This window comes from Myotis nattereri, assembly GCF_964212035.1.
Source record: "Myotis nattereri genome assembly, chromosome: 7".
Taxonomy (NCBI): Eukaryota; Metazoa; Chordata; class Mammalia; order Chiroptera; family Vespertilionidae; genus Myotis; species Myotis nattereri.
Genome location: NC_138082.1, coordinates 42,443,430 through 42,587,608, shown reverse-complemented (window position 1 = coordinate 42,587,608; position 144,179 = coordinate 42,443,430). Strand labels below are relative to the sequence as shown.

General features: G+C 40.4%; 3 protein-coding genes across 3 annotated transcripts in view; all 3 read left to right on the top strand.

Annotated features, from left to right (window-relative positions):
- Nucleotides 1-1,932, top strand: part of HOXD3 (homeobox D3) — a gene marked incomplete at its 5' end in the record, with an annotated part of 4,713 nt that extends 2,781 nt beyond the window's left edge. Inside the window, one exon of the mRNA XM_081096339.1 lies at nucleotides 1-1,932. This exon is cut by the window's left edge and continues 243 nt beyond it. Coding sequence (XP_080952465.1) covers nucleotides 1-515 — 515 coding nt within the window. The 3' untranslated portion in view covers nucleotides 516-1,932.
- A 13,083-nt stretch (nucleotides 1,933-15,015) lies between these two features.
- On the top strand, nucleotides 15,016-16,349 carry HOXD1 (homeobox D1; the record flags this gene model as incomplete). The annotated part of the gene is made up of 2 exons (XM_081096111.1): nucleotides 15,016-15,649; nucleotides 16,036-16,349. 2 exons carry the CDS (start codon nucleotides 15,016-15,018, stop codon nucleotides 16,347-16,349), a joined length of 948 nt encoding a protein of 315 aa, XP_080952237.1.
- A 49,360-nt stretch (nucleotides 16,350-65,709) lies between these two features.
- Nucleotides 65,710-131,993, top strand: MTX2 (metaxin 2). Its single transcript, XM_081095621.1, has 10 exons — nucleotides 65,710-65,976; nucleotides 90,109-90,156; nucleotides 91,137-91,183; nucleotides 110,322-110,394; nucleotides 116,853-116,929; nucleotides 118,277-118,369; nucleotides 118,870-118,908; nucleotides 119,298-119,423; nucleotides 120,506-120,582; nucleotides 131,534-131,993. The coding sequence occupies exons 1-10, from the start codon at nucleotides 65,937-65,939 to the stop codon at nucleotides 131,715-131,717; spliced, it is 804 nt and encodes a 267-aa protein (XP_080951747.1). The 5' UTR covers nucleotides 65,710-65,936; the 3' UTR covers nucleotides 131,718-131,993.
- The last annotated feature ends 12,186 nt before the right edge of the window (nucleotides 131,994-144,179 follow it).

Sequence of the window (144,179 nt, the reverse complement as noted above, 5' to 3'; positions counted from 1 at the left end):
CAGCGGGCCAGTCCCCGGAGCGCAGCCCGCCGCTCGGGGGCTCGGCGGGCCACGTGGCCTACTCGGGCCAGCTGCCGCCGGTGCCCGGCCTGGCCTACGACGCGCCCTCGCCTCCCGCCTTCGCGAAATCTCAGCCCAACATGTACGGCCTGGCCGCCTACACGGCGCCGCTCAGCAGCTGCCTCCCGCAGCAGAAGCGGTACCCGGCGCCGGAGTTCGAGCCCCACCCCATGGCCAGCAACGGCGGCGGCTTCGCCAGCGCCAACCTGCAGGGAAGCCCCGTGTACGTGGGCGGTAACTTCGTCGACTCCATGGCACCCGCGTCCGGACCGGTCTTCAACCTGGGCCACCTCTCGCATCCGTCCTCGGCCAGCGTGGACTACAGTTGCGCCGCGCAGATTCCCGGCAACCACCACCACGGACCGTGCGACCCTCATCCCACCTACACGGATCTCTCGGCCCACCACTCCTCTCAGGGACGCCTGCCCGAGGCCCCCAAACTGACGCATCTGTAGCGGCCGCCCACGGCCCGAACTCCTGGCGCAATTACCTCTTTGGCTTTGGTGGCGGGGGTGGCGGGCGGGGCCCGCGGGGCAGCTGGTGACCCTCCCTCGCCCTGTCCTGGTCGCTGCCTCCCCGGTTTCGGGCCAACAGCGGCCCGAAGTGCAGGCGACCGGGCCTCCCCTCCAGGCGCGTCCTCCTTTGGGTGATTCGCCATAAATCAACCGCAAGGATTCTCCTCTAAGCCTGACAGTGCCAAATACTGCGGACCCAGGGGCTCTGGTCTGGTAATGATGTCCCGAAGGTAAGTCTGAGATTCGCCGGCAGCGCGCTCGGCAGAAGGACCAGAGCCTGGAGAGCTCTGGGCCTGGCCCGTGGCTAGCCGAGTTGCGGAGACCTTAATTTATATGCTCCTTCCCGTCCTGTAAGGATTGAATCGGACTCAACAATCTGTATTTATTATTTGAAGCGAGTCATTTCGTTTCTCTGATTATTTATCCTCGTCTTAATGTATTTATGTGTATACTTGTAGAATTCTCCAGCCAGCTTAGGAACGCGCTCCCAGGCCTCGGGGACCACATTTCATCTCTTTAGTCCCTTTGGTCTGAACTAGCTGAGAGAGTAGTTTTGAACAGTTGTAACCGTGGCTGGTGTTTGTAGTTGATGTAAAGGATTAAGACCGCAAATTGTCCTTCATGGGTAGAGTCAGACGACACCCGTTACTCATTTCTCAAACAGCCACAGCCCTCCAACTCGACACAGTTTATTGATTTCAAATTGTCTGGTACTATTTGAACAAATATTTAGAATAAAGAATTTCTCAGTTGGAAGAGTATCTGTGTTAATCACACACCCTTGCAAGTAGATCGCTGCCTTTATTTTCCCCCACAATCTCAATGGAAGACCCCCCAATAGGCGGAACCTTCGAAATAGTTTTTTCATGTATTTGGGATGGAGTGCACACATTGGTTCTGGGATACTTGATTACAACCCAGCTACTGACATGAGGGGGAAGAATCTGAGGATGCAAACCTAGAAATGTTGCAGGCGGGTGATTTGCGTAGAGCTTTGTACCGGGCCTGCTTGGCGATTTCTACCCATCTTTCTAGACAAATCCACTTTTCTTAGATTGCATTTACATTGGGGAGGCCAGACCTCACTTTTCTGTGTTAAGTAATAAAAAAGAACTTTGAAAGAAAACTGACAATCAAAAGAAAAGATACATGAGAAGTCCTAAGAAGAACTGAGCTGTGAAAAGGCTAAGGTGCGGAAAGAGAAATGATCGTTCGGAGACCACGGCACCTAAGCCTTGTCTCCAGGAAGTGCTGTCAGGACTTTTTCCTTTATAGTGGTTGGCGGTTCATTTCTAAAGGAAACACGCATTCCCCATGATGTAAAGTAATAAAAGTTTCATTAACGGAACATAAGTATAAACACCTTGTTTTCTCCTGTTCCTTTGTACGAAATGGGCAAAACATGTCTCCGAGGATTTATCACCATTTTGTAAATAATAGCGTGGCTTTAGCTAGGGGTGGACAACTTCCACCCACTTCTCTGGGAGGAGGCACTTGGAAAACGCCTTCGGATAAGGTTCAGTTCTTTGTATTTCAGCAAAGTCGGCCCACACATCTCTATTTGGTTTGACAAGTAATGCAACTCCCTACTACATCCCTGGTGACACGAGGTGAAATTCCTATTGTGTGGAAATAATTTAACTTCTCATCTTCTGGTGGAACAACCACCGTTTCCATTTGGATGTTTGTGTTTCGCTAAATAATGTTGGCTTAAAAAAACATTTAGTTTCCTTGTTCTTTTGTGCCGTTTAAAAAAAAATGGCAGGTTAGATTGGGGGCGGGAGGGGATTATCCTTTTGCTAAATTTCACCTTTTCTGAGCAGGTTTAAAATATACATGTGGTAGACGTTATCAGCAAGAATAAGTGACTTCAACCGCAGGGATAGTTTACCAACTTTCACGGCTTAAAATTGTTTTCTATGAAATTTGCGTCCATAGGCAGGATTTCTAATTGTCTTGTAAGAAATTATTTTTAAAATTATTAGGGAAATCAAAGAAGAGCTTACTGCTTTGCAGGGATAACAATCGTTCTTAACTGGCTAAATAGTAAATAGATGAATTGTCAGGCTGTTTAGATTCAGCCCGGTTTTCCCTCCTCTCTTCTTCCTACCATAAGTAATAAAAATACATAATGCATCATGGCTCCAGGCGTTTTCCAGTGCGGTCTGTTACCGCAGGAGTATCTGCTGAGTCTGCGGGTGTCTGCAAGGCCCCAAGTGTCACCTGCGGCTCAGGGCTTCATGGATTAGACTTTAAACGGTGTCTAGCCGGGCTGACAGCAGCTTCCTCCCACACTGAGACTCCGAAGAAGTGCGGGGTTAGGGGCTCCCTGCCGGAGGCACCTTCTCCTGTGGGGTGCGGGCGTTCTCTTGGGACAAATCTGCGGCTCCCTCTCATTCTGGAGAAAGCTCCCCCGAAGCTTCTGAGAATGACTGGACGGGCCACCCTAAGTCGGTGGGTGGGGAGTCTGGGGAGGGCGCTTTCCGCGCGGCCACAGGCCAGGGCGAGAGTGGGCCCTGCCACACAGCCATTTAAAACTTCATAAATTATAAACAAGCTGCCTTGGCCTTCGCCATAAATTCTGCTCCCTTTGAGCCTGCAATTAGTGTTAGGAAGCACCAGAGTCTAAACACAACCAAACGCCCTCTGAAGGGCCCAACCGCCCGAGGTTGCAAAGTTTTATTTATTTCCCCTCCGTCCCCGAGGTTTGCACACACGGTCGCCTCCCCCGCCACCGCCACCGCCGGCGGTGCACACTCGGCTGGGCTCCCTCTCTCCGAGGGAAGGTCACAATGGCTGCTCTATCGGAGAACGCTGCCCCTCCCCCCGCCAGCAGCAGGGAAGGGCGAGTGGGGGAGGGGAGCGGCCGGCTGCGGCTCCGGGTTCAGGCCGCGGCTCCCGGGCAGGGCCTGCCGCGGGGAGGGGCGAGCTGGCAGGAAAGCAGACCGCCGCCCTGCCCCGTGACGGCGCGCAGGGGACAATAGGGGACGCACCACGGCCTCGAGGCTGCTGGCCCTCGCCGCCGGGCGCGGGGCTGAGGACGCCCAGGCCGCCGGCCTTCCGGAGCGGCCGCACCATTGTGTGCGCCGCTTCCCCAGGGGCTCCGCGGAGGCGGGGAGGCCGCACAAAGGCATCGCCGGGCGGACCGCCGGAGGTGGGGAAGGGCCTCGCCGAGCTCCGGGCCTGCGTCTCCAGGAGGTGCACTTCGTTTGCCCAGGGGAGGGGAGGAAATCCTCTGCGACTCAGGCCTGGACCAGCTCGGCCTTTTTCCTGCAGAGACCGCTTTGGGGGAGGGGGTCTGGGCGGCGGCGGGGGAATCTTCCCGAGGCCGGAAGAAACGGGTGCGGGCCGCAAGCCCCCGCCCACGGCTGGGAGCGGCGGTGGCTCCTTTCAATCGAGCGTGGAATAAAGCAAGGTAGAGGTGAGGCAGCAGGGACGGCCCACTGCAAGATGGGCGGAAAAGAGCTCCGGGCAGAGCTTGCCCTGGCTACCGGGAGAGACGCAGGCCCCAGCCCGGAGTGATGGGCGGAGATCCGATTGAGCTAGCCAGCGGGGTGGGGGAGTTGCCAGAGGAAAGGCCTGAAGCTAGTCCTGGCCCCTGGAAAGGCAGTCAGGAAGGGTGAGTAAGTACACACTCCACCTTCTGGCTTTCAGACCTCAACCTCATCCAGGGACCTGACAGAGGAAAATCCGCCTCTGAAGGGATCATTGCTAACCACCCGTTTGTGCCATTTCTGTGTACCGGCTTTCAAATGAGAGGGGGAGGACGCAGAGGACTTTCCCCTTGGGACAGCCCAAGCCCCGTCCCTATCAGAGACACATTAGCCACATTGGTTTCCCAGCCCCAGAGGATGCTAACCTTGCTGAAGAGAGTTTTAAAATACAGTGATTACCTATACCAGCTACTCCCGTCTCCCTGTACCAGCTGACTGACCCTTGAGTGAAGTGCATCTTCCCAGGCAGCAGGCTGGGGAGCCTCGGCTCTCCATCTGTTGAGGTTTTTCATTAGGGAGGGCGAAGTGGCTGTGTGTGTGGGTGTGTGTTTGAATAACAAAGGAGGAACCCAACTTCTACTTGACCTGGGGAAGCCAGAAGCTTGTTGACACCTTCAGTATTCAAAGGGCAGTCACAGGCCTGTTTTGACTTATCCTGATAATTAGTTGAAACTTCCTCCTGAAGTTAAGACTTGGTTAGTCGTCCCAGTTACAAATCCAGAGAGGTCCTCTCCATCTGGGAGTTCTTGGCATTCCTTTGGTCCTTCTTTCAGAGACTGTAAGAAAAGAATAGGATGAACAGAAGTTTGTGAATATTAAATAAAAATGAAGATGGGCAGAAAGCTCTAGTTCCCACAGGTCTGTAGCCTGCTCACTTCATGGCACTAACACTTCCCAGAGATCTATCCCTAGACACCTTGGGCCCAGGAAGCCAAGACTGAGTCACCAGCCATACCCTCACCATCTCTGAGGACTGGCTCATTTAGATCCCTCTTGCAGAAGGCCTGGATGAGAAAAAAATCGATTGGGTAGATGAGTCCTCTGTACGTACTGCACTGGTGGTGCTAGTTGGCGGTGGAGAGGCTCATCACAGAGAATGAAACCTTAGTTCTCATTGTTCCCTTGTCTTCCACTCCAGCTACAAATGCCCTTATCTTTGGGACCCAAGTTGGTGCTAAGTGGATTTATATACTTGGCTTAAAGCCTACACCTAAACACTTCGTCAGGTCTCATACTCACACTGGCAAATTGGAAAGGTCAGAGGCAATCCAGAGGTCTACTTTCAGGCCAGGTCCAGCCTGATGCACAGTGCACAAAAGGTTTCCACACTTGAAAAAAGAGTCAAGGTAAATGGATGTCCAATTGTTTGCAGTAGCAGAAGCAGGTGAAGGGTCCCCAGGAGATCTGCAAGACGGGAGATGTTGGTTAAGTCCTCTTGTCCTAGATCTTGTGGCAAAACATCTTGGCTGGTTCCTATAGCTAGTCTGGATCATTTTCATGGAAGAACAGTATCTGGAAAATTATGGAAACAGGGTGTCAACATTAGTAAGAGCCCAAGGAGAAGATCTTAATTTAAATCAGGATTCATGGAGAACCCAGGTACAAATGAAGTGTTTTTTGCTGGGGAAGCAGGCGTCAAACCAGGCCTCAAAGCAGGCCTCGAGGGAGAACCTGGTGGACCAGGGCCTTTTTGAAGGAGGGAAGAGTGGTCCCTGACTTATAAGGAGAAGGCCTTTTTATGGATCTACTGTTCAAAGCATTGCCCTACAAATACCATTTCCTCCCCAATCCTCCGCAAGGCCGCATGGCCAAGTGGGGAAGCTGGGTCGGAGGAGCTGAGCTCCAGCAGCGGCAGAGTTGGCACCCTCCTCCCCCTCCCCCAGTCTGTTGCCCCTTGGAGCAACAACGACGCCTTCCCCAGGCAGGCAGAGGACATACAAAGGAAGCCCCCCGCCCGTCCTGGGAACCGGAGACACTCTGGGGAGGAGGCTGGCGTGGACCCCGAGTCTGAGCACCTCCCTCCCCCGCGGGTAACAATAGCCCCCGCCTCCCCTGGGCGGTCAGGCGGTCAGTCATTCGGCAGCACAAAGACCAGTTTGGGCTGCGCCTCCAAGTGACGCTGGTGACGCTGGATGCGCGCTTCTTCCAGCTTTCCACCGGCACGGCAGGGTGCTGCGGATGGGGGGAGGATGGGTGTTCCTGAGTCCACCTGGAACACTTGGGAAGACAAACGGTGAGTTAATCACCCAACCGGCTGGTGGCCGAGCCCCCTCTCGCGAGCGAGCGAGGAGGTCTGGGGCGGGGGCTGGGGTGAACGATTTCTCAGTGTGTGTCTAGTGTGGGGTGGGGGGAGCAGGAGAGGTTAGTCCTATTAAGAGTTCATCAATCACCCGGTGTGCACTTTTTTCGCCAGACGGCCGTTCCTCCTCCTTCAGAACAAGTCTGGGCCAGCTGGGAACTGACCAGAAACCGCAAGCGGAGGAGACGCAGGCAGGCACGGGGACTGAGCCCCAAAGGAGGGCGAGACCCGCCACCCGTGCACCAGAGCAGAGCCCCAAAGGAGGGCGAGACCCGCCACCCGTGCACCAGAGCAGCGCAGTCTGACCAGCACTCTGCTGGGTCAGGGTGGAGGGAAGCACTGGCCAGTTACCTCCTCCCACAGGCCCAGCACTGCTTCCCACCAGCTCTGCCCTCGGACCACTCAGGGTGCCCAGCGCCTGCCCAACATGCCTGCCCCTATACCTGCCCCTCAGTGATTCTGCATCCCTGTCTCCCCCCAGACCTCCTGCTTGTTCATGTGACACTCTTGAACACTGCTCTACCCCCAGAAAGGGCCAAACCCATCTCAGATAACAGGACCCCCCCCCCAAAAAAAAAAATCCCAATGGGTCAGAAGGTTCTTGTAGAGACACTTTCATTTTAAGAGTTTTAAGAAAGATGTCCCCAGGGACTAGAATTCAGGGGAGAGCCTGAACTAGTTTAGTTATATTTACCTGCAGGAGTATTTATGTGGGAGGAAGCAGGAGAAGACTCCTGTTGAACTTGGAGCTAAACTTTAACGTCATTTAAAATAACAATAAATGCCCTAGCTGGTTTGACTCACTGGATAGAGCATTGGCCTGGGGACTAAAGGGTCCCAGGTTCGATTCCGGTCAAGGGCATGTACCTTGGTTGCAGGCACATCCCCAGTAGGGGGTGTGCAGGAGGCAGCTGATCAATGTTTCTCTGTTTCTAACTCTCTATCTCTCTCCCTTCCTCTCTGTAAAACATCAATATATTAAAAAAATAAAATAACAATAAAAATATACTTAAAACACCAAACACAATGATATACCTCTCCTGTTTGTTTTTTGTTGTTGTTTGGGGTGTGTGTGTGTGTGTTTATGTGAGGGCATGATTTGAGTATTTAAAAATACTTTTAAGTGAGGTATTATATATTAGTATTAGTTTCAGGAGTACAACCTAATGATTTGATATTTGTATGCACCACAAAATGATCACCAAATAAGTTTAGCTAACATGTCATCATATATAGTTACAAATTTTTCTTGTGATGATAACTTTTAAGATTTATTCTCTTAGCAACTTTCAAATGTGCAGTATAGTATTGTTAACTATGGTTACCATGCTGCATGAGTATTTTTATTTCAGCTCTTTTAGGTTCATTTTAGAAACACCATAAAGGCACAGACTCCAAGGTTAGGGGCAGTCATTGACATTAGAGCTCTTCCCAGCAGGAGGCTTAGGTGAGTGGGTGGTAAAGCATTCTTCTATCCAGTCTTGAGTGGTACATAATGTGCAGTTTGTAAATTCTAAGAAAGTTCCAGGCTACCGCCTCTTTTACCTTTTTTCTGAGTGACATCAGGCAAGAATTTTCTGATGTTAAATGTGTTGCCTTAGCCTGTAGCAAGGAGCCTCTGAAGGACATAAAGTCCCAGCTTTCTTCCCTCTTCCCCCCCCCTCAGTCCTCTTCTCTCTCATCATCCTCTTGGGTGGAAATTAACTTGCTTTAGAGAAATGTTGTACTGTCATTTTGATATATATATATATATATATATATATATATATAGATAGATAGATAGATAGATAGATAGATAGAGAGAGAGAGAGAGAGAGAGCCTTGCAGTTTCCTGAACTCATTGAGCAATTAAAGTACTTGGTCCTGATGTCTCCTGTTCAGAACCTGCCCATCTCCTTGCCTTTCCACCAATACTGACTGAACAGTTCCTGTATGCACTGCCCTGGGCTCTGAGACACAAAAATGAGCCATTAATGCTGAGTACCCTTCTATCTACTGGGGGAGAAAAAGAACCCAATCCTAAAACAGTGACAAATGCTGTCATAGAGGTGTAGCCAAAATGTTCCTGGAATACAGAGAAGGCACCACTAACAGTACTGTAGTGTCAAAAAAACAAAAACAAAATAAAAACCAAAACAACAACAACAACAACAAAGCTTCTCAGAGGAAGTGAATTTAGGTCCCTGAAGTATAGGAGTTTTTTGGGCCCAGGAAGGAGGGACATACCAGGTGGAGAGAGCAGCACATACAAAAGCAGGGAGGGGAGAAAGTGCAAAGTCTGGACCTGGAATGAGGAGAGTGGTTTGGAGTGGGCCACCTGGCTGGAAAGAGGTTGTAGAAGGTCCCATGAGAATGAGTCTAGACCAGGCATGGGCAAACTACGGCCCGCGGGCCGGATCCGGCCCGTTTGAAATGAATAAAACTATTCAAAAAAAAAGACCGTACCCTTTTATGTAATGATGTTTACTTTGAATTTATATTAGTTCACACAAACACGCCATCCATGCTTTTGTTCCGGCCCTCCAGTCCAGTTTAAGAACCCATTGTGGCCCTCAAGTAAAAAAGTTTGCCCACCCCTGGTCTAGACTCTAGACTTAATCTATAGGCAATGGGGAGCCACTGAAGGTTATAAACTGGGATGTAAGGTTATCTGTTTGGAAAGCTAACTCTTAAAAAAATTATATATGTTTATATTTCAGAGAGGAAGGGAGAGGGAGAGAGAAATAGAGAAATAGAAACATCAATGATTAGAGAGAATCAATTGGCTGCCTTTTGCAGGCCCTCTACTTGGGATAGAGCCCCCAAGCTGGGTATGTGCCCTGACCAGGAATGGAATCCTGACCTCCTGGTTCATAGGTTGACGCTCAACCACTGAGCCATGTTGGCCAGGTGGAAAGCTAACTCTTGGGGGTACTGTGTCTGATTAGAGAAAGGAGGCAAGAAGAAAAAAGGAGGCTGCTGGAATATCCAGCCTTGAGAGGAACTAATGCAATAGGATGAAGAGGAGAGACATTTAGGAGGAAGAATTCACAGGACACAGTGATCAACTGGATGAAAGAGTAGTGGGTGTTAATCCTTAGGTTTCTTCTATTTTGAAGTCTGTGTGGGTAGTCAGGTCATTTCACCAACATGAATAGAGGAGGGAGAAGAGAAGACTTTGCCGGGGAAACTAATTAGTTCAAGTTTAGGTTTACATTGTGTTTTCTGCGTTGTTAACTGATACATTGCATGACCCTAAGCAATTCACTTAGTCTTTCTGGCCTTCAGTTTCATCATCAATGAAACAGTCAATAAAAGTATATACCTCATAAGTTTATCCGTAGATAAAATTAGAGCAGTGTGTGTATGTGTTTTATTATCTTCATCAGGTCCAAGTGAATGTCCTATTATATAAAGCTAGGGAAAACATTTTCTTACCCATCCATGCTAATCAATATTTAGGTCCTGGGTGGCCAGTGAGAACTCTCAGGAAAATTAAAAACAATAGCCTACTGCTTCCCAGATATTGAATTCAAGCTAATGTTTAAGACTAGGTCAGATTAGATTGCTAATCAGAGCCCCTCTGCTTCCGGATGGTACTCTCCAGGGGAGACATGCAGAAATACGGTCTTGGTATTAGACCACTAAAGAGGAGTCCTCTTAGCAGATGTTGGAAAGTTTCTACACTTTTTTTTATATCATGTATCTTTCAGCACATGCTTGAAGCCACCTGCTATTTTTGAACCTCAAGCTTCCTATGGCACAGTGTAGTATGTGAAAGAGAGTTGAACATCTGATCTTGGCCATTTACATTGGGTGTGACTACAGCAATCTTTTCTATGTCAGTAATACCATTTATAAAATAGAATAATGAAAAGATCAAATAAGACAAGTAGAATGATATTTCTGGGAATGCTATAAGGGTAAGTAAAGTATTATTTTTCACTTATCAGATTGGCAAAATTAAAAGACTAATTCCCTGTGACTTGGCAAAAGTGTGAGGAAACAGGAATTCTCATTTGTTTATGGTAGAAGTATAAACTGATTCACCTCTATGGAGAGAGGCTTGGCAATACGTATCAAAGTTGCCAGCATACATACTTTTGACTAATTTCACATCCAGGAATTTTTATAATAGGTAAAAACTTGAACATGTATTTGTAATAGCAAAAGATTGCAAATTAACTAAATGTTCATTAATAAGGGACTGACTAAATTATGATAGGTAGAACAGCATGAAGTTGTAAAAATAAGCCAGGAAGTTCTGAATGCATTTATATGAAATGCTCTCCAAGATATAATAGGGGGGAAAGCATGGTTCAAAAGAGTCTAATATGCTACTGTTTGTGTAAAAAATGTGGAAGTGTGTGTGTGTAGTATCTCTAGAAAGACATATACGAAATTCATAAAATTGGTTGTCTGTGTGAAGGGGAACTAGGTGGCTGGGGATGGGTTTGGGAGACTTTCACTGCATTCCTTTTGCAACTTGAACCATGTACATTTAAATTTATTACCTATTTAAAAAATACAAGAGAAGAAAAGCTATCAGTACAAGTGTAACTGACCTGGGCGTACTTGTGTGTTCACTTATCCTTATTTGTACTCGTTCTATTCAGCTACAATAATCTTGGGACACTTCTTGTTTTGTTCCCCTCAGGACCCTGATGCTGATCAAGCTCAGCAGGAAATGAAGGGATCCTTTACCCTTGCTTGGCGATGGGATAGGTGGAGACCCAGGTCCATCACTGCCCTCTCTTGCAGTTGTAGCAAGGTTAGCAAAGGGAGGGCAGCCACATTGGCTGTGTGGTCTTCCAGAAATGAGGGCGCCTCCTGGATCACTGTGCTGCTTGCTCAGCACCAAGGCCACCACAGCACAGAGGAGGGGCTGCCTTACTCCCTGTTGCAGACTGTGAAGAGGCAACAGAATGTGGCGAGTCAGAGACCCAAGTTGGTTCCCTCATTTCTGCAGCATGGCTTTGCCTGTCAACCTCTGATTAAAGTGATTTTCTCTCTAAAAGGAGGGGTTCGATGTCATTTCTTTCTCGAGACCTTCTAACATGGACCCCTTGTGCTGTGAAAGGTCAGTCTTTAGCCAGAGAAAGAGTTACAGCTTAGGCCCCAGGGACATTTCATGCCACCTGGATCCCTGAGGCTCACATGCTCATTCCAGGCAACTTGGGAGAGGTGGGAAGAAATGAGGGTTGGCTCCACCCCTTGAGACCCCCACTCCCACTCCTTCCCTCTCCCCACTGCCTCAGAACCCATCTAAAGTTTCTCTGAGGAGATCAGCAGAGGCAAATCCCTTTTACTTTCTACATCATTGGCATCATCAAAGCCAAGTTAGGAGTGGCAAGGAGCAGAAGTGAGCCCAACTTACAAAGCACTATTTTGTCAGTAAAACTTGGGAAACTCCTACTGGCTACTTCTTAAGGATATTTTCTGGAACTTCAGCCCAATTAGACTTAAATTAAACACAAACATAAAGCATACCCTATATTCACATCTTTCTACATACACTGCCCCCAATATTACCTTCCAATTTCTCCTTAGAAACTATCGACATAGAGTCTTCTGGAGTAGATTTTTTAAAAAAATATATTTTTATTGATTTTTTACAGAGAGGAAGGGAGAGAGATAGAGAGTTAGAAACATCAATGAGAGAGAAACATCGATCAGCTGCCTCCTGCACACTCCTCACTGGAAATGCGCCCGCAACCAAGGCACATGCCCTTGACCGGAATCGAACCCGGGACCTTTCAGTCCGCAGGCCGATGCTCTAGCCACTGAACCAAACCGGTCACAGCTGGAGTGGATTTATAATACAGCTAAGACCTGTGCCAGGAATGAATCCTTTGGTCCTTTGGTTTGTGAATATTTTCCCCCAGCCTAACCTTCCCCTAACAAAATATTCTAACATAGTAGGTCCTTGGCAAATGTTTGTTGAATTTGAGGCTGAAATGATCAGAGTCTTGACTGCTAACCTGAGCAAGTCCAGAACCAGTCCAGGAGTGGAGGTGACAATTCTGAACCCCAAAGTGTAGGATATGCCAAACTCTGGGAGATTAAAGGGGGTAGAGGGAAGGATGAACAGAATGTATCCCCCTGCATGCAATTAGCAGGGAGTCTGAACAAATAGTGAACAACCTCACCCACAGCTGTGAAAACAAAACAACTCAATTTTTAAAAATCTCATTCTGTTTTTAGGATACTCTTTTCTCTCAGCAAAAGCTCAATCTCCAAAATTTTGCTTCAGTGAAATAGTGTGGACAGCTCATTAGTGCATCAAAGTCAATGTTTAACTGTGATAGGAAGGACCCAACTTTTGCCCCAAGTTCTTAGCAATAAAAACCTGGTCCTTGTTGCAATGAAGGTTGCGAAGGCATCTAGGCTGCTTGTTTTTCCTGAAAGCTTAGAGTAAGGGCTCTACATTGGATAGATTTTGGTCAGACTTGCTGACAGTCAGGGTAGGTTTTCTGTCCTACATCCTGGGTTGCAGCCAGCAGCACATCTTCAGAGAGGTTTATAAGGCCACCCCTTCCTTTTTGACCCCCTGGGGCCTCTGGGCCTATGCGTTGTCATACCTTTTGAGAGAGGGCCTTATGGTTTTGAGACAGGAGTGTAAGAGCTGGGACATTATGTTGCTAAAAACTGGCTATTAAGAGTCTAGCCAGAGAACCCTCTATGAGCTCAGCAGCATGTGATTTGCTGATACTTTCTCATTAAAGGTGCAGAGGGAGGACAGTGAAGAAATGCATCTGCATTTGAAGCCTGAGTTAGCTTTGAAGAGCTCTATCATTTCCTGACCAGGGTGCTAGAGAAAAGCTCTTACTTTTCTTTTTTTAAAAAACTAGTTAGGACCTTTGTCATTTGATGATTGGAGAAAACTGAAGTAGCAACATCAAGTTTGAAGGGATCAAGTTCAGCATAGGATTCTATTTCCCAATGAAATCCAAGCACTCCAGCAGTGCAGGAATCCCAGACTTCGTTAGCTCTGTGCTGGTTCCTCTCTATCTAACCCCTCTGCAGGATGGCTCAACCCTCCCCCATCTTGGCTCAACTTCAGCCTCACCAGCAGTAACACTTTTGGTGTGGCTTTGTTTATTCACAAGTTCACATCCCTGTAAGGAACTGGCTCCCTAGACTGTGGTGGCTCCTATATTCCAGACTTCCTCAGAGTGCAATTTTAGGCAAGGGCTCAATGGCTCTTTCATGACAAGTAGATCAGTAAAACAATAATAAAACCTCCGTCACCATAACTCAGAGGCTGTAATAGATCAAGTGCTCAAGGGCACTTGAAAAGCCAAGAGTAGACTCTTTATTCACAGAGTTTTAGGAAACCACTCTCTTTCATTACTGCTGTGTGTAAATAACATCTATTGGTTTAATTTGTTATTTTCCTACAGCCACAAAGAGGGAAATATTAAAAGAAATATTCAAGGAAGTTGGAAAGTTTGTCAATGTAAATCGTGTCTTTGTAACCCTTCTACTCTTCATTTCCTGTGCCAACTGCGCTTTTATTTCCCGTCTCTCTACACTCAGTAAACAAAACCATATTATCAAGGGAAAGACGTGAGCCCATTAACATTGTAAGCCCTCAGATTTCACTCGCAAGAGACGACGCAGCACTTATCTGCTGGAACAGAAGCTTTAATTGCTTCGAGGTACAAGCCTGTCCAAACCTTTGAGATCTGACCGGTCCCTGGGAAGCCTCTGCGCCCTTGAGCCAAGCGCCTGGGAGAAAGGGTGCCCAGCACCAGTGCGTGTGCCAACCTCTCAGAGAGGAGCACAACCATCGCTCCATCACAAGGGCACATTTTTTATTTTGACAACCTAGTCAGGGGGGTGGAAATCTGCCAAACTTCCGAACAAGGCAGAAACTTTATCTTTTGTCCGAATCAAAGCATGTCACTCCAACAGTGGCCCTTAGGCCCCCACAAATGGAAGGAGTGAAGAAGCTGGAGGGACTGCTGCGAAGTGACTTGAGAATCGAGTCTGACAGCGAGAATGCTGTGCCTCCCCAGCTATCCAGCACCTACAGCATAAAATTTAGTTCCGTAATTAAGTCGGAGAAAGGGGGCGGGGGACATTAAACTTCCGCTCCAGGTTTAGGAGAGAAGTAACATTAGTGCCAAGAAAACCCAAAACGCAGAGGTCTCAGGGAAATGAGGAAGAGGAGTACCTACCTTCCCTGGAGAAAGGCCAGGAGCAGTGCCCGCCGGCCAAGCTCCGTGCTCCCCTTTAACCCCTTCCACACCGCGAGGCTCACAACCTGCACCTGAGCGACCAGCCACCCACGACCCAGGCAAGTTCTCGCGCCCTCTCTCCTCCCGCCCTCACCCGAGAGGCCCGTCCCGTCTGCCTCCCGCAGCCCTTCCCCTGGGCGCGCCCGGGCCGCGCGGCTCTACCCCCGGCGGGGGGCCACTGGGTGGCGGCCTCCCGCAGGTTCGGCAAAGTTGGCGCTGGGCTAGGCGCGTGGAGCCCGGGCCGTGCGGGGCAGGCGCCCATTGGCCGGCCGGCGCCACGTGGCCACCCCGGCCGCTATATTAGGCCACTATGGACCTCGGGCTCGCTCGTCATGGCTTCGCGAGGGCATCTCGGGTAGAGAGGAGAGGAGGAGCGGCGCAGAGCCCAGCCCGGGACCGCGCGCTCAGGTGGGAGGGCCGGGACCATGAGCTCCTACCTGGAGTACGTGTCGTGCGGCGGCGCCGGGGGCGGTGGCGACCTGCTCAGCTTCGCGCCCAAGTTCCGCCGCGCCGATGCCCGGCCGGTGGCCCTGCAGCCTGCCTTCCCCCTGGGCAGCGGCGACGGCGCTTTCGTCAGTTGCCTGCCCCTGGCCGCTGCCCGCCCCGCGCCTTCGCCGCCAGCCACCCCCGCGCCGCCCCCCGCCGCCCCGCCGTACGCGCCGGGCACCCTGGAGGCTGCCTACGAGCCGGGCGCCGCACCTGCCGCGGCGGGGGCCGCCGACTACGCCTTCCTGGGGCCCGGGCCCGCCTACGACTTCCCGTGCGCGCTCGGGCGGCCGGCCGACGACGGCGGGGCGCACGTCCATTACGCCACCTCGGCCGTGTTCTCGGGCGGCAGCTCCTTGCTTCTCAGCGGCCAGGTGGACTACGCGGCCTTCGGCGAGCCCGGCCCCTTCCCGGCAGGTCTCAAAGAGCCCGCCGACGGCCTCTCCGGGGCCTTCCAGACCGCGTCCCCGGCCCCCGGCGCCTACCCCAAGTCCGCCTCCCCCGCGTCCGGCCTCCCCGCCGCTCTCAGCACCTTCGAGTGGATGAAAGTGAAGAGGAACGCCCCCAAGAAAAGTGAGTACTCGAGTCTTGGACGGACGCGCCTGGGTTGGGGACAGAGCCCCCTCCGCGGAATTGCGCCAGGAGCACTTGCAGCTGTTCCTCTAGACGGCGGGTTGGGGTCTAGGGAGGAAACGCGTTCCCAGGTGTTGTTAAAGCAGGAGAAGCCTAATGAGCGTGCTCCGGCCACACGCTCGCAAAGTGTGCCAGGCGTGGAGGAAAGTGCAGGACGGGGCTCGCGCCATGGAGCGTTCCCCAGGCACAGCTCTGTCCGCAGAGACCCGGGAAGGCTGCGCTGGGACTTGGTTCTAACTGTACGTTCTAACTGTAGCCCTCCTGCTCCCCGGTGTTGGGTCTCCGTGCCCTCTCGCCCCTGCTGACGATCTGTCTTCATGTTACAGGCAAACTCGCCGAGTATGGAGCCGCTAGCCCCTCCAGCGCGATCCGCACGAATTTCAGCACCAAGCAACTGACAGAACTGGAGAAGGAGTTTCATTTCAATAAGTACTTAACTCGAGCCCGACGCATCGAGATAGCCAACTCCTTGCAGCTGAATGACACCCAAGTCAAAATCTGGTTCCAGAACCGCAGGATGAAACAGAAGAAAAGAGAAAGAGAAGGGCTTTTGCCCTCGGCCACCTCTGTGGCTTCCCTCCAACTTGCCTTCTCAGGCAAGAACCTAGGGAGCCCTTCTCAGGTCCAAGAACCCTCATGAGATTTAGTCTTGAGGCTGAGGAAACTTGGCCTGCAGGAGCCATAGGCCAGCCCACCCCTGTCTAGACTTACTAGCTCAGTTTGGGGAGGAAGTGGGCCTGTGCAGAAAGAGAGGTTTCACTTGGGAAAGGAAGTATCTTAGTCGACTTCTGAGTTCCAGGCTGTGGGTGTACAGATACTAATTGGAGGTCTCTTCAGCCACTCCTATGTGTTTTATCTGTGTCTTATCAGGGAGAAGGTGCCTAGCTGCCAGCCCAACCCTGCTGCTATCTTGCCTTAGTCAGATGCAATTCCTGGGTGCAGAGTGCAGTGCAGTAGTTGCAGAGCTCTAGCAACCCCCTGATGTGCTCCAAAGAGCGTCTACCCAAAGTTTTTCTGGTTTTAATTTAAAGGACAAGGCTACCTGCATTCAGCTTCTTGAGATGACCAAAGCTAGTTAAAGCTTCCCTGATGTAGCTAAGCTGCTTCAATGATGATCTTCACATTTGCACTCCAGTTTCGTTTTTCTTTAAGAAGCAGTTTCTACCTCTCCATGTGCCTGAGTGAAGATACAATCGCTGTTTAGTTAGTAGCTGAACAAAGCCACAAGGTGGGTAAAGATTAGAACCTGAACTAAACCTTGATTCCAGTTACTCAAACTTGAATGTAAATATATACAGTATGTATATTTTTAAAAAGGTTTGCTTGAAATGAACATATATGACATTTAATGTCATAGCATGTAAAAGGTTTGAACTGTTTTATAATAAAAATTACAGAATATACTACTCTCTGCTTTTCCTTACTCTCATTTTTATTTTCTTTCAAGTTGATTCGGTTTCTTCTATTTGGAATTTCTTGATTCTGCTATGGAAATGTGTTTAGGTTGATAACTTTAAAAAATAACACTTCTTAAAGGTTGGATACACAAACAAGTTTGGGATAATTATCTGAACAGGTTAAGGGAGGGGAAAAAACTACTCTGCCAAATATCAACTAACCTAGGAATTCCTTACCTTCAGTGCCCTAGTTTTATGGCAGATATGGAGACTGCACATTAACCTGTAGATTAGGTGCTCCCTGTGGGAATGGTATAAAGCCAAGGAGACACTGCAGGGAGTTGCTGTATTTTTGTCTCCTGGTCTTACAAAAGGAAGAGGAAAGGTGACCTGAAGACTTTGCTAGTTGATTAGTGTACTCAGCTGCTCATCAAAAGTTCTCAGTGTCGAAATTCCTATTTCCAAAGTCAAGTATTTTAAAGAGGCTTGGAGATGCCAGTAGTCAGAGCTTTCCACTTTTGTAACCCAGACTGAGCATCTGGCCTTACAAGAGATAGCACAGAGGTGCTTTCTGTTTTTGAAATTAAGTACTTTCAAATGAAGTCATAGAAAGAAGTACAAGCAGAGTTTGAAACTTGGCATGGGGGTATGTGGTTAAAAAAACACCAAAAACACACACACACACAAACTCTCTCTAACCTTATTTCCATCCAGTTCCCAATCCTGAAGGCATCTGTGGTTGACCAAGTTTTTATGTAACCTTACAGAAATATTATTTGAAAAAAATGTAATTTTAATACACAAAATCCAGTAGATACTTGGGACAATTGTTAGGGCAGGTCATTCTCCTCACTATTTAGATAGCTGTAGCTGTATCTTTAAGTTCTCTGTATAATTCAACTGAAAGGCTTAAAGCCCCAAATAATCCAGATAAGAACCTAAGCTCTTCTTTGTAGCTAGGATATCTAGATTCTTAGGGTAGTGCCTCAAATCCAATAATTCAGAGAACTAATGATTGTAGAGGATTACTTTCCTTATAAAACAGCAATGTGATTAATTGTCTTAGAATATTGAAATTATAATGAAATTCCTGTCCTTTGTACTCTTTCACAGTCTAATGGAGTTGAAGAAATAAGATTGTCAGCTCTAACAAACTCAGCTGATAAGCGGGAAAAGATATCCCTTAAAAAGCAGGTCTGTCAATATTATGCTTATGTTTTGCCATCTGCCCTTCACTAACTTGATGCGAATCAGATCTTGTTTGAAACAACATCCTCCCCTCTGAGCTCTGTAGCTGTGTGAAAGGACTTGTTAAAGGAGTTGTGATCAGCTTGCTTACAACCACCTCCGGTTTCCCCTGCAGTGGTCTTTGACAAGACAATGTTTCCTTTTTGATAAGCGTTCAAATGTACACCTAAACAAAAGAGTACCAAGAGGCTTGGTCATTTCCTTAATCTACTGCCCTTTTCTTTGAGAAAATAAAGCTTTTTTTTTTTTTTTGTAGCTACTACTGGCACTTAACCCTGATGGATGTCTCCCTTGATGAAGGTGGCTATTTTGACATATGTATAATGCTCTTCTATGAATCAGGCCAATATTAGCTATTTTTTGACCAACCCGAGGGATCTTTAAAAGCTTTCTTAATGCAGATCACTAAATAGTGATATTCAGTATTAGAGAGAATTCTGGCTGAAGATCGGGACAAGCTAGATGACCTCTGGAGGTCCCTTTCTTTTTTTTATTCTAAAGTAAAATGTTCCTTTAAAAAATTTTTATCTTTATTGCTGAAAGTATTACAGATGCCCCCTTTTCCACCCATATTGACCCCCTCCACCCTGCTCCTGTTCCCTCCCCAGGCCTTCTCTGCACTATATATATTGTCTGTCCATGGGTTATGCATATATGCATATAACTTCATTGCTTAATCTCTTCCTGCGCCTCCCCCTTCCCTCTGAAATATGTCAGTCTGTTGAATGCTTTAATGTCTCTAGATCTTTTTTGTTTATTTTGTTCATTAGGTTCCACATATAAGTGAGGTCATGTGATATTGTCTTTCTCTGACTGGCTTATTTCGCTTAGCATAATATTCTCCAGGTCCTGGAGGTTCCTTTCAGCATGAAAATGCTACAGAAACAATTCAATGACTTCTACATAGTTTATTTTAGGCCTATCATTGGAAGAAAGAGAATTCAGTTCTAAGAAAGCAAATACCTTCTCCAGAATGAGGAGACTGTGTTTATATAGGAAAAGTGGATTTTAGACATTATCAAATACATCTCATCGGTGGAGGTAACTAGCCCATGTGGATTATTTATAGAACAGTCCCCTTCTCATTATTCAGAACCTTGTGTTATTTTGCGTCAGATCTTCCATGAAGTGTGATGGTTACTACTCAAATTGGGCAACTGCAAAAACAATCCCATTTCTACTTAACAAGATTTCAAATTAAACATGCTAATTCATCCTTCAGTGACCCATTACAGGAATGAATATACAACGGACAAGCTGGCTGTTGTATAATTAACTATTCAATGTTCGTTTCCACAGAATGACCATGTGTCTATTTTTCTGGATTCAGGATAGTTGGGAGTGAGGAAAAAGAAATAAAGCATTTAATAGCACATAAAACTTCCATTGCTTGAGTACTAGCAAATGAAGGTCTTGCTGATGTAAAATCCTAAAGCAATGTCACCTAGATGCTCAAAAGATTAATTGTATGCAATTTATTCTGCCTCAATCTCATATATGGCTAGGCCCAAGACCAGAAGAGGTTATGTCCGATTAGCATGTCATTAGAAAGGAGGGGCAGGGGCAGGAGAGTTGCATTTGCTCTGATGTTCTTAATTATGTCTTATGGCCAAACAAATGCTCTATATTTGCTGAATATTGAATTTGAAAACCTCAGCACCTAATCAGTTTCAGAGAGATGTTTAGTCTGACCACAGACCTCTCAACAAGAAAAATGCCCATTGTTAAAACTTTATTTGTGGTTTTAAAGTGAAACCATACTGGACATAGCTCACAAATAATGATAAATCTCCACCTAACTAGAAATCAAGATTTTCATGGTTTTGACTTCTATAGCATATTTCCAGGGCATAAACATGCAATATAAAAAATAGTTCTATTTAACATCTAGCTTATATCTGCTTAGGTTATACTTGTTATCTAGAAATATAATCTCAATAGAAACTGTTTAGCTAAGTTCCATAATGAATTAAGAAGAAAGAAACCCTAAATAGTGAATAAAAGGGAAGTCTATTACTTAGATCAGGGATAGGGAACGTCCAGCCCTTGGGCCATATACGGCCCACAGAATCTTTTGGTCTGGCTCCGCCAAGGCATTAGGGGTGAGTTAATGTTTGGCCAAATATAGCAGGCTAATTTTTAACTTGATAATTTTGAATGGCCCACGAATGATGTTATAAATATCTGAATGGCCCTTGGCAGAGAAAAGGTTCCCCACCCCTGACTTAGATTGTAAAGATTTAAAACATCACCTCTTCCATTTCTAATAGTGTGATTGATATAATTTGGACAGGATGGCCAAAGAGTGGACATTTAAACTTATAATAGCTAATAAAGCAGATTACTGACACTTTGAGGCATTTCTAGAGGGCGATAGACTATTAGCACATCCCATCCTTAGGGGTTGTGTAGAAGTTAACCTACAATTTGAGGAGTCCTCTTTAAGAAAAAAACACACAAAATCATAAATACAAAATTGTTAGGCCACCTCCCAGGATCTAGAAGGACCCAAGTTAGTGAAGCATAAGTTTCTTTGGGTTCATGGTAAATCCATCTCTGCCCCTTCCTGAAACCATTGCTTCATGCCCACCACCCAGCCATTGCCTATAAGATGGTCACAATGATTTCTTTTCCTCCAACATCTTGGAGCCAGAATTACTGTTTGATCGTCTTTAAGTGCATTCAATAATATATATTGTGCGGACAAGGGCAGGTTGGGACTTTGTTCTACAATTTGAGCATCTCAATCTCACTCTGCTTTGGGCTACTGGCTGGCTGAATTACCTTACCACCATGGAATGGGAGCCCTCTCTCATCCTTGGGGGCCTTTTCTGTGTATTTCCTTCTCAATGATACAAGCAGAAGAGAAATACAGGGTTAGAGAGCCCACAGCTACAATTAGCTTCTAAAAATTTCACAGAAGGATGGAATCACTGAGACTGAAGTAAAGAACTGTGTAACCAAGAAAATTACTCTTGCCCTAACCAGTTTGGCTCAGTGGATAGAGCGATGGCCTGCGGACTGAAAGGTCTCAGGTTCGATTCCGGTCAAGGGCATGTACCTTGGCTGCAGGAACATTCCCAGTGGGGGGTGTGCAGGAGGCAGCTGATGGATGTTTCTCTCTCATCGATGTTTCTAACTCTCTATCCCTCTTCCTTCCTCTCTGCAAAAAATCAATAAAATATTAAAAAAAGAAAATTACACTTAAGATAGGAAACGAGGATTTTCACACCAGTTGTGTTTTCTGATCAAAAGGGAAAATAACTTCCCTGGCCTCAGTTTCTCCTGTAAAAAGGGGGAGTTGGTCTGGATGGTCATTAAGTTTTCTCGTCACCTTAGCATTCTCCCATAATCCTTTACTCTGCTGTTATTGAAAGGTGTATTTAACAATATTGAAGCTCTGTAAGATTATCATCAATGAGAGACTGTTGTTATTGGAATAATAGCTGAGGCCTTTAAAAATGTCATCTCTCTAGCTTTAGGAAGTATATGTGTGTTTGTATGTGAGGTAGGTAATGTTTCTCATTGGTCTTGACTTGATGAACACAAAAATCTAACAATGCTCTTGCCCCCTCAACCCCAAAGTTACCACTTCTCTTTGACCAGATAAATTAGGGTTTAATAAGAAACTTTTCAAATAGGTGTCAGCACTTCATGTTCAGAGCCTCAATCTCCTTGTCCTTAATTCCATACTTCAAAGTTGTCTAGAGAAATAATTTTGAATTTTTATTCCTTTAAAATATGTGGGTTTGCAAAATAAATATTCTCTTTGTTGAAGAAAAGAGATAAAGGACAACCAAATTACTCCTCCTTTCCCAAATGCGGCCTTTATTTCATTCTCCATTGGCTTCAGCTTTATCATCTCTCATTCAGACATGCAGTGGGTGCCTCACTGGTCTCCTTGCCTCTGGTATCCTTCCCAGCTATTCCATTGTAAAGTCCTGTCTTCACCGTGTTCCACTTTAAATTCTCTGTAGTTCCTGGTTGCCAATGGGAGCAACTGAAATGTCTTTGGCCTAAGATTCAAGTTTCCCAACCTCTGTATTTTCCATGTTAATCTCATACCATTTCTTTCTTTTTTTTTTTAATCCTCACTCAAGGATATCTCCCCATTGATTTTAGATAGAGGGGAAGGGAGGGAGGGAAAGAGGGAAAATGGGGGGGGGGAGAGGGAGAGGGAGAGGGAGAGGGAGAGGGAGAGAGAGAGAGAGAGAGAGAGAGAGAGAGAGAGAGAGAGAGAGAACGAGAAACATTGATGTGAGAGAGACATATCGATTGGTTTGGTTGCCTCCTGCATGCACCCCGACCAAGGCCAGGGATTGAACCTGCAACCCAGGACCCTGCCCTTGACTGGGAATTGAACTCAGGACCCTTTGTTGTTTGGGCTAATGTTCTAACTATTGAACAACACAGCCAGGGCTCATACCATTTATTGACACAAAAACGTCACCCCAGTTAGAATAGTCTCTTCATTCTCTCCCCAAGGAAATTTTTGCTTTTTGCCTTGGAACCCTTTCTCATGCCATTCTGCTCTCTCATAATTATCTTGTACATTTCCCCTACCTATTCAAAGTCATTCTTTAATAGCACAGCTCTAGTCCTACCACCTCTGTGAAATCTTTTTTGCACCATCCAATTCTAAAGCAAACTCCTCTGAGTTGCTACAGCATTACTGTTTATAATACTCACTTAGCACTTACAATCTTCTGCCATATTAAATCATCTCTTTTTTTCTTTCTTTCCCCCTCCCTCTCTCTCTCCCTCTCTGCTGCTATCTCCCTCTCCCCCTTCCCATTAGTTCTCTCTCCACGGGTATATATTTTATCTCTCATTGAGTACCTTGTATATAGCACTATTTGCTGAATGTTGAATATAGTTTTATTAGATTAAAGGGTACAGTGCTACTCACCAAGCACCTCTTCTACTAGGTGCAGAGCATTATAGTGACTTATTGCTAAGTATTCTTTGGATTTCATTATTTACAGTAGAACATAGCTATTCTTGACCACACAATAAAATACAAATCGGAGGCTAGAGGTGAATGAGGGAAAACTATAGACTTCCCTTCTGTGCTTTAAGGCACATTCTTTTGATTGAGTACAGTGTAAACCAATAAAGAGTGTGAATGTTATCTAAAAGATCCCTTTTATCCTTACAGAATATAATTTATAATGCACTTTAGTTGTTGTTTGAGGCTTTTTAATATATTGCATTTGTTACTTGCTACTGTCACTTATGTACCTTATGGGAACAAAAATCATGGGAGGAGGACTGTTGAAACCAAGCAAGGTCCAGTGTGGGGTTTCTCAAGAAAGGTCTGGAGACAATTAAATATAGTGGTTATAGTAGTGCACCTAGGCGGCAGATAGGTTTGGGAGCACATTCTGGGACAAGTGACACTATGTTACTTAGCTCTAAATTCCTCTCTTAAAATGGGAATAATAATGTCCTTACTTCATTGAATTCTGAGGATAACCAGAGATAATATATGTAGGTTGCACAGTAAATATCTGATGCTTAATAAAAATTTGCTATTAAGATAGAATAGATTATAAGAGTTGTGATAGGCAGCTAGGATGGAAATATGGGGTGAGGGAGAGAAATATTTATATATACAACAAATATTTATTGATTTCCCAAGTGCCAGGTACAGACTATTAGAATTAAAGAGATACCGAGAAAGGAACAAGAATCACAGGAAATCAGGTTAGAGAGAATAAGTAAAGGCCTGGGATTATGGATAAAATTTGCAAGCTATAGGAAAGTAAAATGGCAGTTGATGGTTGAGCACTCACTGAATTAAGTAAGAGCCCAAGACCTTAGAAGAAGCCTGGGAGAAATAAAGGACAGGAGGGGCATCAGATCATTAAACCCTGCTTCTGGTTTACTGGATCACTCTGGGAAATGCAGAAAAGTGAAATTCATCACACTTCCGCTCATTTTTTCCCTACGCAAAAGGACATGTGAATTTGCATGCATGGTATTTTGAGGGTCAGGTGTCATAAATTAGAATGCAGTGATGAGTCCCACGAGTTTCCTACATTGTGGTGCTTCCCCGGGTTGAGTTTATCATTCTCAGAAACAGAAACTCTGGTTGCTTTGTTCTGTTGACATCAAAGTTAAAATAGGATCAACCATATTCTTGTTTCTATTGCTGTGGAAAGGAGAAATTTTCCCCTCTACCTACTCTGGAAGTGGGGAATCATGAATTTTCCCAACTGTGCATAACCTGTAACTATGTCCATTGTAGGTTTATGAAAGCCTGCTATTAAGTTGTGTGTGTGTGTGTGTGTGTGTGTGTGTGTGTGTGTGTTTGGAGGGGGCTTACTACAAATAGGACACTTTGAGGCCTAATTGATGGCTAAAGGATAGTCCTAAATAAAGTAGAAAGTATTTTATTTTTTCCTCAATGTCTATGACCAATTGTCCAAATAGTGTTAGTATTCACTTGCTTGAATGAGTGATTATTCTATCAGATATAAATGTTTATTTCTCCTCTTACATTTTAAACCTGATCTAAATTTCAAATTCATGAAGTGTGTTGGCTTTACTATGAAAGAATCATAGAAAAGATAGAGTCAATGTAAATAAATAAAATAAGCTTCAATGGACAAATTAAAACTATAGTATTTCTTATTCAGACAAAAGTAGCATACTACTTATCCCTAAAAGTCTTCAATCGACTTTAAAAACAATTTAATCTCTCTTGGGTTAACCTGCCAAAAAGTAGAATTTATTCTTCTGTTTTGACTGAATAAAGTACTACATGCAACCAGAATAATTTTTCCCCCCTACCAGCATATGGTTTCTTTGTAAACTTCAAAAACAATTGTTTGAATCTCTGAATATGCTTTGGAATTTGTCACATGGTGATGCTATCCAAGAACTGTCCAAGACCACTTCTATCGAAGGTTTGTGATTTTTGGCTTGGCCCTTGATTTTGAAAATTTATATATTTTATAAGAAAATGTCATAGGTTTTTTTAACAACAAACTATTGTATGTTACATATTTTAATACACCAATAAACTGAATAAATTTCATTCTGAATGATCAAAGGTAAATAAAGATACTGCTTTATAAATGTCCATGACTCAATATGCATCACAAAGCTAGGTTATCCCATATAATAAAAGCCTAATAAGCAAATTCTTTCACGGGGAGTTCAACTGCTCGCTCTGATGTGTGCTGACCACCAGGGGGTGGCGCGGAACATGGGCGACATGGCTCTCGCAGTAGGCGGCAGTGGAGGCCCTAGAAGGACTGCAGCAGTGGGATGGTGGTGCAGGTGAGTGGATGGTGCCAGGCCAAGGAGGGTGCAAGCGGGGGCTGAGGGACCAGCCCAATCAAGTGCCCTGCAGGTAGGATGGTTGGAGCAGGTGAGGGGGCAGAGCCAAGCCATGGAGGGGTGCCAGGTGGGGCTGCGAGGCTGGGGGCGTGAGCTGGGGCTACAAGCCTGGGAGCCTGAGCTAGGACCTGATCCTCGCAGGCTATACCAAGGGACCCCATCCATGCACAAATTCGTGCACCGGGTCTCTAGTTTGTAAATAAAAGTTCATATTTTCCATTTCTGCCCCTTCCAATTTTAGTTATAAAGCAATGATCATTTTGAATTCAGGATAAGTACAGTTAGCTTAAAGCTTTCTTTTTTTTTTTTTATTATATATTTTTTTTTTATTGCTTAAAGTATTACAAAGGGTATTACATATGTGTCCATTTAGCTTAAAGCTTTCTTAATTAAGATTATGTAGTATTAGGGATATTTTAATAAAATTCAAAACCACATTTGGGTTGCTAAAAAATTCAAACTTTTAAGATATTTTTCCCTTTTAATGTCAGAAGGCTCTGTTAAAAGCTACTCTCTTAGGGAAGAAGAAACCTTTGTTAGTTTCATCTGTTTCTCTCTTTTGTTAAATTTAATATTTTTATTTTAAAAATAATATGCATGGAATGTACCCAGTTTTAAAAAAATTATTGCTGTGTACCAAGCTACCTCTCCATGTAATCAGCACCCTCCATATCTGTGTCTACACCGAGAGAGATGTCAAGAAATATGTTTACCTAATGTAGATGATGATATTTCTACATAGTAAGATTTTGTTGATTTTTTTTCATTATAGTACTTCTACATTGTTTAAAATTTTTTAAATAATAAAACATTAAATATAGAGGTAATAAAGTCATTATTTTAAAATATGTGAAAAAGGAAAAACATTTGGTAGTCACAGTCATTGCATTTATTTTTGCCAGTTGGTAACCCCAGAGGAATTAGATAATGCATCTCATGTGCCAATTCCTGAATAATTAAATAAAAAGGTCTGTAATATACATGGATATACACATGAGTCAAATAAATGATAGATAAGGTCTAGCATTCATTTCTTCAACAGGGAATTCAGCACTTGGCTGTCACATATGTTCAATTTTCATCCTACCAGTTGGAAACAAGCTCCAAATTGTGCTGATAAAAGCAGAATTCACGATTAGCAAAAGAATAAGAAAAGAATACCTTTTGCTTAAGTAAAGTGGAGAGTCATGAAATATGGAAAACTATACTTCTGAGTACCATTTTTTGTAATACTTATAAAACAAAAGAAATGCTGCTTTTACTGGTGAAAGCAAGTTTATATAGATACAATCAAACTTTTTATAAGACCGTGTATTCTCTTTAAATATTTTTATTAATTTCAGAGAGAAAGGGAGAGGGAGAGAGAAATAGAAACATCAGTGAGAGAGAATCATTGATTGGCTGCCTCCTGCATGACCCCTACCAGGGATCAAGCCCACAACCCCAGCATGTGCCCTGACCTGGAATTGAATCCTGACCTCCTGGTTCATGGGTCAATGCTCAACCACTGGGCAACACAGGCCAGGCAAGAATGTGTATTCTTAATAAGCTTTGCATTTTTTCTGGAGAGCAACACCAAAACATTCTTTGATTTCTATCTTTCAGTTGTAGGAAGACATAAAATTTCAGTGGTCTGTGAGATAAACACCAAAAAAGAAAAACAACAACAATACAAGACATTTAATTAAGCCTCTAAGAGGTTAATTAAGGGTAAGATAACCACAATGAGAAAATGTTAATTCTTTTACTGGTTTTATTTCATTAGCAACTTGATACTTTTAGGTATGTGTGAAAAAAAAACTTAAATGTGTATATTTTTTTGTAACTGTATTAGGTATCTTCATTTGGCTGAAATTATTAAAACTCCGTGGAGCATCTATTAAAAGGCTGTTTGCTGTTTTGGCTTGCCCTGTATCCACTCCTTCCTCTAACAGCCCTTCTCCACTTTTTCTGAGTCTTGTGCCCAGGGTGGTGATGTCAACTTGGGCCTGTACCTGGCTTACATTCAGGGCTGTGGAGCCACCGCCAAGCCTAGGGGGGTCCACAGCCCTGAAGATAGCTAAAGTTAACATTTTTCTTTTTCTTTTTCCTGTTTAAACCAGCTTAAGGGGAACAGTGTTTGTCTCTCAAACCCTGTGTGATGCACTGCCCTCAAGGAACTTATAAAGTCAGTAGTAAGGGAGATTGGACAAGTCCAAAAATAACGTTAAGTGCTTAATGGGAGCTTCACATGCTTAGGACTGTGTCTGCACAGCACAAAATGAAGTGGCAGTCTGGCGCACACCCAGTTGCTTTAACAAACTTGGCAGCCCGTTGACTGCATAAGCCTTCAGAGCCAATCAGAAGATCTCTGGAGAAGGGGTTCCAGAACTTCCACTGGTAATTCGCTCTAAGGTGCTCCACAGACTCTGGCAATGAACAAGTGGAGTTGGTTTTTTCCTTCAGGTCATTTGGTTCCCAAGAACTTTCTCAGCTCAAATGGGCATTTTGGACTAAAGGATGAACAAAGATCCCACTACCACTTGCTTCTTGCTTTGTGTCATAGTTTGGTTACTTTTATTTCCTTCCGTTTCCAAGCCCTTTTGTGCTGCACATTGCACTTTGTACACATCTTTCTTACAGAATGATTGCTGTTTATTGCAATGATCTGCATCTGTGTCTGTCTCCTCCAGGGCTGGAGCAGGATATATTCATCTTCCTAACTCTGGATTCCCTACCATATCCATTTTTGTTATGTTTAGTGTTGTGCTAAACATAACATCATCAGTGATGCAGCAGCAAAAGTCCCACTGATAATATCAAACGAAGTCATAAAGTTTTTTGTCGGACTATCAGTGTACATGTATACGTTACAAAATAAATGTCTTTTTCATAATCATATACTGTGTTTTTGTCGCTCGAATGAATTTTATTATTTCTTCAAGTTTCTTCACATACGTACACCTTAAGAGATATCAAGTAGGCGTAACATGTTCTCAAAAAATTAGGCTTGGCATGCAGAAGAATTTTGAGTCAGAGATTTTGCTGGTTTTGGCATGCACTCACAAAAAGGTTGCCCACCCCTGTTCTAGAAGGTGCTGCCTCCCATGCTTGGGTTAAATGATAAAGGAAGAGACGTCTGTCTCTGTATTTTCCTCTTCTGATGGTTTTCTGCCATTGCCCACCCTGTAGGTCAACCCACACCTTCCAGTCAGGAGTGGATTAAGTCAGCTCTAAAGTACTAACTGGCATTGTTCTAACTTAACCTGGTTGCACAAGTGGTCTCCTATGATTGTTTTCTTAAGCCCCACCCAAAAGTTCATGTACTGCTCTGGATGTATGCTATATTTCACAATCACAATCAAAGAGTGAAATAATGCACGTTAAAAGCATGTGTCCACCACCACATCTAGTACTGAGTTTCCCTCGGAACAGGAGATAAGACTGTTTTAATATATTTTAAGCTTCTCCTAGAGGCAAAAATGAGAGACACAGAAAGTGTTAAACACTGAGATGACCTAGAAAGCAGTGTTGTAAGATGGATTAGACGGGAAGAGGCAGAAGTCCGAGAGGCCACTTAAGGATTCATTTCAATAGACTTGATGAGAGATGATGAAGGCTTGAGACAATGAAGAAACATCAAACATAAAACAGACACTTTGGAGGAAAAATGTGAAGGGGTTAGTAACTGATGCAAAAGAGACGATGTAAGACCAGACATAGAATTTAGAGCTCTAGAAACAGAAATGATAAAAAAAAAAGTCATGGTAAAATGTACATAAATTCAAACTTACCATTTTACCTATTTTTAAATGTACAATTCAGTGGCATGAAACACATTCATCTTCCCAAACTGAAATTATGCACACATTAAACACCCATTCCCCCCTGGCCCAGATCCTAGTAACCACCCTTTTACTTTCTAGCTCTATAATAAACTATTCTAAATACTTCAAGTAAGTGGAATCATATAATATTTGGCATTTTGTATCTGGCTTATTTCATTAGCATAATGTTTTCAATATAAATGATTTTGCTATACTTCACCTTCATTATAAGTAATTTATAATAAAATTATATTGTTCAGAATGACACTAAATTATGTATATGCTTAAATTAAAAAAGCGTATTTCTGGGTTTTCTGATTGCACACTTCTGGGTAATTGAAGTTAACATTTTCTCTCGGTGTCTGGGGTGTGAGTGGGTGTGTGTGTGAGGGGGTGGTACTCTCTGCTCACCCACTTCACACTCCTCCACTGCTCAGGTGGCCTTCCAACACCCAGAAATGCTACATGTTTAGGTCTTTTCCAAATTCCAGCCGGGTTCAAATGTATCTGCCCAGTTTCCTACTCTTTTGGGCCCTGTTGTTTGCAACTAGGCCAGGGTTGATGACAAAAGGTTGTTGTGAATTTCCCAGATAACATGTTTACATTTTAACCAGGAATTATTTTGAATGGATCCTAATGAGTTCGAGTCAATGTGAAAATAGAAACTTCAAGAGAGCAACAAGCTGATGGAGGAGGAGGTGAGACTTGTGGCAGGACAGGTGAGACCTAAGATGGCTCTATGGCCCCAGCACACCTGGCTAAAGGTGGGTGGTGGTTTAGGAGCAGCTTCTCACAGCACAGAATCCTAACTGTTTGGGCTCAGGACATGGGCTTGGAGATCATAGGACCTGGATTCAAATTCTGACTCCAGTACTTACTGTTTGATCTTGGGCAAGTCATTTGACCTCTTTTGTGCTTCAGTTTCCTTACAGGGAAATGAGCAAAATGGTATTACCTTTTAAGATTGTTGTAAGGATTAAATAAAACATAAAAGTATTTAAGGATGGTTTTTGGTATATAGTAAGTACTAACCCTATGTTAGCTATCCCTCCTTTTACTATTAAACAACTGAGGCCCAGAGATACTGCACTGAGGGCTCAATGTAGAGCCAGGGTTGGAGCTACAATAATCAGATTTGTTAAATGCCCATTAGCTCTCTGGTTTTCTTGAAACCAGGATGAGGGGAGAACATTAGGTTACAATCAAGAATCTCTCTGCCCAGGCCTGAGGGGGAAAATGTAACCTGATACCCAAATCCCTACCTTTTATTTTCCTACAAGAGAAAGAAGGACAGGCTCACTGGGAAGGCAGAGCAGGGGATGGGCTGCCTGGTGATGGAGGGGCTGTCATTTCACCATTTTTTTCCTTTAGTAAAAGCCTCTGGTTAAAGTATAAATGCCCCTCAGGAGGGGTTATATATTAACTTCCTGCATTAGTTACCCATTGCAATGTAACAAATCACCCCCAGACTTAGTGGCTCAAAACAACAAAAATCACTTATTAAACTTCACAGTTTTTGTGGGTCTGGAATTCTGGAGTGGCTTAGGCTGGGTAGTTCTGGCTCAGGATCTCTGAGCCAGATGTCACCCAGGCTGCAGCAATCTGATGGCCTGACTGGGCCTGGAGAGTCACTCCCAAGGTGGTCACTTCCCAGGTGGCTCACTCACATGGCTCATCATCTCCATGTGGCCTTCTCTATGCCGCGGCTTGAATGCCCTCACGACATAGCTACTGAGTCCTCCAAAACAAGAAATAAAAAACAACAAAAACAAGGTGGAAGCCACAATGCCTTTCCGATCTAACCTCTGAAATGACACACTATCACGACAGAATGTTCTATGATTCAGTTGTAAGAAATACGCCTCTGATTTATCTCCATAGAAAAGAAACAGCATGTGGCCAGGAGGCTTCTGCTGAATTTCCCCAGAGCAGACAGGATGTGAGCGTGGGGAGAGAGGATGAGAGCTGTACACGTGGCTGATGTACAGTTCATGTCCTAGGAAGATTCCGGAGGCGACTAGAGAAGGCCCCAGCCCATTTTTAAAAAATAACCCAATGGGAGACAACAAGAGCTAGGCGACCTACTAGGAAATAGGTGATGAAATAGTACCCAGCCAATGAGGAACTGGAGGAGGGTCTAAGTAAATAGCTCTCTGGAGAGTGTTATTAAGTCTCATTTTCGCCATGCTTCTGTTTCCTAGTCCATCATTTGAAATTTGAACTCAGCCATTTCTCACACAGTGTGGGAGGCTGAAGACCAGGAAGTGAGGATCTCAGAGGCTGGCTGCCATACCCCTCTTCAGCTCCAATTCTAGTTGTGAGTTAACCCAGAAATAGGGGAAACATGGAGGTGGGGTGGGATCTGGAGGAAGGCCTTAAACTGGCCCTGAGCGGGGAGGGGAGGCAGGAAGACACGCAAGCAAGCTTCGCCCGCCTTTCCCTGCCCTAACAGAGGGCTTGAAAAGCAGCTGGAGTCAGGAAGGCACGCCCCTGGAGGAAGGTACAGACTGGTAAAAAGAAATAAAGCCATTCCTTTTTAAAGCAAATTGGCTACAACTTTGACACTTTTGACAAATATCCTGGTAATCCCTGTCACCTGGCTGAGCCAGCAGTTTTTGATAGCAGCTGCTGCTCCTACCAACTTGTGTGTGACAGCGAGTTGGTCTCTTTCTGTCTCACTGTCTTCAGCTTTGGAATGGGTTTGACTATTCACTCACTGGTGGTTGTTTCGAAAAGCAGGTTTATCATTACAAAGACAGTATACTTATTTTCATGTTATTATTTTGCTTCAAAATGTTCATTAGTCTGTTTAAAAGATAGCATGAAGAGCCTCATAGATGCATTAATCAACAATTTACTTGCTCTTTTTTCTTTTAGTTTTCAAAAATACCCAAAAGCTACATCCATTATAAGGTAATGGACTGCAAAATCTTATTTAATTGCAATGAACATATTTACTGGAGTTACAGAAAAGAAAAAATATATAATTCTGTGAACTATCAATTTAAAAGAATCAAAACAACCTCCGGTAATGGGCAAGAAAGTGCTTCCTTGTGTGCTTCCTCCCCCCTCTCCCTTCCGTCTCCCTTCTCTCCAGCTCCGCTGACCTTGAGGCAGAAGGAGGCCCTGGGCCAGGGCATTTTCTATGCTCAGAAGGCCTTGGAGATCCGGGGCTATAAACTTGTGGCTCAGAACTCTTGGGAGATGGATGTACCCTGCATGCTCCTGGTTTGATTCTGATGCAGGGCTTTAGAGGGACTCAACAACTGCAGTTTCCAAAGCTTTCCTCCTCTGCAGGCAGAGGGAATGCTCAGCAGATAGATTGTGCTGGGCGACCTTTGAGCCACAAGTGATCCCACTCTCTACGAGTTATTCTGGTGCATTCACTACTCACCTTGAAGATAAAGTGTTGTTGTTTTTAAAAGTTTATTGTTGAGAGTATTAAAGATGTCCCTCACTTCCCCCCCATCACCCCCACTTTGCCTGCTTCCACCCAGACCCCACTCCTTCCCAGGCCTTCACCACGTTATTGTCTGTGTCCATGGGCTATACATATATGCATATATGTTCTTTGGTTAATCTCTACCCATCCACCCCCCTCTGAGGTATGTCAGTCTGTTCTACGCATCCATGCCTCTGGACCTATTTTGTTCATTAGATTCCACATATATGAGAGATCATGTGATATTTGTCTTTCTCTGTCTGGCTCATTTCATTTAGCATAATAATCTCCAGGTCCATCCATGCTGTCTTAAAGGGTAAGAATTCCTTTGTTACAGAGCATAGTATTCCATTGTGAAAATAGAGTATTTTTGAGGTAACTAACTATGGCCTTACACCAACCGTCTTATTTATGATTCTTGAATTATAAAATATTTTGATGAGAGATTTCCCCCATAAGTTTAAAAGAAATAATTGAAAATAGATAAGCCCTCATCAAGTGGCTTAGTTGGTTGGAACATCATCTTATACACCAAAAGGTTGCAGGTTTGATCTCTGGTTGAAGTGCAGACTGGAGATGGTCAATTGATGTTACTCTCTCACATCAATGTTTCTCTCTGTCTGTCTGTCTATCTGTCTGTCTGTCTCTCTTTCCCCCTCTCTCTAAAATCAATGAATATATCCTTGGATGAAGGTAAAAAATAAAGATAAAACCCACAAGTTCAGGGACACTTAATACATCCCAATTTATCTATCAGATTCTGGTACCATTACATATATGATTATATTTAATTCCATCTAAGATGATTACTTCAAACTGGATCCTCCTGCTGTCTATTTCTGGTTCCTCGGGGATCCTAAGAAAAATCTGAGGAAATTCCTTGCTGATTGGGGAGATATTAGACTATAACATATGGCCCACACATGTGATTAATGTTTCTCTAAGGAAAAATGCAAAGTTATATTTAGAATATAGGGTATGTGTTCAGTGGTTCTGGATGACTCAGGGGATTATTAGGTTCTTCATGTGGAATTTTCTGTAGTTAAAAGATGAATCTGGAATTCTGACTGTTTGGTGTGGACATTGGAGCTCATCTGTAAGTTTTTGCAGGTGTGAGGCCTGCCAAATTTTCACTATTGTGTCATTTCTTGAAAGCTATTCATACTGCTCTTCAGAGAAGATTTTCTGAGTTTCAGGGTCTCCATTGTGCATTTTAGATATGTTTTTAAAATTGATTTTAGAGAGAGAGGAAGGGAGAGGGATAGAGAGATAGAAGCATGGATGAGAGAGAAACATGTATCAGCTGCCTCCTGCACGTCCCCTACTGGGGATTAAGCCTGCAACCTAAGGATGTGTACTGACCAGGAATTGAACCGGTGATCTCTTGGTTCATGGGTCGACCTTCCACCACTTAGCCATTCCTGCCAGCTGAACTCTTTGTTTATGTGTATCCAACTTAATCCACTAAAGTCCTGAAGAATGTAAGGGCTCCCAATTGCCTATATTTGGCCTTTCCACCTGAATGTCCATCTTACTCTCAACTTGCAATCAATATCCCCTTCCCAGTGATCTGACTGCTGTCACTTCAGTGACATCCAGTTCTCTTCACTTCCAGGCTCTCAGGTGAAAACTCTTGGGAAATACAATTTTCTTCCTTTTTCTACACTACCCTCTTTCTAAATCTCTTTATTCATTTTTCTCTTCAGGTGTTTGGATTCACTTTCGATTGATTATAGCTATTTCCCATGACTCCAGTGTCTTTTCCATCTAATTCAGCCTCCATCCTGTCACCAGTGAGTCTTCGTAAACCATCGCCCCTGCTACTCTCCCCAACCCCCAAACTGTGCTACTGGCCTGGGCTCTAGGAAAACCACAGCAAGCTTAAACTATTTTATCTCACTTTTAAGAGCCACCTTTAAAAAAATCTACTTAACGCATCCCGCCTGATTTCCCACTATTGTCCCAAACCTCTACTTATACTTCAGTTAGATTAGCTTCTTTTTGTCTTTTAGTCTTATAAAGCTCTTACTTGCTTCTGTTTATTTTCTAAGGCATTTTTTTTTTCTCCCTAAAAGATTCCCTTTTCCACTCTCCAAATCTCCATATTTTGACTTCTGATAACCGGACCTTACAGTAACTTTCCTCTTCTACTTAAAATCAATAAAACAGATCAAAATCATAAAAATATGTTCACATTCTTTGACCCACCAATACCATCTTTAGAACTATAGCTTAAGAAACTAACAATTGACAGATTAGAAAAAGCTCTTGGGCACAACGTTTTCTCCTACACAACATTATTGATGATAATATTGGAGAACGGGAAACAAATGATATATCCAATAATAAAACTAAATAATTATACATCACTCTATGGAAATTTCATGTGCACACATGGATATTATAAAGACTATGTAATTATGTGAAATGTTTCTTTAAAACACAAAGCTGACTAAACAGGAGAAGCAGGATGAAATATTGTATGTATATGAATGTTTTAAATCAGTCCTTAATATGAACATTTTAAACAAGCTTGATCAGTTCTTTTTTTTTTTTTGATATGGTAAAAAAGAGATAATTTAACACTAAAAGACTTGACTGACAAAAGAAAAACACCCTGGCTGGTGTAGGTCAGTGGTTGGAGCATTGACCCACACATCAAAGGGTGAAGGGTTTGATTTCGGTCAAGGGCACCTACCTGGGTTGTGGGTTTGCTCCCTGCCTCCCCCTAACCCCCGGATGAGGTGAGTGCAGGAGGCAACCAGTTGATGTGTCTCTCTCACATCGATGTTTCCCTCTCTCTTCCTCATCCTCCCTCCCTTCCACTCTCTGGAAATCAACGGAAAAAATATCCTCAGGTGAGGATTAACAAAGAAGAAAAAAACATCTATTTACAAGTTTTTATGTAAATACATTTAGATGTTTGTTTAAAAGAATCTAACATTTCTTACTGCCTCTGACATTCTAGTTACTCTATATGTTCTTTAATCTTAATAGTATATCCAGTGAGGATGTATTATTAGCTCCATTTACAAATGAACAAAAATAGGCTGGGAGAGGTAAAATAATGTTTTCAGGTCACACACTAGGACACGATAGGTTCAGGATTTTCACCTGATTCAGCTGCATGAAGATCTGAGACAAATTTAAACATGTCTTTATTTCTAATAAGATATCCATTATTGAAGACTCAATTATTAAGTAATGTGACTATTATAAACCTTAAAAAGTAGGAAACTAAAGAAAGAGAGAGAGCGAGCTCTTTGGAATTATATGCATGGACTTCTTTCTAAAGAGTAGTCAGAAACAGAAGTCAGTGACAAAGGTCATGCTGGTGGACAGGGTGCCTTGTGGGAGCTCTGGTTTGCCATTTTTAGCTTAAGGCTTACGATTCAGAGGGGACAATGAAAAAACTGTTCAAGCACTTGAATGGTTCTATTGGGATGCAACTCATCTTCAAACTCAGATAGAGGATTGGATGCTACAATCTTCCTATAGATCAGCAATTGAGCTTGGTACTTCAGGACACTTTGATTTCAAATTATATTTCAGCTTCCCAAACATTGCTGGCTCCCCGGACTCTTCCTGGAGTGGCAGAGGATCCTGTGGCTATCTCCCATATATGGACTATAAGAAGCTATGAGGTTTTGACAATCTCTGGCTGCAAATGATATCTTGATCTGCAGAGAATCTTGTAGAAACAATGTTGGCAAAAAACTAATTTTACTGAATTAATGGAACAGGTAGTTATGTAAGAAAGGGCATTTCAGATGTCCATACATTTTCTGCTGGGAATTAAAAGCATGGATTCCTGATTGAAGAAGACAAGTGAGATGTTTTTGAGCTTCTTCCATGCTCTTCAAGCTATATGGGGATGACCTACGCATATGGATGAAGAAAATGCTAGTGAGAATTTGAATCTCACAGTGATTTGGTTATTAGTTCAACCTTTGATTCAAACTGCACTGCTTGTTAGAGCCTTCTAATAAATAATTCCATTATAAAGAAGATAAGGCTGTTTTAAGAGAACTCAACATTTATTTCACATTGCTGTGGGCAGAAAGAAGTTTGGTGGTCAATTTAGGAACTCACAAGCAACTTTCAGAACAGTCCACAGATGCAGCATGAATTGGGGCAATGTTGCTTGGAGAGCCTTTTTGCTAGAGTGAACAAGATAGGCAAGGAAAGAGTGTGTATTTGTTGTGTGGGAGGAGGTCAGGGTAGCTGAAGCTCGCGTCCTGCCAACTCTTATCAAGGTAAAGGGCAATAGAAGTGCTTTCGCCTTTCTCCTGAATGCAGTTCAGGCTTCACATTTCATTGTTTTGACTTCTTTTTGCTTTTAATTCTGCCCATACTGCATGTTTTAACATGAAATCCACTGTGCAAAGATTCTGGAGTGGGAGGTAGTGGGGAAATTTTAACTCCCCTAGATATGATCCTAGCCTCTATATCGCCTTAGTATGGCACTACATGGGTTAAAATTTGCAGTTTTGTGAAAGATTTTGTGAAATATTTTCCTTGGTGAAGAGTGAGAAGTCCAAGGCTTCGAAGAACCTCATGTCCACCAGTAGTCTTAGCATTGCTACCAACACCTTGTTAAATAACTCAATCATGTGGTATTTGCTAATTGGCATTAAAATCCCAGACAATTTAAAAAAGTAAAGTTTTATGTGAGCAGCTTCAGGGGATAGCAAATGCTGAAATTAGCAAAGGTGCTTAGAATGGCTAAGAACATCCATCCACCCTTTTTCTGAAAAGCTTAACTCCATAGTAGAGAAGAGAGGCCCTTTGTATCTTTTTCTTTGTTTCTTTTAAAAATACTTTTAAGCCTACCTAAAGTCTCTTTTTATTATGGAAATCTAAAAACAAATATGGAGTCTAAACTTACCTTTTTTAAAAATATATATTTTTATTGATTTCAGAGAGGAAGGGAGAGATAGAAACATCAATGATGAGAGACAACCATTGATCGGCTGCCTCCTGCATGCCCCCTACTGGGTATCGAGCCCACAACCCAGTCATGTGCCCTTGACTGGAATCGAACCTGGGACCCTTCAGCCCCCAGGCCGACGCTCTATCCACTGAGCCAAACCAGCTAGGGCAAAAATTTATCTTGAGAATTCTATTCATTTGAATGATTTTCAAGCTAGAAAACTAGTGATTCAACTTGGATATTTTCTTAGCTAATGTTTTTTCAAAAAGAATTAAAGGCTTTACTTTTGATGTACATCAAATGAGCAAAGTATAGGTTACATGCGTAAGTATGCCATTTAGGGATTCTATTATGGAAAGATTTTGGAGTTTGTCCTGTCATATTGGTTGTTACATGAATGGTATTATTTTTAATAAAAGTGTGACTTTTGTCCCTAATTTTACCCCTCTCCCCCCCACCCCCCCCACCCCCCCACTGGGATGTAAGCAGCATCAGATGACTTTCTTAAGATTGTAAAGAAAAACCTTATTATTCTATCAGTGACCTTTGGCAAGCAAGTGCTCTCTTGAACTGCTTGTGTCTCGGGAGTGTTTGACTAAGGTTTCTTCTGGTCAAGCCATCGACAAGCCAAATGTCAAATAACAATGTGGCCATTTTTCATCTTGAGATAAGTGTTTCTCCAATAAGATGATCAATTAGTCTTATTCACATTACAACACACCTCCCCATGTATTTTTATGCCATACAAGGATCTCTATAGTCTTATTACCTTCTTATTAAAAAAGCTCTTCATTTAGATTTCAGGCTATTAGAACACAAAATCAATCCAAACACACCTCATGTATGACCTACGTGTATTGACATTTTCATTATACCAATTCATCCTCCAAAGGTGATATTATGAAAAAAAAAAATCCTTATTCTTTAGGATATGAACTAAGGTCTTTCATAGAAAATATCCCACTTTTAATAGAAATAAAGTTCTGGAAATGTAGCAAAACTTATATTTAATTACAAGTCCTTAGGATATTTTTCTCTTGGAAACAAGGTATTTCATGAAATGCTATATAAGAAAATTTCTAAAATGTGTTTGATTTTTTGCTAGAAAGACAATTACAATGCTATACTTTCTTCTAAAGAAAAGTCTATTGTGGGAAACAGTAGGTGTACATCTTGAGAAGAATTCTCAGAGCATCATTACATATACTTTTGGAAAATTTTGACTGCCTCTGGGGTTGTATAGACAATAGTTATAACCACTGCTTCAAATGTAGCCAGATTTTATATATGAGCTACTGTTTTTTTCTTAATTTCTTGCTAATGGTAACACCATCCATATGTACCCGAGCTTCTGTAACTATTTTACGTTACAGTTGGACAATTTATAAAACCTGTCCAAGAGTTGCCTACATTTTAGAGAGACCTATGAATGCCCTCATTGTTAGCGATCTTATTTCTAATTAATGAAAAGTTAAAAGGCCCTTCCCGAGACTGCTACTGGGGATCTCAGAGTGCATACAGCTCCAAATATAAACTGTTTCAAATCATTTTTAGAAGCATGATAACAATATAACACTAAATATACATGTATATGTGTGTCTGTGTACAGTAAAAGAGAAAAATAGATCCATGTCCAGAATCAGTCTTTAGTAACACATTTCAGAAATTTGGAATATTTAACATATTCAAAACAGCTGGATTAAAATAATAACAAAATACTGGCCTATCTTTGAAAGTGGAACAGCAGCTTCAATAAGCACTATAAATAAAACAATCTTAATTCATTCTTTAGTACCTATGACAAATCAGTGACAAGCACCTAATCTGAGCCAGGTAATGCACAAGGCACTGGAGATACAAAGATAAATGACCATCTGTGCCCTCCTGGAGAATTTTTTCCTTTTGGAGTTTTAATGTTTAATTTCATTCGTGCTTTTATTAGGAAGGAAAGACAGAGGAAAATGATTGTCTAAAAAGGGATGGAAGCTCGAGTCAGAAGCTATTATTCAGGTTTTCTTGGGAGAGTCTGAACTCATTTCATTATTATAATGGTCTCACTTCTCCAACTGAAATGAAACATATACACCCCTTTTCTCTCCCACAAAGATGGATGAATAGTAACAAGATAAAAGCATGGTTTCTGGACTCAGGTTTGGGCTAGGGTACTAATCCTGCTACCGATTCAACTGTACTTTTCTGTAATTTACTTAATTAGCCTCTCTGTAGATGGTTTCCCCACAATAAAAAATGGGAATAAAAGTATCAGTTGGTTCTTGCTAAAAGCTGATTCTATCCCCTTTTAGTCCCTTCCTTTCCCTTTCAGCACTGAATATCATTGATGTGAAAATGAGGTTCCCCACAAAAAAATTTTAAATAATTTGAAACCTGGGAATTGTACTGTTCAAATGATGGGGCATAATTGTTAACCTTAGATGCTTTATAAGTCATTGGAATAAAAATGATGTCCGGGGCGCCTAATTCCTTGGTCTGGCTGTGCATGTTTGGCACTGATCCCAGACTAAATATAGCAAGTCTTCCTCCTTGGGTCAATATAATTTCTAATCCCTAGGTTGAATGAGCAAGCCTTCCCAGACAAGATTTAATTCACAAATGCACTTAGGTAGACACTGGATACATCTAACAGTGCGTCGTCGAGTGAAAGCAGGTCATCAGCATTAGCTCAGCTAACTGCAAAGAATCTTGCATCAGGGAGCCAGCAATCTCACTAACATATCCTGCTGGGGATTGACTAAACATAATTGTTAATTGAAAAAAATTTAAATAGAGTATTAGGGATATATTCTCCCACTGATAGTTGCACATAATTCCCTGAAGTGTTAATGGAAGCTCAGCAAGTGCATCATCGGAAGCATCTACCTCTTAGCATCCACGTTCATCTGTCAGGCTCCATTCACAGGCACTTAAAGGAAGTGGGAAAGGAAAGAACATCCCCTAGAATTTTCAAGTAAGAGGAGTCCATCTCTTTACGCTTACCAGTCCTCCACAGCACCGCCTTAGCTTTAAAAGGCTAACCTCTTTGGAATCATGTATTCCCATCCCTGGAGGATGGACTTTGCTCTTTAGCTTTCTGGAATAGATTAATGGGATTTCATCTAACTTACTCCATGAAGAACAAGCTTTAAAAAGCCAGGCCCTTCTGATCTCCTTGGACATTAAAGGACTTTTTTTCTTTTTTTTTTTCTGGCCTTGCCCAAAATGTCTCTGAGCTCTCAGACTTAAAGCTGAGAACAGGCTTTATGCTCTCAGAGTAGCAGCAGAAGTGTGTTTATTTTTCCATCGAAATAAACTGGCCTATACTTTCCAGTTTCTTCACTAACTGACATAAATGTCTGCAGTGGACGCAGGTTACTAACACAACTCAGTGTGAACAGTCAATGAGAAATTTAAGACTCCTGTTTCTGTGACCACTTCTAATGATGCAATGGCAGGCTTAGACTGTGCCACAGTAGTCCTATATGCCAGTTCCAAAATGTTCTTATATTCCTGTGCAACCCCTCCTCGTAAAACAACCATTCAATCTAAGTGAGACTGAAAAAACTATACTTTAGCAATTTGTTTTGCTTGTGACTGGTGTTAGTTTTCTGCAACTGCCTTAGCAAAATAATCACAAACAGTGGTTTAAAACAACTCAAATGTAAGAGATCAACCGAAGGACTTGTATACATGCATATAAGCCAAACCAATGGACATGGACAACAGGGGGATGGGAGCATGAGTGTGCAGGGGGGGGGGGCGGGGGGAGGTTGGGGGTTAATGGGGGGGATGAGGACACATTTGTAATACCTTAACTAATAAAAAAATAAATAAAATGTTAAATAGATAAATAAAACAACTCAAATGTATTATCTTACAGTTCTGGAGGTCAGATGTCTAATGCAGGTCTCACTGGCCAAAAAGCAAGGTGTTGGTACTTACAAACCAAAGGCCTTGGGGAGAAGTCGTTTCCAGCTTCCTTGACTCATGATCTTCAAAAGTCAGCAGTAACCAGGCCAGTCTTTCTCACAGCACATCACTAACACTGAGTCTTTTGCTTTCTGTTTTCACTTTTTGTTAAAAAATACTCACCCAAGGGTATATTTTTATTGACTTTTAGAGAGAGGGGGGAGAGAGAGAGAGAGAGAGAGAGAGAGAGAGAGAGAGAGAGAGAGAAGAGAGAAATATGGATCGGTTGTCTCTCATATGCACCCTGACTGGGGATCAAACCCGAAACCTAGGTATGTGCCCTGACTGGGAATGGAACCAACAACCTTTTTGGTGCATGGACGATACTCCACCTAACTGAGCCACTCAGCCAGGGCTGTTTTCACTTTTAAAGACTCTTGTGCCTACTGGATACTCTAGAATAATTTCCTTATTTTAAGGTCAGTTGACTAGCAAACTTTAAATATATATATATATATAGTATTGATTTCAGAGAGGGAGAGAGAGATAGAAAAACAGGTGATGAGAGAGAATCATTGACTGGCTGTCTCCTGCACCAGGGGGTGGCACGGAACATGGTGGGCGACCAGCAGCGGCAGCGGGGTGCTGAGGGAAGGAGGAGGCTGGGAAGCCAGGATGTGGGGAACCTGATTGGCCCTGATTGCTAGCCAGGCCTAGGGACCCTACCCATATATGGATTTTGTGCACCGGTCCTCTAGTAATTGATATTTTCTCTATTACTTTAATATTTACAGCTGTTATGGTGCTTAGATCTATTTTGTAACTAGGAATGAATTAACTGGAACTGTGAAAAGCACAACTTTCCTTAAGGAATCTTCAGCAGGAGGAACAATAATTTTCAAGGTAGGAAATGCAGTATTAAGACTAAATTCACCTAAGGCAGAATGAGCCAGGAATCTATAAGAAAATGTGTCAGTTAAGATTAGATCTAGCAGCAAATAACAGAAACCCAAAGTAATAGAGGCTTTAACAAGATGGAACTTTATTTCTCTCTATGAAAAAGGCTAGAAGGAGACAGTCTTTGAAGTCATTAAGGATTCAGGCTCCTCCTGTCTTTTTGTTTTACTGTCTTTAATATTCTATCTCATGGTCCAAAGCAGTTGTTGAAATTCCAGCTGTCACATTTGTCAACAGGATAGATGGATATTAGATTCATATACCTTGCTTGTATCACATTAGATAAAACTTGGTCATATGGCCATACCTAACTTCTGGGAAGCTGAAAAATGTCTTAAATTTTTTTTTTTATTGATTGATTTTAGAGAGAGAAGGAGAGAAGGAAAGAGAAAGAGAAACATCGGTTTGTTGTTGCACTTATTTATGAATTAATTGGTTGATTCTCGTATGTGCCCTGACCAGAAAGCTAACCTGAAACCTTGGTGTTTTTGGATGGCACTCTAACCAACTAAGCTACCTGGTCAGGGTCTGGAAAATCTCTTTATACCAGGTGCTCATGTGCCAAGCCAAAAATTAGGAGTATTATTGCAAGGAAAAAGGGAAAATTAGATGTTGGGAAATAGATAAATATGATGTAAATGGGAACTGTTGGGGTAAAAAAAAAATCCACAAGCATTTCATGAAACAAGTCCCAAAAGATTTCTACCTTACAATATTAAATAATTTAAATATATGTAAATCATTTTCAGGAACATTTTTTTTTTTTATATATATAGAGCTACAAGCACAACGCTCAAGAGCCTGGACTTAGAAGCACTTCACAAGTTATTACCCCTTCTGTGGGTGTTGAGAATGAGGGCGAGTGAGTGCATGTTGAGAACAAAGAGCTCGGAGACTGGTGGGTAAATGCACTCTGCAAGCGGAACAGCAGCCTGTCACCCGTGAGGGACGTTTTGGTCATTGTCAGTAGAGTTACTCTGAACCACAGGTTTGGGACTTGGGGAGTTTCATTTAGGTTGGATTCTCCTAAGCACCATTTCTGTACTTAGATTTTCAAATCAGAGAAATTGAAATTTCAACTTAAAATGACAATGGTTTATTTCAAAGGAGCATTTTCCCTCCCAAATGGGTCAGTTTCAATCCCTTCTTGCCATTTCCCACAGCAACGATATATTTATTCAATGGTAAAGTTAACTTACTGTTTAAAAAACTGATTTTATTGGGGTGACATTGGTTAACAAAACCAGACAAAAATACGGAACGCCTCACGAATTTGCGTGTCATCCTTATGCAGGGGCCATGCTAATCTCTGTATTGGTCCAATTTTAGTGTGTGCTGCCAAAGCGAGCACTAGGTTAACTTACTGTTCTTAACTCACTATTTGGGAGCGGTTTATGTACCATGAAAAATAGAGCTCACTGGTTTGTATGGAAATAAAAAACAAAACAAAAGGCCTTTTCCCATGAACCACCAGATCTCTCACCATCACATTTTGGCCTCACTTGTTCCCTCTGGGGGACATTTAGATGTAAACCCCTTGGGGCCAGCGACTTTTCCTGTTTCACTTGGTTTCCTATCATAGTGGCTGTCACAAAGCTAGTCCTCAATAAATATTTCTTGAAATAATCTGAAGATGGTCCATCAGAGACAATGACAGGAAAGCACATAAAAATGAACAACACAGCATTTGATTAGTCTGGGTCATTTCTACTAGTTCTAGGAGAAAAGAAAATTCACAGCAAGACAGCAGTGGGAAGTCTGGAGCTTTTGTAAAAAAAAAGTGATGAAGGAAAATATTTGACAACTGCTCTTCAATGTGAAAAACCCACAGCTGCAAACCACAATGAAGCAAAACAAGACAACAACAAAAACCAAACAAACAAAACCCAATCATTGAGTGTAAGCATTTTACCAGACTAGATTTCAGGACACAAGATTATTCCTTTTGCTACTTCTGTTTGCCAATTCTGCCCATTTGCCAAAATAAAGATGTCCTTTCTCCAGCCAAACCTCAGCTGCAAGAATGAACTAATGACTTCAGAATGGAAGACAGATACTTTCTACAGGAGGATCTTCCAGGCAGACAAAGAACATGTAACCAGTACTGCTTACAGAATTTCTGAGTTTCAGTGCAAAATGAAAATGTGGGGCCCCTTGTTCAAAAGTCAGGAAAAAAGTGTCTAAAAGATACTAAAATAGAGGCTTTTTCCTTTTCTCCAGTTTCTCTCTTGATTTGTCATGTTGTTGTTGTTTTTGTTATTTAATGCTTTCCTCAGTAAAGAAAAATTAAAAAATCCTAAATTACTGGCATGATTTTTATCATTCATTTTTTTTATTGTGGAATGCCAGTTTTAAATGCAAATATGAGAACATTTAACTTGTATGAGAAATCACCAAAATTACACAATTTGTATTTTTTAGCTCATACCATGCATATGTATTTTGTTCTTACCAGGACACTGGAAATGCTGCAAAAACTAACTTGGGTATGTTTTATTTCACTCCTGGAAATGCTGACCTTTACTTGCTTTGAGTCCTGCTGAACTGCCATGCTGGGTCCACTGGAATTCTGAGCTCCTGCAGCATCCGGAATGTCCTGTGCAAATGGGGTGGCGAGGAGCAATGGGCACGCGAATATCTGCTCAGGCCATTGCCCCTTTGGATTTCACTTACAGAACACAAGGTCACAGACAAAATTATTATGAACTTCAAGACAGTGACAGTAGAGCATTAAACCAAATTGTGGGGACCATCTGAATGTGGGGCCCTGGGTGTAAGCAAAGTAAGAGTTATCTGGCGTTTTTCAGTAACTGAAAAACCAGTAATCCCTGGAAGAGCACGAACAAAGTGATCACGTGCCAACGGGGCAATGTTGAAGGTAACAGGGTAATGGGTAACACATGCCTGAGGTAAATATTATAATATCGTAAGCAAGTTAATAGGAAAGAAAGAAGTTGTGCTCAATGTTCATTTGAGAGTCATCTTTAGGTGTGAGGAAAATTAAGAGACTAAAAATGTCAGGAGACTGAAACATTTTTGTTTATTGATGCAAACCTCACAACGTAAGAAAAAAGGTTAATATAAAAGAGCTACTCTCACAATTTGAATATATTTTGAAAATTTTTTTGCATATACCTATTACATAACCATTTTTACTCCTAACTGAGGTAGATGGCATAAGAATATGCAAAGATAGCAATCTTCTTATGCATTAAAGTTTTGTATTACTTTATCGATGTGAGACAGCACCATAACAGCCCCAGAGGAAAATCTATCTAAACATTTTTTAATTTGAAAGGTTTTAAACAAACAATGATAAATTAACCATTAATTTGTTTTCATTTTAATGTATCTTTTTTTATATTAGGGTGAAAAATTCAGCTATATTTTCAAATGACCAATAAAGATATAAATAACTATATTAGGATGACATGGAAAATCATGTGACATGAGGGCTATGAATAAATTGTATGAATAAAATGTATATTTGCAAATATAAAAGTGTTGCTACAAAATAAAGATGTATTATATATTCACTAATAATTGTTTATAATAAAATTAACCAAAAGTCAGATCATTCTTGCACTTAATCAAATATTTCCTAAAAATAACTTTTACACACACACACACACACGCACACACACACACACACACACACCATGATTATGTGTTGAACATTTCGGGAAGCATACTCAAGAGCATGTTAATTATGTGGTTCCACACCTCTGGGAGAAAGACTGGGTGTTGAGAAAAACTTTTTCGCCTTTCCCCCATCTTCTGTACTGTTGGGATTATTATTATTTTTTTTGGCCGGGAACATGATTTTATTTTAATAATTTAAAAGCTGGCTAATTAAAAAGGATAGTCATTCAGTGAGCATACCCTGAAATACATACTATATAGCCTACAGGCATGCACTGTACATATGCTTTTGCACCATGCTTTCAATTTCATTCTTGAGTTAGAGCCACTTTTTAGCTCAGGGGGACTTTTGCATTAATAATGTCATTGTGGGTTCCCAGAGGAACAAAGGTCTTCAAAGGGAGAAGGGCTTTTTGCAACAGCAGGGCTTGTCAATCATGAAAAAGAGCTATTTTTATGAACCTTTTCCTGTCATTTGTTGTATGTAAATGACACAACATGCTTTTAAAACTTTTTAAAATGGAAAAATTCTAAAATACACAAAAGTAGAGAGAATCCTATATAATAAAAGTGTAATATGCAAATTGACCCTAACAGTGGAATGACCAGAACCATCGCTTGACCAGTCAACATGAGGCACACTGGCCACCGCTTGGTCTCTTTCCCCGGCAGGCAGGCTCCCATTGCCTGATGGCGAACAGGAACCGTGCGTGGGTGGTGGCAGGGGGTGGGGCTGGCTGCTGGCAGCCAGGGAAGATGGCCCTGCTCGCAGGCCAGGCCTAGGGTCTGTACCCGTGCACGGATTTCATGCACCAGGCCGCTAGTAGTATAATAGACCCCCATGTATCCATCAATCAGCTTCAGCAATGATCAATTCATGCCCAACCTTGTTTTGTTTATACTTCCACTTTTCCCCATCCCAACTGAATTATTTTGGAGCAAATCCAAATATCATATTTTTTAAATTTATAAATATTTCACTATGTATTTTCATAAGAGCTTAAAAAAAGTAACTATAATATCTCATCTAAAAATCCTTAGAAATTTCTTAATATTATTAAGTACCCAATTATTGTTAAAATTTCCCTGTTTGTATCATAAATGTGGGGTCTTTTTTTTTTTTTTTTTTACATTTGGCTTGTGTGACTGCCTTTTTACCCTTGCTCTATTTTTTTCTTACCCCTTGTTTGTTGAAGAAACCAGGTAATTTGTACCATAAGAGTTTTCCATAGTCTAAATTTTGTTGATTGCATCCCCGGTTATTGTTTAACATGTTTTCTGTCTCCTGTATTTCTTGTAAATTGGTAGTTAGATCTGGATGCTTAGTTAGAGCAGTTTTTATTGTTTGGAAAAACAACTCCAAGAGATGTTGAGTACTCACTACTGCATCACATCAGAAGGCGCATACTGCCTCGTTTCTCTTTTTGTGATGTTAGCGTTGATCAGTAGTTTGGGGGCCATCAGCATAGCATATTGCAGTAGCCTCCTCACTGGTCTCCCCACTTGCCCTTGCTCCCACACTGTAAGGGATAGTATCCACGGAGGGACTGAGTGGTGGGGTTGGCTGGGCAATTTTGCTGATCTTGCTGGGCTTAGCTGGCAATTTTTCTGGGCTCAGCTAGGACTCACTCACTAGTTGTCTAATCTAGGATGGACTCTGGTGGGATGGCTCATCTTCTCCTGTGTTTCACCCTATAGCAGACTAGCCCAAGCATGTTCTCAGGGCAATTACAGGGGTCTAAGAGGCTTACGTATTTGAAATCATTTGACTAATTAAAAAGATCGTTCTTTCCTAGCAAAGCAAATTCTTCATTAGACTTCCAATTAGTTTTCAGTATGAACATTCAATACAGATACAATATATGATAGAGCTGATGTTTCTGAAGCTCTGGCAATTAATTTTGTCTTTTATGTAATAGGATAAGGTTTATTAATAACATCTTCTAGTTCTTGTACTTAATACAGTTTTATAGACTTTCTGAAGTGATTAAAAGTCTTTATCATTTTGTTCTTGAGCTTGTCAGTTCAATCCACTAGAATTCTTTATTTCCTTTAATTTGTCTCATTGACTCTTTCACTTCCTGTACAATTCTTCTCTTTCTTTTGACAGCCAAGCAGATTTTCAGACAGTCCTGTTTTAGCGGTGCAACCTATCTGTTCAGTTTATCCTTGGGAGATTCAGGAGAAACCTGTTGCAGTTAGTGTTTATCAGCTTTTGTGATATTTACCTAATAGACATGACTTTTAGGATATCAAGGTAGGCATTGAAAGAGTAGACAGGTAATAAAAATAGAGGAATGGTGTCAGGTCTGAACCCCTCTGCCAGGAACTAAACCTCCTTAGACTCCAGGTATTTGATAGAGAAGACATGAGAAGTTGTGGACTTACAAGAGAGTCTTTATTGTAGCCCAAGTAGCCATTGCTAACAAGGAGCCTTTAGACCAAACAGTTCTTCAAAGCAAAGTCCCATACAGTAGCCATACACTGGCTAGGTAACAATACATCTTTCCTACAAAGTAGAGGTAGCCTCCAACATAGGAGCTACATAGGAGCCATCCTTAGAGCTACAGCCACACGAAGCAGCTGCCTCCAAGCCAAGCTAGCTACCTGCTGGTCAGTAACATACTTGAATACTAACTTAGACAAAAGAGGCTTCTTTCCAAATGGTGACCCCACTATTTTGGGTTATAGAAGGGCACTCTTGTGCAGTGTACATACAGTAAGATAGCTGTGTCTTTCCTTTGGCACCGGCGTATAGCAACTTAGTCTTGAACATCCTGATTGGCATTCCCATGCTCAGAGTGGCCTTGAACATCCAGCGCACTCTAGACAGGGCCCCCATAGATGGCAAACTCAGGGGCAGGTAAATGGGATAGTCACTCTGGAATGATGCCTTTATGAGATGAATATTTTTTCCTCAATTTAGAAGCAGCTCTGCCAAATCATTTCATTTCTTCAATAATTTCCAGCATTTTGGATTTCTTGAAGTATACACACTATATCTACATGTTTTTCCTTGACTTGGCCAAATATGATAGCTTATATTTTATTTATTGTCTCATACCCTTCAAACTATTTAAAAATTGATTTGCTTAATAGTGGGAAGAAAAACTTGTGGCATACTTCAGTGTGCATTTTAACACTTGCTAATCCAAGTGAGTTCAGAGAATGTTAATTGCACACCCTAATGGGGGTCTAACACTGCCGAAAATGTTCTGTTCAATTCCTCTTATTTAATCCTCACTGCAGCCTGATCAGAAAGTATTGCTGTCTCCATAATAGAAGAAGGAGATGAAATAGGAGAGATGGAAACCCTGCTTTAAAAATGTTCCGAAGTCCACATGTTAAGCACGAGGCACAGCAGTGGAGCCCTGGCAAACACTGGCAGCGGATGGTTTAGCAGCTCCTTTTAAACAAAAGCCGGACTGTGCCCAAGTTGAGAAGCCAGTGGCTTAAACAGGAGCAAGCTCCGCGAGAAGTGCCGGAGGTCTGGAATGAAAGAACACTGTTCAGTGGGAGCCCCGTGGAAGCGCTCACCATCGCGCCTGGGTTCCCCAGCTGTCTCCGCACGTTCAGGCAGTAATTGCTATCATGGGGCATCGCCCTCTGGATAATGCGCAGCCAAAATACGATGTGCTCAGAAGTAAAATTAAAATTTAATATCTGTACTTTATAAATATGAGTGTTTCATAAATACCAGGCATTAAAACGATTTAGATTGCACGAAGCAGTCTGGGAACAGGAACGGTTTTATCAGATGGGTATCGTAAAGCTCACTGACTGCCAAAGCAACAGTGCCAAAAAGGAATTAGGCACAGACCCCTCAGGGAAGCTTTGGGTAATGCCAACTTGAACTTTTCTTTCTTTCTATCCCCCCAACAAGGCATATTTGGGGAAATCTATGTATGTATCCTATTGTCTAAAGAACTTCAAAGGATGAAAGTGGACCACTGCAGAAACCTCAGAATACTGTCTTAAGAATACTTCAAATATTTCCAAAACACATCAGTATAAAACATCTGCAATGTAAATTAAATATGCCAATTGGGTTGCCAGGGAAGGCAAAGTTTAATATTCCCACATGTCATTACACAGTATCGATGATATGTTGGCTGAATGGGGTATGCACATTTGTGCAGCACAGTATTTTTTTTCCCCAAAATGTAAATCTAGTCTCTGGAGATAGCAATAGCAAGACTGAATAAATTGTCTGAAAAGTAAAATTCACATTTCTTTTTTTTATTGCTAGTTTAAAAGATGGGGGGAGGGAAAGAGCAAGAAAGCTAATTCCTCTAGTAAATGGTATTTTTTCTTATTGAGGTAGTACCCCCAAATTCTTAATAAGCACAGATAGGAAAGAAATGGTTTTTAATTTTGGTATTGATTACTCCCATTCCAGAGCTTTAAGAGGATGCAATGGAAGCTACCTGAGTTTATTTACATGATAAACTCTCTTTTTGACTGTGTTCTAGCTTACCCCATTTTAAAGCTTCATATTTCTAAGACGATTGAATTCTATCTAGGATGTTCAAAACAAAATGAAGCATTTTAATTTTACAACATCAAAGAAGCCATACCGATATTATAAAAGTATTTTAGGGGACTTGGTCACTCACAGCATCCTTGCCCCTGTGGGAGCTGGGAGCAAGGCTAGAATAGTGGAGGCAGCTTCATTCTGGAATCTTTCTCCTACTTTACTCCATTTGGAATTGAGCTTCCGTGGTAATAACCATAAAGAACACTTTTAAGTGTAAAGTTATTTTGGTTAACCTAAAGGACAATTTTTATCCAGTCACTGTCTAGTTCAATTATTCAATAGATTTTGAACTAAAAATATTATTATTGAAAGCAGTAAGGGAAAATTGTCAAGTGTGTATGTCTTTTATATTGGCAATGTAACTAAGGTATCAGCCTCCAAATATTTTGACACTATGCAGAAACCTTCAGGGTAAGGGTCAGCAAGCCGAGTTTCTAGACCCTTCTGCACTGTATCAGCTGTACAACCTTGGAAAAATAATTTTGGCTCTTTGTAACTCTGTTTCTTCACTTTCAAAATAAGAAAGTTTGGTTGGACTAGTTTTCCTGACCTTCGTCACCTCCAGAGGACCTCATTTCAGCAGCTGTCCAGGGACTCCTCGTTAGGAACCTCCAATTAGCTTATGTAGCTAATTTGAGGACAAGAGCCCAATGCCTGCTAGAGGTTAGGCTGAGATCACAGAATTCCCAGTTTCCTTTCAACTCTAACAGTCCATGGTTCTATGACTTATTTGGTGCCTATGCTTCCATCATCACCAACAACAATGAGTTGTGGGGTGCCTATTATTTTACCATATTGGGCTCGGCAAGGAATCTTTATACCAATTAGAAGATTCCTCTTCATTCTGGCTGGGAAGGTGGGTTAGACAGATAAAACTGAGGAAACAGGGTGATGTGCGCTGGGCAGGAATGCTAACCTGAGGCCAGAGTGCTTAGGAAGCCCTTCACAAATGGCACCTGAGAGAGGTTAACAAAAGGAAGAGTGTGGACATTGGGGAAGAGGAGTGATAGGTCTTTCCAGGTGTGATAAATGGAGTTGTCAGAAACGTGGGAGCAGAAATATTCAATGCCTGTCGGGGAATAATGAGTGGGTCAGTATATGGCTGAAAAGAATATTATTATTTACTGAGTCTTTAATCCAAAATTGTGTATAGCAGCTTAGCTGTTATTTTAGCAAATGTGGTAGCTATTATTGCTATAGTTAGCCAGCCTGTGGTACATCAGGCTGTCCAACTGTTTACAATTACTTTTATTAACCCTAGGGAAATTATTGATGTGTCTCGAAATCTAACATTGACACAGTGGAACAATGGATAAATATTTATTGAGTCCATATAGTGTGCAAAGTCTTTATGGGGCATAAAGTTGGATTGGAAAGGATTTTGCCCTAAGGGAGCAGACTAGTTGCTGTTTTAAAATGCCCTCAAGGGAAAAAAAACACAAAATAAAAAGCTAGATTACATAACCTAGCACTTAAAAAATAAACCTTCAAGTAACCTATACCTACAAAAATGGTTTTATTCATGCTCATGATGAGAATGATTCCCTTGACAAACTGATGAGTGAAAACCTCTAGCTCTGGTCCAGGTCATATCTTTTTTTAAAAAAAGTTGTTTTTTTTTTTAAATTGATGAGATTGAGAGAAAGAGAGACTCATTTATTGTTCCATTTATCTATGCATTTAATGGTTGGTTCTTGTATGTGCCCTGACCAGGGATCAAACCCACAACCATGGCCTATTGGGACAAGGATCTAACCAACTGAGCTACCTGTCCAGTTTACTTCTTACTCATATAAGTGCTAAGTCTATTTCCCTTATTTTTTTTCACTCTGCAAATGTCTACCTGGTGTCCCACAAGCATGCCAAACTTTAAGTTCTAATATAATATAGAATCTGTCCCCAATATACCATCTCTCCCAAACAAAATATAACAAAAGCAGAAACCACTTTTATCACAAAAAACAGCCACCAACAAAACTCCAAACCAAACAAATCCAAACTTATCCTTTCTCTGGCAATTCCACCTTGGTGAATGGCAATACCTCCAATAACTTAGTCACCAGGTCAGAAATGTTGGGCCCAGGGAGAAGAGCATGATGAAATGGGGGAGGATTGTATACATGAAGGGGTAGAGATGAAGGACATCATGAGTCCTGGTGATGTATCTGTCTTAGTTGTATTTCAAGAGTACCTGATACCTAGTAATTGCCCAACAAATGTTTGTTATATTAAGTAGAAATTTGTCCCAAGAGTGGAAACAATTGCTTTATCAAAAGAGAGGAATAGCCCTAACCGGTTTGGCTCAGTGGGTAGAGCGTTGGCCTGCGGACTGAAGGGTCCCAGGTTCGATTCCAGTCAAGGGCATGTACCTTGGTTGCGGGCACATCCCCAGTAGGAGATGTGCAGGAGGCAGTTCATCAATGTTTCTCTCTCATCGGTGTTTCTAACTCTCTATCTCTCTCCCTTCCGCTCTGTAAAAAATCGATAAAATATATTTAAAAAGGAGAAACTAAGATGGCGGCATAGATAAACACCGGGAAATAGTCGCCTCCCACAGCAATTGAAAATTATCCCAAAGGACGGAGCAAACATCGTCCAGAACAACAGGAAGGCTGGCTGAGTGTAATTTCTACAACTAGAAGAAAAGAAAAGCACGCTGAGAGCCAGAGGAGCTGCGGAGGCCGAGTGCAGAGGTACGGCGGCGGCGCGCGCAAAGGGGGTGGCACCTGAGGACGCGGCTGTCTTTTTGAATCACAAGCTCCCGACTGCTCTGAACTCCGGTTCTGGGAAGTCTCTGGGGACTCAGGACTCATACGGGGAGAGGCTGCTCGGTCAGGCGGCAGCGGGCGAACTTGAGGGCGGATTTCCCTCAGAGGTGCTTGCAGCCGTTACCGGGACACTGAGACGCGCGACTCCAGGCGCAGAGAATCAGCCATTGCTTCTTTCCCCGCCCTTTTGACTCCCTGAGACCCCGCCCCACCCGGGCTGCGGCAGAGGCTTTTGCATGTGAATGTACCTAACTACAGCCCAGCCAAGCAGACCCGGAACTTCCAAGAGAAGGCCCAAGGCCCCGCAGCGGCTTGCATTGCTTCACAGCTGAACCTCTCCGTGGCTCCGGCTGTGAGGCCTCAGGCAGGGACTGAATTAGCACCTCCTTAGATCCAGGAGCCACTGTACCCAGTGGTCAGAGGAGGACCATTCTCCCACTTCAGACACAGCTGCTTCCCACAGCCAATTGGCCTGGAGGTCAATTCCTCCCAGTGATCCTACATCAACCAAGGCACCAAGAGTGCACCAAGAGTGTCCACCCCAGGAAACTGGGGAGGCTGAGCCACTGGGCCCTACAGGACACCTGGCGCGCAGGGCCACTCTATCAACACAGGGAAGCAGCCAAAATGCGGAGACAAAGAAACAGGTCACAATTGGCAGAAACGGAGGAGGACAGACGACTGGATATAGAGTTCAAGGCCACGTTTATAAGGTTTGTCAAGAATTTTATGGAAACCGCCGATAAATTTAATGAATCCCTCAAGGAGTATAGTGAGACCATGGAGGACATGAAAAAGGACCAACTAGAAATTTAGCATACACTGACTGAAATAAAGAATAATTTACAGAGATCCAACAGCAGACAAGAGGATCCCAAGAATCAAGTCAAAGATTTGAAATACAAAGAAACAAAAAATACCCAACCGAAAAAGAAAAAAGAAAAGAGATTCAAAAAATATGAAGATAGTGTAAGGAGCCTCTGGGACAACTTCAAGCGTACCAACATCAGAATTATAGGGGTACCAGAAGGAGAGAGAGGGCAAGATATTGAAAACCTTTTTGAAGAAATAATGACAGAAAACTTCCCCCACCTGGTAAAAGAAATGGACTTACAAGTCCAGGAAGCGCAGAGAACCCCAAACAAAAGGAATCCAAAGAGGACCACACCAAGACACATCATAATTAAAATGACAAGAGCAAAAGATAAAGAGAGAATCTTAAAAGCAGCAAGAGAAAGACAGTCAGTTACCTACAAGGGAGTACCCATCCGACTGTCAGCTGATTTCTCAACAGAAACCATGCAGGCCAGAAGAGAGTGGCAAGAAATATTCAAAGAGATGAATAGCAAGAACCTGCAACCAAGATTACTTTATCCAGCAAAGCTATCATTCAGAATAGAAGGTCAGATAAAGAGCTTCACGGATAAGAAAAAGCTAAAGGAGTTCGTCACCACCAAACCAGCATTATATGAAATGCTGAAAGGTATTCTTTAAGAAGAGGAAGAAGAAAAAGGAACTCTTACCATTTGCCACAGCATGGATGGAACTGGAGAGCGGATAAATACCACAAGATCTCACTTATTTGTGGAATATAATGAACAACATAAACTGATGAACAAGGACTGATCCAGAGACGGAGAGGCTTTGATTGGACTGTCGGGCCTTGGAGGGAAGGTAGGGGAGGGTGGGGGCAAGGGGGAAGGATCAACCAAAGGACTTATATGCAAGCATATAGGCCTAACCAATGGACACGGACAACGGGGGGGTGAGGGGATGAGCGGGGGAGGGGGGGGGCGGGGTAGAGGGTACACATATGTAATATCTTAATCAATAAAAAAATATAAATATATATATATATATTTAAAAAAAAAGAGAGGAATAAATTAATACTTACCCTTTTGCTTTTTCTGGATAGCATAAAGTTTGGCCTATAGGTTCTTGAGCTGGTACTATTAGTACTTTGATTCAGTTTCAAGGGCTGAATAGACTTCTGGGACTCTTGCTTCAAAATCTAACCAGCATTTGTAATCTGACTTCTGAAGAAAATAGAATTCAGCATTTCAAGCAGCCATTTTACAAAGATACGTTTGAAACACAACTTGTTTGTAAATTGGGGATTCTCTGTATTCTATATGATAAATGCTAAGTGAGTATTTCAGATATGGGACACTGGAAGTGTACTAAAGAGGCCCCCCTGGGAGTGGGGAGGTAGGTGAGGGAACTTTTCAAGGCGGAAGATTTATGCAAAACATTTAAGAATGGGCAGGAGTTTGGAAAGGCAGGGTAGAGGAAGAAGGGCATTCTAAATGAGAGGAGAATGATGAATAGAAACAAGAATTAACAAACAGTACAGGAATGTAGTGAGTAAATGTCTAAGTTGTGTAAAGAAGTAGCAGGGATATGTAGAGAGCATGTCACTGAATGAGCAGAATTTTAGGAAGATTAATCTTGCAGTTATCTGCTGAATGATGTGGAATTGACAAAGACTGGAAATGGGAAGATCAATTAAGAGTCTATTTCCTAAATTCTGGCATGAGAATATGGCTTGAACCAGAATGGTAGTGGATATATAAAGACTATGGAACAAGGTTATAGGAAATGAATGATATTTTATTATTTCAAAGAGCAGTAAGTACATTCTAGACTTTCTGATTTATAACATAAACTACAATGAGATATTACCTAAAGTACATCATTGTAAGGTTTTGTACTATTTTTCTTGAGGGTAGTTTTTGTGTATGTAAAAATCATATTAAATAAAATATAATTATACTGATAGAATTACTGATTGAATTTTTTTGTTATTAAAAAGGCACACTGACACTTCCACTTTTAGAAAAATTTTGGTTTAAATAACTCAAAAAACTCCCTCATTACAAAACACTTGGTAATCAGGTAGAATAAAACGTCCCCATACGCCAGAGTGAAGAGTGGATTGAAAAGCAAAAGAGTGCTGCGGAAGAGGATGAATCGCTGCCCCTGGGAAGGGTCTTGGTCTTGTTAACTTAGCGTCTGGGGTTTATTACCCCATGCAAGAAGATGAGAGGCCTGGACCAGGTAGGACCAGGTAGGGGGCCAGGTAGGACCCCTCCATCATGCTGGAACCCCTGAAAGGCTGTGCCATCAGAGAAAAGGCAAGCTAGCAAACACCTGCCTACCAGCTCAGGGAGGCAACCAGGATCCTGATGTTCTTCACTTGTGCCCTGGGTGGACCAAAATAGTATCCACTTAAAGTTCTAAACTAGGAGCCCTCATATGGATTTGTCATTTGAATTTATACCATCTGAAGGGGTCTAGGAACTCTCCCACAGTGATAAACCAACAATAACAAAAACGTGGTCTATGCTAGGCTGGAGTGCTTGGTAGAAGCAAATGCAAAACCTTTCTGCAGGAATATACACTTAACCTGAGTTGCACATAATTTCCGCAGAAAAAGCTGCACAGGTTAAAATTAGGAAATATGCAAGGAAATAACCTACAATGAATGAAGGTCAGAGCTTCAATTAATGGAAGCATTTGTTTAAATATTAACAAGTATCTGATTTATGCAACTGTAGACTTCAAGAAAGAAACTGAGGACATAAGAAAAGGACAAGTTACTTCCCTGGCTGGTGTTGCTCAGTGTTTAGAGCGTTGGTCCATGCACCGAAGGGTGACGGGTTCGATTCCCAGTGAAGGGCATGTATCTGGTTGCAGGTTTGATCCCAGGTGTGGGAGGCAACCAATTGATGTGCATCTCTCACATCCATGTTTCTTTCTCTCCTTCCCTCCCTCCCATGCTTTCTAAAGAGGCAATGGAAAAAAAATATCCTTGGGTGAAGATTAACAAAAAAATTAATTAACTTAAAAAAAGGGACATTCTTCAATTCTGTATTTGACTTTGAGGGCAGAGAAGAGGCTAAGGGAAATTGGTTTGCAGTGTGCTCTAAAATTTCCAAGTGTGTTCCAAGATACGTCTCATCCTGAGAAATCCTTCTGGAAAAAAGATGGGTTAAGAAAACTTAAGGTTAATTGGTTAAAAAATTGTAGCAATCTGCATACTATCTCTTTTATGGAAATTCATAATTCACAGGAACATATTAATAGCTTTGAAAAGTTCTGCAGTAAAGAAACCTATTTAGCTTTGATTAATCTAGTGTTTTCCAAATTATTTGATCGCCATAACACTTTTTGAACAATACATATTATCACCCTGAAGGAACTAGAATGCTAGGGACCAAGCTTTGGAAACACTAGAATTACCCGCATCTAATGGCATTTGTCAGGCCTCATTGTCTTTGCCACTTCTCCAAAGAGGCCCACTTTATCTCTCTGGATCTTTCTTCTTTCTTGGCCTCTGTGACTTCCCTTATTTGGATGTTTCTCCTATCTCCTCTCTGTGTCCCAACCTAACCGGAGTATTCTCCAAGGTTCAGGCCTCAGCTCACAGTTCTTTCTTTTTCTTTCTTTCTTTTCTTTCTTTCTTTCTTTCTTTCTTTCTTTCTTTCTTTCTTTCTTTCTTTCTTTCTTTCTTTCTTTCTCCTTCCTTCCTTCCTTCCTTCCTTCCTTCCTTCCTTCCTTCCTTCCTTCCTTTCTTTCTTTCTTTCTTTCTTTCTCCCTATAATTCTCTTCTTTTGGGATCACATTCCATCCCCTGGTTTCAATCATCCCCCATATGTGGATTAAAAAAAAAAAAAATCAATCCTGCTATCCCTCCTAGCTCTAGGCATCTCAAAATACCTCCAGAGTACTTTCATTGTATATTCTGCTGCCACCTGAAAATCATGTCTACACTTCTCTTCCTACAACATGCACCCCTTTCTGTGTATATACACCAACAATAACCAGCTAAAGTCCATGAAGTTAGAGAAAACCACATTTAACAACAATAAAGGTGATTAAATACCCAGGAATAAGCTTAATAAGAAATGTGTAAAACCTAGATGTGAAAAATCAAAACACTCCTGAAAGCCAAAAATGGAGGTTTGAACAAATAGAACGACATCCTCTGTTCTTGGATAGGATGAGTCAACATTGTAAAGATGTCAGTGCTCCTTAAATGGATTTATAGATTTAATGCCAATCCTGTAAAAATACCAGCAAGCTTTTTTTTTTTTATGGAGCTGTACAAGTTGATATTAAAGTTTATGTAGAAAAGTAAACATGCAAGAATAGCCAGGATAACATTCAAAATTACAAGAAAAGATATCGAAGAAGATAAACTACTTCATGTAAAAAGGAAGGAGAGTTTAAGAAAATAAACATCTGCTCATTTGTGCTTAAGAAATGCAGGAGGGACAAAGCAGAGAGAAGGGGGTTGGTTACCGACAGGGAGTGGATGGGAGTGAGTAGTAAGGCTGGGTAGTAGGAATCAGGGAGGAGTCACACTTCTCTGGGTATGTCTTTCTACATTGTTTTGACTCTGAGGACCATGATAATGCTTTACACGCTCCTCACCCCCCAAATGAATAATTAAAGTCAGCCAGGACTTGGAAGGAACCTCAAATGGGACATAAAGAGTAATACATGAACCTAAGTATATTAAATGAATAACATAATCACATGAAATGGGGAGGGAAGAAAAGAACTAACCTAACTACTTTGGAAAACAGTTTATTGACTATACATTGTAAAGCTAAAGCCAAAAATCCTGCATAGAAATATTGTATTCCATTTAGTAAATTTGTTTCTCATGGGGATACGGGTTTGCAATTTTGTACCTTCTTTATGCATATACTGTGATTGAACAAATACGAAAATATATTGTGGATAATGAAAGCCAGGTTTCTCACTGTCAGAGAAAGAAGTTACCAGGCTAGAACGAATTCTGTGATGTTGGGTTAAAATGGAAATTATCAGTATAAATTCATGGTTTTATATATGTATATGCACATATACATACACACATGTATACACACAAATGAATAGTTGTAGAAATAAATATAGATGTGTGTGTGTGCAGGTGTTACCTATACACAAACATTTCCTACCTTTGTCCACTGGAAGCATCCAGATCTTGCTTTCTAAATACCATGCTTCACCAAAAGAAACCAGGGTTCCTTGGAAAACGGTTGATTCCATGGCTGGAACAGGGAAAATACAAAATGATCCTGGAACATTTTCTAGTGCTAGAAAATAAGGAGGTGCTCAGATAATTATAGGGGCACTTGAAAAGATACAGGAAACAACTTGGAAAATGTACCAATACCAAATCTGGGGACATTTGAGTAATAAAATTAACAATAATAGTTTTGGATTATAACCAATAGAATAAAATTCATACTGATACAAATAAGTAATTGAATAAATAAATAAAAGGGAGAAGGCATAGCTTTTCCTTGCAGTAGGATCCTAATTAATAAATGTAGGAGGAATGATAAAAATAGAAAATCACCATTAGGTAAACACCAAATTAATAATTGCCACAGGCAAGAGCCATCAATGGATATTAAAATTAGTGGACAAAAATATGATTAGAAAGAAGATTTTGTATAGTGTCAACGTACCTTCCACAATGTACTTATTAATTACAAAAATTCAGTATGGAAGCCTGGACAGGAAAAAGGAAGTGAGTGGGAAAACTGGAGAAACGAGTAGAAGGTCTAGAGATTAGTTAATTGTACCACATCAATGTTAATTTCTTGGTTTCAGTAATTTTATTTTTACATTTATAAATATGCATACATTTTATAAATACAAATGCATTACATTTGCAAATACAATGTTGTATTTACACAAAATACAAATTATATTTTACTATTAGTGATTAGCATTAGATAAAAATGAGTGAAGAGTATATGGGAACTCTTAATTTTTTGCCACTTTTCTGTAAGTCTAACAATCAACACAAAATTTAAAAACAAATTAAATAGGACAAACCTTCGGCTATCAGGAGTGTATGCTTTAAAACTCAAGAACTTAAATTTTAAAAATACAGGGAAAGTCATGATATTAACTTTAATTTTAAGCCTGTTATAGTGCCTTTTAATCCACCTTCCACTTTCCTTAATATGTTTTCTTGCTAGAACATGATCTGGCAGGGGTGGTGAGCTTAACATGTTTTCTAGTATGCATTCTTTTTCTAAAAGCCTTATGTCTTGCTGTAATAAACGTATACTTCAACATGAAAATGGGCATAAAAAAAGGTGAGAGATACACTTTTAGGTCATCATAAGAAAAAAATATAAGCAACTTACATGATCTTTAAACTGTTATTAGATAGCCAGGAAATTTTATTATTATTATTTTGAAATTTATTCTCTTAGGTAACATCTTTGTTCACTCTGTCTTCATCTCATTTTAAGATATTGCGATTCTTGCCCTAGCCAGTGGTCAGCAAACTGCGGCTCATGAGCCACATGCAGCTCTTTGGCCCCTTGAGTGTGGCTCTTCCACAAAATACCACGTACGGGCGCGCATGTACAATGCGATTGAAACTTCGTGGCCCATGCGCAGAAGTTGGTATTTTGTGGGAGAGCCACACTCAAGGGGCCAAAGAGCCGCATGTGGCTCACGAGCCGCAGTTTGCTGACCACTGCCTAGCCGGTTTGGTTCAGTGGATAGAACATCGGCCTGAGGATTGAAGAGTCCCAGGTTCAATTCCAGTCAAGGGCATGTACCTTGATTGCAGGCACATCCCCAGTAGTGGGTGTGCAGGAGGCAGCTGATCGATGTTTCTCTCTCATCGATGTTTCTAACTCTCTATCCCTCTCCCTTCCTCTCTGTAAAAAATCAATAAAATATATTTTAAAAAAAGAGTTATATAGTATCTAGATGAAAGTAAAAACAATTCTCATGGACAGAAGCACGCTGCACCTCTGAGAGATTGTGAGGTTGTTCATTACCCCTTTTAATGCTAACATATTTGATGACCTGTTGGGTTACTAAAGGTGTACACCAGCCCAAGGAGTTATTTTCTCATACATCTAAATTTAGGAAAGGCATTTGGTATCCTGGCAAAGGCATTTCGCTTACACTGAAGGGTTGTGGTAACTATGGCAACACAGCAACTTGAAACATTTCTTAGGTAAGATTGTCTATGACTTTAAATAGGTTTGGACACTCATAGTCCTTATTACCCTGTGTTGAAATGGCTTGTTTGCTTGTCCACCTTCTCAATTGGATCCATCTCCTGAGATGGATTATAATTCAGAGTGGACACTGAATTTTGTTCACCATATCGCCATGATCTTGCTGAGGGCTCAGCTTTACAATTTGGGGTTCAATAATTATCTGATGATTGACTGACTGAAAAAATCTCATGCTCTGATATAGATTCTAATTTGGACAGAAGGCGAAGGAAAACATGGTGGCCATGTCATTTGGCATAAGCTTCTCGATGTGACTTTACATCAGAGGTGGCCTATTTCCTCATCATGGGACCCTTTCCTCAAAATGGCTCCAAGTGCGCAGGTCCTGACAAATTTCGGCTTAGGCCCATCCCTTTCCCAGTTGTTTGGGTGACACGTGTTGCAGACACTCTTGCTTCAGGCTCCTTAATCACCATTACCAATTCTTTGGCTTTGTTTACGGGTGAACAATGAGAGCTCAGGAATAGTGTAAAACCAATGCCAAACCATTATCAAAAGCAAGCGTGTCTGCAACCAGTCTACAAAGTTGGCCAGTTTCTCCTTGTTTAACACATCATTCCGTATTAAGCAGTAGAAGTTGCCCAATGATATGTGTCTTGCCCATCTGTACACAGTCTTAAATAAGGACATACAATCAAATAATAACTTTTGGATATTGTTCTGTCTGCACATTTTCTGTCATTATTACTGTCAGAATGACTCTCTGCTATGGAACATGAAGCTGATTTAAGATAGGTTCTCAGCAGTACAATTAAAAGTTAATGAGACCAATATTATATAAGGCCTGGATGTAGTAAACAGGCCAGAGCACTTCTCATAACAGTCACTATTAATTAATTAATTAATTAATTAATTAATTTATAGAAGTAGGGAGGAGGGACAGAGGGAGAGAAAGTGTCATAAAAATATTACAGTTTAGAATTTATTATATCATGGTTTTATAAATAGTTAATTTTGAATCTTAGCCCAAATTTTTCTCTTGCAGGCATTTTTTAAAAAAGAAAGTATTTACATTTAAAATATTAACATTTTGTCAGAGAAAAATGATATGCAGATAAAATGCCTTAGTATATTAATCTTTATAAAGTCTATATTCATCATGATAGCTGTATATTTTCTATTTAATATAGTAATATGAAATCTAGATTACAGACATAAAAATATTCTGATGGTACAGTTTTGCAAGATAAGTGATGTTATTAGGGCAAACAATAAGGCTCTTAGTGTTATGCATTAATATTTCATTTTAAATAATTGTGTGATTATCCTTTTAGAAACATATGGATTCCCTAACACTTTTGTTTTATAACCTCATTCTTAGAAATTCCAGTGGCTTGTTTTCTTGTATTTTCCTTAATTGTGGTGATCTTAAACAGATCTTCAGTTTTAAAGCTGCCAGTTGTCCTAATGCAGATGCATAAATATATTTTCTCCAGTTGGCTGTTTATTACAAAGACAGCTTGTTTGTGGGTACCATCAGGACATCTGCATTTTATTGGATTTAATTTTTAGTAATAAAGACCTCCCACATTACAGATTCTTTCCAGCCTAAATTAGCCTGTGTGGGAAGCAAAGGAACCATCAGTCAGGGAGAAAAAGTGAATCCATATGGCGCTGATGCTTCTGTTTCCCTGACTACAATGAAGAAAGGTTGAGCAAAGACAGTGCCCCCAGCAGATCCCTGTTTCTTTCTCAAAACCTTGCTAGAAGAGAGTTGATGTCAGTCCCAACCCAGCCACTTTCAGCCAATCCAGTTCATTAATGTGCCATGCATCAAGCCATAGATGAGTACTGACATTTCAAGGATGTATTCTCCTTTGCCTCTCCGCTTGCTCTGTTTCTTTTGCCTGAATGCCCAGCCCCTGGCTCTTGCCCCTCTCTTCCATTTTGGGGCTCACTTCTGCCCCTTGGACATGGATTTTGTTTTCCCCAGTTCAATTCTAAGTACTCTCTAAGAGCTCTGGCTCAATTCTATGATATAAAAAAATCTAAGAAACCCTGCATGTGTCAAAAAGTAGTCAAAATACTTTATCTTCAGCTTTTTAATGGTAACCAACCAAATCTAGTAATAGAACTTGAATAGCTGATGATCTTCTTCACTTGTACAGGTTATACATAATTCCCCAATGTGCAGAGAACAGACAGGAACTGAAAGTTTTCTTTCAATTGACACCCAAATACCTGGAACAGTTCATTTCTCTTGGTCAATACCACCCATGGGATGATGATGAGGAAACTGGGCATAGCACACTCTTTACTATCAGTGTTACCGCCCTCAGCATGAGCAAGAAGAGCCTATTTTCTCAGCCTCTTGTCAACTCTGAATCTCAGCCAGTGAACAAACTCTGCTTCTTAAAACACTGCTTTTGTTCATGTAAGTTTAAATTTAAATTTAATTCAACCAGTTTTATAGTTGCAGAGGGTGATGCAAATATTGATAAGACATTAAAAAATGTATCTAGTGTAGTGGGTAGAATCCACCCACAACCACAAAATAAAATAAAAAAGGTATGTTCAAGCTTCTAGCCCCTGCTACCTATGAATATGACCTTATTTGCAAACAGAGTCTTTGCATATGAAACTAAGTTAAGATGAGGTCATACTGTATTATGGTGGGCCCTCGTTCAATGACTGGTACCCTTATGGAAAAGGAAATTTGGACACAGACAGACAGGGAAAATAACGTAATGGTGGAGACAGATTCTAGTGATATGCCTACACCAAGGAAGGCCAACAATTTCTGGCAACCCCTAGAAGTTACCAAGAGGCAGGGAAGGCATGAGCCATGAGAAAAAGCATGGCCCTGCGGACATCTTGACTTTGGACTTGTAGCCCCCAGAAGACATGTCTGCTGTTTTAAGCCACTTAGTTTGTGGCCATCAGTTAGGAAACGAATACACTAGTGAACTAGGCAGAAATATGATCAGTAAACTGTAATAGAGGGTTAGAGTTATGGAAGCGAACAGAAAGGAGACTTAACTTCCTAACTATCCTGTGTCACGGACAGCAATTCTGAGAGCACCGGGTTTCCTTTGCAAAACCGTAGGAAGCTACCTGACTTTTTGACTGCCCGTGTGATTTAAAATCAGCCACTTCGCCTCTGCACCCGTTTCTCATCAGCGCGAGAGGGCTCTGGCCCACAAGATGACCTCTTAAGTCTGTTCCACTTTTTAATTTGTAACATATTCTGTTTTTTTTTCTTTAATTATGTATGTATAATTTAGGAAGTTATCAAGTTAAGGGGTTAAAAACTCACTTATGGGATTTAGTGTCTTCTCTCCCTGCCCTTCTCACCCCCAAAAGCGGAGAAGTGTGTGAAACTAGAGGATTCTTATTCTCATTCGCGGTGTATAGAGCTGAAGGGCGAACAGTCTCTCGGCTTAGGCGCTGCTCAAGTCTCCTCCTCTTTGGCAAGCATGTTTGAATAAAGGAATAATTAAACACTAATGTCTGTCCATGGGCTAATCAACCTAGCAGCACAGAGGAGAGGAAATTAACATGGATGTGAATCTGGGCCCAAGCAGACTCCCGGAGCAAACGTTTAAACCCTCTAAGCTTGTCTTCTTATCAGTAAAATGGCGATAACAGTGGCATTTCACTGGGTTGTTGCGAGGATGAAATGAAACAGAATGCTGCATGTATTTTAATAAGTGCCCGGTATCTCGAGTGCCCTTGAAAATGTGAGCTGTTCACAAGACTCTCGCTTACAGAAAGGACACGAACACCGGCCAGGGTCCCCCTGCCCGCGCCCTGGGTCCCCCTGCCCGCGCCCTGGGTCCCCCTGCCCGCGCCCTGGGTTCCCCTGCCCGCGCCCTGGGTCCCCCTGCCCGCGCCCTGGGTCCCCGTGCCCGCGCCCTGGGTTGGAGCCTCGGGTCCCCGGGAGCCAGCCAGGCACCCCAGCTCCTCCGCCCTCCACCCGCCGGGAGCGATGCGCGGCCGGGGGCGGGGCGGGGCGGCGGAAGCGCGCGCGCGCCGCTGTCAGCTGCGCCGGAAGTTCCCGGCCGGGCTGGCGGTAACCTTGGGGTCCACGCCGGCGCGATCGCCGTGGTGGTGGGCTTGGCGAGTCCGCGCCGCCGCCCGGGCCAGGCCTGTTAGCTGCCGGGAGCCGCCGGGGTCGCGGAGGAGGGCGCGGAGGGCCGCGGGCGCAGGAACCGCGGGCGCAGGGTCGCCCCGCCGCCATGTCTCTCGTGGCGGAAGCCTTCGTCTCGCAGATCGCAGGTAGCGCGCGTGGCCCGGGGCCGCGGGGGAGGCGGGGGCTGGCGCGGGCCAGCGGCGGGGAGCAGCGTGCGGTTTAGGGCCGCAGTTCACCCCCGGGCTGGCGGCCTGAGAGGCGGAAGCCAGGCCTGAGGAAGGAGGCGGCGCGGCGACCAGCCTTCTACCGCGGATGGGAAAACTGAGGGGAGACGCGGGGCCCAGGTCCCCTCGCCGCGGCGGGAGCGCGGCTGCTCCCCGGGGCGGTGCTGGCCGGCCCCCGTCGGCCGGAGGGGCGGGCGGCGCGGCGGCGGCGGGCTGGGATTGGGGTGGGGGCGTGGCCACCGGGGCCCGGCGGCCCGAGGCTCCGTGGGAGCGGGAGCGGCCTCGGGGGTGAGACCTGAAGGGTAAGGTGAGGGCCGCTCGTCAGTCGCCCGAGTGACCTTTTGTCATTGAGGGGCCACCGAAGGGCTCGTTTTATCTCCAAGAGACGCAGCAGAGCCACATGCTAGGTCGCTAGGATTCACGGAAGCACATGTCCTTAAAAAATACTTATTAAAATATTTAAAAAAAATCCTCACCCGAGGACATTTTTTTGCTCTGTTTTTAGAGAGAGAAGGTGGGGGGGGGGGGAGAGAGAGAAACATTGATGTGCATCGATCAGGTGCCTCCTGCCCTTGCCCTGGCTGCAATCTATGTGCCCTTGACCTGGAATCTATTGGAATCTAACCCTCCTGTGTGTGGCCAACCACAGAGCAACACCGACTACAGTGAAATATATATATTTAAATCCTCATCTGAGGATTTGCTCTCTGTTATAGAATTTGAGAGAGAAAGAGAGAGAAACATGGATGGGTCGCTCCCATATGCACCCCACTGGGGGCGGCACCTGCAGCTGTTTTCGTGTTTGGGGGGACTCCAGCCACGGAGCCACCAGGCCAGGGCCACACGTGCTTTTTAAAAACACCTTTGATTTGATGGGCTGACATAACTAACACCCAGAGATTCTTCTTCAGGGGATTCAATCTGATAGAAATGTAAGGACCAGTTCTTAAAGAAATACACAGAAAAATAAAAGAAGTGTAAAATGATATTTGTAAGAGCAGAAAACCAGAAGTGTCCTAATTATATATCAAGTCGTCTGCTCCCATAATTACAGAGACTAAAAATGAAGAAGTGCACTTGTTGAATATATTGGCTTGAGTTATGATTATCTTAAGTAAAAAACAAGTTATAGAATAAATATATATTGTATCAGCCCATTATTGTTAAATAAATGCTGTGTAAACATGTATATGTAAGCCAAAAAAAAAAAAAAAAACCCCCACAGAAAAATATTCAACTAATTTTAAGGAGTAATTTCAAGGGTAATCAGGATAGGGCATTGGTGGAAGGTGGAGGAACTACATTTCTGAATTGTTTAAATTGTTCTAGTGAGAATATTTTACTTTTGTAATTTAAGCGATTCTAATTTTAAAGATTTTACTTTGGCAAGCAGTAAAAAAAAAGGGTAGATGAAATAATAATTTATATGAAACCCTGTGTTTGACTTGAAGTGACATCTAAGTGTGACTCAAATCCAACAACTATTCAGAATCTTCTATTTTTGGCAGTAATATGATTTTGTTGGAAGAGCTCAACCTCAGGAGCTTTGAGAGATATACATACATAGTCCTGTTTTAACTTAATAAATCATTGTGAATCTGTTTTTGTAGTCGAGCGCTTTCATTTTTAATGTATTTAACACTTTGCTCATTATTCTTCCCTTCAGTGGCTGTGAGCCACCACAATGTTTGATATTTCTTTCGGAAACATTTAAAGACCTCTTGCCTGTAAGGCTGTCTGTGATATCTGGGGAGCCTTATTCACAAGGACATCTTTTTGGAAGCCTTCTCTGAACCCCCCAGGTTAAGTGAACCACTTTTGTCTCCACTACCAGTGTGTCCCCCACTAAGTTCTCTCAGTTCTTACTCCCGTGACTCTGGCTTATTCTCTCCCTCTCCACTGCTCTTCTTGCTTGGATTACTGTTGTAGTCTCTGAATTGGTTTCCCTGCGTCCAGTCTAGTCTCCTTCCAATACAGTCTCCACACTGCAAGCCTCAGTGGGGTTTTGTTTGTGTTGTTTTATTTTTATGTTGCTAAAATGCAAATGTGATTCTCTTGTTTTAATACCTTCATTCGTTACCCATTGTCAGTAGGTGGAGGGAGCATGTCAGACTCTCCATAAGTTATCCAAGCCTGTCTAGCCTCCTCTCTTGTCACTCCTTTCCTGAACATTCTCCTTTCTAAACTTTGTCCACCTTTGGCACATGTTGTCCTCTGCCTGAAATGTCCGCTTTGCTTGAATAACTCCTGTTTGTCTTTTAAGGCTTTTGGCACATTTTAACCTGTAAGTCTGCCTGACATTTCCCCCTCTCAAATGAGAAAAGTTTATTTCTTTTCTGAAAAATTATGATACATGGCCATTGTAGAAAATGAAAATAACTTCCTCCCCCAAATAAATATAAAAAGAATGAAGTAAGGATCACCTAAAATCGTAACACCCAGATTAACACTTTAAAACCCCATCCTCATCATTAAAACTTTGGTAAGCAAAGCTATTTCTCTTTCCCTAATATTGAAAAATGATATAAAGGTAAAATATGCATACTTCTTTGTAATCTGTTTTGTCATATGTCATGTCTATGAATGGAGTTATACATCATCATTTAAAAGTGGTCATACGGTATTTCATTGTAATAAAAATCGTAATTTAGTTATCTAGTCTTATTCTGATGGGTATGGAGGGTGTGTATTAGTTCAACAGAGAAGCAGAAGCAGTAGGAGCTCTATATCTCTATCTTTATCTCTGTGTCTCTGCACACACACACACGCACACACACACAATTGGCTTATGCTGTTTGTGGGTTGACCACCCAAGTACTAAGTCCACAAGGCAGACAGACAGGAGTGGGAGATCCAGGAGAGAGAGAGCACATGTGGCAGGTGCTGCTTGCAGTGTCTGATCTCTGGGAGGACTTAGAGCCTCTGTTAAAGGGTTTCCAACTGATTAATAGGTCCACCCAGGATAATCTCCCTTTTTATTAAAGTCAGCTAATCGAGGGACTTTAGTTATATCAGCAAAATCCCTTCACAGCAGTGAGTTTGAATAACCAGGAGGTTTTTTACATGCTATAGGGTGACTCTTACCCCTTCTGTTTTCCTAAAGTCTGTGAGAGAAGATTCCTTGTAGCTCACCCTAATCAGAAATATAGTAGAAAGGGAATTCTGGCAAATATTAGTTTGGTCTAGCCAAGTTGATGCATCCTAAAGCCATCACAGGTATATGTGATTTTTCTCTGTATAAGTAGTGTTTGCATAGATATGTTTGTATCTAATGAGTAGTTTCTTTGGATAAATTTCTTAAAATGGAAAAGGAATTTGAATTGTTCTTTTAATTCAGTAACATGGAAAGGAATGGTAAAGCATGAATTTTGAACTAGTAGTTTGGGTTGTTGGATTTTTATGTGGTAGATTTAGAAATTTAGAAGAAAGATAAAAACAGTCCTGGATATTGAATGGATTTCAAACCTTTTATAACAGCCTGTGTATTTAAAATTTTGACTTGCATTTTTTCCTTTTTATGACAGGGTATTCCAGTACATTACTTGAATTTCTGTTTTTATTTTTTAGAAATTTTTCACTGTCAGTTGAGTATGAATATATCCAAGGGGAGGATTAAGCAGCCCTATGTGAGTTGTGTGACCACATTTGGAGCAGTCACTATTGCCAAAAGGATGGTGTACTATGATGGACAGGCCTGACTTACTTGCACATTCCTGTGCCAGGAGTGGCTCCTGACTTTAGGGCTCCACAGTGCCACCAGGTACAGAAAAGGAGAGAGAGGTGATAAGCGCAAGCAGGAGACATCTATGTAGTGTTGATAACTTCCTTCATCTTGCTTTTGCACTGTCTGAATTTTGGAGTAAGAATCAGATCTGGGTTCTTATTTAGCTACTTACTAAATGTGTGACCTTGGGCAAATTCTTGGCTTTTTAAGCCTCAAATTTCTTATTTGTAAAATAGCGAATATAAATTATATGTTATTTTAAAATGATGAGAAGAGATATAAAATGCTTCGTGTTGTGTCTGGCATATTGTAAGCACTCAATAATTGTTCATTAATAGTCTTTTTAGCTGTTTACTTATCAGTTTTTCTCTTCTACTGGGTTTTGCCTCTAACTTCCTATGTGAAGATATGTTTGGTCAAGATTTTAAAAGTTATTTATAAATAGAATACAAAATTTATTTCAATAATATAAAACATCTACAGTTATTACAATTATTAAAGTTACTCCTATAACAAATGATTCTAAGATACTTGTTTCAAGATTATACATTTTTTTTATAATTAAATCTTTATTGTTCAGATTATTACATTTGTTCCTCTTTTTTTCCCCCCATAACTCCCCTCCTTCCAGTTCCCACCCCACCCTCCGCCCTCACTCCCCACCCACTGTCCTCATCCATAGGTGCACGATTTTTGTCCAGTCTCTTCCCGCATCTCCCACACCCCTTTCCCCCCCAAGAATGGTCAGTCCATTCCCTTTCTATGTCCCTGATTCTATTATATCTTCCTCTTCTTAAAGGATACCTTTCAGCATTTCATATAATCCTGGTTTGGTGGTGATGAACTCCTTTAGCTTTTCCTTATCTGTGAAGCTCTTTATCTGACCTTCAATTCTGAATGATAGCTTTGCTGGATAAAGTAATCTTGGTTGTAGGTTCTTGGTATTCATCACTTTGAATATTTCTTGCCACTCCCTTCTGGCCTGCAAAGTTTCTGTTGAGAAATCAGCTGACAGTCGTATGGGTATTCCCTTGTAGGTAACTGAGTTTCTTTCTCTTGCTGTTTTTAAGATTCTCTCTTTATCTTTTGCTCTTGGCATTTTAATGATGATGTGTCTTGGTGTGGTCCTCTTTGGATTCCTTTTGTTTGGGGTTCTCTGCGCTTCTTGGACCTGTAAGTCCATTTCTTTCACCAGGTGGGGGAAGTTTTCTGTCATTATTTCTTCAAATAGGTTTTCAATATCTTGCTCTCTCTCATCTTCTGGCACCCCTATAATTCTGATGTTGGTACGCTTGAAGCTGTCCCAGAGGCTCCTTACACTATCTTTGTATTTTCGGATTCTTTTTTCATTTTGCTTTTCCGGTTGGGTGTTTTTTGCTTCTTCGCATTTCAAATCTTTGACTTGATTCTTGCGCTCCTCTGGTCTGCTGTTGGGAGTCTGTATAATATTCTTTATTTCAGTCGGTGTATGCTTAGTTTCTTGTTGGTTCTTTATCATAGCATCCAGGGTCTCATTAGATTTCTTGTAGATCTCATTAAGTTTATCGGCGGCTTCTAGACAGTTCTTGAGAGCCCTTAAAAGTGTGGTTCTGAACTCTATATCCTCCATGGACAATTTTGTCCTGTTTCTTTGTCTCCACAGTTTTTATGCTTTCGGGGTGCACCCCCTAGTGGTCTTTGTGCGCAGTCTTGTTGTAGTTAAGCCTTGATTGTTGTAGTTGATACTAGGGGGATTTGACCTCCAGGCCAACTGGCTGTGAGAATCAGCTGTGTCTGCAGTGGGAAAACTTCTGTCTTCTAGGGAGGTGCTAATCTAGCCTTTGCCTGAGGCTGTCCGGCAAATGGCTCTGTGCAGGGCTTGGGCGGGGCGGGGCAGGTCGCATGGGATCAAACAGGGCTGGCGGAGCGAGCAGTTATGGCTGCTCTCAGTCCCGTCCCCAGAGGCTCTGCCTCTCAGAGTCCCAGCAACCGCTGCAAACCTCGGAGAGAAAGCTGCCCTCGCGTTCTGACCGATGCCAGACAGTCCTGCTTCTCCCGTTTGAGTCTGGGTCCCTAGAGACTTGCCCAGAACTGGAGCTCAGAGCCTGAGCCTCCCTCCCGATTGAAAACGACAACCGCACCCTCAGCCACCAGCCCGCTCCGCGCGCACCTCCGCACCTTTGTATTTTCCACACTGCGCCTCCTCTGAGCCTCAGTATGCTGTTCTCTTTCCTTCTAGTTGAAGAATTTCCCCTCAGCCAGCTTTCCTGTGGTTCTGGGTGATGTCCTTTCCGTCTTTTAGTTGTATTTTTGAAGTGTTTGTTCGAGGCAGCAAACTCCGGTGTTTACCTATGCCGCCATCTTGGTTCTCACCGATCTGTGTTCTCAAGATTATACATTTGGTAAACTCCAACCATATCCTCCTATCTAATAATAGACAAACATGGTAATTAACTGTAACTTCGCTACCCTTCCCATTGGCTAATCAGGGCGATGTGCAAATTAACTGCCAACCAAGATGGCGGCCGGCAGCTAGGCAGCTGAAGCGAACAGGAGGCTTGCTTGCTCCAGTGATGGAGGAAGCCAACGTTCCCTGCCTGCCGCTGCCGGCCTCTGAGCTGCACTCTAAGAAGCAATGTTGCAATTATAGAAGCTAAACAAGCTCCAGATACCTGCTTTCAGCCAGCCGCAGCCTCAGAGCTGGAGCTGGGCCTCAGAGCTGGAGCCAGCTCTTAGCTCCGTGACAGCTATAGAAGGTAAATAAATCCCAGAATAAAAAAAACAACAACAAAAGAAAAACAAAACAGAAAAAAAGGAGAGGCTGGGAGCTTCAGTTGCCCGCCAGCCTGAAAACGGCCCTCAGCCCCTCACCCAGACTGGCCAGGCACCCCAGTGGGGACCTCCACCCTGAAGGGTGTGTGACCAGCTGCAAACAGCCATCATCCCCTCATCCAGGCTGGCCAGGCACCCAAGTGGGACCCCCACCCTGATCCGGGTCACCCTTCAGGGAAAACCAGCTGGCCCCCACCCATGCACCAGGCCTCTATCCTATATAGTAAAAGGGTAATATACAAACTGACCCTAACAGCAGAAGGACTGGGAATGACTGGTCACTATGACACACACTGTCCACCAAGGGGCAGACGCTCAATGCAGGAGCTGCCCTCTGGTAGTCAGGGCGCTCTCACATGGGAGGAGCTCTGCTCAGCCACAAGTCAGGCTGATGGCTGCCAGTACATTGGTGGTGGTGGGACCCTCTCCTGCCTCCTCAGCAGTGCTAAGATGTCCGACTGCAGTTTAGGCCTGCTCCCCGCTGGCAAGTGGACATCCCCTGAGGGCTGTCGGGCTGCCAGAGGGATGTCTGATTGCCATCTTAGGCCCAATCCCCCGGGGAGCGGGCCTAAACCAGCAGGTGGTCATCCCCTGAGGGGTCCCAAACTGTGAGAGGGCACAGGTGGGGCTGAGAGACCCCCCTTCTAAGTGCACAAATTTTTGTGCACTGGGCCTCTAGTTTATCTATAATAATAAAAGCATAATATGCTAATTAGACCGGATGAAGCCAGGACTGCGAGGGAAGCCTGTGTCATGGGTGCCAGAGGGAAGCCGGTGCCGGCAGCCGGGGGAAGGAAGGCCTACTCTTGCACGAATTTTGTGCATCGGGCCTCTAGTCTTTACTATAAAATAGAATTTTTGGTATAGGTCATAGATATACATATATCCTTAGTCTTTTTCAGTACAGGCAGATTTATTAGTGCCCAAAAGTTTTAGCTTTAAAAACTTAGCTGATAATTATCTGATTACTATATGAAAAGTAAGCATCCCTTTTTGAGCCACTGTGCTAGATGACTTATATACATAATTGCTAATGTTAGTAATTTGATCCCGTTAGATAGGTGTTGTTATTTTATAGATGAAGAAATTGAAGCTCTCTTAGGTAAGGAAGCATTAAGGTTAGGAACAGGCCATTGAAGGAAGACAGAAGAACTGAGTTCTTTTTTTTTTTTTTTAATTAAATCTTTATTGTTAGAACTGAGTTCTAAGTTCATCTCTGCCTCTTCTTTAATGATCTTGGGCAGACCCTTCTTTGCTACAGTTTCCTTATTTTATTTTATTTTATTTTATTTTATTTTATTTTTTAAATATATTTTATTGATTTTTTACAGAGAGGAAGGGAGAGGGATAGAGAGTTAGAAACATCGATGAGAGAGACACATCGATCAGCTGCCTCCTGCACATCTCCTACCGGGGATGTGCCCGCAACCCAGGTACATGCCCTTGACCGGAATCGAACCCGGGACCCTTCAGTCCGCAGGCCGACGCTCTATCCACTGAGCCAAACCGGTTTCGGCAAGTTTCCTTATTTTAAAAGGGCGATAATGTATTTTATAATATATATTAAACACCTGGTATATGATGGTACATGATGAATGTTCAATACATGGTAGCTTCTGTTATTACTTTTATTACGTAAGAGCCTTTGAGGATGTTATCCCGTAACCATTTTAGACAGCAGAAAATGTCCAAAGTGCCTTTATTTTTATTAACTCATATACCATCTTTTCTGAATGATCTTATTACTTCCCAATGTCTTGCTGTATTTTAAGCATATTGGTTAATTTTGTCATACTGTAATTATTCATCTTTTGAAATCACGACAATATCTGTCTGTTCTTTATTTAGAAGCTCAAAACTATATAAAGAATGAGAAAAGAAGACTTGGAATATTTCATTTATCTCGTTGTGGGCATGTGGGTACTTAATTATTTAAATGTATTAATAACTTCATTTTAGCAGTGGGATTAGTTTATGGTATGATCTGGGAAAGTAGTTTTACAGGTTCCATGGAATCCACATGTAAAAATATTAAAAGTAAGTATAATCAAAACAGGCATGTTAAAAAAATGTTGTTTTTATATCAGTAATAAAGTGCTTCTATTCCATCCCATTTCCACATGAGTACTGGGAAATCTGGACTTGAAAAGCATTCAGAAGGGTTCCAGAGGTGCCCTGGAAATGGAAAACATAGCTTAAAAGTCCTTTTTAAAATAGAAGTGATGCTATTGTTCAGAAGGTTTATTGAAAATGAAGAAAATGATAATCAAGGCTTTTAAATCTGCATGTCCAAATATCTGAGGCTGATAATTGCAACAGATAATTGAAAAAAACAAAAACAACCCCAAACACATGCCTTTAATTCTTTTGTTCTTGAAAATAAAGATAGTTAGTTAGTTAGTTAGTTATAACCAATATTTGGAGGATCCTCCAGTATGGAGGAAGGCACTGAGGAATTATTGAGAAGTTATTGAACTGGCTGTTACATTTCAGAGAATCTTTGATTCATATTAGCTATATGAATAGTCTCATATTATAGTGTTAGCACTTTGGCACATGTGAAGTAGATATAGAAGGGGCAGATGGAGAAGCAAAACCAAGACAAAAATGGTTATACTTCAGATTAGAGGCTTAGAGGCAAAGTACAATTTATTGACAGCAGTGTGGCTATTTTAGTTTATCATACTTGTATTCATGAATAGGTTGGAAGCCAAATTCTTAGAGGAAGTGTTTTGTTGCCTTTTGGAAAACTTCAATGTGTTAAGATCACTTGAAAGGCTTATTTTGATCTTGAAATAGTCTGTAGTTAAACATAATGCGAGTTTTAATTTTCTTGTGTGCTTTATTAACATTTTATACTCTGAAATTAAATGACTTTTTGTTTTTAACTTAAAGGTTTTGGTGATGGGTGCCCCATAAAATTAGTCACTCTTATTTCTATGAAGACATTTGAGTTATTGTTAGGTCAAACCTTCCATATTTGAGTGAAAATTGAAAGAAAACATCATCAAACTTCTTAACATTTTTCAAACATTTTAAAAATTTCTTGATAAGCAGTTATCAGATGGACTGAAATACCAAATGGAGGATGAGATATTAATTTCAGGCTTCTCATTTTTTGTTCAGAAATGTTACAATATTCAGCAAATCCATCTACAGACATTTGTGTAGAAGTATTTGCCTTGCCAGTAAGAGAAATGCATGTTTTAATTTTTTATTGCTTTGTAAATGATCCTCTATTCTTGAACACTTTTCTTATTTTTGTACTCTCTATAAATGAATCATGGTTTTGGACTTTTCTACATCAGTAATAAAAATTAAATTTGATTGGTTAGTAATAAAGAAGGTTCATTTCATAAAAACAATCATTTTCCCGTGACGATTCCCATTAACTGTAACTTGTGTTAGCAAAATAGAAACCATAAAAAGCATTTCATTGTGCTTATACACTTAGCTATGTTTTTGTGCTGATTATATATTTTTATCTCTAAGAATTCTTATGTCATAGAAGCTTCTTTATGACTTAACCTGCCTTTGGGTGAAAAAAAAAAAAAAGACTTGTATATAGTTGTATATATCAGTGAATACAGTATCCTTAGATATTTTTCCCTTCAGGTCATATTTCATTACTTGGTCAAACTAGAGCACTGACTAGAACTTCATACAAAAAAATTGTATCATTTGTTAGCCATGAAGAGGCCATCATTACTCCAGCATTTATTTCTGTAAGATAATATTGACAGATGATACGTTAATGATCTGGCCTTTTATCCACCTCCTTTTCTTTTGAAAAATGTTAAGAAGTTTGATGATGTTTTCTTTCAATTTTCACTCAAATATGGAAGGCTTGACCTAACAATAACTCAAATTAATCTTTATGTTGTAGGAAAATATTTTGGCATCATGAATTATAAGCAGTGCTCCTAATTTTCTTATATATTAAAAGATACATCATGAGAAATAATATAAAAATAAAAGTTACTATATTTTTTTCATTAGACATTGGCATTGTTATTTTTACTATTCATCAATTTAGCATTCTGGTTAGGTTAGTGGATGAGAACTAGTTATTTAAAGTTATCTGCATGGTAATTGATATTTGTTCTTTAGTTGAGATTGTGAATTGTTCTTGATGTATTTTTTCCTAAAACAGACTTCTCCTTCTTGCTGTATACTTGTACCAATTTTCTCGTAGTATAACATTTGGTGGTGGTTTGGCGAAGATAAAATAATTTGAATATTAATGTTAAAATAAATATTTAGAAAGGGAGATATATTTTAGAAATCATGGAATGTAGTTTATATATAAAATACTAGAGGCCCAGTGCACAAAAATTTGTGCACTCGGGGGGGACGGGGGGTCCCTCAGCCCGGCCTGTGCCCTCTCGCAGTCTGGGACCCGTTGGGAGATAACAACCTGCTGGCTTAGGCCTGCTCCTGGGTGGCAGACAGCAGGCCTAATCCCTAGGTGCAGCCCCTGGTCGGGCTCAGAGCAGAGCCGATTGGGGAGTTGGGGCGCCGCCCCCTGTCATGCACAGAGCAGGGCGTATTGGGAGGTTGTGATGCCACCCTCAGTCACGCTCAGGGTAGGGCTGATTGGGGGGTTGGGGCACCGCCCCCTGTCACACTCAAGGCAGGGTCAATGGAGAGGTTGCGGTGCCACCCCCTGTCACGCACAGAGCAGGGCCAATCAGGGGGTTGGGGCGCTGCCCCCTGTCACACACAGAGCAGGGCCCATCAGGGGGGTTGGGGCTCCGTACCCTGTCACGCACAGAGCAGGGCCGATCAGGGGGTTGGGGAGCTCCCTCCTGTCACGCACAGAGCAGGACCCATCAGGGGGTTGGGGAGCTCCCCCCTGTCACGCACAGAACAGGGCCCATCAGGGGGGTTGGGGCTCCGTACCCTGTCACGCACAGAGCAGGGTCAATCAGGGGGTTGGGGAGCTCCCCCCTGTCACGCACAGAGCAGGGCCCATCAGGGGGTTGGGGAGGTACCCCCTGTCACACACAGAGCAGGGCCCATCAGGGGGTTGAGGAGCTCCCCCCATCACTCACAGAGTAGGGCCGATAAGGGAGTTGGGGCACCGCCCCCTGTCACACACAGAGCAGGGCGGATCAGGGGGTTGGGGCACCGCCCTCTATCACTCACAGAGCAGGGCCGATCAGGGGATTGGGGCACCGCCACTGTCACACTCAGGGCAGGGCCGATGGGGAGGTTATGGCTCTACCCCGTCACACACAGAGCAGGGCCCGTGGGGTGGGGGGGTTGGGGCGCCGCACCCTGTCACACACACAGCCACAGGGTGATCAGGGGGTTGGGGAGTTCCCCTCTATCAGGCACAGAGCAGGGCCGATCAGGGGGTTGGGCGCCTTCCCCTGTCAGCAACAGAGCAGGGTGGATAGGGAGGTTGTGGCCCTGCCCCCTGTCACACACAGAGCCGCAGGGCGATCAGGGGGTTTGGGCGCTGCCCCGTGTCACGCTGATCCCGGTGCCGGGAGACCTCGCGGCTCCGCTGATCCCGGTGCTGGGAGGCATATTACCCTTTTACTATATAGAATAGAGGCCTGGTGCATGGGTGGGGGCTGACTGGTTTGCCCTGAAGGGTGTCCTGGATCAGGGTGGGGGTCCCCACTGGGGTGCCTGGCCAGCCTGGGTGAGGGGATGATGGCTGTTTGCAGCTGGTCACACACCCTTCAGGGTGGGGGTCCCCACTGGGGTGCCTGGCCAGTCTGGGTGAGGGGCTGAGGGCTGTTTTCAGGCTGGTGGGTGACGGAAGCTCCCAACCGCTCCTTTTTTTCTTTTTTTCTTTTTTATTCTGGGCCAGCTTTAGCTCTGAGGCTCTAGCTCTTAGGCCTCCGCTCCTGAAAGCAGGTATCTGGTTTGTTTCGGTTCTATAATCCAAACAATGTATAACTCCAGCTCTGAAAGCAGGTTTCTGGGGTTTTGTTTAGTTTCTATATTTGTTACAATGTTTCAAACTGCAGGCTCAGAGGCCGGCAAGGCAGGCGGGGAACGTTGGAGTCCTCCGTCACTGAAGCAAGCAAGCCTCATGTTCAGTTTAAGCTGCCTGGCTGCTGGCCGCCATCTTGGCTGGCAGTTAATTTGCATATTGCCCTGATTAGCCAATGGGAAGGGTAGCGGTTGTACGTTAATTACCATGTTTCTCTTTTATTAGATAGGATATTTATTATTTACTATTTTGTATTATCTTTGTTTCATAGGTAAATGACTTTACTAATATTTTATTAAAAGATTAGGGTAAGATTTGAGTTTAGCTAGTATAATTAAGTCATTTTTCTCTTGGGTTCTCTTTTTTTCTAATTTCCTGCATAATGTAGCAACTGCCATCAGACCAGAGTTTATGATTGTGGTAAGCCATTGTGGCCACTGGATTCCAAATTCTGGGGACTAGGAGCCAGGGAGTTGTTATGTGGTAAGGAAGTTGGAGAGGGAAATTTCAGAAAGGTAAAGTTTCAAAGTAATGGGTTAATAAAATAGAACTGATTGGTAGGTAGATGGAAATGTCAGGATTGGTGCCTGAAGCAGCATAGTGGAGTTTATGAAAGTAACAAGATCAGGAATCAGTTTGATAACTAATTTAGATGAACAGAGGGAATTCTGAAGCTTCATATGAATAAGCATTTAATTTTGTCTTTCATGCTAAATCTGTGACTAATAGTAATTATTAAAATATTAGAGGTCCAGCGTGCGAAATCACATGAGACCCAGACCTGCTGTGCCAGCAGACCCCAGACCCACCCTGCACGAGCTGCAGGCCCCGCCTCCACCACGTGAGCCGTGGGCCCCACCTCCACCACGCCAGCCCCGCCTCGCCCTGTGAGCCATGAGTCCCGGCCTGCGAGAGGTGCTCCATGCACCTCCTGGTGACCAGATGTGGTCGTGATGCCATAATGGTGTCATGACCACAGGCCTTTAATGATGTAGATAACTGTTCAGTTTTTGTTGTAGTGTATAAACCAGACCACAAATTATGGCTACTATACATCTATTTTATTACCTTCATGGATCCTGTGTGCCAGTAATTCAGATAGGCCACAGGAGGGATGGCTTGTGTCTACCTCACAATGTCTGAATTCTCAGCTGGAAAGAACCAAAGGCAGAGATGATTCAACATTTGGCGGAGGGAGGGTGGGGGGGGGGGCAATCAGGCTGGCAGAGGAGCAGTTAGACGTCAATCAGGCTGGCAGGGGAGCGGTTAGGGGGTGATCAGGCTGGTAGGCAGGCAGAAGTGGTTAGGGGCAATCAGGCAGGCAGGCAGGCGAGCAGTTGGGAGCCAGCAGTCCTGGATTGTGAGAGGGATGTCCGATGTCCGACATCCCCCGAGGGGTCCCAGATTGGAGAGGGTGCAGGCTGGGCTGAAGGACAAACCCCCACCCCCCCACCCAGTGCACGAATTTTGTGCACCGGGCCTCTAGTTTTATATAAATGGAATCATACAGTGTATTTTCTTTAGTGTCTGGCTTTTTTCACTGGGCACAATGCTTTTGAAGCTCATCCCTTTTGTAGCATATATTAATACTTGGTTCCATTTTCTTGCCAAATAGTATTGTATGAATATACCACATTTGGTTTATCCATTCACCAATTGATGGTCATTTGTTTCTAGTTTTTTACTATTGTGAATAATGCTGTTGTGCTCATTCACGTACAGGTCTTTGTGTGGATATATGTTTTTTCATTTCTCCTGAGTGAATACCTAGGAGTAGAATTGCTGGGTCATATGGTAATTTTGTATTTAACATTTTGAGAAATTACCAACCTTTTTATATTTCCATCAACAATGTATGAGAGTTCCAAATTTTCCACATCCTATAAATATTTGTTGTCTGTCTTATTGATAATAGCCATTCAAGTGGTTATGAAATGGTATGTTGTGATTTTGATTTGTATTTCCCTAATGACTAATGATACTGAGTATCTTTTCATATGCTTGTTGGCTATTATCTGCTTAAATGTCTATTTAGATCCTATGCCCATAAAATTTTGGGGGGTTATTTGCCTTTTTTATTATCCTATATAATAAAGAGGTAATATGCAAATTGACTATCACTCCAACGCACAAGATGACCGCCCCCATGTGGACACAAGATGGCCAGCAGGGCGGGCAGTTGGGGCAATCAGGCTGGCAGGGGAGGGCAGTTAGGGGCAATCAGGCCGGCAGGGGAGCAGTTAGACATCGATCAGACTGGCAGGGGAGTGGTTAGGGGGTGATCAGGCTGGCAGGCAGAAGTGGTTAGGGGCAATCAGGCAGGCCAGTGAACGATTGGGAGCCAGCAGTCCTGGATTGTGAGAGGGATGTCTGACTGCTGGTTTAGGCCTAATCCCGGTGGGCCAGTTGGACATCCCTCGAAGGGTCCCAGATTGGAGAGGGTGCAGTCTGGGCTGAGGGACACCCCCCACTCCCCCTCCCCGCACGAATTTCATGCACCGGGCCTCTAGTTGAGCTATAAAAGTTCTTTGTATATTCTGGATATAAGCTTTATGAGTCTTAGAAAATTTTAACTGCTGTCACCATCATCATCATCATCATCAACATCATCATCTGCCTAGGTAGAAGTCTGGGTAGTGTTTGACGAGTAGAAGATAGATTCTCATTATTCTCTTGTTTCATTTGGGCTCTAACGTTGGGTTGTGGGGAAGAAATTCTGCCCTCTACTAGTTTTCCTGAATTTTCAATCTGTTTTGCTTTCTATTTTCTGCTTCATGAATGGCAGGGTATTAGAATCCATTTGCCTTAATTCTATATTAATAATATAGAATTCTTTATTATTCATTCATGTGTCCTCACTTTGGATCATTTTAATTTTTTGTTTATCACGTTACAAATGAATGGATGGTTGAGGATATTGATGAGGGATTTATGGGATAAGTTGTATTTGCCATTGGCTTCAGGGCCCTTATTTCAATCTAACATAGTCTGTAATCATTGTATCTGCACTTATTTCCAATATATTCTTTAAGTAACTGCTATGATCTAAATTTTTGTGTTTCTCCCAAATTTATGTATGAAATCTTTTTCCCCAAGGTAATGATATTAGAAGGTGGGGCCATTGGGAGTTTATTAGGTCATGAAGACAGAGTCCTTATGATTGGGATTAGTGCCCTTATAAAAGAGGCCCCAGAGAGCTCCCTTGCCCTGCTGCCATGTGAGGACATAGCAAGAAGTCAGTAGTGAATGACCTGGAAGAGGACCTTCACCAGAACCTGACCATGCTGTTCTTGGACTTCCAGCCTCCAGAACTGTGAGAGAGATATTTCTTTGGTTTATAAGCAGCCCAAATGGACTAAGATAGTAGACTTACAGCTAATAATACAAAATGCTACCTGCCAGTTTTTTTAGGTTTATGGAAATGACATTTTACACTGCACTTCTCCATTTTTTCACATGAGCCACTTTCTGACGTAAACATTGCTCTCTGGCTATTGAGGTGATGGGAGATGGGTTTTAAACTTTTTTTGTGGGAAGAGTCACTTCCTCCTAGCATATCGTGTGTAATATCATTAAACATCCCCTATGAAACAGTAGCTCAGGGCATCACTATTTAATCATTTCATTATCAGTGATATCTGAGATATAGTGTTATCTTTGAATTGTACTATAGTTTGCAGTTTGAATTGTTTTTGAATTTAATACGTAGCTCTTAAAAATCTAGTTTTAATAAAGTCACATGTTATCATATTTTAAATCTAAACATTTTTAAAATCTACTTTAAATAAGGCCTTCATTTCATAACCGTTTAAAACTTGTTAGGTTTTGAAATTAATGTCTGTTGGTATCACTGAGATCATCAGAATAGTATTTATGTCAAATTAGTAAATTTATTTTCTTCTTTTCTCTTTGTGTGTTGCCGTTAACTTGTCCATGTTTAAGAGCTGTCAAATGCTCTTTGAGCATTTTGTTATATTAGTAGTATTTGTATTTACACCTTTGGCAGAAAGCCATTCAAATTTGGAGGTAGGCTATACATGTTTCTTACTCCTTTTGTGTAGCACTGTCTACATCGTCTTTGGAAGCTGAAGAGATGACATCTATGAGCTTTTGGGATCCAGTTGCCTAAGGATAAACTGTAGTTTACTTCATTAGTGCACAAATGATAGGTTTGTGTAGAGTTATTATAACATTAATCAATTTGATGGATTAGAAATATGACAGCACTGAAGCAGCATGTAATATTAGTGCTTATTATTCTACAAATTATGTCTTTACCTACATTCATATGCCAGAGGAGTCATGTTGTACATTAAGAATGCAGAATTAAAAAACCAACAACAATATAGGGCACTGCTTTTCATGGCCTTTCTCTTGTCCTCTTAGGTTAGATCATCAAGAGATGGATTTGGGAATTAGATTTGTTTATTAGGTCATAGCACTTTCATACTGATGTACCCTGAATTGAATGGACTAGAGAGATCATCTACTACCACAATGACTTGTCACCCAACCTGATACTTGAAAGAATACCTCAGGTAAAAGGTAGAGCCTTTAAGAGATCTAGGGATATATATATATATATCCCTAAAATTTATTGGCCAGTAGTCATTTCTCTAAAAATTATAATGTCATTTGTGGATTATAGAGAACAACATAGACTGATGAACAGGGACAGATCCAAAGACAGAGAAACAGTGATCAGACTATCAATCCCCAGAGGGAAAGTAGGGGAGGGAGGGGGTACGGGGAAGAGATCAACCAGAGGACTTGTATGCATGCATATAAGCCAAACCAATGGACATGGACAACAGGGGGATGAGAGCATGAGTGGGGGGGGGCGGGGGAGGATGCAGGTTAATGGGGGGGGAGGGGGATAAGGACACATTTGTAATACCTTAACTAATAAAGAATAAAAAAAAATAAAAAATAATTATAATGGATTAGTACTGAAGAATATTGATTTTTTGGTTCTATTGTATTGGTTGATAAAACTTAAAAATATTAGGTACCTTAAAGATAATTAAAAGAGAAGCATATATATATTTTTGGGGGGCTATGGGTATTTCTTTACAATGTATGCATTTTTAACACTAATTCATTTATGCATTATTAAGTTTATCTTATGACTTTCAAAAATCCAAGCATATAGATCCCCTCTCTCTCTTGTTTTTTAAACTTTGTTCTCCAACATAAATACTCTTAGGCATAGAGGAAGTTTCTTTGAAAAATTTAAAAATACTCATTTGAATTAAAAAAACCCTCTCTATTCCACTGAAGATTGAAATCATAAGAGGCATCTCCTTTGCTCCTGGTAAAAGAGATACTAAATGTAATCATTTTGCTTGGGCAAAATTGGAAAATAAGTAAAGGACTAGGTGGATAAAAGACTTTTAATAATGTTAATTGGAGAGAAAGCTTGTTATGCAGTCATTAAGAGTACCTTAAATTGTTGTTTTGGTATGAAAATGATATAGTAGTTTCTTATTGTGAAACAATAAATTTCTGAAAGGTGGGTAGTTTTACTTTGGAACTCTTATAATAAAGATATTAGCTTTAAATGATACTTAGATCAAAACATTTAAATCTTGCTTAATTTGAATTTCATATTTTAGCATGCATTATTATAAATGCCATATTCAGTTTGGAGCAATTGAGAAATCCAAGGCTTTAATAAATAATCTCAGGACCATAGGAATTTTTCACATTCTAGGAACTTACTGTCTTGAAAGGGAGATAAGATATTGACACAATAATAGAATAGAGTAGAAAGTAATATATGATCTAAGACAAGTACAAACTGCTATGGACAGTATAGATAAAAGAGAAATTAGATTTGATAAGTTAACAGAAGCCTTCTAGATGGAGGTAGCATTTTAACTTGGTCTTGAGAAAGGTATAGGATTTAAGTTTGTGCTGCTGAAGGAGTACTCTGGACAGAAGGGAATAATTTGAGCCAAGTCACGAATGTGAGAAACTATGAAATGTATGGGGAAATTTTAAGTGCTCTCACACTTGCCCCAAAAAGGGTTCTGTTGCTAGGTAGATAAGGTAGGCAGATATCCCTTCTTCCCATTAATTTGTGTGTGTTCTTTCCAAGCTTTTTCTATGGTCAGTAAAGGATTTTACTAAAATAGAGGAGGATACTTCTTTGTTCAAGGGTCATGAATGGCTGGGTTCTCTTCTAAAATTTCTAAGAGATAGTTATTTAACTAGAACAGTGTTATCCAAAGTTGGGTGTGGTAAAAACACCCTGTATTGTGCAAAGCAATCCTTTAAATTACAGGACTAAACTATTGAAACTTGGATTTCAATTTTTAAAAACTCTACTTTCATTTTTAGTGTATGTTTTATAATGGATGTGATTTATTAGCTCAGGAATATCAACCGTATGATTTCTAAATCTATTTGGGCCTGCATGCGCATATATTTTATTGATGGGGACATGAGATTTAAAGCTGGTGATCCCTGAGTTGGTTTTAGAATGTGGAAAGGGGATTAGTGAGATTACTTATCAATGGTTGAGGGCCTTATATTAGTTTTAGGAGGGTTATAACAGTAATATCTCATGAAAACTACATATTTGATATAAAATAAACAGATTTCCAGTGTTAAGGGTCATTGCATAGTTAAGTTTATAGAATTAAATTCTGCCAACTATTTCAGGCAGCTGTTTAATATTTTTACAGTTGTGTTGCTGGTTGTGGTATTAAAGTTTTTGGGTAAAGTTTCCTTTTTTAGGGCATGTTGTGTAGTTTCCTAATCTTCTCTGCTGCATTCTTAGCCTAAATGGTAACAGATTGATAATAATAATCATAGGGAATAGAAAACATTCATTCAGCCAAAATCTACTGATTGCCTACAAGGTGCTAGGTTCTAGGGATGAAGTGGTAACAAAAACTGGACATGGGGACTTATGGTGTTTTTATGTTCTTGGGAGAGATAAGCAATCAAATAGTCCTGACTTCTATGTCAAAATGTTGACTGTGTTAACTGGTACAACGGAGTGTGCATGCTCTTCAAGCTTGCAAAGAGTGTTTGAACTATTCAGGGAGGTCAAAGGCTTCCCTGAAGACAGGACTGGCTGTAGGTCCAGTGCAAAATGAAAACGAGAGGCCCCTTGTTCAAAAGTATTCCAGGATTGAGATAGCACAACATTAAACCAAGGTTGGAGCCTTTCTAAGTGTAGGCCTGTGCATCTGCTCAGGTTGCATGTCCATGAAATTGGCCCAACCCCAGGAAGTGATGTTTGAGCAGAGATGTGAGGACACAGAAGGATGGGAAGATTGCTCCAGGGCAGAGGAGACAGACAGCCCAAATGAATCTCTAGGGCAGGAAGGAATGGGGCTCATTCCGGAACAGGATGAAGGCCAATGTAGCTGGAGTACATACAGAGTGGGTGGAGTGGAGTTATGCTGAGGCCAGAGAGTAGAGAGAATTATGTGTAAGGCCAAACTGATGATTCTGATGTTTATTTCAAGAGCCACACAAACTATTGATGTATGTTAAGCATAAAGTTTACTTTTTGTCTAATAATACCAATAACTTGCACCTTGATAGCATTTGACAGCATTCTCTCTCAATCCCCATTTCCTACTAGCCTTCTATTCAGAAACTTTTAGCTACACCTTCTATATTTATTCTAAGTTTGGCCCTTCTCTAAGGCAGGTTTAAAAAGACATTTCATATCAGTGTATACTTTTGTTGGTATAAATTGAAAATATGATGGATGAATTTTGAAATTTTATTCACTCTTGAATTAGACAACACTATGGTGGTTTCCAGAGGGAAGGGGGTAGGGGACAGTAAAGGGTAAAGGGGCAGATATATGATGACAGAAGATGATTTGGATTTGGGTGGTGGGCACATAATGGTGGACAGATAATATTAACCAATGCCACCCCAATAAATTTAATACAAATAAAATAAAATAAAAAGACTTAGTCTGTGGTCTGAAACATTTTAGGTTGACTGAAGTAAAACTTGTATGAGATGAAAATGTTTTATTATTGTTTTAAAAAGATTTTTCTTTTTAAATACTACAGATTTTTAAGGTCTGTTGTCATCATTATAATTTTAAGTTCGTAATCTCTCCGTTACGTAGGGTCAGAAACAAGGGGTGGGTATTGACTTGCCTAACCTTGGGAAGAGGAGTGGGGAAGAAGTTGTATTTTTGGACTTTGTCTTTCACATAATAGTCTCAATAAAAAGGCTTTAATTAATATTACCCAAACCAAGAAATAGGCTTTGTACTTTGCTATGTGTGGGTAATAAGATTCGTGATTCATTACTTATAAAGGCAGTTATAGAGCTCATTTTCTAGATAAAAATCTGTATGGTTGATTTGTAGATCTACACAACTTAGGATTTTCACTTTGGACACTCTATCGAATAACAAGCTAGCCATTTCTTGTTCCATGTCATGCTTAAAATGTAATTATTTGAGCTGCTTTAGATAGGTGACACATTTAAATCAGTGATATTCGTATACTCTCAACTGCTCATGGGTGAGATAGGTAGCTAATCATTCCCTGCCTCATCTAGCATTTCTTGCCACCTGGTCTATGGATGCACTGGAATTCCAGGCTGTTAAAATAACATGATTAAATAGGTTTCTGTCAGCCGTCTTGCCTTCTCTTTTTAAATGGTAGGTTCTAGCTGTAAAGATAGTATTAGACGTTTTGGCAGTTACTTTCCAAGAATTTCTTTTCAATAATAATTTCTGAGTTGGAACATAGTTTGCATCTTGGACCAAGAAAAGCATAGCACTTTCACCCCCATTTTCAGCTTTAGGTTCTTAATAGCAGAGCTTTTAGTATTTGTAGGCAACTCCTTTGTTCTTATTTGCAGTTAGGCAGTATGTTGCAAGATTTCTTTTACTTTCACATATGTCTGTTGTAATATATCTGAAGAATCTATGGGGGTGATGATAAATTAACTCAACATAAATTACTGTTTATATGAGAACTTGATACTGCAGAATAGTGAAATAGTTTCTGATTTATCAGAGAACACTTAAATTATATTCAGCATGTATTTAATGCTAAGGGAATGCTATTCCATTGTTTTTAAAAATTTAAATCTATGTCTCGTGTGTATAAAACAGCTAACCAGCAGTTAAAATTACTGTAATATTTAATTAGAACATCCATTGCTTTAACATAGTTGATAATATTAAGTTCAGTACCAAGGACATTTTTTCCACTGATTTTTTTAGAGAGAGTGGAAGGGAGGGTGAGAAGAGAGAGAGAGAGGGAGAGAGAGAGAGAGAGACATTGATGTGAGAGTCATACCATTTGGTTGCCTCCCACATGCTCCCTGATCCTGGCCAGGGATTGAACCTGCAACCCAGGTATGTGCCCTTGACTGGGAATCTAACCCAGGACCTTTCCATGTGCAGGTTGATGCTCTAACCATTTAGCAACACCAGCCAGGGCAGTTCAGATAAAATTTTGATTAGCCAAAATATTTAGGGAATAGAGTAGTAGGATTAACCAAAATATCCCTTTTCTTTTTTTCAACACACAATTAATGAACACCAACTATACGCACAACATGATACAGAAGATATACTGTATATAACACATCTATGTCCTCAAGGAACTTAGTTTCAAGATCTTTGAAATTTTTGTAAATTTAATTTCTATGCTTTATTGCTTTAATAATATTAATATAGTACATACAATTGAATCTTTGATGATTCAATTGGATCTTATAATGAATGAACCTCATTGTATTGTTTCTCATATAGATGTAAACAGTGTAGGTGTGCTGACCATACAATTTATCCTAAAAGGTTATTTTTGAGTAATTTGCTGATGTCAGCTTGTTTTTGTTTCCCTGACTTTTTATAAAACTGTGTTACACAGGTTAATTGGGTTTCTTGCTGCAATTTTACTTTGTTAAAAAGTTTACAATAACATAATAAATATTTAGTTTCACTGCTTTTTGGTGTGTGAGTTGAAACTCAGTAGCCTTTACGTGTATGTATAATGTGGTGGGTAATAGCATATAAAACTATGTATGTTCATTATTTGCTTGGCGATTTCATGGTATTAACCTTAAGTATGAGCTTAATTTTGTGTAGCCCAAACTAAACCAAAGCAAAGCTAGCATTTATAATTTATAATACTACTATTACGTTTTCCTTTTAATTCTAAAGTGTAAATAAAAGCAAGTTAAGGAGTCACCTTATCCCTGGGACTGTTTTAGTGCATCTTAAATGATCATTCATAAGAAAAAAAATACTTCACATACATACATTTCTTTAAAAAAGTCAGCTAGAGTTATATATTAAATGATAACTTATGGCTATATCACAGAAACTGTATTATAAACAGAATAAGAAAATACCAATTATTATCAAATTTCATGTATTTAATTTACTTTTCTCCTGAGAGCAAATGTAGTTACTATGCCAGAACTGGTGATTCTGATGTTTTATGGCTTTTACAAAGGACAATTCAACAAATCATATCCTATATATTCTATAAGTGGAGACGTTGCTTCTTAAGTGCAATTGATTAGATAGAATTTAAATCTAGTGCTTTTTCCAAGCACTGATAAGTTACTAATATTTTTGTAGCTAACTAGTCTTCTGTAGATGAATGGTTAAGAGTCATGGTCAAACCTAACTTTAGGTCTAAAATTAACTTTATCAGCTTTGACATTGTAGGTACTTACTGCTTCGTCATGCTACTCTCCTTCGATTTTGTGGGGTGGTGGTGGTGGGATCAAGGCAATGAAATGTTCTAGAATACAGCAGGATTCCACTATATGTTTAAGTACTACCAGCTTATAAAGCAACATGCATAGCATCATACAGATATATTTGATTCTTTCATGCATTGTTGTCTGTTTGAAAATTTACTTTGTTAAATGTTTACAGTGAAATATAAATATTATTTCACTATTTTTATAGTGAATCAGAATTCAGTATCTTTATATATATATGAGTAACATTTTGGATATGTCTGTGTTTGAAGGAGGCTAAAGGAATAGTAGCATATAGGCTAAGTTAGTTTTTTCAATTCTTACTTTCGATTGGGCAAGATATCTTCCACTTCCTCCCCATAACACACCAACAAACAAAAAACAAATGACCACCAAACAATAAACCAAACATGCATTTAAAACATTATCTAACCTACTTACACAGGTTACCTGTGTAACCTGTGTAATCTAAGTTAGATTCTAAGGTAGTGTGAGTAGTTGCCACAGTTAAGGTAACTTGGCAATTGACTTTAAATGCTCTAGACCAGTGGTTCTCAACGTTCCTACTGCTGTGATCCTTTAATACAGTTCCTCATGTGGTGACCCCCAACCAAAAAGTTATTTTCGTTGCTACTTCGTAACTGTAATTTTGCTACTGTAAACAATATGTAATTATATATGTGTTTTCCGATGGTCTTAGGTGACCCCTGTGAAAGGGTCGTTCGACCCCCAAAGGGGTCGCGACCCACAGGTTGAGAATCGCTGCTCTAGGCCAATGCATGTGCTTATTGAACTTGGTGGATTATTTATATGTTTTTGCCCTATGTGCCTAATTACCACTGCCTTGTTTCCACAGCTGTAGAACCTTGGCCTGAAAATGCTACATTATATCAGCAACTGAAAGGTAGGAACTTGTTCATAATTAAAAATGGCCTTGCATCAAAATACATCTATTAAAAAAATTCCTTCAATAATATAATTTACTGCAAGGAGAACATAAAACATAAAAAGGGCTTCCCTTGTATAATTTGTCTAAGAGATTTTGCCTAAACTTGTATCTGCCAGTGTAAACCAACTATTCATGCCCTATAAGGTCCTTAGTTTATTATTGACTCATTATATTGGCTGCTGTAGGCAGTGTAAAATGATGTGGTTGCAGGAGCAGTTGGCAGATTTACTGCACCAATAGCTGACACAGCAGATTTTTGAAGTCCTGTGGTAAAGTGGGCTCGCAGTAAAAAGGAACTGTTAAAATGTATAGGCCAGGATGTTCAGGCTCCCTTTAGCAGCTCTTCATATATCATCAGATCACATTATGGACCCCATTTGGGGCTCAGCAGCCTGCTACAGTTGTCAGAAGACTGCAAAGTAATGAAGACTAATAGGCAGCAGCCCTAGTCTTCTAAGCATGGAATTTTTATTGCAGTGAACTTGTCATCTTTCTTTTGTGTGACAGACCTAAACACACTGTGCAATATTAACTGCAAGCTGGTTTTATATGATTTCAAATAGTTTCAACTAGAGAGGTTTGAGTAGATACAAATAGTACTTAATTTTAAAATATACTTAATTTTAATGAAAAGAAGAGGAATATCTTGAAAACTTGAAAAATGAATTTGTTTTTAAGTGAGCGATTTTAATTATATATTGCTGATAAAAATGTGATAATCAGTTTTAGAGTAGTCTTGTTTTATAATTGTTTGCATACAATGATAATATAATCAAAATTATAATTAAATAGCATTGATCTAGAACTTAATACTTATGTTACTAGAAGGCTATATCTTTTTAAAAATAAGAATAATTTTTAAAAATAAAAATATAAGTATATCTGACTTGGTTAGCAATCACTTTTGACTCAAACATTTTATTGTATTTCCACAGGGGAGCAAATTTTGCTTTCTGACAATGCCGCTTCCCTTGCTGTGCAGGTAAATATATAAATAATGTAACATTTTTTCATTTTGAGTTGGAAAATCCCCCCCCCCCCCCCAGATAATTTGATACGTCTGTTTAGAACTTTTGTGTGATTTACAATGATCAATATAATCTCTTCTGTGAAGGTTAAGTTTATTACATAATATTATTCAGTTAATTGTCAGTATATAAAATAAGCATAACATTTTCATTATTTGTTCTTTTTATAAAAAATTACTTCTGTTTCTTAGTAGTTTGGCTTTTGGCTAGAGATGATGGTGTTGATTTTTTGAGGGTGATATGTTCATTTACAGACACAGGATTACTTTCTAACTTATTTGTTAGCATCATTTTCTCATTATACTCATTCTAACATTAATCCATTTGATAATCTTGAAGCAGACATATTCTTCTCTAGTAATTTTTTATATACTTATTGATTACATTAGTGTTTATCCCCAAACCACTTATTGAATGCAATAGCTCTTTAAGTTGTATATCACAGTTGTATAATCCAAAAAAGATTAGTGGTTCTATAAATTTTAAATTGTACTATAGGAAGAATGGGATTCTTGGGGATTATTTGCTTTAACAAAAGAAAGAAATGTTCATGTGGTTATAGAATTATAATTATTCAAACATTTTACATACTTAGCTGCTGTTTATTCAGTTAGTTTCCATAATTTGAATTACAAAGAGAATTTTTTTTTGGTCCAGCATCTAAAAGATAACTTAAAAGAGAAATGTAAGACATGTGATATTTATTGGAGATGAGACTGTAAGCATCTTGAGGACAGAAAGGAAGAAAAGGAACTGTGAACTTCTGCTGTGTTCTAGGCATGATGTTAGGCACTTGGTTATCTCATTATATTTTTTTATTCACTTGGTATCCTCTGGGCTTAATAACTATGTCTAATACATAGTATATCATTCAGTACATTTGAGTTTTTTTTAAGATAGGGAAAGGAGAGATGAAAAGGAATCTATTGAACAATAACTTATTTGTATAAGTCTGAGTATCTTTAAGTTTCTTTCTTTTTGAAGATTTGTATCTTTTTAGAAAATAAATTATGTTTATTTTATTTATTTACCTTTATCTTTAGGCACTAGCATTATAACTAGGGCATTTTCTTATGTTAACTTTTGAGAAGCAGAAATTTTAGTTGGTTATAGGCAATAAATATGGATTTTATACTGCTATTTAATTTTTTAAAAATTATTTATTTATTTTTGGAAAGGGAAAATAATTTAAGTTTAGCTTTTAAATACTAATAACATGGTGTCTAGAATATATAGGGTGTCCCAAAATTCACGCAAGATTTGAATTTTGCGTGAGCATTAACAACAACAACAACAACAAAAAAAGCCTAATTTTACTTGGTTTATTGAATCAGATTCTAATATCTGTTGCCCTTTGATTTCAATCCCTTCAATTTGATAAGCATTACCAAGTACCAATTATGGCCCAGGAGCAGGGACGATGAAGACCATTGAAGACCATGGCTTTGCGTATGTGCCAGCAAAGCCGTGGAGGCCATTTACCCGATGTGCTATTCCATACATAACCCTATACTGTATACTTTATGAATCAATACAAAATTTACAATTTTTAATTATAAACCTGTGTTTTCTATCAAAATTACTTCTTGCGTGAATTTTGGGACACCCTATAGAATGTACTCAGCAAATATTTGTTGAATGAAGGGTTTGTACGTGTGGTAAAAGCAATTTTGCCTAATAATTAATAGCACCAATAAATTATTTGCTTTGTATAAACTAGTATTGTCAATCTTTATAGCCTTGAAAAGATGGCTCAAGGAACAGTGAATATTTTAGTCGAAGCACTAATGCTTAACCCTTTTTTAATTGCCATTTTTGGGATAACTCTTTCAGGATCTGATGAAACACATCCCAGTGCATGCACACAAGTAAAAACCTACCCAGAGTATTCTGCATATGGTTTTAGGAAGTTTAATGATCTCTCTGCTGAAGCTGTCTGGGAATCCCCAAGGAAGAGTAGTTTAGGAAGTACTGAAGTAATTTTCACCAAGGAAAGTATTGTGGGTAGGAATACACCAATGGTTCTTAACTAAGGGAGATTTCAACCCCACAGAGGACACTTGACCATGTTTGGACATGTTTAGTTGTCTCAGCTGTTGTGGGAGAGTGCTATTGGCATCTATTAGGTAGATGCCAGGGATGCTCTTAAACATCTTACAATACATAGGATAGTCTCTCCATAATAAAGGATTATCTAGCCCCAAATATAAGTAGTGTCAATGTTGAGAAACCCTGGGATAGATGTTTTAACTAGTTTTCATAGCAAACTAAAATATTGGTATATTAGCGATAAAAAAATGAATGTCTTAAATAATCTGTGGGAGGGAAAAAAAAATCTTAGTGTGTACTTTATTTAGCAACTCTATTTTTATGGTTCCTGCTAATTTGCTTTCTCACCATGGCTTCTCAAATCATAGTTGCAATAAAGAATAAAACCAGAAAAAAAGGAACCTTTCAAAATGCAGAATTTTGCTTAACCATTTTCAATTGTTTTGTTACACTACATATGTCACTTAGATGATAAATTAACCAGCATATATTAAAAATTCTTGGTTTTCTTTAATATTCTTTGGCTTGACAGCTGATAGTAGCCATGACTATAAATGTGACTTTTCCAGATATCTGATGTAAACTTTATGGAGTAATTTTCATCTATATAGTGGACCAGCATCCGTTTAGAAGAATCAGTTAAATGTATGAAATTGATCAAAACAATGTGACAGGTATCCATAAACTGGATATTTACTAGAAGATACCAGATATCATACATCAGATATTTTAATAGTCTGCTAGTTAAGCCATCAAGAAATTTAAATTTTGCTTACCACATATAGTTGGCATTTATTATACCCCTGAAACTAAGTGGTTCGATCATTTTTGATTAAAGGAACCTTTATGAGTTCAGTTTAAAAGAAAATAAAATTTTTTCTCATGGCTGTTATTTCCTCTTAGATTTGTTTTTCTTTCCTCATCCACAAAGTATTGGTATTACCTCAAGTGTTTGCCTGGTCATAAAATAATCTCATGTGTTGAATGTAGTTAAGTATTAGTGTAGTGTGTGTTCCTCTGTTTTTCATGATATATACATGTGTACATACATACATACATACATGTAGGTATATATACATCTATATGACATACCACACACACACAGTGAGAGAGAAACTTTCCATTTTATAATACTTCCACTTTGAAGGAGTTAAGCTTGTATTGATTGGTAAAAGAACTTCGATAATAATTTTCTGTGGCTACTCATATTCCTAAACCTAAACCAACTATTTAATAGATTTCTGTATATATAAAAGCCTAAGCAACCGAATGCCCGAGTGACTGGTCACTATGATGCACACTGATCACGCTCAACGCAGGGGGCAGACGCTCAACGCAGAGCTGCCCGCTGGTGGTCAGTGTGCTCCCACAGCGGGAGTGCCTTTCAGCTGACCAACCCATCCCAGCAGCACCACTCCTCAGTAGTCCTGCAGGTCTAATCTCCAGAGAACGGGCCAGGCACTGACGGACCGGCGCCACCTACACGATCCTGACAGTGCTGCACCGGCCTCCTGGAAGTCAGCCTCGGGCACTGCGGCCGCTTCCCCTCCCTAGACAATTTGCAAGGAAGAAACAATATAAAAGCGGCCACCAAGTGGCTCCTGACACCTGGCACGAATGTGAGTGGGCAGGATCTCGGGCCAGCAAGAGCGTCCCACTGCCCGCCCAGAGGGCTGATCACGTCTCGGCCCCCTCCACCTCCCTCGGGACAGGCGCCAGATTCAGGGCTCATGGCTGGCGAGTGCCAATACCGCGGTGTGAGCCTCTCCCCATCAGGACTGACTGGTGGGAGCCCATGGCAGGTGCAGTGGGGCCGGGATGGGGGGGAGCAACAGGCAGCGTTGGACTGCCGGTTTTGGCCCAGTCCCCACAGGCCATTCTGAGGGACCCCACCTGTGCACGAATTCGTGCACTGGGCCCCTAGTGTAATGTAATAGTGTGGGCCACATACGTATAAAATTTTGCAATAGCCCCATTAAAAGAGTAAAAAGAAACAAATGAAATTAATTTTAATAATATATTTTATTTTATTTAATGAGGGTTTCCAGATATCATTTTATCATGTAATCAATACAAACTTTATTAATGATATGCTTTACATTTATATTAAATTCAGGCTCTGGTGTGTATTTTATACTTACATCACATTGCAATTTGTGCTACTCACATTTCAGGCTACATGTAGTTGGTGACTCTTGTATTGACTACACACGTCTAGAAATACAGTATGAACAAACACATATGAACTCTACTTATAAGTTTTCTGCAAAGAGAAATATTTTATTTGAGTTTCTTCAAATGCTGGTGTGTGTGTGTTTTTTTTTTGTAGCAGATTCCACAAATGAAATGGACAGTTGGTCTCTGTTCCAAATACAGTATACCTTAAACAGTATTCTTTGTTTCAAGTTTCCTCATCTGTAAGATATGATAGATGATGGAGATATAGAATCTATTCTCTTGGGAGTCGTGAATGTGTTAATATACATAAAGCACTTAGAAAAAGTATCTGGTATATTGTAAATATGCACTACTACTGATCCTTGAGAGAAGTACATGTAATCAATGTCAGCGGGAGGAATGGAAGATTGCAGGAAGATTTGTTTTTTTTAACCGAAGTGTTAAAAAAAAATGTTAGGACATGTTGAATTTGTGTGAGCATTAATAATTTTCGTAATCATGCTTTTATTCCATACCCCAAAATATTAATATTGAATGCTTTAAATCAAACACAATCCTATATAATACAAGCCTAATATGCTAAGTGTCCAGTTGTCTGGTCATCCATTCAACCAATCAAAGCGTAATATGCTAATGATATGCTAAGGCTGCTCAACCACTTGCTGTGGCATGCACTGACCACCAGAGGGCAGACACTCTGACCGGTAGGTTAGCTTGCTGCTGGGGTCTGGCTGATAGGGACTGAGCCAGACAGGCTGGACACACCCTGGATCCCTCCCGTGATTCCTCCCTGGTTGGCCAATCTCCCACATCCCTCTCTGGGCTCGATCACGCACTGGTGGGGTCACTCGGCCTGGCCTGTGCCCTCTTGCAACCCGGGACCCCTTGGGGGATGTCAGAGAGCTGGTTTCAGCCCAATCCCGCAGGCCAGGTCGAGGGACCCCACTGGTGCACGAAGTCATGCATCAGGCCTCTAGTCCTATAGAATAAAACCCTAATATGCAAATCGACTGAACGGGGGAATGACTGGTCGCTATGATGCGAACTGACCACTAGGGGACAGATGCTCAATGCAGGAGCTGCCCTCTGGTGGTCAGTGTGCTCCCACAGTGGGAACACCCCTCAGCCAGAAGCTGGGCTCATGGCTGGCGTGGTGGCAGGAACCTCTCCTGCCTCTGAGACAGCGCTAAGGAGCAGCGAGCCCGGCTTCTGGTTGGTGAGCACAGTGGTGGTGGCAGGAGCCTTCCCGCCTCCGTCGCAGCGCTAAGGACCCCTCAGTGGACATCCCCCAAGGCATCCTGGACTGCAAGAGGGGATAGGCCGGGCTGAGGCCACCCCCCCGCCCCCCCCCCCCCACACACACCCAGTGCACGAATGTCGTGCACCGGGCCTCTAGTATTTAATAGTACTGAATAAGATTTCTTTTAAAATTGAATGCTTTTATTGTAAAGGACACTCTACTAAGAGCTTTTATGTAAAGTATCTCATTCAGTCCTAACCATAACACTGCTCATTTTAAAGATGTAGAAACTGAAGCTTAGAAAAACTCTACTCAAGGTCATAGATCCCAGAAACTGTGTAGGTAAACATACAACAGTATCGATTGAGTGCTTATCACTGTTCTGAGCACTTAATTCTTATTAACTCATTTAATTCTTATAACAACTATATGAGGTAGGTGCCAGTATAATTCCCATTCTGTGCATAATGTTAGAGCAATAATAATAATGTTGCAAGAATTTGCACAGCACTTACTCTGTGTGCCAGGTGTTGTTATGTGTAGTCCAGGTATCATAGATAATCCTCACACACAGCAGCCCTATGAAGTAGGTAGTGGTATTCTAATTTTACAGATTAGGAAGCTAAGGCAGAGAAGTTAAGCAATTGACTCAAAATTATATGAGTAGTACTTGGCAGAATTTGAACGTAGACCCAGAGAGTCTGAGTGGAGAATTCACACTCATAACTGCTGCATATCAGTTCAGTCCAGTGATACAGATCTTTAAATTTTCATCCAAAAACTAGAGGCCCGGTGCACAAATCTGTGCACTGGTGGGGTCCCTCCACCTGGCCTGCATCCTCTCTCAATCCACGACCCCTCGGGGATGTCAGGCTGCTGGTTTCGGCCCAATCCCTGCAGGCCAGGCTGAGGGACGCCACGGTGCATGAATATGTGCACCGGGCTTCTAGTATGCATATAAGATCTTTGGTTAACCTCTTCCCGTGCTTTCCCTTCCCCTTCCTTCTGAGATTTATCAGTCTGTTCCATGTTTCCATGCCTGTGCGTTGAGCGTCTTTCCCCTGGTGGTCAGTGCGTGTCATAGTGACCAGTCGAACGGTCAAACAGTCACTTAGGTGTGTGTGTGTGTGTGTGTGTGTGTGTGTGTGTGTGTATGTATGTATATATATATATATATACACACACACATACATACATACATATATATAGACTTGAGGCCTGGTGCACGTAATTCATGTACGGGTAAGGTCCCTAGGCCTAGCTGGTGATCAGGGCCAATCAGGGCCTTCTGGCTGCCAGCCGGGGCCTCCCTTTGCTGGCTGCCGGCCGGGGCCTTCCTTCATTCCACGCCACCCCCTGGTGGTCAGCGCACATTATAGCGAGCGATTGAATTCCGGTCGAACTCCTGAGGGGACAATTTGCGTATTTGGTGTGTGTGTGTGTGTGTGTGTGTGTGTGTGTGTATGCATTTAATTCAAAAATTATTTCTGACATTTCCTAGCCAATTATATCTTATTTTTATAGATTACATTAAGTTGTGACAGAAAGATATGTCTTAGTTTTTGGATCTTTGAAATGTGATAAAAGCAGTCTTACCTATATTATGAGTTATTGTGAAGTCCAAGTTTGGTAATAAATGGGAAAAAAGTAAAAGCAATAGAAACATGATGTTAAATGCTGAATTAGTGCCTATTTTGGCTTCAAAGATTTATATACATATTTTTAATGTCTTTATATGATAAAATGTTATTTTCTAGTCAGTTTTAGAGAAGATAATTTAAAAAGAAACCTGCTTGCCCTAGCCGATTTGGCTCAGTGGATAGAGCGTCAGCCTGCAGACTGAAGGGTCCCAGGTTTGATTCCCATCAAGTGCACATGCCCTGGTTGTGGGCTCGATTCCCAGTGTGGGGCCTGCAGAAGGCAGCTGATCAATGATTCTCTCTCATCATTGTTGTTTCTATCTCTTTCTCCCTCTTCCTTCCTCTATGAAATCAATACAAAAATATATAAAAGTAAGTAAATAAAAAGAAACCTGTTTTTGGTGTGTAGTTAAATAGTAATATCCTAATGTAGTGATTAGGGAAGAACAGAGGGAGGAATATTTCTCTCTCCTTTGGGACTGCATGTCTGTTGTTGCATTGTGATTATGAAAATGCTGTATAGCAGATGGCCACAATGGACAGCTTACTTGCAGAATTTTGAAGGAAATAATTTTGAATTTTCAGTTTAGTTGGATACATTGTTTGAAACAAGTTGTTTATGGTTGTATGCAATTTTTGTCTTACTATAGTTTAATTTAAATCTGATGTAAATACATGTAGGATGATATCTGTGGATATATTTTAATAGAGAATTAATATTTTATGGAAAACATTTAAAAATTGGTATCTTAAAATTTCATAAAGTGAAAATTTTATTTTACTTTTTTATTTATTTTGGAGAGAAAGGAGAGAGAGAGAAACAAAGAAACATCGATTTGTTGTTCCACTTACTTAGGCATTACTTGTATGTGCCCTGACCAGAGATCAAACCCTCAACCTTGGTGTATCAGATGATGCTCTAACCAACTGGGCTACCTAACCAGTGCTAAATTTTAGTTTTTTAACATTTGCTCACCCCTCCCACTTTGCTCATCCTCTGCAAAATGAGGCTTCTGTATTTACTTTAAGGATTAGGAGAAGAAAAGGAAAACTAAGGGGTAGAGAGAATTTGGTAAACATCCTATCTAATAAAAGAGAAACATGATAATTGGCGTACGACCGCTACCCTTCCCATTGGCTAATCAGGGCAATATGCAAATTAACTGCCAGCCAAGATGGCGGCCGACAGCCAGGCAGCTTGAAACTAACATGAGGCTTGCTTGCTTCAGTGACGGAGGACTCCAACATTCCCCGCCTGCCGCTGCAGGCCTCTGAGCTGCAACTCTAAGCAACTATGTAACAAATATAGAAGCTAAACAAACCCCCAGAAACCTGCTTTAATCCGCCCCGGGCTTCAGCCAGCAGGATCGCAACATTGTAAGCAAAGGCCAGAAACCTACTTTCAGCAGTGGAGGCCTAAGAGCTGGAGCCAAGCCTCAGCGCTAAAGCTGGCCCAGAATAAAAAAAGAAAAAAGAAAAAAAGCGGTTGGGAGCTTCAGTCACCCCCAGCATGAAAACAGCCCTCAGCCCCTCACCCAGGCTGGCCAGGCACCCCAGTGGGGACCCCCACCCTGAAGGGTGTGACCAGCTGCAAACAGCCATCATCCCCTCACCCAGGCTGGCCAGGCACCCCAGTGGGGACCCCCACCCTGATCCAGGACACCCTTCAGGGTAAACCAGCCGGCACCCACCCGTGCACCAGGCCTCTAGCCTACATAGTAAAAGGGTAATATGCCTCCCATCACCGGGATCAGCGGAGCCGCGAGGCCTCCCGGCACCGGGATCAGCGTGACACGGGGCAGCGCCCAAACCCCCTGATCGCCCTGCGGCTCTGTGTGTGACAGGGGGCGGGGCCAAAACCTCCCTATCCACCCTGCCCTGTTCATGACAGGGGAAGGCGCCCCAACCCCCTGATCAGCCCTGCTCTGTGCCTGATAGGGGGGAGCTCCCCAACCCCCTGATCGCCCTGCGACTCTGTGTGTGACAGGGTGCGGCGCCCCAACCCCCCCCCCCCCACTACGGGCCCTGCTCTGTGTGTGACGGGGTAGAGCCATAACCTTCCCATCAGCCCTGCCCTGAGTGTGAGAGTGGCGGCGCCCCAACCCCCTGATTGGCCCTGCTCTGTGCGCGACAGGGGGTGGCGCCGCAACCTCCCCATCGACCCTGCTTTGAGTGTGACGGGGGTGGTGCCCCAACCCCCCAATCGGCCCTACCCTGAGCGTGACTGAGGGTGGCATCACAACCTCCCGATCGCCCTGCTCTGTGCATGACAGGGGGCGGTGCCCCAACTCCCCAATTGGCCCTGCTTTGAGCCCGACCAGGGGCTGCACCTAGGGATTGGGCCTGCCCTCTGCCACCTGGGAGCAGGCCTAAGCCAGCAGGTTGTTATCTCTCGAGGGGTCCCAGACTGCGAGAGGGCACAGGCCGGGCTGAGGGACCCCCCCGTCCCCCCCGAGTGCACAAATTTTTGTGCACCGGGCCTCTAGTTTGTTATATGAGGGGACTTGTAAAATCCTTTTCAGTATTCTAAAATGAGCAAAATGGAGGCTGCAGATGTTTCCTTGATATCACTGAGTTGAAATTTTTTAGATTGAATATTTTATACTCATCACCTTTTCTATACCAAAAAAAGCATTTTTGTGATTATGCTTATAATCTGGAATAATCTATCTATATATAAATAAAAAGAGGTAATATGCAAATTAGGCCAGGACGCCGTGACAGTCACTACCGGCTCAAGAGAAGCGGCCGGGGGCGGGCCCAGAGCCAGAGACACAACACACAGGATGGCCCGCCCCCGGCCCTAGTGGTCCATGGCGTGGCCGCTGGAGTCCCGGAGCAGAGACACACACACACACACACACACACACACACACACACACGGCAGGGGGGACGGGGGGAATGGGGGGGGGCTGGCACGGGCCTGGAGCAGAGACACACACACAGGGGGGCGGGCCCGGAGTGGAGACACACACAGGGTGCCTGCCAGCTGCAGCGTGCAGCAGTCCCGCCTCTGTGAGTGAGCTGCAGAGGAAACACCTTTTCTGACAGCTCATTGGCTAAGCTCCCTGTTCGCAGCTCACAGTGTTCTTGTTAACTTGGGTAATAAGAATCCAAGAAGGTGATCTAGGGTTTTTCCACCTCACTCCTGGAGGAAAAAACGAAGGTCCGTTGCTAGAGGGGCTAAGAAATGTCATATCCTGCCCTAGCTGGTTTGGCTCAGTGGATAGAGCCTTGGCTTGCGGCCTGCAGGGTCCGGGTTCGATTCTGATCAAGGGCATGTACCTAGGTTGCAGGCTCTTCCCTGGCCGGGCCCAGGTCAGGGCTCATGCAGGAGGCAACCAATTGAAGTGTGCCTCTGACAGTGATGTTTCTCTCTGTCTTTCCGTCTCTCTTCCACGCTCTCTAAAAATCAATGGAAAAATATCCTCAGGTGAGGATAAAAATGAAATGTCATATTCTATGAAAGAGACATCTTGAAAATGCCTAAAGAAAGTTGTTATTTTTTCGTGATGAAGGGACTGGAGTCCGTGTTGATGAAAACACCTTGGCGGCTGCGGCGGCTGTGGCGACTGGTAGTGGCAGCAGCAGCGGGGTGATGGGGGCGGCGCCTTCCCCTGATCAGCCAGGTCGCCTCCCGCAAAGGGAGGCCAGACTGCGGCTTAGGCCCGCTCCCCATGGGGAGCGGGCCTAAGCTGTCAGTGGGACATCCTCTGAGGACTCCTGGACTGTGAGAGGGGGCAGGCTAGGCTGAGGGACCCCCTCCCTCCAGTGCATGAATTTCATGCACTGGGCCACTAGTTTAAATATATAAAACTTAAGTTACAAACAGAATTTTCATTATTAATATTAATTCATTAGCACATAAATGGTATTGTTATATAAAATATTTAAATTAATCTTACCAGATTTGTGAAAATGAAGAATATTCAAAATAGAATTAGGTGGCTATTAGAGTTGTTATTTTTAATAATTAGTGAAATAATGTAAAATGATTATATAAGGTAATGGATTACTAATATAAATAGCTACTTAATTTAGCAAAAAAATCATACTCCTGTAATTCTGAGAGATTGCAAGTAAGAACATCGATTGTATACTTTTTTGTTTAAAAAGTAAATAGCAACCAGAATTTCAAAATTTGTTGCTGTTAAACAGAGCAATAAAGACAGCAGTAAGATGAGAAAAATGACAGTCAATTTTTTAAACAGAAAAAGGCTAGAATTCTTCATTATTAGATATACAGTATCAACATAATCGATCTAGCAGCATTGTATTTGAGCTGAAAATACACTTAAATTTGAGGCCATACACTACTCGTCTGAGTGAAACATCTTTCATATAGTTCTAAGATGAAATTACCCTTGAATGAATAGCATCTTCATTTATCTTCAAACCTCTTCTGTGCTTTTAGTGAATCTACTCTTTCAACATTCTACAACAAGAATTACATTATACCATTATACCAAAGTACTTCTGCAGTGTGAAATAGATTGGTTTGGAGAATGAACCTGGCTTTGCTATAAATTACATTCCCAGGTACAAAGGAGTTTGTTATTTTGTTTAAAATAGTCACAAATATAATTAAGGTCTTAATTTATGTTAAACTACAAATATGGCTATTACTTTAACTGGATTAGGTACTTAATCTGTCATTTCAAGAATGATACCTAACACTTTTCATTTGTAACCTTAGATATATTATTTCAATTACCAGATCTGCAGCTGTTTGATATAAAAATGAATTATTTTGTAGATAGATTTGTTCATGGTTTTTAATTTTAAAACATGCCTCTTCAGTAAAGTGAAAAATAATTCTTCAGTTGTCATCATAGTTTTCCTTTGTATCCTAGTAAAACAAGATATGAATTAAAATTCAGAACCATTTTCATTTTGGGTCCTGAAAATGGCATTGCACACTTTAAAATAGTCCTTGGTGAATCTTTACATAAAATATTTCAGATTTAATTATGAAATGAATAAAAGCTTTGTCTTAAAGAAGAAAACTTGAGGTCTGCTGTCAGGATAGATTTACCTGGTTGTACTGAAAATGGATTGATTGTCCAGTACCTAGAATTTGGATAACTTTGTTAATGTGATGCACATACTTTTAAGAAGCTATATTTATAATTCCTTAAATTCCACAAAATTAATTAGTATAAAGCATCCAGTCTTTAAAAAACTTATTAAATATAATTCTTTAAACTATTGAATTACTTTTATATCTTTACTAGAGGCCTGATGCACAAAATTCGTGCCTGGGTAGGGTCCCTAGGCCTGGCTGGCAATCAGGGCCGATTTGTGGGGCGACCAGAGGGGCAATCGGGGGCCCCTGCTGGCACCCTCCTTGGCTGGTCTTGGGCCTGTGGGCTGGGGGCAGCTCCTGCATTGAGCGTCTGCCCCATGGTGGTCAGTGCGCGTCATAGTGACTGGTCATCCCACCGGTTGTTCCGCCGCTCGATTTGCACATTAGGCTTTTATTACACAGGATTGAGAAGCGATGTTGAATTTCTTTTAGTGCAATTAAAGAATATTGTTATGTATTTTACTTGTAAGACCAATGCTCATTTTGTTTTTGGAATAAAGGAGAGGAAAGAAGATTGTTGTTACTGCTCATTGGTAAATGATTCAATATTGAGTTACCATTATTTTATTAAAATGAAAGGAATACATTTTATTCTTGCCATTTACGATTTAGCTTATCTTAAGAATTTCAATTTTTTTCTGTTTTTATTATTTTTCTCCGTTGGGAATATTTATTTTATCTGTAAATAACAAAACTTTAAAACATTCATTAGAGGACCTCAGGGGGGAAAAAAAGTAGTTTCTTTTCTTTACTCCCAAATTATTCATTGAGTGCCAGCCAGGCAACTGGTATTGCATTAGGTTCTTGGTTTACAAGAATTACTCTTTTTCTTCCTTTGCCTATTTTATATCTCTTTGCTTAATTTCGACCCTACAACTTACTTTCATTTATTCTAACAGGGAAAGCTTGTATCTTTTCCTATTCTGGTTATTGTTTGTGTTGCTTTTATTCTGAACTTGATTTTTTTTCTACAGCTGTCAGCTGTTGATGTATCTAAAATTGACTCAAATATTCCAGGAATAATTTTCAGGTGAAAGTTGTATTATGGGAGGTCCTCTGATGTGCTCTCAATAGCATTTTATGTTTTTGGCAACAAATTTGCTCTATTTAAAGCTTATTTATGCTTATTGAATTGTGGTTTCTGATTACTTCTGCACAGCTTTTTTTTTTTAAGTTGAATTCCTATTACTGTTTCCTAAAACACTATCTGTTTATTGATATTTGTAATATTATTGACTTTTAAAAAATTCTCTGAATTTAACAGGAATTACATCTAGTTTTTTATATGCATGTAAACAATAGAAATTTATTTCTCATAGTTCTGGAGGCTAGAAGTTCAAGACAGGGTTGCAGCATTGGTGAGGGAGGGCCCTCTTCTGGGTTGCAGACTTTTTATTTTTAAATTTTTATTGTTGAGAGTATTATAGATGCTCCCCCCCCCATTCCTCCCACATCTAATTTTTTAAAAACAGTGAGCTTTGTTGTATATTACTAGTTATCTATGAAGTTATGTTTGCATTTGTTATTATGAATATCAATATCTTACTCATTAAGCAAATATTTATTGAGAACTGTAGTATGCCAAGGATAATGTACTGGATAAGATAGACATGGTCATTGTGTACTAATGGAGCGTGTATTCTGGAGGTAGAGGCCTTTTATCAGTTTCATCAGTGTGTATTACTTAGAAAAATTATTTGTAAAGTAAAAGTTTATGTCAATATCTTTATTCATTTGTTTTTGCCTTGTAGAAAGATTTTATATTATATGAGATACATATTAAAAACAGACATATATTTGCTCTTTACATTATTCTTTAAAAAAGTACTTTGTGTTGTGTTGACTTATTTATCCTTTAAATATCTATTTAGAGATTTTTAGCTTAGTGTACAATTTTGCTATTTTGATTTTAAGTGGTATTTTACACACAGTACCTCAGTTACTCTGCTTAATATATTGTTTTCATTTTAGAAATCAGAATGCTTATGAGATAAAGGAACTTTCTCAACTCAAGCAGTCAGTCACTAAGACTCCACTGAGAGATGTCTCACTGGGAGGCTCTGCTCTATTAACTCCTTTTTGTTCTATACTGACTTTTAAAACTGATGCAGAGACTTTTCATTTTTCAAAGATATTGTAGTCTTCCATTTAAACAACTTGCTTCTTAAATCTGTCTTCTGTTAGGATCCATTAAGTTCTGCTAGGGCACTTACCCAGTGACAATTAAGGAGTGGGGATGTGCTAATGGTTCACCCAGTCATAATAGTGGTATGGCTTATGAGTCAGCAACAGAAAGTCAATTGCTCTAAATGATGGTAAGGATAGCATCTTAATGAGGCAACATCTTCCCTGTGTAAATGTAGCCACCAGGGCAGGCCTGTTGTTGGCTGGCTGTGTTTCCATTCAACTGAGGTTGAGCCCTTTTCACCATTTTCTGAACTATTTTTAGTTATCTTTTTGAAAAGCAATAATGCAATTAAATCAAAGAATATTTGATATTTTAACGTTTTTAATATTGTGGATTCTATTTCCTTGTTTCTGTCAGGAACTATCATATTTATTGTTTTTTGTAAAAGAACTGAATGACTTTTTGGCTTTGAATTTAATTTCACTGATTTCCTCCCTACATTTCCTTCTGGAATATTATTAGTATGTTTCTCCATGAATAAAGACTTGAAGAAACTAGATATGCATAATACTTGAGATGTATTGTTTTGTTTGATTTTCTCATTAATGTTATTCTACTTTCCTACTTGTATTAATTATAAGAGACCTGCATACTTATTTTTAATCTCCTGAAGGTTGAGCCATACATAGTTGCTGAGATTTTAAAGGACTCCTGCAGGCAGTGGCTTTTTCATGTCACTCATGTCTCAGCAAAATTTCAGAAAGATAATACTGCTCTGATTGGATGGCTTTCTTAGCTTCTTAAAGCTGCTTATTTTAACCAGGCGGTTAAATTGACTTTTCACTTGGTGTGGGCTGTAGATGTAGGGGATAGAAATCACCAAAGATAAAACTATCCTTGATTGTATTTTTATTCTGTATAATATTAGTTTCTTAACACCTTGATTACAGACCTCCAGGAAAGTGTTGACAAAGATGATATTGATCTGTACATACTTCTGTCACCTGTGTCCGTAAAAGAGATGGGGTGGCCTTCAAGATTGGGCTTCTCAGTGTTTCAGTAGAACATGCTTGTCTGGTTTCAAAGAATGTAATTGTACCTTAGCATCTCCAGGTCTTTGAAAAGAGAGCGGAGTTATTTGCTATTCATGTCCTTTCTTGCTAAGATGTCTTTAATACACTGATTACCATTGTTACAGACCCACTGGGTGCAGTAGAACTTTCTGCAATGATGTAAATGTTCTGGTGGGTTTTGTGTGTGTGTGTGTGTGTGTGTGTGTGTGTGTGTTTTGTGTGCTGTTCCATAAATATAATATCCAGTAGCCACATGTGACTTTTGAACACTTGAAATGTGGCTGGTATATCTGGGGAACTGAATTTAAAATTTTATTCAACTTTAATTCATTTAAATTTAAGTTAAATAGCCACAGATGACTAGTGGCTACCATATTGGACAGCACAGTTTATACATCATTATTCTGATAGAATGTAGTAAGTTTTTGACTCAAAAACTTTATATTGCGAATCACTTGAATTAGTTTGGAATAAAATATCCAACTGAGGAATAGGACTTAGGTGAGTTATCCTAAGTTTTCTTACTATAATTAGAACTACATTTTCCTTTGGATTTAGCTAAGAATAAAAACATGCAGATTTCGATTTCAGATTGAAAGTAAAATGTGTATTAGGTTGTTGTTTCATGCCTGTTTTATTTGGAGTAAATGGAGTGCCGATAGGGGATTGAAAATGAAAATGAAAGATGAAAATACTATTTTGGAATGTTTTTGGGATTTTCTTCCATCCTACAAGAGAAAGGGTAATACTGTTTGAATCAAAGCCTGATTTGGTTTTAGAATTTTTATATTCTTGAACACAATCATAGTATTGTTTTATTTTGTATTTTGAAAGTTTGGATGAAAATACTGTGTTTGTGACATCAGACTTCTTTGTGAAGTACAGATTAATTCAGAAAACGTATTTTGAATCAGGGATGAAGAGTAATTATAGTAAATATTGTAAAACTAATCTTTGGCTAAGCAGAGTTATTCCATCAATTGGACAAAATTGATGTTAAATTGGACAAAATTAAGTTTGTATTTATAGTAAAGTGGTAAAAAATTAACAGGACTAGAAGTATGGCTTTGATTACAGAACATTAAAATTTTGCTTAATCACTTTTGTGAAATACAGCTTTTGGAACATTGATTAGTACAGTTGCCACTATGCATGTAGTATAGGAAAGTGCAGTATACCATATTTACTATTTTTTATATGACTGTTAACTAACAACTGAATTATTATTTACACCTTTGAGAAGATATAAGCAGTTTTTTCAGATTCCTTTCTTCTTTTGAGGGCCTCAATCCTCTCTTAGTTCCTCATTCTTAGCACATGATTTCTCCTGTTAATCACGGAATATGAGCACGCTCTAATTTTCTTATTATACTGCAGTCTTCATCACTGTTTCCGACCACCCCTTATATTACAGTGGAAAAAGTGTCCTGTTTTTTGACAAAAATTCTCTCCACCTGTGCTTTTATTCCATTCCTTTTTACCTTCGCATGGATTTTGCATGTCAGTTTTTCTACTGTTTCTTGTCATTTCAGCCTATTTCCACTTTTTTTTCTATTTATGTTTTAATGAGCTCAGCCTTTCTTCGTCATCAGTGCAGTTGCATATATAATGGAAGGGAGTTGACCTTTTTAATCCCTCCTTCCTTCTTCTCACTAGTCTTCTTGAAAGAGCTGTTTAAATTTATCCTCTCTAATTCTCTTCCTAGCAAACTGTGTTTTAATAATCTTTCCACATGAGTTACACCCTGTTACGAGAGAGCCTGGGAAATAAAGTTCTTATTTCAGGCAATCACGTGTGAAGATATAACTCATGGGTTCTACCACTGTAGAGAAAGTGGGGGAACATATATAGGGAGATAATTGCACCTCTGCCACAATAAACTCTGAGAGCTTTGGTTGGCTCAGTCACTAAGTATTGAATGCTTAGTATAAGTAGTGCACTATCTTACAGTAGCTGTAGGAAAATGAGGGAGGTTGGAGGGGTGACAGAATTACAAAAATTCAAATCTATTCTTTGCTTCTCTAAGATACTACATTTACTTGACATCAGACATGTAGACATAAATTTTAGAGCAATGAAGGAATCAGAGGGTATAAGTAGAGAGGGATCAGAGTCATGTGTGGTTTATTTTTAGAGAGGAGCATTTCTAGAAGACTGGAGTTTTGTGAAGACAGACTTAAAGAATAGAATTGACATATTTTTAGGTAAATAGAGCTCTTCGTATAAGATAATAATCACTGTTGAACACTCTTACTACTTTGAAAGAATCTTAAGACTGATTTCCAACATAAAACTGAGGAAGGAATTGCAATAGGCAGCCCTATGAGAAATCTTTATTGGCTAGGATAGGCTGGTCTATTAATAGTCTTAATATAAGTATTAGCCTTGTTATTTATTAATTTCTCTCAACTGACATTTGACTGTTATTTATAGCAGTTTCCTCAGTTTTGAAATAGATAAAAACTTTGTTTTCTAATTTGTATGTGGTAATTAAAACCATTGTGATATACTAGAGGCCTGGTGCAATTTGTGCACGGTGGGGTCTGGCTGCCCTGACTGATCAGGGCTGGGGGGTGGGGAATAGAAAGTGGGGGCCGAGGGGATATGGGAGGCTGGCTGGCTTGCCCTGCTGCTAATCAGGGTGGGGGGACCGAAGGGCAGTTAGGGGGAGGGGCTGTGGCTGGCCGGGGGGAGTGGCTGCAGGCAGTTGGTGGGCAGGCCCCACCCCCTGGTCGAACTCCTGGTAGAGGGGACAATTTGCATATTAGCCTTTTATTATAAAGGATGACTACCCCAATTGAACAATTTTATAGAAAGAAGATAGGTAAATATAGTGAGTGGAGAAAAAGAAACCTAGATGTCATAGAAAAGAGAACAAGGGGAGTAACCTTTGAGTGTTACAAAAAAACAGTGGAGAGAATCTGTCGGAAGGCATATAGGTTGGCAGAGAGTTTACTGATGTCTTAAAAACACTTAAAAATGAATTAGTATATATTGTCAATACAATTTTATATTTTTTCACTTAGTATTATAATATGGATATTTTTCCTGTCATAAAATATTCTTTATTTAAAAGTGTGATTTTTAACATTGTATAATATTTCATGGTTTGGATTTATCATAAATGATTTACCCATTTCCTATTGTTAAATATTTAAAATTTTTGTTACTTTAAACAAAGTAAAAATAAACTATATATTTAGTAAGTGATTAGTGAGCATAAAAACTACATGTTAGGATATTTAGTATTATTGGGGAGAACTTTAAAATAGTAGAAATAACATTTTGAGAGCTTTTTCCTAAGACAAGAAAGAATAGTGAAATTAAGTAATAATACCTTATAAAAATTGGACTTTTGCCATCTATTAAAGAAAATTAAAACAGTGTACAGTACTGTTGACTTATGTAAATAAGTACAGTAAAATAAATGTGATAATTTACATTTCCAGTCTTAAATGTATAAACGCTTTAAGCTTCATACACTCACTGGTGTTTACATCATACTGGGTTTTCAGTAGGGAAATATTTTATTTTTGTTTGGAATACAAATCTTTCACTTTCAATAGATATATTCTTTTCCAATAAAGTGTTACTATTATCTAAGTGATTACTTAAGTTTAGAAAAGAAGTTTTTAAAAAGTTGTGTTCAAATATGCATATACTTTCCCTAGGCTTACTGTATTTCTCTTGATTTACAGGCCTTTTTGCAAATGTGTAATCTGCCTATCAAAGTAGTTTGTAGGGCAAATGCAGAATATATGTCTCCATCTGGTAAGTGTCTTCTTCTCCTCTGTTATTATACACTGACAAACTTGGTGCTAGTCCAATTTGTACCTAGATTTTTTTTTTACAGAGTGGAAGGGAGATAGAGAGTTAGAAACATCGATGAGAGAGAAACATCCATCAGCTGCCTTCTGCACACCCCCACTGGGATGTGCCCGCAACCAAGGTACATGCCCTTGACCAGAATTGAACCTAGGACGCTTCAGTCTGCAGGCCGACGCTCTATCCACTGAGCCAAACCAGTTAGGGCTGTACCTAGATTTTTAAAATGCGTATATTTTTTGTTTACTTTTTGAAGAATTTCCCTATGGTTTTATAAAGTAAAATTGCAAACTTGACAGTACTGTGGTGGGCCTCTCTATGCATTTCAGCTCTGTGGTCAGAAATATTTACTGGAAAGTTAAGGAATTGTTTTAAATAGTAGATTTTAAGAAAATAGAAAATCTTAGATTTTGCCAGTTCTTTTTTACACAGGACTGTTTTCCTCTTCACAAAACAAATTTTAATATTGATGGACCCATTTATTATTAAACAGACTTCTCTAAATTATATTGTCCTATTATAAATATGGAAGAAGAGAAATTGTGAAATAGTTAAATTAACTTGTCACAAGTCTTAATGTCATTTCTGAATGTTTTTGGTTTTTAGTTCCTTTTGTTTTAACAAGTTTTAAGATACTTTCTATTAAGATTTTAGCCTTTCTGCTATTTTTCATAATCAGTATTGCTTTTTTATGTGTCATGTATTAGTACAGTTTTAAATAAGGATGCTTCATGCCCTAGCTGGCTTGGCTCAGTGGATAGAGTGTCAGCCTGCAGACTGAAGGGTCCCAGGTTGGATTCCGGCCGAGGGCACATGCCTGCGTTGCGGGCTCGATCCCCAGTAGGGGTCGTGCAGGAAAAAGCCGATCAGTGATTCTCTCTCATCATTGATGTTTCTCTCTCTTCCCTCTCCCTTCCTCTCTGAAATCAATAAAGAAATATATTTATAAAAAATAAATAAGGATGATTCAGATATATTTTTTTTTTTTAAATATATTTTATTGATTTTTTACAGAGAGGAAGGGAGAGAGATAGAGAGCCAGAAACATCGATGAGAGAGAAACATCGATCAGCTGCCTCCTGCACATCTCCTACTGGGGACGTGCCCGCAACCCAGGTACATGCCCCCGACCGGAATCGAACCTGGGACCTTTCAGTCCGCAGGCCGACGCTCTATCCACTGAGCCAAACCGGTTTCGGCGATTCAGATATTTTTAATATAAAATATAATGCTGATAAATGTTAAGTAAAATTGATATGGAATATTATAACTATGCTTTTTCTGGAGCAATAATAACATAGAGTCATTCTTTTATGAATAAATCTTGTTGAATATAACTGATGGGCATAAGTGTATTACATTTTTTTTTAGGGAAACATTTACCTGTCTCTTCATTGTAATGATAACTTGTGTTAAACATTTTTTTCCATCTTATGTTCTTGAGGGTAGTAATAATTGTCAAAAGCTGTGAAGATGCTCTCTCCATACACATTGAAAATTCTAAAATTCTATATGAATACTCTATAGAGGGTGTGGCAAAAGTAGCTTTACAGATATTCATGTGGAAAATAATATAATAATAATAATTACAGCTTTTATGAGTGATTAAATTTTAATATATTTCAAAAAATATATGATATAAACTGTTTTGCATATTCACAACTTGAAACCTACTTTTGCCCCACCTTGTGTTTATAGGTTTATGAATATATATTTTAAAACATTTCCATAAAATAATTTCCAGACTTGTAAACATAGACATATTTTATATTCTTGAAGGCCATTCATTAGCTGACTCATTTTTTTTTTGTTAATTTTACTGAATTCTGGAGAAATGAATTATATTGGGTTCTATCTATCCTTTTTCTCTAGGTAGCCATACAAAGAATGTAAGTACACATACTATATAATAAAGAGCTAATATGCAAATGGTCGTCACACACTCATGCCATCATGCCCTAACGGCTCAGACACTCAACACTGGGGAGAGAGAAATGGGGACCAGCCAGGCTGCAGCCTGGCCTGGGAGAGGGACAAGCCGCCCACCCCGCGGTTCCGGGCACCAGCGGCTGCGCCTGCGGCCCAGGAGAGGGACAAGCCGCCCGCCCTGTGGTCGGGGTGCCAGCAGCTGTGCCTGTGCCTGCAGCCCGGAAGAGGGACGAGCCACCCGCCCCTCGATCCCAGGCACCAATGCCTGTGGCTGCAGCATGGGAGAGGGACAAGCTGCCCGCCCCGTGGTCTCGGGCGCCTGCAGTTGCGGCCTGGGCGAGGTCACCCGTCCACGGTCCCCTATGGCTGCGGCTGGCCTGGGTGAAGCCGGCACAGGTCCTGGGTGCCTGCAGCCGGCTGGAGGAGGGAATCCTGGGTCCTGGGTGCAGGGTGAGGCAGAGGCGGTTAGGGGTGATCAGGTCAGCAGGGGGGCAGCTAGGGGCGGTCAGGCCGGTAAGGGAGCAGTTAGGGGCAATCAGGCAGGCAGGCAGATGAACGGTTAGGAGCCAGCGGTCTCGGATTGTGAGAGACAGTTGGACATCCCCAGAGGGGTCCCGGATTGGAGAGGGTGCAGGCCGGGCTGACGGACCCTCCCCGCCCCGTGCACAAATTTTGTGCACCGGGCCTCTAGTACCAAATGGTTAGTAATCTAATACTGAAGTTGATATCTTTGGCAAATAAGGAGAAGCCATACCTACCTGCTTCCTAAAATGACTGTATTATATACTTAAGTATCACCTAGATAGATATCTACCTTATTTTTATAGACTATGAAAGACAAACAGATAAATATTGTAGAGACTACAATAATACATACGTACAGATATACATTCATTCATAGGAGGGGGCTTCTATAGGTAGATGAAATGGCACTTTCTGTTAAGATATTTACATTTTATCATATCTCTAGTATTAGTCTTTTCATCATGGGGTGATCAGGGGAATGTATTTCATCTTATTTACTTATTTGACCTTGTGGAATTTTTTTTTAAATTTCTTTATTGGTTAAGGTATTACAAATGTGTCCTCATCCCCCCAATAACTCCCAACCTCCTCCCCGCCCCCCACTCATACTCTCATCCCCCTGTTGTCCCTGTCCATTGGTTTGGCTTATATGCATGCATACAAGTCCTTTGGTTGGTCTCCTGGAAAATTTTTTTTAATCCTCAGTCAAGGGTATGTTTTTCTTGATTTTAGAGAGAGGGTAAGGGAGAAAGAGAGAGAGAGAAACATCAATTGGTTGCCTCCTGACTAGGGATTGAACACGCAACCTAGGTATGTGCCCTGACCAGGAATGGAATCCACAATCTTTTGGTGTACAAAACTGTGTTCCAACCAACTGAGTCCCCTGGCCAGGGTTATTGTGGAAGATTTTTTTTAATTGTTTTATTGCTTAAAGTATTACAAAGAGTATTATATATGTCTCCTTTTTATTTCTCCCCTTGACCTTCCCCTGGCCTCCCATACCCCCCAGTGTCTTGTGTTCATTGGTTATGCTTATATGCATGCATACAAGTCCTTTGGTTGATTTCTTACCCACCCCTCCAACCCTCCCCAGCCTTCCCGCTGTAGTTTGACAGTCTGCTCGATGTTGCTCTGCCTTTGTATCTATTTTTGCTCATCGGTTTATAATGGTCTTAATTATCCATAAATGAGTGAGATCATGTCGTATTTTTCTTTCATTGACTGGCTTATTTCACTAAGCATAATGCTCTCCAGTTTCATCCATGCTGTTGCAAATGGTAAGAATTCCTTCTTTTTTACAGCAGCATAGAATTCCATCGTGTAGATGTACCACAGTTTTCTAATTTGTGGAAGATTTTTAAAGCAGAGAGGATCATGGAATAGTCAGAAGAGCACTTGGCTAAGTGTTAGGAAATTTAGTCTAATTCTTCTGTGACATATTAACAGTTTCTTTGGGAAATTTGACATCTCTTTTTTGAGCTCTGGTGACCACATCTGTAATATGAGATGGCTGGATATGATGACATCCAAGGTTTTTTCTTTTACTAATATTCTCTAAATCTTCATACTTGCTTGGCGACATCTTGTTGCTTTCTTTAGAAATAAAAGTTCTAAAAATGATTATTCTGCCTAAAGTGAGTAAAAGTGCCTTTAGTTTTCTTTTATAACCTTTGATTGGTGCCAGACAATAACTGTCTCACTGTGCTTTTTGCCTTATAATAAGGATACAATAAAGATATAACATTGGCTTCACTTTAAATCAAGCAAGTAACAAAAAACGTTCACTGCCTTTTATATATACACTAGGCCCAGTGCACGAATTCGTGCACGGGTGGGGTCCCTAGGCCTGGCTGGTGATCCGGGTTGGAGCCAGTCTGGGCTACGGGAGGTTGGCCGGCTGCCCAATCAAGGCCAGTTGGGGCTGGCCGGCCTGGGGGAGGTTTGGCCTGCCAGGGTGAGGGACCGCAGGAGGTTGGCTGTGGGAGCGCACTGACCACCAGGGGGGCAGCTCCTGAGTTGAGTGTCTGCCTCCTGGTGGTCAGTGCATATCATAGCGACCAATCGACCAGTCGTTTGGTCACTTAGGCTTTTATATATATAGACTAGAGGCCCGGTGCACGAAATTCGTGAATGGGTAAGGTCCCTAGGCCTGGCCGGTGATCAGGGCCGATCGGGGCCTTCCACTGCCGGCTGGGGCCTTCCTTCCCCGGCTGCTGCCCACTGGCTGGGGCCTTCATTCCGCGCTGCCCCCTGGTGGTCAGCGCACATCATAGTGAGCGATCGAACTCCCAGTCAAACTCCCAAGGGGATACTTTCATATTAGCCTTTTATATATATATACCTTTATATTTAGTGATATATAAGTATTTAATTGATTACCCACACTGCTTCCCTTTTTCAGAAACTGTAGTGCTCAAAATATTTTTAAGAAAAGAAATAAAATGAAATCTCTTTCTTCCAAGAACTCCAAACTGGTTACTGAAAAAGAGAAATACACTTTGCTCTCAAAATGTTACACCCCAGAAATACCCTTCCGTCTAGGCCAGGGGTTCTCAACCTGTGGGTCGCGACCCTTTTGGGGGTCGAACGACCCTTTCACAGGGGTCACTTAAGACCATCGGAAAACACATATATAATTACATATTGTTTACAGTAGCAAAATTACAGTTATGAAGTAGCAATGAAAATAATTTTATGGTTGGGGTTCACCACAACATGAGGAACTGTATTAAAGGGTCGCAGCATTAGGAAGGTTGAGAACCACTGGTCTAGGCATTCATTAATAAATAGTTTTTATTCTAAGATTATTTTATCTCAGAGGATCTGTACTAAAAAACAATATGCCCTAATGCTTAACCAGATAGTAAACTTTTATTTTTATTGCAAGGTTTATAAAACAGTAGAAGAATGCTGAATTCAGTGTTTCTATGTTGGTGACATGGATATGTCTTCTAAATACATCTATTGAGTTGTGTTCCAAGAGGCCTGACTTTCCTTTGTAATGTGTTATCCTATGGATGCAGATGAAGCTTTTGTTGGTGCTTTGCACCTCATCCATTACCCTCAGGCTAACTGAGCCAGAGAGCGGTGAATCTATTGAAAAGGACCATGAAGAAACCTGCTGTTAATGTGAACTCTATTTGAACTAGGCTTGACAGCAAGGTTTATTCTCTGGTTTTGGGGGTAAACTTTATTGCTACTTGGAGATTATTTTGTTCTCATCATCTCTGATAATTTCATCAACTATTAGTGCTTATAGGAATGAAATAATTTTTTAACATGACATTTATTTAGAAAAGCCAGTTTTTATAAGTATCCTACTTGTTCTTTTTTCCAATATATGTTGGAAACATACTTTATATTATAATTCATAAACTAACATACTTTCAAGGATTGTTAATACTCTTAATTCCTGATATTTCTGATTCAAAGACATTTATTAATACACCATTATGTACTTAAAATATCGACCTTAATGAATATCTGAGACTTGAAAGTAGAAAACACAAAAAGAAGTTTTCTTAAGTGTAGTTTAAAATATAGATTGAAGAGAAGGCCAGTTGAATTGCTTTGAAATCTATCAGTGTTCATGAACCAGTATCTGGGCTTGCTTCATGTAATTTGAATAATTAATATTTACGACTATAGAGTGATTTGTTAGTATTAGCTCTGAAAAGGAACTATGGTGATCTGTTGTTATATATAAGTGAGAATTCTGTAAATGAATAATTCAAATAGTTCTTTTGTCTTTTTTTTTAAATTAGTAAGTAATCAGTATTTAAAAATGCATAGAATTTAACATACACATTCAACTCTAATTTTCAAAAGTTATAGTTTTCTGGTATTCTGTATTATTAAAACATGTCTCAGTTTTGTGTTAATTTCCTATGTGTAGTAGCACAAACTTTAATATGCTAAAAGTGTTTTCACACTTTTTTTTTCTTCAACAGGTAAAGTACCTTTTATTCATGTAGGAAATCAAGTAGTATCAGAACTTGGTCCAATAGTCCAATTCGTTAAAGCCAAGGTAATAAAAAAGATACTAAGTGCATTTGATTACAGCCACTCAAATAAGTCATTCATTATTTCTTAGCATATCTTAACATTTACATTGATTTTAACCGGGTTTTAGAAAATGCCAGTATAAACTATTGGAGAAATATTTCTAAAGTGCAAGTTTTTTTTTTTTTTTTATTATTATTAGTTAAGGTATTACAAATGTGTCCTCATCCCCCCCATTAACCCCCAACCTCCCAAGTTTTTTAAATAATGAAAATCATTGGCAAAAGAGGTAATTTGATTTTTACAAAATGGTAGGTAATTTTGTAATATGCTTATGAGAATTTTGGCCATGAGTGAAAACTGTTAAGTTTTTAAAAAATATCAAGTTAACCTTTAAGAAGGGAGATATAGGATCTGTTTAGAAGTTGAATGTATTAATTTATTCATTTGAATTATTCAGTTTAGATTTTAATAGTTATTAAAGGACAGCCTCCATTAACATTTTGGGGAAACCCTTCCTGACTTTTTTTTTGTATATATAGAAAAATATAGATCATACTATTATTAGTTATTTTGCAACCTGTTTTTTAAAATCATCAATATGCTTGGAAATTTTTCCATAGTAATGACTATATATATAAATTTACATATGTGTATACCTATATATATATATATATATATAAATTACCCTTTTAAATTGTCTAGTGTTTTATTATATGGATATATAATAATTTATTGTCTTTACTGATGGACACTTACGTTGCAAGTTGCCAATTCTTCGCTGTTATTGAGTGCTACGAGAAATATTCTTGTACATACACATTTATACACTTGTCAGATTATTTCCTTAGGTTAAATTCCTAAGAGTGGTATTGTGATATTAGGGTATGCAATTTAAAATCGTAAAACAGATTGCCAGATTGAACTAAAGGTTATATCATTTTACGCATTCACTCATTACTATAGTGTAGATTTTAAAAATTAGTATCTATTTCCCTATACCTTTATTTATCTTTGACCATTTTATAAGTAACACATGTCAATCTTTTGGCATTTATTTTATTATTAATAAGATTAGTCTCTTAAAGTAATAAGGTTTATAGACCATTGTTGTTTTCTTCTTTTGTGAAATAGTTGATAACGTAATTTTATCCATTGAAAGAATCATTTTAGAATTACAAATACGACTTATTAATATGTTGTAGCAAGAGTATAAAATAATTTTTTGATATTTTTTTCGGAAACATTTTGGAAATTAATCCATTGGACATTCGCAGTAAAAGGATTGATGTTATATTACTTGATAGTAACATAACTGAAAGTTTTTGTATGTTTAATATGATGCTCTTAAATTTTTTTAAATTCCCTTTAGGGCCATTCTCTTAGTGATGGGTTGGATGAAGTCCAAAAAGCAGAAATGAAAGCCTACATGGAATTAGTCAACAATATGCTGTTGACTGCAGAGGTATAATAGAAAATAATAGGCCTTAAAAATAAGCTATTTCTTTCATAAAAGATAATCTTTTCTTATGGGTTATCTAAAGTTACTGAGAAATAGGAAAATAGTCAAGCAATTCAAGGGCTAGGATGCTTACCCAAATTATTTGATCATTATCTTTGAACAAATTGCCTGACATTTTCACTTCTAATTTTCTGTTTATAAAAAGCAATGATTCTTGCTCACTTATCATTTTATTTGGCCTTGTTAAGTGTACTTAAATAATATCTGTAAAATACTTTAATGGTATTTGGAGATGTTACTATATGAATAAAAAATCTTTTTATTAAGTACCACCATTAAATTTAATACTTATATATAGCAACATTAGTGAAGATAAAAGCCCCTCACATATGTGACTTTTATAAAGTTGGCTTATAAAAAATTACCATGGCAAGAAATAACTTTCTTTTTAACCATTTTCTCTGGTATTCTAAAGTTTTTGTGACTGTTTCTTTTGTTCCTAGTTGTATCTCCAGTGGTGTGATGAAGCTACAGTAGGGGAGGTGAGTGGTTCTGCAGCATTTATCTTAATTAAAATTTAATGAGAAAATACTTTTGTTCAGAATTGTAAGTCCCTGCTCATAAATGAAACATTGTGGTTTATACCATTAGTGCTTTAGTTTTTCACTTACTTTAATTTTGCTTGCACATACATTTTAGGGAAGCTATGTGTCATTGTTTGATATAACTGGTTGCGAAGTACATAAAAGTTTATATATTTTTAAAAGGAATGTTTTAAAATTTAATTTTTTAGATTGCAAGCTCTGTATTTTTTTTCCAGGTTACTCTATTTGTGTTCTCTGACAGTCTGTTTCCTTTAGAATTCTATTTGTGAAAAAGAGGCTTTGTTTTTAGGAAGAATCATGTTTTTAACAAAATCTTCTTGCTTTAGATCACACATGCTAGATATGGATCTCCTTACCCTTGGCCTCTGAATCGTATTTTGGCCTATCAGAAACAGTGGGAAGTCAAACGTAAGATGAAAGCTATTGGATGGGGTAAGAAGACTCTGGACCAGGTCAGTTCAGATTGAAGTTCACAACCCCTTAATGCATTTAAGATAAACCTTTAAAGTATTAAATTCATTTTTTTGTATTGATAGTTCTTAAAAAATCCCAACATAATAAAAAACTAACAAAACATTTGCTCTTATTTTCTTTGACATGCTGATTTGTAATTTTATAAAAATCACATGCTGATTGTAAAACAAATTATATAATACAGAAAAGCTAAAAAAGGAAATAAAAATGGCCTGAAATACTACCACTTAGAAATAGCCACTGTTAACTATTTGGAGAACATTATTCTATATGTTTCTTAATAATATTTTCCTTAAATGGGATCATATTATACCTGCCCACTCTATAACCTGATGTTTTTCCCATTTAACAACATATTGTGGGCATCTTTTATGCCAATAAATATTGATCTACAATATCAGGGCTTAAAAAACACCATGTTAAATACAGTGCTTAATATATATTTTTAAAGATTTTGGTCTTAAATGTACTGAAGTAGCAAGATTAAAAAATACAGATCTTATCAAGGTCATGAGTTTAAATATCATTAGACTAATTAATGTCTCTTTTATAAGGCTACCCCTAGTCTTAGCCTGACAACTCACTTATGTGTGTGTGCTATTGGCCGTAAGGGATCTTGAGTAAGTGAATAGGGATGGAGTAAGTAAAATCCATCTCTACTAGTGGAAAAACAATTGAAATGCTTTTGCTCATGGTAGGTCAGCAGTGTCATTTTTATGAAGCAGGTTTTTTTAATATTTGTAAAATCATTGGATTCAGCAAAAACAGTTTTTGTATGGAGTAAAGTTTTAAGGTAAAAGCGTACTTGATAGTAATCCTTATAAGTAACTTAAGTGTACTTGCATTTAAAGGAAATTAGCTCTCAAATTTTCTTTGTAGGTCTTCTATAGGAAATATTATTTATATTTTATATGTGACCTATTGGCAGATTTAAATATATTATAAAAGATTACCTGTAAATTTATATTTTTGTTATAAACTGTATTATAAATAGTTTTAGACACATTTTATTGTTTTGCTAATTTAAATATTTTTCTTTGGGGTCTATTGCCTATATTAGGTCTTGGAAGATGTTGACCAGTGCTGTCAAGCTCTTTCTCAAAGACTGGGAACACAGCCATATTTCTTCAATAAGCAGTAAGAAACTTTATTTTTTTAAAGTTAGTTTCTTTTCTATATTGTTAGGTTACAAACTTATTTAATCATAGAGGAATTGTTTTATCAAGAAATATTTGTGAAAAAATTTAGTTGTATTTAAGTTTATTTTTGCTTTTATTGAACATTTACTTAGCACCTCATAGGTGTCAGGCAAAGTGTTAGGCTCTGGGAGACTGAGAATTTCTCTAAAGGGCAAATATATAAACCAGTCATTAGTGTATGATATGATAGAGGTTCTACTAGAGGTAGTTCAAGGTGCTGTGTATGGAAATAATGACTTTTTTTTTTTTAAAAATCCTCACCCGAGGTTGTGTTTTTATTGATTTTAGAGAAAGGAAGGTGGAGAAAAAGAGAGAGAAACATCAATGTGAGAGAGAAACATCCATTAGTTGTCTCCCATACCCGCCCAAAACCTAGGTATGTATCCTGACTGGGAATCGAACCAGCAACCGTTTTGGTGTATGGGACAATGCCTCAACCAATTGAACCACCTGGCCGAGGCGAAATACGACATCTTTTTTTTTTTTTTAATATTTTTTATTGATTAAGATATTACATATGTGTACCCTCTACCCCCCCTCTCCCCGCTCACCCCCTCACCCCCCCGTTGTCCGTGTCCATTGGTTAGGCCTATATGCTTGCATATAAGTCCTTTGGTTGATCTTTCCCCCTTGCCCCCACCCTCCCCTACCTTCCCTCCAAGGCCCGACAGTCCAATCAATGCCTCTCCGTCTCTGGATCAGTCCTTGTTCATCAGTTTATGTTATTCATTATATTCCACAAATAAGTGAGATCTTGTGGTATTTATCTGCTCTCCAGTTCCATCCATGCTGTGGCAAATGGTAAGAGTTCCTTTTTCTTCTTCCTCTTCTTAAAGAATACCTTTCAGCATTTCATATAATGCTGGTTTGGTGGTGATGAACTCCTTTAGCTTTTTCTTATCCGTGAAGCTCTTTATCTGACCTTCCATTCTGAATGATAGCTTTGCTGGATAAAGTAATCTTGGTTGCAGGTTCTTGCTATTCATCTCTTTGAATATTTCTTGCCACTCTCTTCTGGCCTGCATGGTTTCTGTTGAGAAATCAGCTGACAGTCGGATGGGTACTCCCTTGTAGGTAACTGACTGTCTTTCTCTTGCTGCTTTTAAGATTCTCTCTTTATCTTTTGCTCTTGGCATTTTAATTATGATGTGTCTTGGTGTGGTCCTCTTTGGATTCCTTTTGTTTGGGGTTCTCTGCGCTTCCTGGACTTGTAAGTCCATTTCTTTCACCAGGTGGGGGAAGTTTTCTGTCATTATTTCTTCAAAAAGGTTTTCAATATCTTGCCCTCTCTCTCCTTCTGGTACCCCTATAATTCTGATGTTGGTACGCTTGAAGTTGTCCCAGAGGTTCCTTACACTATCTTCATATTTTTTGAATCTCTTTTCTTTTTTCTTTTTCGGTTGGGTATTTTTTGTTTCTTTGCATTTCAAATCTTTGACTTGATTCTTGGGATCCTCTTGTCTGCTGTTGGATCTCTGTAAAGTATTCTTTATTTCAGTCAGTGTATGCATAATTTCTAATTGGTCCTTTTTCATGACCTCCATGGTCTCACCATACTCCTTGAGGGATTCATTAAATTTATCGGCGGTTTCCATAAAATTCTTGACAAACCTTATAAACGTGGCCTTGAACTCTATATCCAGTCGTCTGTCCTCCTCCGTTTCTGCCAATTGTGACCTGTTTCTTTGTCTCCGCATTTTGGCTGCTTCCCTGTGTTGATAGAGTGGCCTGCGCGCCAGGTGTCCTGTAGGGCCCAGTGGCTCAGCCTCCCCAGTTACCTGGGGTGGACACTCTTGGTGAACTCTTGGTGCCTCGCTTGTTGTAGGATCACTGGGAGGAATTGACCTCCAGGCCAATTGGCTGTGGGAAGCAGCTGTGTCTGAAGTGGGAGAATGGACCCCCTCTGACCACTGGGTACAGTGGCTCCTGGATCTAAGGAGGTGCTAATTCAGCCCCTGCCTGAGGCCACACAGCAGGAACTACGAAGAGGCTCAGCTGTGAAGCAATGCTAGCCGCTGCGGGGCCTTGGGCCTTCTCTTGGAAGTTCCGGGTCTGGCTGGCCCGGCTGCAGTTAGGTAATTATCAGGTTGCAAAGTTCTGGGGCATTCACATGCAAAAGCCTCTGCGCAGCCCGGGTGGGGCGGGGTCTCAGGGAGTCAAAAGGGCGGGGAAAGAAGCTATGGCTGATTCTCCGCGCCCGGAGTCGCGCGTCTCAGTGTCCCGGCAATGGCTGCAAGCACCTCCGAGGGAAATCTGCCCCCAAGTTCGCCCACTGCCGCCTGAGAGAGCAGCCTCTGCCCGTATGAGTCCTGGGTCCCCAGAGACTTCCCAGAACCGGAGATCAGAGCAGTCGGGAGCTTGTGATTCAAAAAGACAGCCGCGTCCTCAGGTGCCACCCCCTTTCCGCGCGCGTGAGCCGCTGCGTACCTCTGCACTCAGCCTCCGCAGCTCCTCTGGCTCTCAGCGTGCTTTTCTTTTCTTCTAGTTGTAGAAATTACACTCAGCCAGCCTTCCTGTTGTTTTGGACGATGTTTGCTCCATCCTTTGGGCTAATTTTCAATTGTTGTGTGGGGGCGACTATTTCCCGGTGTTTATCTATGCTGCCATCTTAGTTTTTCTACGACATCTTAATTAACAGAATTCTAAGCTTGCAAAGTACTATTAACGTATGAAGTGTAACCACACTTGTCTATGTAGGGTGATGCTCTAAGACTAGAAAAGTGAATAAAAGTTAAGCAATGAAAAATACTGTTGGGTAGACAAGCACGATTATGAACTTATCTTTTAAAGTAGTGAAAATATTTGTAAAGCGTAGAGAGAATGTGAAGGATATAGATTAAATATTTATGTATATAGTTTAATTCATGTTTCATTAAGACAGATTTTTTTCTTTTTTGGTAATTTGGAGAAAAATATCTAATGTAGACAAAAAATGATTTTTTTTTTAAGTTATACTTTTAGTGTACCAGGATCAGCTATCCTGTGATCCAGTTTAAGATGGAATTAAATTAGCAGTTTAATCTCAATGGTTTGCTTAGAAATTCTAACCTTTTCTTGGCTTTTTAATAAAATTTTCTTGCTTTTTAGATTGATAATTTTTTTTAATCCTCACCTGAGGATATTTTTTCATTGATTTTTAGAAAGAATGGAAGGAGATTGGGGAAGAGAAGAGAAATATTGATGCAAGAGGGACACATTGATTGGTTGCCTCCTGCACATTCCCCAATGGGCCATGGATCAAAGCTAGTGCTCTAACCACTGAGAACACCAGCCAGGGCTAGATTGATAATTTTTTATAAACCTTTATTTGCTATTATTTATTATGTCTTATAGGCACTCATTTTCTATAGCCTTATCAAACATCTTTTGGGTAAAGATATTAATATCTCTGAAGGAAGGTCATAAGAGTTCAAAAGCTCTAGGAGTTGAGAAGCTCAGAAGGGGTGCATTTTACTGTTTAAAGTGCATCTTGTGTGTTAGGATTTAGTTTTGTTATACATGCTGTCTTCTTGGGAGGATAGATCGAACTTATTTTTCTTTTCATTTAAACTCATTGTCAAAGATTTAGTAACCAGGTAACATTTGGCATGTGACTTAGTGAAAATATTAAAACTTTCTTTTCTGCCCTGGCCAGTGTGGGATTCGGTCCCGGGTCATGATGTGTATGGGAGGCAACCAATCGATGTTTCTCTCACACATTGATGTTTCTCTTTTTCACTCTCCCTCTCCCTTCCTCTCTCTCTAAAATCAATAAAACATATTTTAAAAAAATATTTTTTTTCATAAGGGTACAATTATATTTAAACTTGTAATGAAAAATAAAAAATCTAGAACAGTTGCAAAACCAAAGAGGTTTCCTATCAAGGAACAGTTTAATTGATATTAAGTATAGGTATTTGAAATAATTTTACCTTATATGAGACCTAGATAAACATTTTTCCTTAACAGTTATGATTAAAGAATCGGTTTGGTTTTTAATTTTAATTTCACCCAACTGTTTTATTAATATTAACATGAAAGAAAATTACATTTAGGAAAAGGTAACTTGTATTTGCATTTTGTTGTGCCAAAACTTTTCTCATTCCTTTATCTATTGCAGGCATATTTACTTTGTAAGAGTAGTGAAAAGAGCACTGGCTTAAGTCAAGATATATAATACTGGATTCCAAGTTAGAGGCCCTGAATTCTATTCTTGACTCTCCTATGTGTCCTCTCCTTACCCTCTTAAATTAGAATAAAATTTTCTCCTTGCTTTCCTACTGGGGTTGTTGAGAGAGCTCATGAAAGAAGCCCAATAGCTTTACTTAATGAGAGAAAGGGAAAAAGGGTAGTTGAGGGAGATTTGCAGCAAGAATAGTAATTGGGAAAAGAAGACAAGGAAGCTTAAATGGTGGAAAGGCAGAAGAAAATGAATGATACTAAAATATGTGGCTTTTATTCCTTCAAATATATAGTGTTGGTAGCTTTTAAATATCTTAAGTCTTATTTCTGAAATGCAACAAAACCAAAATTGGTACTACGCTATCTTGCTGATGTGTGATCTGTTAAGATACCTAAACAAAGACCACATGGCCATTAGTTCCCTTCAAGTCTAGACTTGGAATGAAAACTGAAAACTTAAAGTGATATTTATATGTGACCTTTTTAATAAAGGAGAAGAAATAGTAGAAAAAATGTTTTAAATCAAGAAATATTTTAATCAAGAAAGAATTATAGTATTCCAAAGTATTTATGACCTCCTTGCAGGTCTGTGTTTTCCAAACAAAGCCTGTTAGCTAGAAGCAGCTCAATAAATGTTGGTTAAACTAGGTTAAGGTGAATGAGGAATTGGAAAAGGAGTTAGATTTTAAGAAGAAAAAATATTGCTAGTAACCATTAAGTAAATGGTAAAATTTGAAAATATACTTTCATATACAGATGGGAAAGTATATTGAAGAAATGGTGCAAGAATTATACTTGGGAATCTTAAGATGAAAAGTTTCAGGAAGGAATAAGATTTTATTGAGGTTTGTTCAATTAAGAAATCACCAGTTAAGAAAATGAAGGGAAAATAGCTCAAAAATATTCACACACAAAATATAGAAAAGGTTGATGGCAAGGGGCTTGATTTACAAACTTGAATGACTCTCCTAAAGATTAGTGGCCAGTATTTAAAGAAAGGATATGTAGATTATTTCTAGTGGTCTGAAGTCATGACAAGTTAGTAGTGTAATTTGAAAGAAAGATTAAGGAACACTCAGACAAAATTCATCTTTTTGAAACCAGACTGATTGCCACAGAAAGAAAAGTATGGAATCACTAGACGCCCAGTGCATGAAATTTGTGCAGGGGCGGGGGGATCCCTCACCCCGGCCTGCACCCTCTCCAATCTGGGACCCCTCAGGGGATGTCTGACTGCCGGTTTAGGCCCGATCACTGCAGGATCAGGCCTAAACCGGCAGTTGGACATCCATCTCGCAATCTGGAACTGCTGGCTCCTAATCGCTTGCCTGCCTGCCTGCTTGATCGCCCCTAACCCCTCTGCCTGCCTGCATGATCGCCCCTAACTGCTCCCTTGCCAGCCTGATTCCCCCTAACTGCCTCTGCCTTGGTCCCTGCACCCAGACCCAGGCTTCCCTTCTCCAGCTGGCCACAGGTACCCAGGACCTGGGCTTCCCTCCCTCTGGCCAGCTGCAGGCACCTGGGACCACAGGTGGCTTCTCCCAGGCTAGCCGCAGCTGCAGGCACCCAAGACTGTGGGCGGCTTCGCCTGGGCTGGCTGCAGGCGCCCAGGACCCTGGGCAGCTTCACCTGGGCCCAGTTTTAGCAGAAAGGTCATCTGGAAGACATCAGTCTAATTAGCATATTACCCTTTTATTAGTATAGATAATAAGTAAAGCAAAAAAAGATTAGTGCAAACAATTTAAATGGGGAAGGTTAGGAAAATATTCACATTTACAGTGCTGTTTTTATTTTAATACTCACATGAAAAAATAGTAGCTAACCAACAGAAATGCAGAAAGAATAATAAGAAGGCAACACATTGCTTAGGACTTTAAAAATATATTTGTCACTCTGGAATATTTTTCTAATAAAAAGTGTATAAAAATAAATGCAATAATATATATGAAAGATGTTAAAAGTCATAGTAGGAGAATTGTTATCTATATCCAAATTACAATCCACCAACTACTTAGTAAATAGAAGGGTGCAAATGTTATGTTTCTTGTCCATATGATATAGGAAAGGTAATTAAAATGGGAAGTATTAAGGATTTTGGCTTGATTAAATAATTCAGTAGAAATATTGGGTAAAGTGTATTTTTTGTGCTTGTCTTACATATGAGTTGCAAACATTTTTCTGAGTTTGTTGCTTTTTTAAAGTTAAGTTTATTGTGGTATAATTTACATATAGTAAAATTGACACTTTTATGTACATAGTTCTATGAGTTTTAATAATAGTGTACAGTTATGTTAATCACTACTATAAGCATACTTTTAAGAAGAAAGAATTGAGGGAATTGGTAATTTACTTATATCAGAGTCAATAAATATAAGTAATTGCTGAAATTTGTAAGGATGGCAACAAATACTCATTAAAGTTTGTGTGTATGTGTGTTTTGTTTGATTTGGTGTATTTATTCTACTTCCCTAGATGTTCTAGAGCAGTGGTGCTCAACCTTCTGGTCCTTTAAATACAGTTCCTCATGTTGTGACCCAACCATAAAATTATTTTCGTTGCTACTTCATAACTGTAATGTTGCTACTGTTATGAATCGTAATGTAAATATCTGATATGCAGGATGGTCTTAGGCGACCTCTGTGAAATGGTTGTTCGACTGCCAAAGGGGTTGTGACTCACAGGTTGAAAACCGCTGTTCTAGAGCAAGCATATCAAACTTGTGGCCCGTGGGCCACATGCAACCCACAGTGAATATTTTTGCGGCCCAGCCAATATAACGGTGTGAGCAGTAATTTACAATTATGAAAGGAAATAAATCTCCTGTCAGATCAGATCCAGAATTACTGACATTCACCTTGGTTCAGTTTTAAAAGTAATCTCTGAACAAGATTTCCCCTGAAGTAGGAAAGATAGTAGCAGAGAAGAGAGGCCAAGTGTCAGGAAGAAAACATTAATTTTATCATTGCTCTTGTTCTTTTATTTTTTGTACTGTACTTTTTGAAATAAACCTATGTTTCTATGAAAATTGAAGCTTTTGTTTTTTTGCGGCTCACATAATCTTAAACCTTGTTTATTTGGCCCATGTTAGCCTTTGAGTTTGACATGCTTGTTCTAGAGTAACTGGCCACAAAACTACTATTTTTATGTAACTTCAGATCAGTTTTTGTGTGCTTGTTATCCATATGTAATTCAGCACCTTTTGAGTTATGTGGATGTATATTTGCAGCTAAGAACATTTTGTACAATTCAGAGGCATTTCTAGACCACAGTAGGTTAAACATACGTGTATACTTCCAACTCATTCAGACCATTTAGTGGATGCTATCTACACTACTGGAAGTTTCATCAGGGAATGTATTCAACTTTTTAAGGCTCGAGTATAAGAAGCAAAGGGTAGTTCACCATAAAAAAAAGGATTAGAAAGATAAATTTTGCATTGGTAAGATAAGATAAATCTTTTAAGAAATATGTTTAGGGATATGGAAGTGTTGATGTTTATTTTAGTTCTCACAAAGTGCCAAGGCTCTACATTTATCCACCTTCTACAGTTTATTTAAACGAGGCTTGCAAGTTTGACATGCTTGTTCTACATCCTTGGTTCTTTCCAGGGATCTGTTTTTTATTTGTTCTTTTTTTGGGGGTATATATTTTTAAAATTTATCTTTTTTGTTGAAAGTATTACAGCTGCCCCCTTTATTCCACTCATTGACCCCCACCCCCACCCCAAGGCCTTCTGTACTGTCTGTGTCCATGGGTTATCTATCTACACTAATAAAAGAGAAAGATGCAAATTAACCATCACTCCACTACACCCACAAGCCACGCCCACCAGCCAATCAGGAGTGAGTATGCAAATTAACTCAACTAAGATGGCAGCGGCCACGGAGCTGGAGCGAGCAGGAGGCTTGGGTTGCCCCCCGGTGATGGAGGAAGCCAAGCTCCCTGCTTGCCGTGGCCTGCCCTGGGCTCCGCTCAAGGCTACAAAGTTTCAATTATAGAAGATAAATAAATCCCAAATACCTGCTTCCAGCTCGCCAAAAAAAATAAAATAAAAAAGGAGAGGCTGGAAGCTTGGGTCTCCGGGGGGTGTGGCCAGCCTGAAAACAGCCATCAGCCCCTCACCCAGGTTGGCCAGGCACCCCAGCGGGACCCCCACCCCCACCCTGAAGGGGCTATGGGCAGCCTGAAAATGGCCCTCAGCCCCTCACCCAGGCTGGCCACACCCCCATGGGGTGAGGGTCCTTGCTGGGGGGCTTGGCCAGCCTGCAAACAGCCATCAGCCCCTCACCTAGGCTGGCCAGGCACCCCAATAGGGACCCCCACTCTGAAGGGGGTGTGGCCAGCCTGAAAACAGCCCTCAGCCCCTTACTCAGGCTGTCCAGGCACCCCAGAGGGATCCGCACCCTGATCCGGGACACCCTTCAGGGCAAGCCAGCTGGCCCCCACCCATGCACTAAGCTTCTATCCTATATAATAAAAGGGTAATATGCAAAGTGACCCTAACAGCAGAACAACTGGGAATGACTGGTCACTATGAAACACACTGACCACCAGGGGGCAGATGCTCAATGCAGGAGCTGCTCCCTGGTGGTCAGTGTGCTCCCACAGGGGGAGCTCTGCTCAGCCACAAGCCAGGCTGACGGCTGCCAGCACAGCGGTGGTGGCAGGAGCCTCTCCTGCCTCCTCAGCAGCTAAGGATCTCCGACTGCAGCTTAGGCCTGCTCCCTGCTGGCAAGTGGACATCCCCCGAGGACTCCCAGGCTGCCAGAGGGATGTTTGACTGCCAGTTTAGGCCCAATCCCCTGGGGAGCGGGCCTAAGCCAGCAGGTGGATATCCCCCAAGGGGTCCCAGATTGCGAGAGGGCACAGGCTGGGCTGAGGGGCCCCCCTCCCCCCAGTGCACAAATTTTTGTGCGCCGGGCCTCTAGTATATATATAAAAGCCTAAGCGACCAGCCGGTAGCTATGACATGCACTGACCACCAGGGGACAGATGCTCAACACGAGCAGAAACCACAGGCATGGAAACATGGATTAGACTGATGAATCTCAGAGGGAAGGGAGGGGGCGGGAAGAGACTAACCAAAGATCTTATATGCATACTAGAGGCCCGGTACACGATTCCTGCACCTGTGGGGTCCCTCAACCTGGCCTGCGGGGATCAGGCCAAAAACGACTCTCTGGCGTCCCTGAAGGGTTCCTGGATTGCGAGAGAGCGCAGGCCAGGCCAAGGTACCCCACCGGTACATGAGTTCGTGCACCGGGCCTCTAGTGCTTATATAAGTTCTTTGGTTAATCTCTTCCTGCCCTCCCCCCTTGATAGTCCATTTATACTGATAGAATTATATTTCTATTAAGTCCAAGGACACTTGTGGTTTTTTGAAACCATCCTATTGTCTTCCGGCTTAAACATGGCCATCAACTGTGTATCTGACTTTGATGAAAACTTCATGAATGTGTCAAAAGAGAGAAAGAGACTTTGAAAAATTAAGTATTTTACATAACTTAGGAAAGATGCTTTCTTTTTATTTCATTCTTTCACCAAATACAGATTCAGTTCCTCAGATATTTTACTAAGAACTGGGGATATCAAGATATGTGCAGTGTTACCTTTAAATAGCTTGAAGTATAATCGAGGGGGAGGGGTGTTAGTTGTAGTTTTAGTGTGGTATCACCTTTTTATTGATCATTGAATATATGATTCTGGAATTTAGGGGAAAGACTAGAACTGGAGATAAATATTTGGGAATTAGCGGTATAAAGAGACATTTAAAGCCATGGAACTGCATGAGCTCATTCATCAATAGTGATTAAGGCCATATAGCTAGTAAGTAAGTGGCAGCTTTAGGATTCAAACTTAGATTTGATAGACCCCCCCCAATCTAAGTGGCAACTTTAGGATTCAAACTTAGATTTGATAGACCCCCCCCAATCTATTCTGCCAAACCAGATTACTGTAACATTTTTTCACGTTTAGGTGGACTAACACATGTTTTCTCAAAAACTTGTATCTCTGTAGGACTAATCGCAGTAATTACCAATAGTTCATAATTATCATGGTTATCTTAATGTAATATAGATTGGTGATGCCCCACTTATAGGCCATTAGTTGTGAGGTAGATAAATTTCATTTTTTTATAGGGAAAGCCCCCTGGAAAAATTTTTGTTGAAGCCAACTTCATTTTTAAAGTTAAGTCACTTTAAAAATGGTCAAATTAAAATGATATATTGTTAGTATATGACTGGGTAATCAGGTATCATTTTGTTGTCCCGGCACCACAGTGAAATTCTCTGTGCTTTGCCAACATTTTGTCTATGCATCTATTAACACATTTACTAAATTCTGTTGTGGTAATTTGTGTCTATGTTTTAGAATATCTTTCTTGTTTTTATCTCTAACATCTGGCACGGTTCTGGCACATTGGCAACATGCTGTATTTATCTAGTGAACAAACTAATAAATAAAACGAATATGATCAAACATACCAATATTATTTTAACACATTTAAATACTACTAATTCAAAAAAGCAAGCCACACACTAGCAAATCATAGTTTAAAATTATTTTTTCATATCTTACTCTAAGTTAAAACAATAAATTCTATCAAGTTGGGTAGAATTTCTATGATTTTTTCTTTTAAATAGATGAATAAAATGTTTTTAAAAATAGTATATACCCTACCATACAAGTTAAACACTATGTTACTCTCATTTCTACTTTTGTTTTAGGCCTACTGAACTAGATGCACTGGTATTTGGCCATCTGTACACCATTCTTACCACACAATTGACCAATGATGAACTTTCTGAGAAGGTGAAAAACTATAGCAACCTTCTTGCTTTTTGTAGAAGAATTGAACAGCACTATTTTGAAGATCGTGCTAAAGGCAGCTCATCTATTAGATTGTCTTAGAGTTATGTGTTAATTTAGTTGTTATTAAAAAATTTAACTTTTGAAATCTGTTACTTGAATGATATGTGAATGGTATCAAAATTTTAAAACCAAAACACTGCTTTTGAAACCTCAAAACAAATTATATAATGTATCTTGTACATGTACTTTATACTGTTGTTTATGTACAAATTGAAATAATTCTGAATGACTCCATTTGATATGTTATACTCTGTATCTTGAAAGTTTTGTTTTCTTGAAACTTGTATGCACATAAAAATAAACTTTGAACAACTATATGGCTGCTATATTTACTTGATCTTTCTGAGAGTCACTTTCTGAGCTTCATACATGAAGTAAACAGTGTCTTTTCTCAGGCAAGTAGTTTGTGTTTCTACACCCAAGATTATTTTGCTAACTACATGGTAAACCTGGTCATAGGAAAAATGTTCCTAATGAGTATACTCTTGGGAAATGTGAATGATTACAAGGTGATGAAAGCCTTGAGCAGATTACCATTTAAGAACATTCTTCATGTCTAAGCCTAGTTGACTTGGGGTGGTGAACACACAGTACAGTGTACAGATGATGTGTTGTAGAATTGTGCACCTGAAACCTGTATGATTTTGTTACCCAGTGTCACCCCAATAAACTCAAAAAGGAATAAAAATAAACTTAAATTTAAAAAAATTTAATCAGAGCAGCTATAATTTATATTGATAAATTTAAAACTTTTTTTGAAACTTTGAGATAATATTTTAGTAATGCTTTTTTATTCCTCTTGTGGGGAAGGGAGGCTAGTGTTCACGAAGTATCAACAAGAGTTTATGTAGAAGCAATAAGGACTATATGTTGTGACCTTTTCAACTTTTCTGATATTTTACATAAAGCCAGGGATGCTGTAAAGAGTCAGATGTAAAGATAATTTCTATAATAATATTACTTTTGTATTTTTAGGTACCACGCATTTTTAACTCATTTAATCCTTACAAAAACACTGCAAAGGTTGTTATCCCCAAATCAAAAAAGAGGAAATGGAGAGAGAAAGGGTAATACCTTGCACACGGTCATAGAGTTATAAGTGGTAGAGTTGGAATTCAAACGCAGGCAGTGTGGCATCTGTTTGGCCTTTAAGGAACACTATACTTATTTTTTTTTAAGATTATAAATTTATACCATATAAGGCGTACATTATCGTCTCCTTAGTCTAAATCCCCCATAAACTTTGGGCTCTCTCTTTGGACTACAGTGCTATTTATTATAGCTTCCACAAACTAATTTTTGTAATGTGTGTTGTTTTTAAAATAAAAAAATCCCACATTACCTGGTTTTGCACAATTTTTATGACAGGCTTATGTATCTATACTTAATCTTTGCACAATTTTTATTTATAACAGGTCTATATATATGTATGTTTAATCCTCACTTTTTATTGATTTTTAGAGAAAGAGGAAGGGAGAGACAGAAACATCCATTGGTTTCCTTCCATATGCAACCCGACCTGGATTGAACTGGCAACGTAGGTATGTGCCCTGATTGGGAATCAGACCTGCAACCTGCAATCCATACATTAAAATTAATTCAATATGGACTATACACTTAAATGATGTAAGAGCTAAAACAATAACACTTCTAAAAAAATAGAAGGAAATCTTTAGAACTTTGGATTAGGCAAAAAGGTTTTTTAGTCATCAAGTAAATGTAATTAAACCACATGAGGTAAAATATTTTTTAACTGAAGAAATTGATGCTTAGATAATTTGTGATTCTTGAAAAATCTCTGGATGTACAGGGTGGGGCAAAAGGAGGTTTACAACATCAACAACTGTAAACCTATTTTTGACCCACCTTGTATTTAGCCACATATCTCAATCCAAGCTAATTTTTCATCCCCTCGGGCCCCCCACCTTGGTTGTCATTATTTTACATCTCCCCATTTAGTCAGGGATCACAAACTTACTTGAGAAGCCAGGCATATGGTGATGAGAGTGAGACAGACTGGATATTAAGACAATAGGAATAGGGGGGGCTGTGCCAAACTGGAGAATGCATATCTCCACCTAAACCATTAAAATAACCTAAAAAATTAAAACAACTTGTCTGCCAAGCAAATACGCCTGCAAGCCATGTTCAACTGGTTGACCACCATTCATTGACTTAAAATATATTGTACCATTTAAAGAAGTATCTCAGGAGGCAAGGAGTATCCAGAGAAGCTCTTCAAACAATACATATTCCCCTTTACCATGTGCCTAATTGACTACTCATATACTACCTTGATATCTATTGCTAAGCGATACTAATTACGATGATGGCCTTAGTCACTGGCCATTACTAACAGTTTTCTTTTTGCCAGAAGAGAATGTTAATACTGCTATGGGCTTTAGCAAAACTACATTTGTGCACAATTGCGTTATTAGAGAAATAACCATATGTAGCTCTCAAATGACCCATATTAACAATAACAAGTACTTCGGCAAGAATTCTATTTTCTCATTTATTATTCATTCATCCATTCATTTATCCATTCAATAAATACTTAACTGTATGCAAAAAATGAGTGGTTTCTTTTCTCAGAAGATACTTAAAATTTAGTATTGGGGGAGAGAAAAATCTAACAGTGGTATTCACATGGCAAATGTGGCTGAGATGGGCTTAATGAAGCCTCCCTGGATCAGCTGGACTGCTAGCAAACGCTCCATTTCCTGTGGATTTCTTCCTCACAAGCTGAGCAGAGCTTCAACAGTTCTCACAACAATTATCACCCACTTGTTCTGTAGGTCTCAAGGTTTTTTTGCATTAGTCAGGTTGAAGGATTCATGGTATTAATCACGACTGAAGTTGTTATTTATCACCTGCTGGGTGAGAAATAATAATTTTGGCACTAGTGGGGCAGCAGGCCAGAGGTACCAAATTAAGTAAAACATCTAAACACTAGCAAGGATCATTTCTCTGATTAATGAATTGTTACAAAGAAAAAGTGCTACTCATTATCTGGTCTTACCAATACAAAGTGGAGCATGTAGGGAAAAAAAAGTACTAGCTTGTTCAGACCAGTTTTTCTGTTCTCTCTCTCTCTCTCTCTCTCTCTCTCTCTCTCTCTCTCTCTCTCCCTCTCCCTCCCTCCCACCCTCCCTCTCTCTCTCTCCCTCTCCCTCCCTCCCTCCCTCCCTCCCTCCCTCCCTCTCTCTCTCTCTCTCCCTGTCTCCCTCTCTGACTACAAACATATTTGTGTTGCCAATCCCACTTTTTTTTTTTTTTTGAGACTAAACACAAATGGAGTAATGCCTTATATTTTAATAGTACATCAGAAAATATTTCTGGCTACTGAAACAATGTTTTTTTGTGACCTTTAATTAAAATGAGTTTGAAAGAGGTTAGGTAGGTAAATTACCTCCAAAATATTGAATTACCTCCTTAAATGTGTATAAATTACAGATTTCACTCTAAAGAGTCGATACATTTTGCTTTTTCTACTTTGAACTAAATACCATTGCTGAAGGGCTTATTTTTGGAAAGGGTAAATTTTTATTTTTGTTGTTTTTTTATTTTTATTTTTGCAATTCCAAATAAGAAAGGTTTATTTTTACTCTGACTTCTAGAGCAATCTTTGAATTTCAGAATGCTATCGAAGAATGTCCACCTCCTGTCATGATGAGAGTAACAGGGACTGGATTTATTCTTCTGCTTTAAATAACTAAAGCAACCAGACAAAATTTAGGAAACAATGGTTCAGACTGAAACAATAGTTCAGAATAGTGATCCTTGCATGAAGAGAAACAAGGTGAGTCCTTCATTATTCCAGCTTCTGCTTAGAGAGCATGTCCAGGCTGTAGCACAGGACAGGGGAACCAAGCAGCCCAGGAGGTTCCCTGAGCTGAGACAAGGGTTCAGAGTTCGAGAAGACTAAGGCGGCTGGAATTCACAAAGCAGAACACTGGAGATGAGACAACTGCATAGAGAACTCGAGAGAGCTGTAGAGGGTTCTGCTACGAGACTTCAACTCAGTGTTGATCATCACATGGATATGAAGACACTACCAAGACTCAGGAAAGAACTAGTGGTGTAGTTGTTCTCATTCCAGAAGAGAATAAAGAATGACTTAAATACAAAAAGAACTATTGGAAAAGAACAAGCAAACGATCTTTAGAGCTCACAAAGGACTGGAAGTCATTTTGTGTTCCCACCAGTGAGTGGAAAGATCACCTGATACGTATGGTCATCAAATGGAATCCCCAGAGGGTATTGCCTCAGAAGGGGATGAGGACCAAATTAGTATTAAAAAAAAATTACCCCGAGTTTAAACATGTGAAAAAATTATTGACTTTTAATGGAATGGTTTTAGAAAGCTTCATAGAGAAGGTAAAAATTGCATTTTAAAAGGTAGGTAGGTAGACTTTGAATAGGGGATGACTTTTATTAGAAGCTCACAGTAGGAGCAAAGAGTGCCTTGCACATTTTTGAACAGTAGGTAAATCAATGCAGTTGGATCAGAAGATTTCTGTAGTGTAGCCATGAAACATAAACTTATAAGTGTAAATTTGGACTTGATTGCAATAGGCCTTGAGTGTACTTAAGCAATTCCTACATTTAGGCAACATGCAGTTACCCTAGACAGAATAGTGTAATGGAAATTGCTCTGGGATTGGACTTCTGCTCCAATTGGTAGCTATGTACAGCTGCAGGCAAGTGCCTCTCCAAGTTTTAGCTTCCTCATCTACAAAACAGAAATGTCCATACCTGTTCAGCCCACGTCACAGGCTTGGTGTGAAGGTCAAACAGATTTATGAATGTGAAAGTGCTTTGTGGATTTTTAAGTATTCCACAATCCCAAATATTATTCTTATTGGAGAGAAGAATACGATATTATTAGATTGGCCATTGAGAAGGATTGATCAGGAAGTGATGTGGCATCTGCCTCCTAGAGGTAGGAAACAAGCATGAAAGGCCTTTTCATTAATTTGAGTTGAGGTCGTGAGTACTTGGGTCAGAAACATTGCCGAGGAAAAGGAAATAAAGGGGCAGATCTGATAAGAACTGGAAGGGAAAGTTTACAGGGCTGATAGCTAATCAGATGTGGTGAAGGAGAAAGTAGCATTAAAGACTTTGAACCTCAATGGAAGAAAAGCAATTAATAGAAAAGCAATTCATGAAACATTAACAATTTGGAGGCCAGTTTCAGATATGCTGTGTTGGACATCCAAATGGAAAGGTCCAGTAGGCAGTTTGATTTTTATTTTTTTTTTCTGCATATGACATCTCTCTTTTTAAAAAATTCTTTATTGTTGAAAGTATTACATGTATCTCCTTTTCCCCCCATTGACAGTTTTAAAAGACATTAGCCCTGCAGTGGTTGAGCATCAACCTATGAATCAGGCAGTCACAGGTTCGATTCCCCATCAGGGTACATGCCTGGGTTGCGGGCTCAATCCCCAGTAGGGAGCGTGTAGGAGGCAGCCAATCAATGATTCTCTCTCATCATTGATGTTTCTATCTCTCCCTCTCCCTTCCTCTCTGAAATAAATAAAAATATATTAAAAAAATAAAAGACTAAATTTTCATAATTCTAATTTAATGAATCTCTCAAAACTTTTCTGTGCATAAAAGAGACCTTTAATAACCATATCATTGATATTTTTAAGGTGTAGGAGAACAAAAAGCCTGGAGGAGGGGTAAACTGAATGTTATTTAGCTCTGCCAACCTTGACAATGCTCATTTAAAAACATGTAAATTAAACTTGTCAAGATAAGTTCCTAAGGGGCTGCTGGCCACATTTTACGAACTCCCAAATGTCAGTTCACAAAATCCATCATGCATGTTTTTCTATAATTTTATTATTAACATATGTATGTTCCATTTTCATCCCTCTTGTCATTAATTGAAAGAACTGGAGGTAATCAGAAGTGGCAAATATTGATGGAAATAATGTTAACTGCCTGTTATTATCAATCGAGAGAATTCAATTTCTGGAAATCATATCACATTGAGTCACTATTAAGATGGTCTTGATGGCTTATATTTCACTCACTCCCATAAGCATAACTGCTCCTAGGTGGGATACGTTTTCAATTTGGCAAGTACAGAGACTTTTTTCTTAATAAATTAATTTTGAGCAATTATTTCTTTTAATTAAAACTATGTATTTTGGCCCTGACTGGTGTTGTTCAGTGGTTAGAGAGTCAGCCCACAAACCAAAAGGTCTCAGGTTCGATTCCTGGTCAAGGGTCAAGGATGCATAGCTGGGTTGCAGGTTCAATCCAGGCTGGTCAGGCTCATGCAGGAGGCAACCAATCAATGTCTCTCTCTCTCTCTCTCTCTCTCTCTCTCTCTCTCTCTCTCTCTCTCTCTCTCTCTCTCTCTCTCTCTCTCTCTCTCTCTCTCTCTCTCTCTCTCTCTCATCTCCCTTCCTCTCTCCCTCTCTCCCTCCCTCCCATTCTCTCTAAAAATCAGTGTGTGTGTGTGTGGGGGGGGGGGGGGGATAAAATTAGGTATTTGGTTGAATTTTCAAAGTCCATATTTGAAAAGTGTTTTGTTTATGACAGAAGATGAGCACTAAGTATCACATGTCTTCTTTTAGTCCCTCGACCACCCGTCACTGAATAAAGGAGCTCGGGGAGATATTTTATGTCCATGTGAATTTTATAGGAAACTAAGTCCATATGTTTCTAATGAATTTACACGTAACTCATCAAAATGTGTGGTTTTGTAAAAGCTATTTGATGTCTAAACAGATCCCTTTGGGACCATTTTAAACTCAGTTCTCCTCTATTACTTCTTCTCCCTCCCCAGTAAAAACAGGCTCACAGGAAGAGAAAAAATACTGCATTCTGCCTTGGGTCACATGCCTGGATTCTGGAGAGCTCTTACAAAGAAAAGAGCGTCATAGTTTTGAAATTATATTTTAGGGCCGCACATCCTCTGTGCACAGACACACACACACACACACACACACACACACACACACACACACACATACATAAAAGAAAATCCTACTTAAGTGTCCCTATAAACCTTGCTACAGGTCTGCAGGAGAGCTGCCTTGTCATGTCATTTTGCAGGGGTGACAATTCCCTCTACTCTCGTCGAGAGTACTGGCAAATCCCCCAAACTAAGGGCACCTTGCAGGTGTAACCTTTCCTATTTACCACCCGGGCTAACCAATGCGCCTTCCTCGGCACCCTCTTCCAGAGGAACAACGCTCGGGCCATTTCCAAGGCATCTGGCACAGCAGTTAAGCGGGGGATAGCGAACGCCCTTTGCTTTCCCCTTTATCAAAATATATTCATTCCAGTTTTCAAATGGCCGTTTTTCAGTCCTAAATCTCTACCCACACCAATTTCGGCGGGTCAGACTTTGACCCTGATTGGAACAAAATCTGGAGTCGGGTATTCACACCAGGCCGCCCGCACCGCGGCGTGTCAGAAGCCATCTTGCTGCAAATGCCTCACGCACCTTGCAGCGCAGCTTGTGGAACTGATGAGGTGAGAGCGCGGCGCGGCGCGCGGGCCTGGTAATCACAGGACTGAGGAAACACATACATCATCTGCCACCCAGGTTGGCATTTCAAGTAAAAAACCTTCACACTGTGTAAGATGTTGGACAAATGATGGCCATATGCATGTTTGTCTGGGTGCAGATGGCTCTGCTTTGTCAGAGAGGAGAGAGCTGAGCTCGGCTCTTTTTGCAGACAGTTTAATATTGGTGACACAGTTTATGTCCTCTGCAAAAACAATAATGGAGGGGAAGGTGACATAAATTATTTGCAAATCGTTTGACATATGCAGGGCATTGTCCTTGCAATAATCACCATCAGTCTGTCAGTTTAAGATATGAACCGTGCCACTGCCATTTTCTATCACTGTGTTAAGCTTTCACACGTTGTCATTTTACAGATTTGTTCTTTGGAGAATCACCGCGGCACAAATCAAGTCGGATTATGTTTAGTCATGTACTGTATCATGCACGTTGCGTAGATAAAAACAAAAACGTGCATTCCAAGGGGGTGGGGGTCTCCGGGCAGCCTTCCATGCCATATCTTGGTGAGGTGGTAGTTACTAGTAAATAAACCTTTCCATCTGTACCATTACTCACCTTTAGTTCATTGTTCAAGTTGGCGAGCTTACTTTGGAGAATATCGCCTTCCATTTCTCACGATGACGATCTGCAGACAGGTATAAGATGAAAATGGCTCATCCTAAGAATTTTGCTTATGTTTTCTAATAAATTAAAGAAGTTCATATGCAAATGTTCAATGATATCTCATAGCCTGCTTAAATTTTATATATTGTATATTGGTAATATGGGATTTCTTTCTCAACCTAAGAAAATTATTGTGGTGATTAAATAGTAGACGGTCACTTCTTAACATAACAATTTGTAATAGTTTCTATAGAAAGATAATTCATTCTTTTCTCTAGCTGTGGTTGATAAATTATTTTTCATTGATCTTTTGATAATGTTTCTTTCAGATTTATAATTCATGAACAGTAAGTTTTTATGATCGTCAAATTAAAAAAAAATTCCTATCAAATTTCTTTTATAAATATAAGTTAAAATCTAGAAGATTTCCCTGCAGACTAGCTAGCTTATGGCACCACACATTTCAAAAATTGCTTCTCCAGTATGACTCACATAGTTCAAGTGTAATAAATAAATCACACTCATAAAAAAAATAGTAGATGGTGTAGTCCCTTGTAAGTATGAACTTTATGCCATATGGCACTTTTTGCTTTTTGAGTTCTTGATGACGTCAACTGATGTTGAAAATTGTGTGTTACAGCTTAACCATACATAGCAAATGTTGCAGACACTTCAGAGTCATTGCTCTATGCATATATTTGGACCAATTGATAAATGAACTTTAAAGACAGTTTCACAATTTCCTACTTTGCAAGAAAACAATAAATTCTAAGGGCATTCAGAAGTTGAGTACAAACATTTCTAAAGAGAAATATGATTTGTTTTCATTTGGAAAATTACTGCCATTCAGAGCTGCATTTGTCTTCTGCTACATAGCCCTTAAAACAAAGATTTATTGCATTTCCATTTTTGAAGTAACATTTTTTTCATTGAAGGTAGCCATTATCACACTGCTGTTTTATATCTGTACTGATAAGTGCAGTGAGGCAAGCATTTACAAAGAAGTTGTTTTAATTTATCTTAAATGATGCACTTAAATGGTGCATCAGGGAATTTGACATTAGGTTCAGATGATTTAGGCAAATCTTTATAGTAGCATTAAATTGGAAGTTTGTTTACTTAGCATTCAGGCAAGATTTAAATAAAATTTTTTTAACTTGATGAAGATGTTGATAAAATCAAATTATATCTATAGGCCCAAAGTATAAAGATGGCATTTTAAAAATTGTCTTCCAACACACTTAGCTAATCCATTTATTTTAGAAGTCGTTGGCGATATGCTGATATATGAACTCTAGGTCTAACCTCCTATTGAACCTATTCAACTGGATGTCCCATAAGCATCTTAAATTCTCCAGTCCTGCGGTCCCTCCAGTGTTTCCCCATCTCAGTTAATATCACCATCTGTATAGTTGCTCCTTCATCTGTGATCTGCAACTTTCATGCTAACGTCTGTTATAAAACACTTGCATATAGTCAATTGTTTTAATTATTTAGCTTTTCAATTAGACTGCAGGTCTTTGAGACCATGTAAATGTTTACTGAGACAAGCTCAGTAAATATTTGTTGTACTGAATTGAGTCATCTTTGGCTCCTCTTTCTTTCTCATCCCAACATCAAGTATTGCCAACTGTTGTTATGAATTATCTCTATAACTTATCCCATCACCTTCATGTCACTGTCTGTTTCCTGGTTTCAGATCCTCATTGTTCTTCTATTACTCTTTGCTAACTATTTTCTCCAGACTGAGGTCTCCAGTTCCTTCTTCTGCTCTAGTTGGGTACATGTTTCCTTGTGGTCCGTGTATTGCTTTCCTCTTCCAGCTCCAGGAACTGCATGGCCTTATTGTATGATTGATTATTTATGTCTCATCAAACATGTCTTATCAAACATTATTTTCTGATTAACTTCTTGCATAGAGTTGTAGAATGTTGTTCTTTAAGCTGAGTTGTAGCTTTTACCAACTCTGCTCGCTCTTTACATGACATCTATTTTTAGCTCACATGTCCAGATCTTGATTTCTCTTTTACTTTAGACTATTTACATATGGTACTTAAAAAACTTTTTATTATGCCAAATTTTAAACATATAAAAATTCAAAGAGAATACTATAGTGAACTCCCTGTGCTCATTGCCGAGCTTCAACAATAATGAACTCACAGACAATCTTGCCTATACATGCATTCCCATTGTTTCTGTGCGCCATTGAGTAGAATTAGATTCTAGATGACTTGTATCAGCTTTAAATACATGCACTTCTATGTTCATTGCAGATTATTTAAAACAGCTAGGATCTGGAAGCAGTCCAAGTGCCCACCAGTGGATGAGTGGATACAAAGCCGTGGTACAGTTACACCATGGAATACTACTCAGCCGTAAAAAAGAAGGAAATCTTACCCTTTGTGACAGCATGGACATTTGAGCATATTTAACTCAAGAAGTGAGTGGAATGGGATACAGATCTTTAGGAAAATTCCATTGTAGGGGAATTTTGAGGGTTAATTTTTCTGAAGCAGGTGTTGTATGGAAGGATAATTGGGATAAAGGTCATTCAGGAATTGGAAGGTTCCTGAGACATTAACCTTGATGTTTCAGCAAGCTAGCATGAAAAATGCAGAGAACAGAAATCCAAATTTAACAATGAAAGAAGTCATGTATCTTATTCTTTTTGTACTAATCTGATCTTGTGTGTTCCATTGCAATTTTTAGTGAGAACTGATTCATCCTAACTTTGGCACTTCTCATTCCATAAAAGAATAGAATTACCTGCTGTCCTTTCAAGTAGGCAGTGACAGCCCTTATCCACTCGTAGTCAGCTGTGTGCACTGATGGACTAGGCAGTAGCAGTGACGGCCTGCTGCACGCCATCTGCCCTTGGTGTAGGGAGAACTTCCTGATGCCTTAGCAAAAGTGCAGCATTTGGGACCAGTCAGGCCTGGATTCAATCTTAGCGCTGCTGCTTCCTAGTTTTGCAAAGTCAGTTTCTTCATTTGTAAAATGAGTACATAATGCTTTCCAATATGGTGCTGAGTGCGTAATACTCTCCTTTCTCCCTTGTCTTTCACGAAGGCGTCAGTAATGCGGGTGTGGGTAGAGAGGCCTATGGTTTATTGCATTCCCTGTTCTTTCTCTGCAGTGTGCCATGGACACAACAGCGTTATTATCACTGTGCTATGGAAGAAATTCACATTTAATTTATATTTCTTTTTTCATATAATTCATTTTATTTGGAGTTAGATATAAAGAAATAAAAATAACGTGTTTGGTTTTTTTTTTTGATAGAATGGTATTTGTAACAAGAGCTTGTAAGTAAGCTGCTTGCTTTCATGGTCAGGCTCCTTGAAGACACGAACAGATGCAGGAATCTCTGCTGCTCTGCTCCTGCAGAAGCAAACGGGGCCTTTCCTGGATGCAGAGAAAGCCAGCGCACCTTTTGGAGGTCTTAGGGCCGGAAGCTAAAGCCAAGTTAGGGCTTGATGTCACTTTTCTTAAACCCCAACTATGGAGATTAAAAAATACACATACCTCATTTCAAGTCTTACCCAATAAAACCTATGCTAAAAGGCAGTTGACAGCTTTTAGTATTGAATTATTTTCCAAAAAATCTTGTTGGAATCATTGATTCATCCACTGAGCATAATTCCTGAGCATCTATGGTGAGTCAGGCACTGCCGGGTTGCAGGGACATAAAAAACAAAGAGACGTTCTTGTGCTTAAGAGATTTCTAGATAAATAAAGAGAGACTAATGTGTGTAATAAAGAAGTTCAATCTTACTTTTACTTTGGAATCAGTTTCTGATTTCCTGATGCATAATGAGAAAAATAGGATTTTATATATGTTAAAAAAACATCAGAATATCTAAGAAGTATAGTATATGGCTGGGTAATTTCCTTCGTCTCAAAGATAGTCGGTGTATTTGGGAATTAATTACATATGATAACTTTTGATCTTGAGTCACTTTGGTATTTTTAGTACAAGTTAATAACTGTGTTCTGTGTCCTTACAGGTTACTATTTATAAAAAGAGATATATGTATTCTGCATTCTAAAAAATACATGTAAATCTTTTATCATGGATTTTAAAAATAATTTGTTTTTATCAGTGCACTGTTCAATGCATCTCTGAGATTTACCTTATTATAACAGAGACACTCTCAAATGCACACATTTCCACAGACACACCAAACCTTAAACCCCAAACAATAAATAAACCCACCTTAAGGTTGCCCATCTCGAATCATAAGGGCCACACTGACAATCCTATTTTCCCTTGTTAAATTCAACTGTGGTATGTACTTAGTCCTTTGTCACTGTAGCCTTGTTAGAAATGCACATAAACTCCC

Excerpts from the sequence above, each read along its gene's own strand:
- MTX2 (XM_081095621.1), top strand. The coding sequence starts at position 65,937 with ATGTCTCTCGTGGCGGAAGCCTTCGTCTCGCAGATCGCAG. Across the intron at positions 90,157-91,136 it reads ATTATATCAGCAACTGAAAG|GGGAGCAAATTTTGCTTTCT; the intron begins GTAGGAACTTGT and ends GTATTTCCACAG. Across the intron at positions 120,583-131,533 it reads CCATATTTCTTCAATAAGCA|GCCTACTGAACTAGATGCAC; the intron begins GTAAGAAACTTT and ends CTTTTGTTTTAG.